General features: G+C 33.4%; 19 protein-coding genes across 49 annotated transcripts in view; 10 read left to right on the forward strand and 9 right to left on the reverse strand.

Moving 5' to 3' along the window:
- The window catches only part of LOC8284462 (plant intracellular Ras-group-related LRR protein 7), a 5,736-nt gene extending 3,725 nt beyond the window's left edge, over window positions 1-2,011 (forward strand). For 2 of the 4 annotated variants that reach the window (XM_015716618.3, XM_015716617.3), the window contains 3 exons: window positions 577-663; window positions 770-907; window positions 1,389-2,011. In XM_015716618.3, coding sequence (XP_015572104.1) covers window positions 577-663; window positions 770-880 — 198 coding nt within the window. In that variant the 3' untranslated portion in view covers window positions 881-907; window positions 1,389-2,011. The remainder of the gene's footprint in view (window positions 1-576; window positions 664-769; window positions 908-1,388) is intronic. The other 2 variants (XM_015716619.3, XM_048373423.1) reach the window with 2 other exon arrangements.
- Window positions 2,012-3,176: 1,165 nt separating this feature from the next.
- LOC8284463 lies at window positions 3,177-7,106 on the forward strand. Of its 3 annotated transcripts, none has more exons than XM_048373164.1 (3): window positions 3,177-4,386; window positions 4,736-4,886; window positions 5,452-7,106. In XM_048373164.1, exons 2-3 carry the CDS (start codon window positions 4,742-4,744, stop codon window positions 6,726-6,728), a joined length of 1,422 nt encoding a protein of 473 aa, XP_048229121.1. In that variant the 5' UTR covers window positions 3,177-4,386; window positions 4,736-4,741; the 3' UTR covers window positions 6,729-7,106. The 3 variants fall into 3 exon arrangements, with proteins under 3 accessions (XP_048229121.1, XP_002514688.2, XP_015572089.1); XM_002514642.4 differs by having other exon boundaries at window positions 3,177-4,072; XM_015716603.3 differs by having other exon boundaries at window positions 3,177-3,872.
- A 7,056-nt stretch (window positions 7,107-14,162) lies between these two features.
- On the forward strand, window positions 14,163-17,090 carry LOC8284464 (putative uncharacterized protein DDB_G0293878). The gene has a single exon (XM_025156593.2). It carries the CDS (start codon window positions 15,102-15,104, stop codon window positions 16,773-16,775), a length of 1,674 nt encoding a protein of 557 aa, XP_025012361.1. The 5' UTR covers window positions 14,163-15,101; the 3' UTR covers window positions 16,776-17,090.
- A 2,465-nt stretch (window positions 17,091-19,555) lies between these two features.
- Window positions 19,556-24,342, forward strand: LOC8284465 (protein MLP1). Of its 3 annotated transcripts, none has more exons than XM_048373440.1 (9): window positions 19,573-19,728; window positions 20,428-20,565; window positions 20,935-20,994; window positions 21,071-21,173; window positions 21,650-22,244; window positions 22,864-22,999; window positions 23,181-23,348; window positions 23,435-23,544; window positions 23,875-24,342. In XM_048373440.1, exons 2-8 carry the CDS (start codon window positions 20,494-20,496, stop codon window positions 23,489-23,491), a joined length of 1,191 nt encoding a protein of 396 aa, XP_048229397.1. In that variant the 5' UTR covers window positions 19,573-19,728; window positions 20,428-20,493; the 3' UTR covers window positions 23,492-23,544; window positions 23,875-24,342. The 3 variants fall into 3 exon arrangements, with proteins under 3 accessions (XP_015572063.1, XP_048229397.1, XP_015572062.1); XM_015716576.3 differs by having other exon boundaries at window positions 19,583-19,728; window positions 23,869-24,342; XM_015716577.2 differs by lacking the exons at window positions 23,435-23,544; window positions 23,875-24,342 and having other exon boundaries at window positions 19,556-19,728; window positions 23,185-23,323.
- A 1,429-nt stretch (window positions 24,343-25,771) lies between these two features.
- On the reverse strand, window positions 25,772-30,573 carry LOC8284466 (cysteine-rich receptor-like protein kinase 44). Of its 10 annotated transcripts, XM_048373472.1 has the most exons (9): window positions 29,887-30,573; window positions 29,534-29,597; window positions 29,080-29,146; window positions 27,820-28,763; window positions 27,558-27,727; window positions 27,233-27,443; window positions 26,657-26,894; window positions 26,418-26,568; window positions 25,772-26,321 (listed from the first exon to the last, which is right to left on the reverse strand). In XM_048373472.1, the coding sequence occupies exons 4-9, from the start codon at window positions 28,670-28,672 to the stop codon at window positions 26,022-26,024; spliced, it is 1,923 nt and encodes a 640-aa protein (XP_048229429.1). In that variant the 5' UTR covers window positions 28,673-28,763; window positions 29,080-29,146; window positions 29,534-29,597; window positions 29,887-30,573; the 3' UTR covers window positions 25,772-26,021. The 10 variants fall into 10 exon arrangements, with proteins under 10 accessions (XP_048229429.1, XP_048229425.1, XP_048229426.1 ...); XM_048373468.1 differs by having other exon boundaries at window positions 27,820-29,597; window positions 29,887-30,225; window positions 30,337-30,573; XM_048373469.1 differs by lacking the exon at window positions 29,534-29,597 and having other exon boundaries at window positions 27,820-28,875.
- A 2,617-nt stretch (window positions 30,574-33,190) lies between these two features.
- Window positions 33,191-39,030, reverse strand: LOC8284468 (G-type lectin S-receptor-like serine/threonine-protein kinase At2g19130). 3 transcript variants are annotated; one of them, XM_025156552.2, is made up of 7 exons: window positions 38,165-38,951; window positions 35,119-38,001; window positions 34,851-35,026; window positions 34,526-34,736; window positions 33,928-34,165; window positions 33,708-33,858; window positions 33,505-33,629 (listed from the first exon to the last, which is right to left on the reverse strand). In XM_025156552.2, exons 2-7 carry the CDS (start codon window positions 36,560-36,562, stop codon window positions 33,615-33,617), a joined length of 2,235 nt encoding a protein of 744 aa, XP_025012320.1. In that variant the 5' UTR covers window positions 36,563-38,001; window positions 38,165-38,951; the 3' UTR covers window positions 33,505-33,614. The 3 variants fall into 3 exon arrangements, 2 of the variants coding, with proteins under 2 accessions (XP_015571971.2, XP_025012320.1); XR_007215390.1 differs by having other exon boundaries at window positions 33,591-33,607; window positions 33,708-33,814; window positions 38,165-39,030; XM_015716485.3 differs by lacking the exon at window positions 38,165-38,951 and having other exon boundaries at window positions 33,191-33,607; window positions 35,119-37,793.
- An 896-nt stretch (window positions 39,031-39,926) lies between these two features.
- On the forward strand, window positions 39,927-43,661 carry LOC8284469 (SNAP25 homologous protein SNAP33). Its single transcript, XM_002514648.4, has 6 exons — window positions 39,927-40,188; window positions 41,089-41,626; window positions 42,135-42,228; window positions 42,511-42,641; window positions 43,128-43,225; window positions 43,432-43,661. Exons 2-6 carry the CDS (start codon window positions 41,132-41,134, stop codon window positions 43,529-43,531), a joined length of 918 nt encoding a protein of 305 aa, XP_002514694.1. The 5' UTR covers window positions 39,927-40,188; window positions 41,089-41,131; the 3' UTR covers window positions 43,532-43,661.
- Window positions 43,662-47,108: 3,447 nt separating this feature from the next.
- LOC8284470 (LYR motif-containing protein 4) lies at window positions 47,109-47,618 on the reverse strand. Its single transcript, XM_002514649.4, has one exon. The coding sequence runs from the start codon at window positions 47,515-47,517 to the stop codon at window positions 47,239-47,241; it is 279 nt and encodes a 92-aa protein (XP_002514695.1). The 5' UTR covers window positions 47,518-47,618; the 3' UTR covers window positions 47,109-47,238.
- An 830-nt stretch (window positions 47,619-48,448) lies between these two features.
- Window positions 48,449-54,189, reverse strand: LOC8284471 (heparanase-like protein 2). 2 transcript variants are annotated; one of them, XM_002514650.4, is made up of 10 exons: window positions 53,866-54,189; window positions 52,903-53,163; window positions 52,712-52,748; window positions 52,417-52,600; window positions 51,777-51,925; window positions 51,463-51,696; window positions 50,652-50,841; window positions 50,400-50,525; window positions 50,101-50,200; window positions 48,449-48,997 (listed from the first exon to the last, which is right to left on the reverse strand). In XM_002514650.4, exons 2-10 carry the CDS (start codon window positions 53,110-53,112, stop codon window positions 48,608-48,610), a joined length of 1,620 nt encoding a protein of 539 aa, XP_002514696.1. In that variant the 5' UTR covers window positions 53,113-53,163; window positions 53,866-54,189; the 3' UTR covers window positions 48,449-48,607. The 2 variants fall into 2 exon arrangements, with proteins under 2 accessions (XP_002514696.1, XP_015572047.1); XM_015716561.3 differs by having other exon boundaries at window positions 52,903-53,169.
- Window positions 54,190-57,874: 3,685 nt separating this feature from the next.
- On the forward strand, window positions 57,875-67,435 carry LOC8284472. Its single transcript, XM_002514651.4, has 8 exons — window positions 57,875-58,440; window positions 59,080-60,726; window positions 61,644-63,440; window positions 64,025-65,116; window positions 65,545-65,649; window positions 65,799-65,888; window positions 66,279-66,389; window positions 66,468-67,435. Exons 1-8 carry the CDS (start codon window positions 58,381-58,383, stop codon window positions 66,993-66,995), a joined length of 5,430 nt encoding a protein of 1,809 aa, XP_002514697.1. The 5' UTR covers window positions 57,875-58,380; the 3' UTR covers window positions 66,996-67,435.
- A 264-nt stretch (window positions 67,436-67,699) lies between these two features.
- Window positions 67,700-69,651, reverse strand: LOC8284473 (dolichol-phosphate mannose synthase subunit 3). Its single transcript, XM_002514652.4, has 4 exons — window positions 69,416-69,651; window positions 69,126-69,265; window positions 68,935-69,042; window positions 67,700-68,133 (listed from the first exon to the last, which is right to left on the reverse strand). Exons 2-4 carry the CDS (start codon window positions 69,225-69,227, stop codon window positions 68,074-68,076), a joined length of 270 nt encoding a protein of 89 aa, XP_002514698.2. The 5' UTR covers window positions 69,228-69,265; window positions 69,416-69,651; the 3' UTR covers window positions 67,700-68,073.
- A 687-nt stretch (window positions 69,652-70,338) lies between these two features.
- Window positions 70,339-85,288, reverse strand: LOC8284474 (DNA annealing helicase and endonuclease ZRANB3). 2 transcript variants are annotated; one of them, XM_015716438.3, is made up of 24 exons: window positions 84,795-85,285; window positions 84,289-84,648; window positions 83,818-83,950; window positions 83,024-83,199; window positions 81,486-81,559; window positions 81,303-81,338; window positions 81,121-81,211; window positions 80,755-80,814; window positions 79,993-80,128; window positions 79,045-79,241; window positions 78,405-78,506; window positions 77,327-77,437; window positions 76,652-76,717; window positions 76,458-76,556; window positions 75,831-76,061; window positions 75,557-75,688; window positions 75,346-75,453; window positions 74,525-74,839; window positions 73,111-73,298; window positions 72,817-72,919; window positions 72,444-72,589; window positions 72,003-72,082; window positions 71,184-71,356; window positions 70,339-70,863 (listed from the first exon to the last, which is right to left on the reverse strand). In XM_015716438.3, the coding sequence occupies exons 1-24, from the start codon at window positions 85,158-85,160 to the stop codon at window positions 70,732-70,734; spliced, it is 3,615 nt and encodes a 1,204-aa protein (XP_015571924.1). In that variant the 5' UTR covers window positions 85,161-85,285; the 3' UTR covers window positions 70,339-70,731. The 2 variants fall into 2 exon arrangements, 1 of the variants encoding a protein (XP_015571924.1); XR_007215633.1 differs by lacking the exons at window positions 70,339-70,863; window positions 71,184-71,356; window positions 72,817-72,919 and having other exon boundaries at window positions 84,795-85,288.
- A 347-nt stretch (window positions 85,289-85,635) lies between these two features.
- Window positions 85,636-88,378, forward strand: LOC8284475 (remorin 1.4). 5 transcript variants are annotated; one of them, XM_048372482.1, is made up of 6 exons: window positions 85,636-85,776; window positions 86,684-86,800; window positions 87,120-87,415; window positions 87,504-87,711; window positions 87,789-87,870; window positions 87,959-88,378. In XM_048372482.1, exons 2-6 carry the CDS (start codon window positions 86,775-86,777, stop codon window positions 88,148-88,150), a joined length of 804 nt encoding a protein of 267 aa, XP_048228439.1. In that variant the 5' UTR covers window positions 85,636-85,776; window positions 86,684-86,774; the 3' UTR covers window positions 88,151-88,378. The 5 variants fall into 5 exon arrangements, with proteins under 5 accessions (XP_048228439.1, XP_048228440.1, XP_025012339.1 ...); XM_025156571.2 differs by having other exon boundaries at window positions 85,657-85,776; window positions 86,482-86,800; XM_048372483.1 differs by lacking the exon at window positions 86,684-86,800 and having other exon boundaries at window positions 85,650-85,776.
- Window positions 88,379-88,626: 248 nt separating this feature from the next.
- Window positions 88,627-91,604, forward strand: LOC8284476. Of its 5 annotated transcripts, none has more exons than XR_001534924.3 (6): window positions 88,627-89,459; window positions 89,891-89,990; window positions 90,203-90,439; window positions 90,529-90,824; window positions 90,924-91,160; window positions 91,338-91,604. XR_001534924.3 is itself a non-coding variant. In XM_048372487.1 (6 exons), the coding sequence occupies exons 2-5, from the start codon at window positions 90,208-90,210 to the stop codon at window positions 90,927-90,929; spliced, it is 450 nt and encodes a 149-aa protein (XP_048228444.1). In that variant the 5' UTR covers window positions 89,479-89,990; window positions 90,203-90,207; the 3' UTR covers window positions 90,930-91,160; window positions 91,338-91,604. The 5 variants fall into 5 exon arrangements, 4 of the variants coding, with proteins under 4 accessions (XP_048228444.1, XP_048228441.1, XP_048228443.1 ...); XM_048372487.1 differs by lacking the exon at window positions 88,627-89,459 and having other exon boundaries at window positions 89,479-89,990; window positions 90,529-90,661; window positions 90,746-90,824; XM_048372484.1 differs by lacking the exon at window positions 88,627-89,459 and having other exon boundaries at window positions 89,479-89,990; window positions 90,529-90,661; window positions 90,746-91,160.
- Window positions 91,605-95,167: 3,563 nt separating this feature from the next.
- On the forward strand, window positions 95,168-98,639 carry LOC8284477 (transcription factor PIF7). 2 transcript variants are annotated; one of them, XM_015716491.3, is made up of 6 exons: window positions 95,168-95,449; window positions 96,330-96,837; window positions 97,256-97,354; window positions 97,526-97,591; window positions 97,778-98,179; window positions 98,356-98,639. In XM_015716491.3, exons 1-6 carry the CDS (start codon window positions 95,286-95,288, stop codon window positions 98,479-98,481), a joined length of 1,365 nt encoding a protein of 454 aa, XP_015571977.1. In that variant the 5' UTR covers window positions 95,168-95,285; the 3' UTR covers window positions 98,482-98,639. The 2 variants fall into 2 exon arrangements, with proteins under 2 accessions (XP_015571977.1, XP_015571978.1); XM_015716492.3 differs by lacking the exon at window positions 95,168-95,449 and adding an exon at window positions 95,504-95,771.
- Window positions 98,640-102,247: 3,608 nt separating this feature from the next.
- Window positions 102,248-104,277, reverse strand: LOC8284478. The gene has a single exon (XM_002514657.4). The coding sequence runs from the start codon at window positions 104,275-104,277 to the stop codon at window positions 102,445-102,447; it is 1,833 nt and encodes a 610-aa protein (XP_002514703.1). The 3' UTR covers window positions 102,248-102,444.
- A 2,338-nt stretch (window positions 104,278-106,615) lies between these two features.
- LOC8284479 lies at window positions 106,616-108,908 on the reverse strand. Of its 2 annotated transcripts, XM_048373062.1 has the most exons (3): window positions 108,877-108,908; window positions 108,701-108,777; window positions 106,616-107,929 (listed from the first exon to the last, which is right to left on the reverse strand). In XM_048373062.1, the coding sequence occupies exon 3, from the start codon at window positions 107,808-107,810 to the stop codon at window positions 107,001-107,003; it is 810 nt and encodes a 269-aa protein (XP_048229019.1). In that variant the 5' UTR covers window positions 107,811-107,929; window positions 108,701-108,777; window positions 108,877-108,908; the 3' UTR covers window positions 106,616-107,000. The 2 variants fall into 2 exon arrangements, with proteins under 2 accessions (XP_048229019.1, XP_002514704.1); XM_002514658.4 differs by lacking the exon at window positions 108,877-108,908 and having other exon boundaries at window positions 108,701-108,869.
- A 9,066-nt stretch (window positions 108,909-117,974) lies between these two features.
- LOC8284481 (flavin-containing monooxygenase FMO GS-OX-like 9) lies at window positions 117,975-121,263 on the forward strand. Its single transcript, XM_002514660.4, has 7 exons — window positions 117,975-118,663; window positions 118,864-118,934; window positions 119,072-119,230; window positions 119,348-119,430; window positions 119,955-120,090; window positions 120,211-120,384; window positions 120,804-121,263. The coding sequence occupies exons 1-7, from the start codon at window positions 118,111-118,113 to the stop codon at window positions 120,999-121,001; spliced, it is 1,374 nt and encodes a 457-aa protein (XP_002514706.1). The 5' UTR covers window positions 117,975-118,110; the 3' UTR covers window positions 121,002-121,263.
- Window positions 121,264-122,081: 818 nt separating this feature from the next.
- On the reverse strand, window positions 122,082-128,140 carry LOC8284482. Its single transcript, XM_002514661.4, has 4 exons — window positions 127,420-128,140; window positions 125,912-126,212; window positions 124,191-125,019; window positions 122,082-124,017 (listed from the first exon to the last, which is right to left on the reverse strand). Exons 2-4 carry the CDS (start codon window positions 126,125-126,127, stop codon window positions 122,285-122,287), a joined length of 2,778 nt encoding a protein of 925 aa, XP_002514707.2. The 5' UTR covers window positions 126,128-126,212; window positions 127,420-128,140; the 3' UTR covers window positions 122,082-122,284.
- Window positions 128,141-131,576: the final 3,436 nt, after the last annotated feature.

The raw sequence follows: 131,576 nt of genomic DNA on the forward strand, positions 1-131,576 counted from the left end.
ATAATTTGACACAAAAATTTTATATTAACTGGTGTCTGCATTGCAGAGTCTTCTGGATGCAACTTAAGAGTTCACACCTTTTAGGTGGACGCTAGTCCAATATGATTATTGCATAAGAAATAATTGCTAAATGGGTTTAGGTTGGTTGGATGCAGTACTTTCAACATTAAATATTACTTGCGGGTGGTGGTCTCATTGCCCTATCTTCCCTTCAATCTCATGCATATTCTCAAGTTAATATCAAAATTTTTCTAGGACTTCAAATATAGTGCATTTTCACTTTGCTGATCTGTGTCTTACTAGCACTGCAGTTTCACTTAGCTGGTCATCAAGAATCATCTCCCTTGATTTTCTAGGTTCTTCAACTGCATAATAGCATTCAAATGGATTCTGTGAAAAGCATCAATTATTGTATAAAATAATAAAAGTTATTTACTTGTCAGGGTGCAATGTGATATTTATCAATAACAAATGTTTTCCTTTTTTATCTTGTTTGTTTTGGTAAAATATGCTGAGTAGGTTCTATTAGTTAGACATGAAAGGGATTTATTGACATTTTCTTCCTTTGGTTCATAGATTCCTACAAATCTGTTGAAAGAATGCAAAGCTCTCCAGAAAATTTCCCTGCATGACAATCCAATATCTATGGATCAATTTCAGCAGGTAAGCACAGTTTTCAACTGCGTTGTTTATTTATTTTTATAAAGTGCGGAGAAAGAAGTTTTCTTATATATTGCTAGAACTGAAATGCTTAATAAATTGCTTTCAGTTGGAAGGATTTCAAGAGTTCGAAGAAAGAAGAAAGAGGAAATTTGACAAACAAATTGATTCAAACGTGATGATCAGTTCCAAAGGGCTTGATGAAGGCATTGATCTATGATGATGCTTTCTCTGCATCCTTACAAGAGTAAGTTTCATATGGTTATTTGAATCTATAATAATGCATTTTCAGGGTTAGACTTGGTATATACTTGTGTTGGTCTCAAATATTGCATGTCAACATGGTGTCTGGCTATTAAATGTTCTCATATCTTTTTGAGTTTAGAAGTGTTTATTAAGCAACTTTTAGAATATGGATTTTGTCTGGAACTAGTGAACTCTTCTGAATTTATGTTTGCTGTGTGGAACAAACATATATCGCGTATTAAAAAAATACACATGCTGATTTACTGAAAGATCGTATAGATCAGACGATTGATGGTTAATTTGACAGACAAGCAAGCACCTACACATTCTTAAGCGTACATTTCTAAGTTTCTGTTTCAATGCCATGTTTATTTCATTCTCCCCCATGAAAACATGTCCAGTATCTCTTCTTTTTCTTTTTTTCCTCTGCGCCTTTATTAAGTGAAGACATAATTTACCATAGACTGAATTATGTGGAGCAGAATGCACTGCAGAGGTGGACTAGTTGAGGCCATGTCTATTTCTTTGAGGGGATTGCGGCCATGGTTAACGCTAGGGAATTGTGGATGAATCTCTGACAGTTTGCGAATCGATTTTGTACTGCCTTGGGATAAAAAAGAAACATAAATCTTTTTGAATGTTCTGATGATGTGAAATAAATAATAATCCCAGCTGGTTCTGGTTGTAAGGCTGATTTTATTATTTGTCTGTGATGTGCAGGCTTGTACATGCTGCTCGCCCTGTCCAACTATGTTTATTATTATTTCAAATTCCGAATTGTATTCTTAATAGCTGGATTAAGTATGCTGCATTTCACCCACGTTATATTCTTGCATTCCATTCTGTACTGCCTTTCACCTTTGATGCGTTGCTTTCAGTGTCACAAATCTGAAGCCCCGCCGGCTGTGTTTGCCTGCTGAATAGACTAGAAAGCTTCTGCAGTTTAAACTTAAAAACATTATAGACTAATATAAGCCCTTCTGCACTGAAGGAAATTTCTGCAAATATTTTACAATATTGTTCATAGGATGTTTTGAAAGCCTATTCTGAACTGATGACAAATACAGTTGTTTATTATTAATGATGAAGGGATGTTTCATTCTTACTTCTTCTTATAATTATCTCATTTGATTTTTTAGTCCAGCTTATCCTCCTCCTTTCTTCTTTTTATTTTTTTATCACAATTATAACTCAATTATATATATATATATATATATATATATATATATATATATTACATTGATCAGTTATATTCATTTATAGTAAATGTAGATATTTATAATCATCATACTATTGTCTTTTAATTCTAACTGTTGGATAAAATGACTAGCTACTTGAATACGGAAGATAACTTCTTTTATCGGTTATTATATTTTTTATTAGTTTTAAAAATAATAATACTACATAATTCATTTTAGTTTGTTTAATTTTTTTATTTAATGTGATATATAATATTTTTTATAAAATTATTATTAATATTTTGAGGAAGTAGTTTTATAAAAACATTATATATTGTAAGATGAGATTTTTTAATATTTTTTGAAATTTAATTTATCTCTTTTTCTTTTTTTAAGAGGTTATTTAGTTAGTAAGAGAATAAAATGAAAATAAAAATAATTTTTTATTATTAGAGTTTAATTCATTAAAATCACTCTAGAATTGATATACAATCCCACCATTAATAGGAATTATCTATTTTTTTCTCTCTTTTATGTAGTAAATAAATTATAAACAGTTAAACGAGTGAAATAATAACATATCATTTATATTTATATATTTGACACACAATAATAATAAAATTATTGAGTTTTCACTTGAGCATTAAATTAGTTTTTATTTTTATGATCAATATAAAAAATTAATTATTTTTTATTGTTTAATTCATGATCTATTATTAATATTTTCTTGAAGTATTCTCTTTTTAATATATTGAAAAAATTAATTATTACTATTATTTTACTATTAAAATTAAAATAATAAGATCAACCACAAAATGAAATGATGATCGTCTTTCACCGAATACTGAATATGTCATTTCTTAGAAAAAGAAAAAAACACAACTTGTTAAATTTTAATTTCTTCCATTCTAATTTTAATTCTTATTCCAATTTTGGTTCCCCAATCATGCGAGGCCCTAATTATTACAGATGAAATGACATCAGTTGTAATTGTCAGACAGGTATTAAACCGAAGAAAGTTGACATTTATTTGTATTTTCCACCATATGCCACGTGTCGGACACCCTGTATACTATATAGCACAGGATACTTAATAGTTGCCAAATTTAGACTTAGGAGGGGTATTTCTCGTAAATAAATCCTCAAAATTGTGCCATTTTATCCTTTCTCGGACAACCTATTTCGGAAAAAGGATAAACAGTAACCCTAACTTTTTTACCCAATGTCAATCGTTTTTCTTCAACTTCCCGCTAAATTCTTCTGTTCTCCTTAATTGAAGTTCAGAATTCCATTTCTCCTCTTTTTTCTCTATCCGTTGCTCCCAATTTTAGCTCTATCTGTTTTTGCTGTCAATTTCTAGGGTTAGGGTTTTTAAAATTTTCAATGTATTTTAATCGCAAGATCCGTCAAATTACATTGTGAATTAAGCAAATTCGAGTCCTGGTTTTCATTTTTGTTGTTAACATCTGTCTGATTTTGTAGATTCTTTTTTGGGGGTGATTTTCGATTTTCATTGATAAGATGTATTTCACATATAGATCTGTTAGATCTTGCTTTATCATTTTTATGGGTTTTTAATTTTATTTAGCGGGTTGGTTGTAAAATTATATATTTCTTCACGCTTTTGAAGATCTAGGGTTAGATAGGGATTTGGCTTTTAATAAATTCTTTTTGGGGGGTAAATTCGGATCTTGTTCCTCGATTGCGTGTAATATTGAGCTCAACCTGTCGCATTTTAGCGATCTGCAATTCCGTTTGAACAAAAGTTTTTATTTTCTTTCCCCCAAGGTAAAAAATTATTAGTTTCTGGACAATTCTATTTGCGCGTATTTTCTTTCATTTAGTTTCCTAATTTTACCAAATTGCCCTTGAGCAAAAAAAAAAATTTCGGCCTCGCATTTCACTGGCCCCACTTTCCTACATAGTACGATAGTAGTAATAATAATCATGGAATTCGGTGCATGGTTTCTTCAATTCAAGATCGATGTGTATGTAACTTGATTGCTGGCAATAGAACAGAACCTCTTTTACATATTCGTTTTATTTGGTGCTCTGACTTGACGTTCTCTTTCCCACCAACGGTTTTTATAGCGCGTGTCTATTAGGAATTCTTTGCTTGCTTGTTTGTTCGAGTATGTTTGATCAAGGATGTAATTTATTGTGAAGATGCTTTAGATTGGGTTTTAGACCCAGCATGAGGCGTGACTGCTGTCCCTATCTGAGCCTTTTGATTTGGTTAGAATTGGATGAGGTTATGCGTGCTTCATTGCAAATCATATGTTGTAAGCTGAACCTGTGAAAGGTCATACATTTTTGTCTTTTTCTTTTTCTGTCAGGAAAGTGGGAAGTCAAATTAAGAGTTGAGCTTATAGTAAATAATAAAAGCTGTACTGCTGAGAGAGATGAGATGGTGACATTTTCAGGGTGGTTGTATTATCAGTTTCTACTAAGATGACAGTAATATATAATGTTTTTCTGGTTCTATTTTTCTATATCATTATGAGCCTTTATGCATTCTTCTGTGTCATTAGATGTCTGCTTTTAGTTCCAGTTTTGTGCATTCTTCTTGGTGCTAATTATGATCGATTGGTCGTCACCTCTTCATCCCTGTGTTCTGCATTCGTTAATTGATTTGAACTTTTGGAATGCAGTCAAACATGGTACAGAAAAGACCTTTCTATAATGAGGAATTGGACAGCATATCTTCCAAACACCAAAGACAAGTGGAATACAATAATCAGCTTGTTTCATTTCCAGAATTTGTTCCTCTTAAGTTTGCTTCTTCAATAAGTTATACTCCAGGTGAGAGGAGGTTATATGATATCTAATATGTAATACATTGTTTGTTTTGAGGGATTTGAGGGGAAATGAGGAGACTTCAAAGGAAATAAATCTAGTGTCTTTATTTGGCATTCAAACATTTTTCAGTGTAGACTGTGGTCTGCTACAAATTGCGTCCCTTCGCTAGCTCCTTTTTTAATGCCTTCCTCCTTTCTTAGTGTGATTGACAGTGCGATAGTGCTATTAAGAAGCTTAGGTTTTATATCTTGTATCAACTACTATCTGAGTCTGTCCTCTGACTGTCAGTGGTCTGTGTTTCTGAATCTTGGCTGTAATGATTTATCAAATGCTGAGACAATTTGATCGGAGTTTCTCCATATTGTTTTTACGATAACACTGATAGTATAATTTATTATTTGGTGAAGGTGAGTGTGGACTCACTGAAACATACTTGCTAGATGTAATATGCTAGAAGGGTTTAGAAACATTGTTCGTGGAAAAATTTTAAACTCTTCCTGGTATACTTTTGGTACTACTGAAGAGAGTTCAGATTCTGAGGTCCCGCTGTGTATATCTTGTCCTGCAGATTATCTTAGTCCTGAGCATCCGTTAAGGACAGGTACTCACCATCAGGGTTTATATTCTTTACTTTTGCATTATCCTCCACAAGAAGCAGTTCCAATTGGATCAAATTATCAAGCTGAGATTCCAGAATGGAGTCCTCATGATAGCAAGAGTAAATTAAAATCCTCAGGTACACCTGGAGTGATTCTGGATGCCAACCTTGCTTCTGGGGAGAAAGATGAGAATAGACTAATGGGTACTTGTGTCATTCCAATGCCTGATTTCAAATGTATTGACGAGGTTGGAAATGTCAAGAATGATTGCAGTTGCCTGGATGAGGGTTCTATCAGATGTGTCAGACAACACATTTTAAAAGCAAGGGAGAAAGTTAAGAGAGTCCTTGGGATGGAGAGATTTAAGGACTTGGGGTTCTGTGACATGGGAGAGGCAGTTTCAGAGAATTGGACTGAGGAGGAAGAACAATTATTCCATGAGGTTGTATTTTCAAATCCCGTGTCACTGGGCAAGAACTTTTGGAGCCATCTTTCTGCTGCTTTCCCTTTTCGAACCAAAAAAGATATTGTCTGCTACTATTTCAATGTCTTTATGCTTCAAAGGCGAGCTGAACAGAACCGATGCAAGTCTATGAGCATTTATGACAGTGATAATGATGAGTGGCATGAGAGTGATGATTATGATGGCAGCAAATGTGAAACGACGGAGGAAGACGAGGAAGACGAAGACTCTGTCGAGTCGTCTGCACATAAAGATAATTTGGATTATAATCAGAGCCAGAAACATGATATAAGTGTGCTAGATGAAGGTGCTGAATATTATGCTTTTGATGACTTGGAAAATTTGGATTTTGGTTCTGACAGGGACATCCCCAACTTCTTAGAAACATGTCCAATGATGTCATTTGATGATTGCGGTTCCAATCTGAAGTCTCATCTCCTGGAGAAGCTTCCTTCTGATGAGATGCTTGATGAAGAAGTTCAGGATGTTTCGTGGACATCCTCTATTTCTTCACCAGGAAGCCGTGTGAAGGCTGACAGTGACGATCTTTGGCCATGTAGTTTTAATGAAGTAAGCTGTGGAAGTGGCAAAACTCATTTTTCAGAATCTTGCGACGTTAAAATTTGGGATGCTGGTTACATGATATGCCCTAAAAGTAAAGTCGACCTTTTACCTACTTGTAGTATGATTGAAGAGGTATTTGGAGATGGATCATGGAACTACAAAGGCAAGAGATGCCGAGAGCCTGAGTTAATGCTGCCAGTGGTTACCTTTAAAAAGTGATTTAAAAGCACTCGCAATCAAAGGCTTTGGCTCGAGTCCACTGACACAATAAGCTTTTCCTTGTGGGAAGCACCAGAAGTGTCCCATTTTCTGACCAAAAGAACGTGAGAGAAATTTTCCTTTGTACATTAATATGGTGGAACATAAAATGGAACCCTACCTTTCACTGTAAAATAATGTCTTTAGAAGATTGGTTCGAGCTTAAGTTAAATGTATAGTTTGAACCGGTATTTAGGACCTGCAATTTCCCAGGAGCTTAATACAGAAGTCACAGTTTAGGGGTCTCTCCCTTGATAAAATGTTTGTAATTAATAGCTATCATGTAATATTTTAATATTTATCTTTGCATTTAATGGAGAGATGATATTCTAGCAGCAATTACATTCTCATTTCAGCAAGAATCATTACAGCTCAAGTATTTCTTTTCCAAGTAATTTTAATACGTGTAGATCATCAAAGAAATCATGCAGCTGGTTTTCTCAGCATCTAGTGATGAAGACAAAATTTCCTACGTCAGAAACTGGATTCTGAACTGGACAATAACTAAAGATGACGGGTACCCATTTTTTCCCATGCTGATCTTTCCCATATCAAATCAGCACTTCTGTTGGCTTTTCAATCTTTATGTAAAACACGTTGGAGCCCCAAAACTAATTAAATTATTCTATCACAAGTATTCTTGTGTTCTTTTCTCAAAACTAGTGGCATTTTGACTCACTTCATTATGTTTTCTGTGACTAATCCTCTGTACATTTTTGAAAATTTTTGTATGATTTTGAACAAGCTTCTACTTTTCAAATGTGATCCCTCCATTTTTTTTCTAGTGACTCATGATGTAAAGCAATATCTTTAAAAAGAAGTTGTAATTTATAGGTAGTCAAAACAGCTGAAGTGGGAGTACACACTTCTTCATATGCAAGAAACAGTAGTGTGGAATATGTACCCTCAGCAGACATGAATGCTCTTTGTTTGACATATCATATGGAATTCAGTCTTTTCTACTCTTTTGGAAACCAACCACTGCAGTTTCTTTTGCTTACTAATGAGAAAGAGATGCTCTTTACTAATTTTAATTTCTTAATTTTTTCTTTTTTTAAATTAAGTGCACTTGTTTGCAAGTTGTGGGCATGGAATAGTGCAATTCCTATAGCATCTAGTAGTGCATTTTGAAGGAAAGTCCCAAGTCTAATGGCCATTCTTTCCATTGTTGAAGCTTTGTGATCTTTCTCTTTAACTAATGCAAAAGCAAGCCCAACATGTTTGACACTCTTTTGAATTGGAGAGATTAATTTCATCAAAGCTGGAGTGTACTATTAATTCTAAAGTCTAGTAGCTGATTATACTATTCCTTACAATATTAACCACCAGTTTTGTTGGCACATTTTCTGCATCTAGAGGAATTAATTCCTGTTGGAAAAAAATAAAATAAAAGCAACTAATTTGAATAATGCTCCACATTTTACCATTCAAACACTAGGCTGCCCATGAAATATATTTTCTTTCTATTTTCACTTAACTGGGTTCTAATCAGGACTCAATTGTAAAGACCTCACAGTTTCAGAGACTACTCAAATTCAATTACTTCAGAACACATTAATACTATTTAAAGATTCTCAGGTAGAGTCAGTATTAGCTAATCGTGTTAGTAATTGAGTTTTTATCTTCTTCAAACAGGGTGAAAAATTATTTACAGATGAACCAGGAAAGGCAATTTGGAATCGTGGAATCCACCAAGAGAGAAGGAGAGATCTTAAATTGACTTGGAAAGATTTTCAGAGTTCTTCTTTGTCCTTGAAGGTTTCTTCTAATTTTGCAAACTAAGTATGATGCTCTCATTGTTAAAAAGAACTGGCAGCTGGCGCCTTTATTATACTAATGCAAGGTATTATATATATATAATATATATATATTCTCAATCTAGATAGCTAGCATCTTCTCTTCTTCTTCTTTTTTTTTTTTATTGCTGTCAGAGCCACCTTGAAGGAGCACATCTCAGCATGCTTGTAAAATCCTTTTTGAATAATTTTATCGTACGAGTCATTTGTAGGAACCCAATTAGTCCACAGATGCACTTATCACAAAAAAATTGTGGCTAATGCTTTGTGGGTTCTCAACAGAAAATGGGCATGAACTACACTGATCTGATTAATTGAGTTCTACATTTTGTTAGAAAAGTAGGTGAGTGGAGCAGAAAATGAATTCTAATTACCAAATAGACTTACACCATGTTCTATACTATAGTTCTGTGCATAAATGTAAAAGGTGAAATGGATGATTAGAAAAATGTCAAGTGCTATGGATTTTAGTATAAAAATTGACCTCCATTGATGATAGTGAAAAATTAATAATGGTATTATTAAGTGGAAAGGAAAGCAACTATACATGTCATTGCATGGAGCCAATCTTTGATTCTATCAAACACCCACATGGCTTTGGATAAGGGATATGCAAATATATATATATATATGCATAACTCATACATATCTAGAAAAAAAAGAAAGAAAGAAAGAACCCAACAAATAAACAAAGGTAAGAGTGGTAGTGCTGGTGTGCTAACTCCAAACTACCTCTACCATCCAAAAAAAAACAAGCTTGGTAAGAATTGGGTCCCATAGTAACAGTCTAATTTTACATGAAATAATTATAATAAGTATTTATTAATTTTTTTCAATTTTTCATATCCACCCTTTTTGAGTATCCCCTAAGCATTGCTGGTGCAAACTTGCTCATCAGACACATGCAGCATTATTACTAGTATGAAGGTACACATGCACCTTTATGATTAGGGCATATAAATATTTAAAAAGAAAGTGTCACCATATGTTGTGGCTGCTTCATAAACATTCAAAAATATATAAAATTCATACATTAAAGGGTGATAGATCAAGAATTAAAGCTCTGTATACTAGCTACTCCTGCTTCTTACTCCCTCTTCATTTTTTTTTTTAATTTTTTTTTCATTTCATTATTATGAAGCTAAATGGTTAAATGACTTAAGCTACAAAAAGCAGTTGAGTAAGAATGCCCCAACCGCCAAGAATACTGCTAAGCATGATGTGATTAAAGCTAAATATGCTTATAACAGATGCAACTCTTTAATTATTCTTTTTTCTTTTTTTCTTTGTATATGCAATGAACCACTTATACATGTTGGTGAAAAACCCTAAATTAATCCATTAATTAAGCAAAATGAATATGTGTCTAAATGAGGCATGTTATCCAAGTAGCAAGTTTTAGCTTTTTAACTAAGGAATCCACTTTATTAGTTAATGTATAGGATTATATAATTTCATAACTTGGGCCAACATATATTATTTTATTTATAAATGATGTACTTAGTTCTTTAATCCCCCTACTTGCCATGGTGCATTTATATGTTTAATTTGAAAGGGCTTTAACTTTGGCTTTGATTTATACAAGGCAGCAAGCAAGTGAATATTAACATGTAAAAATATTCATTTAATTTTTATGATTTATTTATATATTTGACTCTCTCTCTCTCTCTCTCTCTCTCTCTCTCTCTCTCATTAATAATTATATCTAAATTATATTTGCTTTCTGGATAGAGAACATGTTGAACTATTAATTTCTCAGAATTGAGTATATGGTGTATGCATGTCACAACCTCTACATCTTAAAGAGGCAACTAATACTGGTAAAGGGTCATTTCAGTGCTACATAGAATAATATCAATATATTGCATACACGTAGAATAATTATAAAATTAAAAAATATGTATTCCTTTTTTATTATTATTTAAACATAAAATATTTAAAATATGAATCGTTCTTCAATGATTAAATGCAATACATCAAAAAATAAGTAACTATTAGCAATTATCTCTTCTTGATCGTCTCTTTTGCTCTAGCACAACTTTCTATAGTATGGTTCTTTCTGGTGACCCTCCAAAATATCATTAAGCCAGTTTTTCAATCAAAAGACTGCAAGTGTTGCAAGAATGTTGAAGATTTAAATCTTGGCTTCCCCTTTTCTTTAAAGAAAAATATCATTCAGAATTGCACAGACTTTTCTCTCTCATTTCATAGGTCATATAGTTTGACTTTTATTTTATTTTTTAGCCTTAAGGGTAAAGCATCTTACTACTCCATTTGTTAAATCGCATTGTCAAATTTCCAAGATTCAATGTCTTATCCATGGAATGAAGCAAAAGAAAATTCTTAAAGCAGTGCATTTGAAAAGCATAGACATAGAAGTGAAACATAAAATCCCTTGGGTGGTGACAAAGGAAGGAATGAAAGAAGAAGGGCAAAAAAAACATATAATAGCATAAAAGAATTAAAGAAGGGAGATTAAAATAGATGAAGTAAAAATAATGGAAAGGGCTAGAGAAGCAAGTTGGTCAAGATGTGGAGTAGGACTAACTAATAGTCCCACACCTTGTGTGGTGTTCAAAAGGGTTAGGTCATGGATGGTGATCAATAGAGAGAAGTTAGATTGAGCAAGCATAAAGGCAAAGTAGGGCATCTTATGTTAGTGTTGATACAAATGTTACAGGGCATGGAAGAGGCACAAGACATATAAAATATGTCTTTCCTTGTAAGGTGACATAGTTGTCCATTTGAGCATCACTTTTAGAGGAGAGGGCCAGCACTCTTCACTCTCAAGTGAAGTTTCTTTGGTGCATATAGCAAATTAGAGCCACTAGTATATGCCAAACAATCTTTATACTATTTCTATGCCTTGCCTTGCCTGCATATATATATATATACTAGTATTAATATGGATGCTTGTTTGTAACTTTTAGGTACAACATATCACACTCCAGTTGTTGGACACCTCCTTCTCAAACCAACCTTTCCTCTCCTCAAATTATTGAAATCATAAATATGAAAAATGAAAAACAAAAAATTTGAAAAGGTATTAGGCAATTGTTACCCATTATTAACCTGCCAAATTGATCTCATTCTTTTTATTTTTTTCTCGATCTAAAGCCATAAAGTGAAATTAAAATTAACTTTTCTTTTATTTATTATTAATAAATACTACCCACATCAGATTTCTTCACTGAGCTGAAATATTTTATTTTTATATCAATTATTATTATTTCTTTTCTATGTAAACTCTAATGCCTTCGAATTTTGAGTATTCTCAGAGTCATAAATTCTGCTGCCCAATTGGTGCAAAATGATGTTATCACTATCTTTTGGTGATTGCAGTAAGTAACATCTTAATGTTTAATTTCTTTCTCAAAGCTCTTGGATGCATATAATTATAACATTGCTCAACTAAGTTGTAAATAATACAGTAATTAACTTGAAACTAATGTCTTTCTATATTGTTAAACTTAATTAATTAAGTGTTAAGCTCCAAAAAATAATATGATGCTCCTTAAATACCAGCACATTAAACTAATATTGTTAGTCAGTAACCTGCCCTTCAATGATTTTGCTCTTTATAAAAGTGCTTCTTTTCTTTCAGAAAATCCGGTCTTAAAACAAAGCTAGAATCTTAATAACAATATAAATACTAATATACCTGAAGTTGTTAATCAATAATTGGCTAATAGCCCCTCTTTACATTATGCTTCACACACACCATACTCAACTGGCTATCATATACCAAAGATATATACAATGTGCATGCACATGTTCATTACAAATCTTTTTATGCAAACTAATTAAATAATTTGTTCTCTCTAATTATCACTTTTATGCACTAAACCAAACAAAATTAAAGAGGAAATGTATGTATATGTATTTATAAACAACTTACAGCTAAACAATGCAGTAAAGTGCCGGCAAGAAGGGCACAAAGAAAGGGGTTTCTAACAAAGAAGAAACATACATATGATTATTAATTTTTTTGTCTTAATTATTTTCTTTTTGATGCCCTAATAAGACATCAACACTGCGGTTTGTGCAAGGAAAGCCGGCTGTCCTTCTTCTTGATGGAGTGGTGGTCATCAAAGGCCGGCACTGCCACTCCTACACAGTTTGGCATCGCTGGCCAGCTTGTGACATTGTTAGTGAACATGAGCTAACTTCCCTAACTTTTTCTTTTGTGTGTGTGTGTGTGTGTGTGTTTTTTTTTTTTAAATTCAGGAAACACACCTGAAAATTGATAGCCCCCGCCAAGAAAGTTCCTGTACTGATTAACTAGCTACATGTTGTATCATGACATTGTAGATTCCTGCTTCTAAAATGTGTTAGCTAATGCCCCCACTTGCTTTTCCAAGTGACTTGTTGAAATTTATTTAGATTTATTTAGTATTTGTTCATATAGTTCAATGGTCCGATGTCTTCATTAAATTATAAAAAATTCAGACTGAATGAAAACTAAATTTATTATAAAGTATATAGCCTAAATACTGTTTTTATTTGCCGAATTATAAAAACAAATTTCAAAATTCAGAAAAGGAAAAGGTTACAATTTCAACATCCACACCCAACATTTTTCACCATGGGTTACATTCCTATCAAGGAATGTTAATTGCATAGAAATTGTCGATATATATATATATATATATATATATATATATAAGAAAAGGGGTAAAGCTAGAAAATTTGCAATGCAAAAGGACCTCTTTAATTAAACCAAAGGATTTAATTAAATGACTGTAATGTCCTATTCAAGGGATAATAATTGGCCCAGAAATCAAATATATAAAAAAAATTCCAACCCATGCTAAGCATTTAGCAGGACCATTTTTGGCTAGGCTTATTAGGCCAATTAAGTACTTCTTTAACTATATTGATTCCTTATTGATCTAAAGATGCCATTGAAATTAAGAGATATTAATTGATTAAACAAATGGGGCTTAGTATGGTACAAAGAGGAGTCTTAGTGTTATAATGAAACACTGAGATGGATACAAATTTGCCAGGTATATTTGCACTTGCACCACCACCATTACAAAGCTTGATTTGATGACTTGCAGGCTGCTTTTACTTGTCAATGATCCTATGCATCAACAAAGTACTCACTCCAGCAGATTCTTCCAAACTACTCTCCTTGGAGTGATAATCATCCAAATAAATATGATATTTCTAATTTTTTTTTTCTTTTCAAATAAAGCTATTGGATTTTGAATTTTGGTCGAGTCAAATAATCTATTTTATGTTTCTAAATTTTATAATAAATGACAAATATTAAATCATCAAAGCTTTTTATTTTAAAACGAATCATCCATATTAATTTTTTTATATAATTTTATTTCGTAAAACTTGTTCCCCATAGATTAATCTAAAAATCTTGATTTCCTAATTACCCTTTTATCACAAACATAAAATCCAATGAACAAAAAAGAAAAGTACACTTACAATCTATCAAATGCAAGCAATTGGATTAGAGAAGGAGTACTATTATTTCCACAAAAGAACAATACAAATGAAGAGTTAACTTGAGGAATTGTACAGAGAATATTAACCATAACTACCAAGGGAGAAAGAGAAAACCTAAAACCAAAAGAGAAAGTCCAAAAGAATAACGGGCGGAGGGTGGAACAATTTCACTTGGTATGTGAGTGAGTGCGGGAGGAGCTATTCCTTCATTCCTTGATAGCAAGACAAAGGAAGGAATAGTTAGGGGGAGAGAGAGAGAGGGTGGGGCAGTTAGTTGTGTAAGTAGGTCCTTTTTTGAGCTGCTCAAGTGGACAAAGCTTGGCCCTTTGATTTTTAATTTCATGGTGGCGTATGATTCTCAAGTTTTTTTGAGTACACGTGCTCTCTCTCTTTCTCTTTCTCTTTCTCTTTACCTCTTTTTTATCTTTGCTTCCATGCATGGATTTCTCCTCCTAAATATAGTGAACTTGTAGTTGTGGATTGAGAGAGAGAGAGAGAGAGAGAGAGAGAGAGAGAGAGAGAGAGAAAACAAAGAAAGAGTCACTTGGTCTTTCACACACACACACAGACTCTCTCTCTCTTTTAGCATTTCTTCTTTGGCTTTGTTCATTGCCATCATTAACAACAAAGGCAACAACCCCACTTCTCTCCCTCCCCTTAGTTTTTTCATCTTTTTTAGTTTTTAACTTTCTTGAAAATTTCAACTACCCAAGAAGCTAAATAAGCTGCTTATAGTAGGCATTCACTACTAGGCTTCTCTGTTTTATCTCCTTTCCTTTTTTGTAGATCTGGATCCCTTTCTTTCTTTCTTTCTTTATCTTGAATTCTGTGAAATCTTTAATGGTCGTTGTCTAATCAGTTCATCAGAATGATCTGACACAATTTTCTTTCTGGATTTAAACTTTTTCCTTGTTTTCTTTGATCTGGGTCCTCTGTTTCATTACCATTTTCGGTCTTTGCTGTTGAAGTGTAAGTCAAGCATTGTTTTAAAGTTCTTTGATCGGATTCTAAGGCTTCCCATTTGCTTCCTTGATCTGTTACTTGAATTCTGTGATTTCAAAGAGAAAGTTCCATGGAAGAAGAACAAGAATTGAAACAACATGTATGCAAGTTCTGCAGCAAGAGCTTCTCTTGTGGTAGATCATTGGGTGGTCACATGAGGTCTCATATGATTAATGACATTTCAGCTCAAGCTGATGGTACTAAACTCACCAAGAAAAAGCTTCCTTCTCTCACCAACTACAACAATAATGGAGCTGATAACAACAACAAGAACAATAATACAACAACTATTAGCGCTGATATTACTGGTTATGGCCTTAGAGAGAATCCAAAGAAAACCTGGAGAATTGTTGCTGATCATCATTCCAGTGAAGATACTTCACTTGTTGACAAATCTTGCAAAGAGTGTGGCAGAGTATTTCAATCTTGGAAAGCTTTGTTTGGTCACATGAAGTGTCACCCATCACTAGAGAAAGAAAAAGTTAAAGCATCGAACATCAATAATAGCCTTGAAGAGGAGCAGCAAGATTCTTGGACTAGTGCTAATAATCAGAAGCTGGTTATGGATAGCCAATCTGACAATGAAACTGCTGCTCCTAATCGAAGGAAGAGATCAAAAAGGCGAACAAGGTACATGGGCGGTACTGCAAATTCTTCTTCTTTGTCTTTTGCTAATAATATTAATGCTTCCTCTTCTGTCTCTGAGATTGATCAACAAGAACAAGAAGAGGTTGCTATGTGTTTGATGATGCTTTCTAGAGATGTTGGTCAGTGGGGTAGTGGCTTGAATTCTGTTGCTGAATCTTCTGATAACAGTTCTGTTTTTCTTGAAAATAACAATCTTGTTAGTTCTAGAAATGAAGTTAAGGCTTCTGTTTGTAATGGAACTGAGACCCTGAAAGTGAAAAATTTTGGTGACAAAAAGAATGGCAAATTGGAAGATGATGATCTCAGAGTTGAAAGCAGAAAATCAGAATTCTCTGTTTCTGGGATTTCAAGAAAGGGATTTACCAAGAATGATAAAGTCAAGAAATCTCCGGCTGATGATGAACGTGCAGCTGAGAATTCAGCAGTTGAATTGGGCAAGAATCTGAGTAAAGAAACTGACATGATTTCCAGTAAGCGCAACTCAAACAAGAGAAAGTACGATGATTCTTTCCATCCTGAACTGAAGTCAGATTACCTAAAGAATTCTGACAGAAGCAGCAGATTTGAGTGTACTACTTGCAACAAGGTGTTCCATTCATACCAAGCTTTAGGAGGGCATAGAGCTAGCCACAAAAAGACTAAAGGTTGTTTTGCGTCAAGAAGTGACAGCAACGAGAACAGCATTGAAACTGAACTATCTCCTGACCCAACAGCAGATAGTAAGCTCATAATCAAGTCCATCAAAAATGAAATATCTGTCGATCAATTGGCCATAGAACGTGACAACAAAGCTGAGACAAGTTATGGAGCAAAAAAGAGCAAAGGACACGAGTGTCCAGTTTGTTTCAAGGTGTTCCCATCAGGACAAGCATTGGGTGGTCACAAGAGGTCTCATTTACTAGCAGGAACCGATCAGGGAAAAAATGATCGCAGCATATCAGTCCAAGAATCAATGCCACCACCCATTAGAGACTTCCTCGATCTCAATCTTCCTGCTCCTGCAGAAGAAGAGAGCAATGGACTTGTGGGATTCAATCCATGGTGGATTACAAGCAACCACAAGCACGAACAACTTGTGGGTTTGATTTCTAACTGAGCTCAGTTCATCCAACCTTGGCCATGGTTTTAAAAATAAACAACAAAAATTCAAAGAGTGTACAGATTCATTCATTCTTTTACAGATTCAAGAATTAGCCTGAGGCCTACTTTCACATTCCGTCCTTTACAAAACCAATGTTAACTCTTCCTTTTTAATCACTTTTCTTTTCCTACATGTTATTTCTCTTTTTTATATAGTTGCAAAAGAAATTACAACACTGTAATTGAATTCCCATGTTTAATTGCTTAATTAAACTTGAAGTGTACTTTCTTGATGAAAACTATTATTATCATTATCATTATCATTGGGGGTAATTATTTTTTCTTTGCATCAAAGAGAAAATGAGTGAGGTGTTGAAATTCTAGATGGGGGTGAGAAGATAAAGAGGCAATTCTTTTCTTTTATTTTATTTTTATTATAAGGAACACAAGGATAGCATGTGAGCTCAAAGGTGGTTGTTTAGTCACCTACCATAAAACATGACAACCCATCTTACTCTTACTTCTCCTCTCACTTTCTCATACCATAGCAGCAGCTAATTTAATCTTTACTACTTGTACTGATGTTTTATATATCTATACATTTAATGGCAAATATTAAGTAGAAAGGTTCATTTTTTATTTATATATTAATGGGACCACACTTCTTCTGCTAGTTATTGATGTGGTTTTGATTAGTTCAGCAACTTACAAAAGAAAAAGATTACTAGTACAAAAGTTTCAAGAACACAAAAAAGAAAAACCAGAATCCTAATCCAACCGATCCAACAAACAGTTGGAGAGGAACCCATAAAAACTATAGCCAGGAATCGTCCGAGTCCTTGTTTCATGCTGAAACGGCACAGTTAATATCTCTCTGTTTAAGCACTCAAAATTAGTGAGCAAATCCTTAAACATTAATTCTTTTGGGCGGCAAACTGCTAATCGTATGTCGACTCCTGTAAAAGGGATATTGAATTAATTATGATTTGCTTTTCATATTAAATTACTCATGACTTTACTTTTTAATTTTACACTTAAATTCCCCTTTTTAATTTATAATAACTGATAAACTGTAAAAATAAAATAATTTTTATTTCTTTATTTGCTATTCCGTCAAATGAAAAAGTGACTTTATTATTTCTTTTTAATTGAATTAACTAAAAATTAACAGAAAATGGATTATTAGAGACTGTGATATTAAAAAGTAAAGTCCTAGTTAAATAGTGTGGTAAGTCTTAAGAGATAAATTATAATAATTTTTAAAAAATAAATTAGATAAATTACCAGAAATATAAGCTTTTATTATTTTCATGGTTAGACTAAGAATTTCTCTAGTTTAATAGTTGATATCTACGGTTGCGATTCTCATAACTCTTTGAATTTAATATTTTTGTTTTCAGTGGGCTAAAAAGAATAGAGATTGAAGTACATTTAGCAACTAGTTTTAGTTGCTTGGAATTTTGGAGAGATAATTTTAATTATAAATTTTAATTTAATTATATTTTAATTTAGTTAATTTGTAAATAAAAAATTTGACACGTAATAAAAATATAATTAAGAGAGAGAATTATGAATAACATGTTAATAAATTGGTATAGTAACTAAATAGTAATTAAAATTAAATTATTAGAAATTTTAAAATGAGATTAGATATAAAAATTAGTAATACTTATTATTTTGAATTTAAAATTCCAACGAAGCATAGAAATTGGACACTTGTATAAGTAATACCCTAATTCATAAAAATTCTAGATTTTGTTTTATTCTTGATTTCAGTTTACTTTTGGGCTTTTACAGATCTAAGCAAAGAAAAAAGCTGCCGCCTTGGCCACGTCATTTGAGTCAACTTTAATAGGAAGTCAACTAGTTGTTGATGGTAGTATGGCTAAATTTGTTCCATAGCTCAATCAGAGGAGAAATTCTTATATACATTCTGTTTATTAAATTATTTATAATAGAAATAAATATGTGTCGGTTTCTATTAAGTAAAATACAATTATAATTACTGATTTTAATAAAAAATAATATTCGATTTATTTATATTAGCTTTATTTATGAACCGCGGAATAAAATAAATTTATATTAAATTTTTTTCAAATAAAATAATTTTATATAAAAATATTGATGTAAAATAGTATTTATATAAAGTAGGAAGGAGTAAGTATTGCCTATAGAGTTGTGTTTAGGCATAAATGTATTTTATTAACTTGGAAAAATGACTTTGCAAATTGTATTTATTAATTTTCATATAATTTAATTTTGTTTTATCTCAAATACCTAACCCAATTAAGGTTGAGGAAGTGAGCTATCTGTATAATTAAGAATTGGCATTATTGAGAATTGCTGTAATTGAGCTTCAAGAGTTGACTTTCTCTTTTTCTTATACAACAATACCACACCACAACAAATCCTATGATAACTTAATTTTGTGAACTAAAAACAAAAGTCAATTCACTTTCAAGTTATTTTTTTCTTTAATATATATTTTATGGCGTGCAATATAATATAAAGCAGTTATTTTCTTATATTTACAATAAAAGTAATAATTTTTTATTAATATCGGTACGTATATTTAAGTTTGAAATTTTTACAATGAAAGTAAATGCAAATAGTTCACCTCAAATTTTATTGTTTTTTTAAAAGAAGAGTTATAAACAAGAGTATGAGAAAAAAGAAAAGAAAATACCAAAATGATTAAGCACTTTTCAGAATTTATTAAACATTAAAATTGATCCTTCTTTACTCGCATTCAATATAGGAGCTGGATTGAGTTCGAACCGATGATAATTAAAAGAAAGGCCCATTGATATTTGGGCCGTACCCGAACCCGTTGCCATCTAACTTCACTCCCATTATTAGCATTCAAAATACGAAATTTAGCAAAGAAACATTGGATTGATCACAGTTCTCAAAGCTCTCGACTTGAACAGTTGAAGCTCTCTGATTCTTTTATCCTTCGCTTTTCCCGGGTAAGTTTTGATATGGGTATTTTACTTTTATTTGGGTTTTTAAAGAATATGCTCTGAAAATGAAGCTTTATTTGAAATTTTATGTAGAAACAGAAGATACTTAGCTTAGGATTGTTGTAAGATATAGAATCTGTTTGATATAGTTATTTTGCTCTTGTAAAGTTGCCTTCTTTTATTTATTTTTTCTTTCTCCAGTGATCGTATATTTGTTTTTCTATCTGTTCACTCTTAATGATATAGAGAATACAAATAGCCATTAACCAACATTTCCTTTTTGTTTGCTAATTGTTTTTTGTTCAGTTTTTGACTCCTAGTACTAATTGATTTTAGAGTAGTACATGTGAACAATTAAGTGCATTTTTCATATATTAGAAGCATTTGGAGTAATAGGCGTATATCATATGTGTAAGTTCTTTAATGGATGTCTATGACACATAACATTTCCCCATTTTAGCTTTTGATTTTATCAGAATCCAGAACGAGAGTCACTGTTTATCTAGCTTTCTAATGGGTATGTCCACATGTAGAAAAAATTTATAAAAAAGGTTAATTTTTTTAACACTTGAGAAGGTAAAGAAAAAAATTTCTATCTTCTTCTTCAAATGTTCCAATTTTCATGCACGTCCTAGTGATATCTATAAATTTCGTGTTAATTTGGTACTTCTATGTAATCTAACCTTCCATCATTTTCTTTGACAGATTCTTATGCTTTTCAGAGCAATATAGACATCTTTTCATTTTCTGTAACGAGTTTTTCTTGGTAAAATGTCGAGTAGCTCCGGTGACAGCACTTTAGATGTAGAGGAACTTTTGCAGATTGGGACGAGATGCAAAGAGGTATGCTTCATATCATTATGCTTTCTGTTATAAGGTGTTATGCGTTCCTTGTGGCCTTAAACACCAAACTGTTGGTGGTGTATATGGCAATTTGTCTGTTAATCTACTTCGACATCAACAATTTGATATTATTACTTACCTTCAGCAATGTACCATCATATTCTTTTTAAACTACTGAAGCCTGGTTTGGTATTACTACCTCAAATCTTGCAAATGAGTTTATCAGTACTTGGAGCTATTTTATTCAATTATCTAAATGCTTAAATGATCAATTTGCTATTTTCTTGTAAGTGATTGCTGTTTTCTAGACAGTAAAAGGTTTCAGACTTTCAGTTATTCCTTTCTCATTTATTTTGTTTCTGTCCGCAGCTAAGAAAAGAAAAAGACATGTTGCGAGAATCTCAATCGCAGAGTTTCGAACTAATTAGGGTAATGTTTACATCTGCTATTAGCATCATTTCCTTCATGTAAACATTATATAACTATCAGACTTTGTCTAATGCAGAGGTTAGAACTACATGTTAAATCATTATCAGAAGCTCATTCTGAAGACAGAAAGCACATTCAGAAGTTGGAAAGAGAGTTATTGAACTGCTCCCAAGAGATAGGTACTGATCCTTTCTTTTTGTTATAATTTCGTATTAACACAGCTTTTACTTGTATTTGTAGTTTTGTGATTAAGATATTAAATTGATGCACTATTTCTTATATTCCCAATAGATTAAAGTTTAATTTAGGGATCATATGTAGAGAACTTTGCGAGAATGTTTACTGTTGAAACTATCTGAATATTTTTATTAGTTAATGATAAGGCAAGTTGTCACCAATGAATTCTTTTGTCTGAAGTTTATGCATATGATATTTATTACTACAGTTGTATAGCAGAGATGTTTTAAAAAGGGTTGTTTGTCTTCTTTTCCTTTTTCTTTTCTTTCCCTGTAATAGGCAAATAGGGTTGTCACAACACTCAATCAGAAATTTTATTCTATATGCACAGTAATGATTGACAATATGCTGCACTCCGTCCATGTTTGATTCCTTGATTATTCAGTCTGGATTAGCAAGATCATCACTTTCCTCACAGATTACCTGCAGGATCAACTAAATGCAAGGAATGCTGAGGTTTACAGCTTGGGGGAGCATGTTCACGAGCTTGAGTTAAAACTGGTAGACATGGATGATTTACTGGTGAAGATTTCTCAGTTACAGGAGGAACTGAGGAAGTCTGATTCAGAATGCTTCTTGTTGATACAAGAATTGGAGCGCAAAGAAGTAGAGCTGCAAAAATCAGTTTCATTTATCGAAAAACTGGAGGAGTCTGTGGCTTCTTTTACCCTAGATTCTCAATGTGAAATAGAGAGCATGAAGCTTGATGTAATGGCTTTAGAGCAAGCATGCTGTGAATCTAAAAAGAAACAGGAAGAAACCACAATGGAAAAGGATACGATGGATGGGTTGGTCCAGGAACTAAAGAATCAGGTTTATGATGCAGAAGAAATTATACAATGCTTAGAGAAGGAGAATAAAGAACTAAGAGTCAAGCTTGCTACATCAGAAATGAATGGAAGAATATTTATTCAAAAGATTGAGGAATGGATGGAAAACCAGGACAATTTATTGCTTAGTACTCAGCCATACTCAAGTGAACTGGAGAAAGAAAATATGTCTAAAGAAATGAGGTACTATTTCTTCAGTTCCAATTAAAAGTTCTTGTGATTAGCCAGTCATATTATTTATTTGTGCAATAATGGCGAAAGGGAAAGCTGCTATTGCGCCCATGCCCCTGGGTGGTGTGGTTTTGCTTGGGCATATGGCCCTATCTATTTCTTTCTCACTTTTTATCTGCAAATAAATATTTTTTTCGTTGAACCCTTGGGTGTATCTCTATTATGTAATGAATTGGGCTTTTTTTTCTTTATTTTGTGCATGTACATTTATACAATTCCAGGGTAAGATATTGGTAAGATAAACTTAAAAAAAAAAAAAAAGTCAAGAAGATAAGGATGGATGTCTGAAATTAATAGATGCCAAGTTAGAAGGGTGATACTAAGTGCCAGCAAAAGCACTCCAGATGAAAAAAGCTGCCCAATTTTTAGCAATGCCATCTGCTGATCTCTTGGCTACTTTCCTTGACTAGTTCTGTTCATGCATAGACACCAAAACTTTATATATTATTGTATCCTTTAACTTAGTTTCATCAATTGTGAGAAGTTGCTACTTTAGTTTCAATCAAGGTTCCTTTTGTTTTGAGTAACTGCATCTTTAATTTCGTGTAATCTTTTAATGATATTTCTGAAGCGCTTGTGGAGAGGTCCTTGGTCTACTCTTTTCAAAGCTGGCAATAGTATTGGCACCAGAATCAGATTTGAAAAAGCAGATGAAGAGATTGTCACACAAGATAAGGGAATATGAAGTTCTTATGAATCAGCTTAAGGTATAAATCAGAACCTATGAAAATTTATGATTGCCTGGGCTGGGAGTCTGGGTCAGTGTTAATGAAATTGGTAAACTGAATTTTAAGTCTGATTTTGACAGGATGGATATGGGTCCTTCAGAGTGTTGGATTTTTATAGCCTCACATGATTTATTGAGGTTAACATATGAACTTTTTGTAGGAAGATTTAAGAGAAGAAAAGTTAAAGGCAAAGGAAGAAGCTGAGGACCTGGCACAGGAAATGGCTGAGCTGAGGCACCAAATGACAGGTTTGCTTGAAGAAGAGTGCAAACGCCGTGCGTGCATTGAGCAAGCTTCATTACAGAGAATAGCTGAATTAGAGGCACAGGTAATAATATTTTGATTTGAATTCTTTCTGTTGCTTCAGCATGATCACTTAAATTCTAAAAATGTTTGGTTGTCTTTGTCAACAAGATCCAAAAAGAACAGAGGAAGCCTTCTTTTGCCATCAGGACGCTCCATGAAGCTTAGGAATTTGCTGCATCTAGAAGTATTAGGATCCATAATTACAAATTGTGCTCAAGGTGTGCATCTTTCTACTTTGTCGTCTTATTCCTCATTTGCTAAATGCTTTAAAGTTCCAACATCTAAGATGCTGTTGTGCATAGCTAGCACGTAAGTGCTGTATTCAAAATAAATTCTTTTAGGTGCCATTATTCATATGGTCACCGTGATAGCAAAATGTCTTGTTTAGTGCTTCAAAGAACAAAATCACTGAAGTCTGACCAAGCTCAAAACCATAAACCAGCTAAGCTGTTAGATATTGTTTCGGCTTTATGTATTTCCTTAAGCTATATAAGAGCATTAAACTAAATTTTTGCACTAAATATGTTAATGTGAATTTTCAGCTGCAGACAGATTGACAGTTTACAATTCAATATACTTTTATACAAGAGAGAGATCTTATGTTCCAGCAGATGGCAACATGTCAGATAGGCTGGCCACTCTGATCACACAGTAAGGAGGACACCACATTGATAATGAACATTACGAGCCAAACTTGAACTTATATCTGGTAGTGCCACCACATATGCCAAGGCAACATCACATACTAATGATTGGCTACAAGTGGTATACATGCTCTTTATTTTTTCTTTTTTTGGGTGACCACATGCTCCTGGGTTACCATGTATGTTGTAAAGCATTCTGAAAGAAATTGCTATTCATTTGGATGGAACACAATTTGGGTGACTATTTCATGTGGAAGAAATTCGTGTATAGAAAAGCCAGTTGTATGTGTTTTTCACTGTTTTCTTGACCCAATTGTATAATCATTCCATTATTTATTTGTGAAATGCATCTCGTTGACTTCGGTTTTATTATGAAGAAATCTTTTGCTTTCTTTGCGATCTCTGCTGCAAAGTAACTTTGACAGTGGATATAAGTCTCTAAATTCTGAGAAAAGCTTGTAGTTTTCAAGAGCCCATTTAGAAACTACAAACAAACAAACCCGGCAGTTGAGCAAGTTTCAAGATCTGTTTAAAGAGAAGCTGAGAGCTGCTATCGACCAGCAGGTAAGGTGACGGTCAATTTATTGTTGGAACATTCATTAGCCTTTTAGGCTGAAAAATCAACAGTGCGAGTGAGAAATTCTGGTTTTTTGGGTGGTGGGAGTGTCGGAGTATGACTGCTCAACCCGACAACCATCAAATAAAGTGTTTGCTGGTCATTCGGATCCTTTTGAACACACAGCAGCCCCACATGTATGCACTTCTCTGCTCAGCATTTACCTACCATTGATGTATCTGTTAACTCTGCCTCTTTGTCCTCTCTCCACAGCTCTCATGATATTGTAAACCAGGAACTTCATTCACAGTTCCTGATGAATAAAAGGAGAGATATGATCAGGTTTAGACTTACCCAAGTAAGTAGGGTGAAAGAAAGTCTGCTGCTGTGGAAGCTTGTCTTCCTCCTTTCACGTACTATCTCCAACAAGAACACCCCAAAGCTGAACAAATATGATTTCTCCGAGAATTCTTCAGAAAATGCATATTCAGGAGACAGGTAGCCACTGGAACAACAGCAAGCAACGAGTCGTGGTAAAGTTACACCATGGTGTAGTGAATTAAGGTTCAAAAATAGAATCTACCAAAAAGAACCGTCGTCCAAACTTCAATTCCGTATGAACTCATATACAAACGTCTTTTCTTCCTTTTCAACGCAGCAACCCAAGAGACTAACGAGATATTTATGTTGAAAATTGGCGATAAACTTCATCTCATTCGCGAACTCCTTAGCGCTTGTCCAGATTTTCTTGAAAGCTTTTCGATAGCTGCAGCTTGTACAGCTTTTCTTGAAAGCTTTTTACGAGGTCAGCTATATATTTGATCAGATAGTCGCTATTGAACCAGTGATTTTAACCTTCGGAGCGTTTGTTACGTGCAGAATGACACTTAGGCTGTCACAACAGAAAATTTTTTTTGTTCAAAGCTTTGTTACCAAGATAGCAATTTTCTTACCTATATGATGCATGAGAATTATGGAAAACTTTTGCCTAGGCTTAGTCTTTGTTCCACCTATCTACCAAATTGGTAGATAACTGTCACTTATTTATTAATTTTAAATAATAGAGTATGTGTCAATCATCCAACATTAAAATGTAAAACACTCTTATATATATATGTTACTTTTCTATTTATTGTGTTCGATGCACCAAACTTAAAAATTATTTGGTACTTAAGCTAGTTGTTTGCATTTGCATGAGTTAAGTAAGGTTACTTTTGATTTAGCCAATCCATGTTGAGTCTAGCCTTAAAAGCACATCATGCACCAGAGTGTGCTAGATTACTTTTGCTTAGCTGGCTAACTTGTGTTAGTTGTTTTACTTTAATCACTGTAAGAAAAGCACAATGTACTTATGTTGTTAATGAGAACAAGTTGCAATAAGAAGAAGCTAGAGTTTCCAACATTTTGCTCTTGCCTTCGCTATTTTTCCTCCTCTGTAAATTCAACAGTGTTGATAATTTTGGACACTCGATGGAAGCCAACGGGAATTCAGCCTCTATCGACCCTCAGGCAAGCTGATCGTCAACTCATTGTTGGAATATTCATCAGGTCCTTGAGTAGAAAATTCAACAGCTCTACGCCTGAGAAAAGCAGGTTCCTTTGGTGTCGGGAGCGTTTGAGTATCACTGCTCAACATGAGAACCACCAAAGACATTGTGGGCCGGTCAATCGGGTCCTCCTGAACACACAACAGCCCCACATGGATGCACTTTACAGCTTCTTTAGGGTTACAGGTATGTCTAATTGATGCATCGATCAACTCTGCCTCTTTGCCTTCTTTCCGTAGTTCCCATGCCTTAAAACATTACAAACCAACACACTTCAAATGATACTTCTGTACACTCAACGTTCCTGATGAATAGAAAGAGAGATGATCAGGTTTTAGACTCACCCAACTAAGCAGGGTGAAAGAAAGTCCACTGCGATGAAAGCTTGTGTTCCTCCTTCCACTCACTATCTCTAACAGGATCACACCAAAGCTAAACACATCTGATTTCTCTGAAAACTGTCCAGAAAATGCATATTCAGGAGACATGTAACCACTGCAACAATAGCAAGCAATGAGTTGTAGTAAAGTTTCTATGGTGTAGTGGATTAACGTTCAAATGAAATGGAGGGAATGATAAATACTAAGTCCCCATCACGCGGTTGGTGTTTGCTTCTGTTTGATTGATGCCAAAAATCCTAGCCATTCCAAAGTCTGAAATCTTGGGATTCATTGCTTCATCCAACAAAATATTGCTTGCTTTTAGGTCCCTGTGGATTACTTTCAGTCGAGAGAACTTGTGGATGTATAGGAGTCCTTGAGCTACACCTTCAGCAATGTTGAGGCGTTTATTCCAAACTAGTTTTACTCTTTCAGATGGATCTAATCATTAAAGCCATAAACAAGGATTATAAACATTGATAAACCTTGTAGGATGGGAATGTTCCATGTTCCCTTAAAAATGTAATATCAGGTTTTTTTGGTTCCCTTTGAAAGGAGATGCTATTCTGACATTTCGTTACAAAAATTATCTTTCCCTATGCAAATATAGAAATTTGCACTTAAAGCAACTGAAAACATAAAATCATTTAGGCTTAAGAAATTGGATATTGTATATATAACAAGATAAGATTTCACCGCAAGATTCTCATTGCATATCCATTTCATGAGTGGCTCTGAAGTCTCCCAAAAATTTTCTAGACAAAGAGAGAGAAATTTACCATAAAGAAATTTGTCCAAACTTCTGTTGGCCATGTACTCATATACTAGTATCTTTTCCTCTCGTTCAACACAGCAACCTAAGAGCCTAACCAGATACTTGTGTTGGAGATTGGCTATAAGTTTCAACTCATTCATGAATTCCTCTGATCCTTGCCCAGATTGTCTTGAAAGCCTTTTAATGGCCGCTTCTTGGTCACCAGGAAAATTTCCCTAATTAAAGAATGTGACAAAATGCAAATCAATCACCTGAAGAAAAGCAAACAGAGAAAATGCAAGTGCCATAACAAGCCCAATTTACTTTTATCTAGAGCAGATATGAGATACCTTGTAGACAGGGCCAAATCCACCCGCTCCTAGCTTATTTTCTTGAGAGAAGTTCTCTGTAGCAACCAATATACTCTTAAAGCTGAATATAACCAGCTGGACATTGTTTTGTCCTCCTCCATCTGCAGTAGTAGAGCTGGTGATATCAGGGATACTTCCCAACACCTCATCTGTTTAGAATATGTTAGCGAAATTCTTAACGGATTACATAAAGAAGCATGGAAATGAGCAGTGTTTTTGTCAGTGTATGTAGAGGGAGTACCTTGTTTTTCGATCCTCATCCTTCTTTGGATCAGAAACAGAGCCATACAGAGGAAAACTAGTATCACCACCGAGCCCAATCCTACTACCACCCCGATAACTTTTCTGCTTTTATTATTAGAACTTGAAAATTCAGAATCCGCAATCCTGACATAGAGAGTTTTTCCATTGCTGTCCTCATCCGCAAGCTGCCGTATGTTCAAGAGATCTCCATACCAAATTGAGCAATTGATACCATTGTTGCCACTGCCAGAATAAGCATAAGCAGTGCAAAGACAGTTATTCAAGCAAGTTGTTTCACATACCTGTGCATCTCGAGCTGGTAGTGTCCGTGAATTTACAGGTAATTCTATGCCACGACTTGCCAAAAATCTGTCACTTTTCCCATCAGCACGACTAGAGTTCCCGCACTGCAAACTGGTTTTCCTCACACATCCAGCTGAGTAATCCCCTGAATTCCACGCGTCTACTGACTTTGGACGAAAACCTTCCAAACAATAGCACAAGGGCTGGTCTGTCTCACCACAGCTCGCAAATGCCCCACAGAAGGCATATACTTCGCATTGTAGCCTTGGTTGAGACCAAAACACAGACCATTCATTTGAGGGCTCTAACCATGATTGTTGCTGAATCTGCCCTCCAACACTTATCAGTATCCGAGATAAGATAGAATTATTGTACAGAGAATAGGTGAAATAGTTCTCATAGTCATTGCTAACATAAGTAAAATTAAATATGTAACTCAGTCTCATTTCAGGAACTGAGCTAAAGATCTGTCCGTCCCAAGCACCACTAGTCCACATAATTTTAGACTTATTCCAAAGGATATAGTATTGGTTGCCATCTGGGTCCATCTCTACAGTGAAGAGGCCTGGTGCAGGATCTTCGTTGCTTCTCCATGAAATAAGACGTGTGCTTTCTCCATTGAGTTTATTGAATGCAAGCCTACCATCAGGGAGGATCGTATCAGTTGGATGATCAAAACTCTGCCATAGTGGCTCTGATGAATTATTCCCATCTCTTAAGACAAGATTTCCTTTCTGGAGAAGTACTGCTTCTGCAGAACTTGAAGTCACAGGGCTTAAATTTGTGGACCAAATTACAATACCAGACTCGTTGACGAGAACTAAATTACCATTAGATATTCTTAGTTCCGAAGAGTATTTATCAAGAACTGGTTTCTCTCTGTTTGCTACCCAAACTATGGTCTGTGGAGACAGTTTATTGTACCAAATGCCTATGTAGTAGTTTGAGGAGTTACCTGGCTTGAAGAAACCCAGTACAAATTTTCCTCCTTCTGAGGAAACAATTTGGTCACCCGACAGAGTCTGATTTGCAGAAATTTTATCAGCACCAAGAGAGAAATGAGAGTTGAAAGAAAAACATGCCACGAGAATAAGATTAAATAGGAACCACTTATTGCAGTTAGCAATCATGGTTGCAAATTAAGATTTTCAGGCAAGATGTATTTAATATCAAACAAGAAAGAAGTCACATATAATATGGAGCAATGGCTGAGTCGACTAACTGTTGCAAAATAGACATCGCCATAAAGGATTTGGACTTTCAAGATTTCCAAGTAGTTGAAAACACTCTTTGCTATCATCATACATATGTATATACATTGAAGAAATACTATTTAACGAGGAATTTCAAGCCCATTATTTGACTGGTCTTACAGCACGCAGCAAAGTTAATATTTTTTCTGTTCATACCTATTGCTTGGACTCAAGTGCGGGTAGCAGATACGGATACATATCCAGGAGTAGGATTTCTCCCCTTCAGGTGTGTACATGGTTAAGAAAGGAAAAAAAAAAGTCAAAATTCGGATATGGAATCGTATATATATATATATATATATAATTATAATTTTAAGCTAACTTAAAAGACTAATTTAATTATAACATTTTAATTTGCACTTCACTTCAACATCAGATATCTTAAACTACAAATTTGGAAGACTAAAACTACCAAATAAATGGCTTATAGATATGAAGGCATCTTGCTCCTCGTCCATTGAGGATCCAGTTTTCAAATGAAGGATTCGGGATAGATCCCCTACTCTTACCCTTGTAATGTCGACATGGGTGCATTCTTTTATAATGAAGAGCCTGTCCATACTTGTTTTGATCTTCAAAGTGTTGAGCAAGGAGTTTCATTTAACTCCTGAATGATTTGGAAGAGTGTGGGGGAAAAAACTCGAAGCAGCATCAGCATCAGAGCTGAAGTTGCTTGTTTGTGCAAGGTAAAGGGTGGCATATACTTTATGAATTCCTGAGAGTCTAACAGGATATCTATGTTGGAGGCTGAAAATGAGTTTCAGCTCGTCCATGAATTCCTCAAGTCCTTGCCCACATATTCTTATAGTCTTTTTATGGCTACTCTTTTTATCACCAGACAGGTTTCCCTACAAAAGAGGCAAACGCACAGATCAATCAACTAAGCAGAGACCAAACAAGAAATGAAAAAAAGAAATGCCATACAAACGAGTCCAATTCATTCCATCTAGAGTGCATACCTTGTACACAGAGCCAAACCCACCCTCTCCTAGTTTATTTGCTTTCAGGAAAGCTATCAGTAGCGGTTAATATACTCTTGAAACTGAAATATTTAGTTTATATAAATCTCTGTTAGCCCCTTGCGTTTTGGACCGTCCATAAATATCTAGTATTTTGGATATAGAGTTTAGGACTTTCAAAAAGGTACTTAGAAGCTCTGCTTGCAGTTCTGCTAATTGTTCACAAAAAAAGTCTTTTATTTAACTATTTATGCACAGAATTATACAGTTGATGTGCCATTGTTTGACTGTTCTTACAGCAAACTGAATATTTTACCAAAACTTGCTGCTACTCCATGCTTTTATATGTAACCAGTCTCTGATCTCTTGTTTCGTTAAAACTTCATTGTCAATTTCTCAAAAGAAAAATATTGAAACTTGGAAGTTACAGCTTTGTTTTCTTTCCTTGAAGTTTCTTGGCTTTGGATATATACATTTGGGTTCAAAATGTCAAAAGAAAATTTCTGCTGAAATGAAAATTGTGTGCACAGCATATTATAGTTCAACTCGGATCTTTCATATTGTACTTTGAAAATAATGAAATTGAGATTAAATTATAAAATTAGTGCGCGAAATGTCACAAATCTACTATGCAGTTTAGTTCAAGAAAAATAAAGTTATCAAATGCAAGAACCTAGAAATAAAGGAAATGATATATTTTCTGAATAGTATGGATACAGGATGTTGATACCATTAGGAAATCTGGTTAATTAGGGTAAAGGAAGCTAAAGTCATTGAGCAACATTGACGAGTTCAGAGCATAAATAGTTGCAATTGGGACTGAAATATTGGAAAAGCTTAGCCTGATAAATACACCTATGCAAATAGTAAACGGCTCATCAGGTTGACACCTCAAACCTGCTGACATAGGTTGTGGTATACCTTCCTTTCTTCTTCTTTTTTCCTCTCCATTTTTAAATGATTTTTGCGTTCAAATATATTGGATTACATAGTATTACACAGTGGCTATTCCACCAGTAATGTTAACCGGTAGAAGTATTTATTTTACGTCGTTTGGTTACTGGGCTGTTATAATATATATAAGTGGATTGGACATTTTTTTTTTTTGAGCTAATTTTTTGGGATGAATTCCATCCAAATCCATTTATCATGGTATCTGAACCAGTCTTATAGGTTTGGACCTGACCCGTTTGCATATTGCATATCACCCTGAGCGTTTTATTGTTATAGTGTATATAAGTAGTATTAGGCAACAATCTTCCTTTGAGCTAGTTTTTGGGATCATTAATCTTTTCGAGTATTGATAATATTTGATACTAGATGGATATCAATGTGAGAGCACACTAATTTTTATCTGCGATAATGGGTTTGGACTTGACCCATTTGCATGTTACATGTCGCGCTAAGCATTTTGTCTGCAATATCTGTTTGCATGTCACGCTAAGCATGAGGGAGGGTTGTTACAGTGTATATAACTAGTATTGAGCATCTTATTGCTTTGAGCTAGTTTTTGAGATAATTGATAGGTCATAAATAGTTATACTTATTGTATTTAATTTCATTACATTTTGATCGGATAATGTGCTTAGTTATGGAAATTGTGTTTATTCTGATCTAGATGGTGAAATATCAAGGATTTAGTGAAATTGAGCCAAAAGATATATTTTAAAGCATCACTTGTTTAAAACCAAGTCTTTTGAAGGAAGAGCAAGAATTTGGGCAGAAGATCATTTTCAATAAGGCGTGACCACACCTTACAATCCATCAGCTGCTGGAACCTGCATAAAAGAGTTTTGAATTTTTCAAGATAAATTTGTGGTGGACCCACTTTTATATAATTTCCTCTCTTTTTTGGAAGTGCTAGATAAAAAAAACTTTCTCCCATGTATTTAGAATTTTAATTTGTTTATATTACTCTTTATCTTATCTTTAGGAAGTTTATTTCTTTTTAATAAGGATTCTCTTATTATGGTTTAGGTTTAATTTCATATATAAAGAGTCTAGTTCTACCAAGTAAAGGATAGCTGAGTACTTTGAGATTATTCTTTTTCTTCTTCTATTCTCTATGATTCTTTTCTTGTAAATTCTTACTCCATCATGTGTGGCTAAGTTTTTAATTTCTAATTTAATAGTGAATAAATTCCAATTATGATTTTGTGAGGTTTTGTGCTTAACAGAATTCTTTTTTAATTCAAGTATTCTTTATTTCTTATTTTTATTATTTATAAATTTTTGATATTGATTGAACTAACAACTCAACTTTGATATTAAATCTTCTTTTGCTAAACTTTAAGTTTGTGATCCATAGTTGTCATTAACGATCGACACAAGTAGCAAGGAGCTGGCTCATGTGTATGTGTGATTACGGTTTATTCGAATTACATAGCTTGCATGATAGGCTTTAGAGAAATAAAGGAACAATGTTAATTCAATTGCAGTTATTTCAATTAATTAATGTTGGTTTAGTCATTCTTATTATTCTTAATGCTATCATTAAGTTGATATGGACGTTATCGTGCCCAGTTGACTAATGGTAAATTTTGATTTGGATGTTGTGTTTGAGTCAATTATATTAGGAGAATTACATTTGTTGCGGCTTTTTTCGAATAAGTAGACTAAGTACTTGAATAGAAGAATTGATATTTCAGCCTAAGATCATGATTACAATTGGATGAAATTAACACTCTTAAATTGGAAATTTATCAAGATTGATTTTTATTTACTTTAATATTCAGCCTTCATTATTTTCTATTTATTTATAATTTTGATTCAAACATTCAAAATCTCTCCATTTTTATTTTACTTTGAGAAGCTATCTATATTGGTTCTTTTGGGATTCGACCTGGTTTCACTATTTCTATAAGTTAGTCAGTAATTTATTTTGAAGGACTTCGACAACCCGTTCAATCAATAACCTTTGGGAGTGTTGATAATATTGGATACTAGATGGATGCCAATGTGAGAGCAGCCTTTATCGACCCTCAGGCAAGCTGATTGTCACTTCATTGTTGGAACATTCATTAGGCCCTTGGGTAGAACATTCAACAGCTCTACGAGTGAGAAAAGCAGGCTCTTTGGGTGTCGGGAGCGTTTGAGTATCACTGCTCAACATGAGAACCACCAAAGACATCGTCGGCCGGTCAATGGGATCCTCCTAAACACACAACAGCCCCACATGGATGCACTTTACAGCTTCTTTAAGGTTACAGGTATCTCTAATTGATGCATCTATCAACTCTGCCTCTTTCCCTTCTTTCCATAGTTCCCATGCCTTGACATTAGAAACCAAAAAACTTCAAACAGTCAGTTGACTTTTGTACACTCAAAGTTCTTGATGAGTAGAATGAGAGATGATCAGGTTTAATACTTACCCAACTAAGCAGGGTGAAAGAAAGTCCACTGCGATGGAAGCTTGTGTTCCTCCTTCCACTCACTATCTCTATCAGGATCACACCAAAGCTAAACACGTCTGATTTCTCTGAAAATTGTCCAGAAAATGCATATTCAGGAGACATGTAGCCACTGCAACAATAGCAAGCAATGAGTTGTCGCCAAGTTCTTATGGTGTGAATAGGAAACAATGATACATACTAAGTCCCCATCACCCGGTTGGTATTTGCTTCTGTTTGATTGATGCCAAAAATCCTAGCCATTCCAAAGTCTGAAATCTTGGGATTCATTGCTTCATCCAACAAAATGTTGCTTGCTTTTAGGTCCCTGTGAATTACTTTCAATCTGGAGAACTTGTGGATATATAGGAGTCCTTGAGCTACACCTTCTGCAATGTTGAGGCGTTTATCCCAAACTAGTTTTACTCTTTCAGATGGATCTCATCAATGAAGCCATTAGCAAGTATTAGAAAACATTTGATCAATCGTATGTAACATAGAATCTTGCATGTTTCCTTAAAAATAAAATATCAGATTTGTTTGGTTCACTTTGAAAGCAGATGTTATTCTGACATTTCGTTATGAACTCTATTCCAGTTTCATCTTTTGCACAAAGTAAACAGAGAAATTTTGTAAATTAAGCTCAAAATTAGATTTTATCTACACTGTATAGCGTAACTGAAAACATAAAATCTTGTTAAGAAACAGGATTTTATACAACCACATGAATTTTCTTCCCATAATTTTCATTTCATATACATGCCTAGAGAGAGAGAGAGAGAGAGAGAATAGAAATTTACCATAAAGAAATTTGTCCAAACTTCTATTGGCCATGTACTCGTATATAAGTATCTTTTCGTCCCTTTCGACACAACAACCTAAGAGCCTAACCAGATACTTATGTTGCAGATTGGCAATAAGCTTCAACTCATTCATGAATTCCTCTAGTCCTTGCCCAGATTGTCTTGAAAGCCTTTTGATGGCTGCTTCTTGATCACCAGGAAAATTCCCCTAATGAAAGAATGTGAACAAAGCAAATCAACCACCTATGAGAGGCAAACAAGAAAAAAAGAAAAAAGAAAGTTCTGTAAACAAGGCCAATTTACTTTCATCTACAGCAGATACCTTGTAGACAGGGCCAAATCCACCCTCTCCTAGTTTATTTTCTTGACAAAAGTTATCTGTAGCAGCCAATATACTCTTAAACCTGAATATAACTAGTTGTGCATTGTTGTGTCCTCCTCCATTTGCAGTAGTAGCAGTAGTGCTGGTGATATCAGGCATACTTCCCAATACCTCATCTGTTTAGAGTATGTTACAGAAATTCTTAATGGATTACATAAAGAAGTATGGAAAAATGAGCTGTATTTTTGTCAGTGTGCGTACAGAGTACCTTGTTTGTCCATCCTCATTCTTCTTAGGATCAGAAACAGAGACATGCAAAAGAAAACTAGTATCACCACGGAGCCCAATCCTATTATTACCCCGATAACTGTTCTTTTTCTATTATTATAACTTGAAAATTCAGAAGCCGCAAGCTTGACATAGAGAGTTTTTCCATAATTTTCTTCATCTGCAACCTGTTTTATATTCAAAAGATCTTCAAACCAAAATGAGCAATTGACGCCATCGTTGCCACTGCCAGAATAAGCGTAAGCAGTGCAAGAACAATTATTCAAGCAAGTTGATTCACATTCCTGTGCATCCCCAGCTTCTACTGTCCATGAATCTCCAGGCAATCCCTTGCTGCGACTTTCCAAAAATCTATTACTCTTCCTTTTAGCATCACTGGAATTCCCACACTGCAAACTGGTTTTCCTCACACACCCAGCTGTATAAACTTCTGAGTTCCACTCGTCTATTGAGTTTGGACGAAAACCTTCCAAACAATGGCAGAAAGGCTGCTGCTCTAAACCGCAGCTGGCAAATGCCCCACAGTAGGCATATACTTCGCATTGTAGCCTTGGTTGAGCCCAAAACAAATTCCATTGCTTTGCGGCCTTTAACCATGATTGTTGCTGAATCTGCCCCTGGACATCTACCAGTAACCTAGTTACGATGGAATCATTGTACCGAGAATAGGTGAAATAATTCTCACGGGCATTGCTGAAATAACTAAAATTAAATATATAATTCAATCTCATCTCAGGAACTAAGCTGAAGATCTGTCCGTTCCAAGTACCACTAGTCCACATAATTTTAGACCTATTCCAAATGATAAAGTATTGGCTGGCTCCATTGGGGTCAATCTCTAAAGAGTAGAGACCTGGTGCAGGATCATCGTTGTTTTTCCATGAAGTAAGACGTGAGCTCTTTCTGGTGATTTTATTCAATCCAAGCTTACCACCAGGGAGCCACGTATGAGTTGGATGATCAAAACTCTGCCATAGTGGCTCCGATGAATTAGGCCCTGAAGAATTTCTTAAAACCAGATTTCCTTCCTCAAAAAGTACAGCTTCTACAGAATTTGAAGTCACAGGGCTTAAATTTGTTGACCATATTTCAATACCAGACTCATCGACGAGAACTAAATTACCATTAGATATTCTTAGTTCCGATGAGTATTTATCAAGAACTGGTTTCTCTCTATTTGCTACCCAAACTACGGTCTGTTCAGACACTATATTGTACCAAATGCCTATATAGTAGTATGGGGAGTTACCTGGCTTGAAGAAACCGAGTATAAAGCTCCCTCCTTCGGAGGAAACAGTTTGGTCACCCGTTAGAGTCTGATCTGCAGAAATTCTTTCGGTCGCAAGAGAAAGATGAGAATTGAGAGAAAAACATGTGAAGAGAATAACACAGAAGATGAACCACATAGTGTAGTTAACAATCATGGCTACAGATTAAATTTTCAGGAAAAATATACTTAATAGTTAACAATCAGTAGCTACAGATTAAAGAAGTCACATTTAATGTAGAGCAATGGCCGAGTCAACAAACTTGTAAAACCAAAGAGGACTACCCATTTAACAATTTCTAGTCAACGCTAAAAAAATCTGAACTTTCAACAGCTCCAAGTAGTTGAACCTTCATGGGCCATTGTTTGACTGGTCCTACTCCTGAATCATGTTGAAGAGTACTGTAGTGGAAAAAGAGTGGTTGTTGAAGCTGAAATTAACTTAATCTGAATGAAATTAAAGTTAACATATAAGATACATAGACAAGTCTATGGTGGCAGAGGAAGCAGGTTATTCATAGACAAGCAAGTCACCTAAAATTTCTGACTTAGCATATATGATATGTTAACTTGGTTCTGGTCCATTTTTAACAGGCAATTTGATGTGAACATCTGACACAAGTTAAAAGTTACAGGCAACAATTTCAATAGTTATCAAATTAACCAAGAAGCACTGCCTCGCCGATACACCTAACAAAATCGTAGGTGGCTTGTTGGTTCAAGTTCAACACCTAAGGCTTGCATCTTATTCAATATTCAGCTTCATAATCCCAAGTAAATTTCATGAGTTCGAGGGATAAGAGGGATGAAAGGTAGCACAATGAGATCAAAGCTTATGGTACCCTTCCACTCACTATCTCCAACAAGAAGACTCCAAAAATCTAAAGACATCTGATTTCCCTGAAAATTGCCTAGAAGATCCATATTCAGGAGACTTGCAGCCACTGCAACAATAGCATGCACAATATTGAATGATGTTCATTTAAAAGCTGTAGAAAAGTTGCTTGTTTGGTACCAGGATCAAACAAATTGTAAAGAGTGGCATACTGATTCCCTACAACACGATTGACATTTCCTTCTGTTCGATTGATGCCAAAAATCCTTCCCATTCCAAAGTTTGAAATCTTAACTTCATTCCAGCAAAATATTACTTTCTGTTAAGTTTCTTTAAGAAAATGAAAAAGCAAATGAAGTTGGATAAGAAAAGATTGCTGGAAAAACTTATTAATCTCCTTGACTAAAACCAGAAGTACATATACAACTTAAGCTAAGAAAAAGTAAGAAGATGAAAAGCTTGTACAGTGTCACAAGCAACCTTCAAAACTACATGCATTGGTTAATAGGACTGTCAATGCTTTAACTTAAGTAATTAAACTAAGCTAACAAAAGAAAATGAAGCTACTAACATGCAGAAAATAAGACCAAAAAAAAAAAAAAAGGAAAGCTAGCTACGTTACAGCTAGACTTAACACTTCCCTTCAGATCCCAGTGAATGACTTTTGTTCTATAGAACTTGTGGATGTATAGGAGTCCTTGAGATACAGCTCTGCAACTTGATGCGTTTATCCCTAACCAGTTTTGCTTTTCCTGAAGGATCTAATCTACAATTAATGCCATTAGCAAAATTAGCCAAGTTTTTTTAGTCAATTTTTCAGAACATGAAATGTGAATCCTCGCCAGGATTCATGTTTCATGTCTATTTCCTGAGCTGATCTAAAAGGAAGATATTTATTGAAAGATTAAAGAAATTGAACTTTACCAAACATAAATTTGTCCAAATCTCGTTAGCCATTTATTCACAGATCAGTGGTTTTTTTTCTCCCTTTCGACACAGAGCCAGGCAAAATATTTACGTTGAAGGTTGTGAATGAGTTTCAGCTCTACCTGCACCTGGACAGAAACAGTTCCCTGGGATTGGGTTTCGGTCATGAATTTCTCAAGTCCTTGCTCGGATTTTCTTGTCTTTATATGTCTACGTTTGTTTATCACCGGGCAGGTTTCCCTACAGAAGAGGGACCGAATGCAGAAATCAATCAATTAAATTCCTATCTAGTAGTTTCAGCAGTTATCTGAACTGGGAAACTCACTATAAATTCCCAGTGAAATCGAAAAGTTCAAAACCTTGAAGAGCTCCAGGTGCTTAAAAACTCTGCTCGCTGTCCTCCTAACTGTCGACAAAAACAGTCATTTTTACTGAACTGTTTTGATGTGGCATTGCTTGCCTGTTGTTACAGCAAACTAAATATTTTGCCAGAACTTGCTATCACTCCATGCGTTTACGTCGCCAGTCCTCGACCTCTTATTTCATTGAAGCTTCATTTTCAGTTTTTCCAAAGAAAAACAAGCTTGGAAGTTAAAGCTTTGTTCTCTTTCCTCGAAGTTTCTTGGCCTTGAATATATATATATATAATTGGAGGAAAAATTTCTACCAAGATGAAAATATTGCGCACAGCATATTATATTTCACCTCGGAGTGTCAATAACTTTCTTTCGATATTTTGCAGAAGACTTGTCAATGGATTCTAGAATTAATTAATTCATTAATTAAGCAAGCAAATGCAGTTGTGCTAAAGTCATACCTGAAATATCAGAATGGAAGGCTTTGTTGAGGTCAAATTGAGTTGGTTGAAATGGTCTCTCTAATCTGAAATTTCTGTTGCTCCATGGAAAATCTACGTTCTAACTCTGCTTTCTTTTCTTTTGCTTTTTCTTTTTAAAATAAAAGAGCCTAAAAATAATTAATAAGTATTACATTCAATAAATACATACTAATTTTATATTATAAATATGAACTTTTCTTCTTAGCTTCTAACTCTGTTTTCTTATCATTAATTAATGGATAATCCCATTATACTCGACCAATTGTATAATATTTATTTTTATTTTTATTTTCATTTGAAAAAATATATATATTCTTCCTTATTATATATATACATTTAATTGCTTTATTTTTTTTTTCTCTTTTTTGGTATTTTGCAATTTTCTTCCTTATTATTTTAAGTAAATACTTTTAGATGACATTAGGCATTACCAAAATGTCCAATTTTTTTTAATATTTTGTTTTTTCTAGAAAATAAAGCTACCAAGAAAGTAAATTTTTAATTATCCATATTACTAATTTACTATAGAGCTTCATTTTTAAATCCACTAAAAAGAAAAGAAAGATCACTAAACAGCCCTGATAAAGTGACAAGTGGAGCGGAGTTGAATTCAATGTTGTATCATTTCAAAACTTTAAACACCAATATCTTTAATTTCTTTTGTGTTTCTTTAAAAAGAAAATGGAAACCAAGAAAGGGATTATAGAAAATTATCATAATTTATTTAAAATAGATATCTTTGGGTTTTACTTTTATCTTAATTTTCATATTTCAAATTCAATTTTTATATTTCAGAAAAACAAATCCATTTAGTTATTTTTAGGAAATATTTGGTCCACTATGAATAAATATATAATTGAAGCATATGATGGTGATTGAAAGCTAGAAAAATTATATATAAAGAAAGAGTCAAAATAAGTACATTTCAACGGCTCTTCACATTGTGATATTAGAGAGAGCCCTTTGGCAATTTTCTTGCCAATTTCCTTTCCACTTCCAAGACTTGGTTCCAGTCTTTGAACCGAACGCGTTCGATCATCAAATCCTTCAGTTTCTCTCTCTAAAACCATAATAAAATCTCTTATCTCATCTCAAAGAGAGTTCTTTCTCTTGCTAAAAACAAGAGATTCTTTAGATTGCCTTTGTCCTCAATTTTTGCAACTTCTTTTTACCATACTATCAGGTAATACCCAGATTCTCTCTTTCTCTTTTTGTTTTCTTGGTTGCTGTTTTGAAATAGTCTCTAATTTCACTTCTTTCTTTAACTTTGTACTCTTAATTAGCAACCACTTATGTGGGATTTCTTTAAATTCTTGAACTTTGTTTTTGCTCTTCTTGTTATCATCGTGGAAAAGCTTAAAACTTTGCAATCTTGTTTTCACTGTTGTTTGCGATTTTGATTGTCCTCCTGCATCAAGTTTTGACTTCTGAAATGCCCTTTTGTTAATCCTTTCATTGGTTTATGGTCTTTTCTCTTGATCTTTTTCAAGAATTCATATCCGTTATTTCTGTTTGGTTGGCGAGAAAATTCAAAATAGAAAATTTTCAGACTTGGGTTTGTTTCTGTTTCGTCATTTTCTGTCTTTTTGCTTTTCTGATATAGTTTCTTGTTAAACATGATTGATGATTTCCTATTTTATCCTTTTTATGTCAATTTTTTAAAATTATACAGTAATATCTCACTAATGTTTTCTTTTTCTTTTGAATCATGTAAAATAAGGAAAGAGATTGCCCTTGATTTATTAACTTTGCACTGTTTAGTTATCTATCCCTTAGACAAAAACTTTTTATTCCCTTTTTGAATTTCATCTTGAAATATTAAGTGCTCCTTTTGATGGTTTCTGTTCTCTAGCGGTAGTTTCTGTTGTATGCAAACATATTTTGCCCCCTTTTCGTCCTTTGAATTTTCTAACTGTGGAGTTGTTTTGTAATACTCTATCATTCTTTTCTCAAAATCAAGATCCTATGCTGCTTTCCTTCACTGGAGCTTTCATGTGCTTAAATTGAGTGTTCTGGGTTATTTGTGTTAATTCGTAGTAAATTCACCGACTGACTGACATGTTCATTGCTTCATTTTCTGTAGGAATTTTATTCTTATCAGTCTCTGCACTTTTTGATTTGAGAGAATGTTTGGTTTAAAGAAATCTCCCTTACATCTTGGTAAGCACAACAAGGTTGACCCACAGTATCCTGATCCTCCTCGTTCTAACCCTTTTGATTCTGATGATGAATTGGACCGTAAGCAAACTCTTAAAACTTCAAGGAAAACTTCCCCAGAACCCAATCTGACTACACCAAATTTTGGTGCCAACCCATTTGATGATGATGAGGAAAAAGGGACATCTTCATCATCTTCATATGCCCTCACTTCATCTGCAAGAAATAACTACAAGAATGATTTCCGCGACTCAGGAGGCGTAGAAAACCAATCAGTGCAAGAATTGGAGAACTACGCCGTATACAAGGCTGAGGAGACTACAAAGGCAGTCAATGGCTGCCTGAAGATTGCAGAGGAAATCAGAGAGGACGCAACTAAGACTATGATCACCTTGCATCAGCAGGGGGAGCAAATGTACAGGACCCATAATGTGGCTGTTGAGATGGATCACGATCTTAGTCGGGTATGATTTGAATCTTGGCAATAAGCATATTCAAAAGGGTAAAAAGGGTATATATATATGAAAAGTGGTATTGGCCTCTCAATGAGATTCTCTTACTTAATACTATACACTTCCTGGTGTTAGATTGAGTGTGATTATCATAGTTCAATTTCTCAGTCTAGGAAGTCTTATTCATTGATGCTTCTATGCTGGATGCTGTTCCCATATCTTTCTTTTACTTGATGTGAGATTTACTTTTATTAAATTTTTATGGAGTTCTTTATGGATCTCTGTAAGTTGATCATTAATATTTTCAGTTAAGGATATTGATATATAGAACTTGAAAGGGGGTGCCAATGGTGTAATATTCCACCATTCCTCTTTCATCCTCGGATTATTATTTCTTGTGGCTTTGCAATTACTTATCATCCATTGAGGTGTTGCTGTTATTTTTATGGATTTCTTATTATCTGTTCAGTTAATGGAGTAGAAGGAACACTTTTGATGGTTGTTTCTATTCTGGTTTCAGGGAGAAAAGCTTCTTGGGAGTCTTGGAGGCATTTTCTCCAGAACTTGGAAGCCAAAGAAGAATCGTCCAATTACCGGCCCTGTTATCACAAGAGGTGGTTTCTCTTTGCATATTTTCCAGCGATTGATATTATTTATTTTCAAAATTTAAATGTTGGTTAAGAGCCATAAAACCTTATAGGCAGAAAATGAGGTTAAGATGAGCTGTATTGGTTTTTCTCCTTTTCCTTTCCCCCCTTTTCTTGATTGACAAGCTTCTTAGAAGTCAAAACTGGGGTGCTAAAGTTGCAAGTTGCAACCACTTGAAATTATAGATCTCCCCTACTTCATAATTCATCCTTTAAACGTATTTGTGATTATTTTGATTTGTTTTATAGATGACTCGCCCAAAAGGAGAGGTAATCACTTGGAGCAGAGGGAGAAGTTGGGACTGAATGCTGCACCTAAGGGCCGGACAAGCACAAGAACCCCTCCGCCTGAGCCCACTAATGCATACCAGAAAGTTGAGGTTTGTGTTTTTTTTTTTACTTTATCCGCAATATGTACTAAAACTACAAGAATAAATGCATGTGTTAAATCTATGGAATCGTATTGTGTTATTTGATCACTGTCCATCGCAGGCAATTATTTTATTAAATAACAACCATTAACTATTTTTAACATATTATTCATTTATTCTTTTCCATTAGACAATCTGGGTTGTAATGGAGAGACTTTGCAACACTTGAGACTATATTTTCCTTAAAACACTTCCCGATTTTCTTTCTGGGCAATCGTTTTTATTCAGATCAATTGGAAACATCTTCCCTTTCCTTTCAGTCTGTCGGATATCATGTTCTATTATACTGTTTTAGTTTCTACTCCTGCAATAGAAGTCAACTTCTTGTATTTTATTTGAGTGTCTACCCAATATGTAAGGCTACAACCAACAATGTTTATTCATCTGCTACTGCAATTTAATTATCTTTTTTTTCTTGGTGATAATGCTAAACAGATGGAGAAGACAAAACAAGATGACGCACTCTCAGATTTGAGCAATCTATTGGGAGAACTCAAGGATATGGCTGTCGACATGGGGAGTGAAATTGAAAGGTTGGTTTTATAGGTTTAAATTTTTGTTGTTATTTGATTTGCCCCCCTTCTTGGCAGAGTGGTTCTAAGAATTTCTACTGTGCGTCTCTATTTGTCTAAGCAGAAGCACTTTATGGAAAAATTATGTGGCTTGAGCCATCAATTACTTATATAATTTATTCTCAGGTTAATGCTCTATGAACTTAACCATTCCGCTATAACTGCAGGCAAACCAAAGCTCTGGATCATGTCCAGGACGATGTGGATGAACTAAATTCCCGTGTTAGAGGTGCTAATCAGCGCGGCCGTCGTTTGCTTGGAAAATAGGTTGCAGGTCGCCTTGTTTGATTGAACACTGACCTGCTGATATTGGCTCACTTTTCTCATTGTTATTCTTCATGTATGGATTTGGATTTACATTTTCTTAATGGATAAATGGGATTTCTTTTTTCTTTTCTCCTTTTCTTCTTTCTTCCTTAAAACACGTTGTGGTACATACAAGATTCAGAAGTTCTACTCCTTATCATGCCTGTATTCTATACTTTTTGTTAATCCATTGTCCTAAACTGACTACCGTTATTCTCAAAATGTAAGAAATCAACTGTATGCCCGGAATTGTTTAATCTTGCTTCAATAACATGGCATTTAGAACCATGAATAAGTCTGATATCTCGACTGCCACACAGCAACTCGTCTTTCAGTCGACTCTTGAGGGACGGGAAATTAATAGCATGCATGTGCAGAGGTGGTCATGAACCCTTAATTCACAAAAATCGTATCTGTGTAAATGATTAGAGTGGTATTGAACATTGCTTAGGCGCATGCATGCATCTTTTTCGGTGGGGAGAGCTCCTCCTGAATGCAGAATTGTGCAATGAAATATGCAGAACATTTGCGGTTAAAAGTAAAACTGACGTCTTCTTGATGTAATCAAGTCAATATATACCCACACACACACACACACACACACACACATATATATATAGAGAGAGAGAGAGAGAGATGCCATTCTGGGTGACATAATAAATTAAGCTTGAGCTGTTTCTTTTGTTCTCTCCTATTTAATTGCAGCAGCATTTCTCTATCTTTCTCGCTATCTCTCCTCTATGCCCAAAAGTGAGAAGTAGAGCTTGTTTCTATAGATATTGGTGACATTTTAAATGCTTGGTGTCCAAATAAATAGTGCTCAAATAGTTTGTTTACTTCAAACCTTTATGTACTTGGTATGTAGATCTTCATTTTCATGTCATTGGGTCGGCTCCTCTGCTCATACAATTAGTTGTACTTTCCTCTCCCTTTATTCTACCCTTTTTCAGCATGAAGAGACTTCTTCCCATTATTGCCATTTCAGGCTACCAGATTCTAGCAGTCATATTTTTCTTTCTCATCTTCATGTCAAGGCTTCAATTATTCCATGCAGTATTACAAGAATCCTTCCCTGCAGCGCCTACAACATCTCACAAGCACCATGTCCATCACCATCACGGCCGCCATGTTGAAAGGTACCATCATTATTCTTCAGCAATGACGCAGAATGAGGAGAGAGTGCCAAACTTTAGTGTTGAGAAACGCCTAGTTTATACTGGACCGAATCCTCTCCATAACTGAATAAGACTTGCCTTTTTCTTATTTTCTGTAAATTTGTGAGTTTTCATTTACGTTGCAGCAAGTTAAATTATGTTCAATATGCAGTTCCCTTACATGTATTATTACCTTTCTATGAAAAGAAAATGACAAAAATGAAAATCTGAATTTCTAATATAATGTAAAAAGACATATAGGCGCATGTGCTTCTTCTATTTTATTTTTTTTCCTTCTAATGCCATGTTTCACATTTATACAATTTCAAGAACTGAAGCTGTAGTATTCCAATTCGGCAATATTAGACCTGATGCATCATTTGACCTGTACTTGCTCCAAAAAATTCCTTAGCACCCTTAACTTTGAATTGAGTTTTATTGACACCTGAGCCTTATAGACGGAAATTATAAAGCCGTTTGGATCCCCACATTCGTAAGTTCAAGCATCTGTGCAAGTTCAAAGGGTCAAGAGACTTGTTCTGCGACAAGGGTAAAATATGTATTAATGTTGAATTATATGGTGAAAATGTGGCATACCAATATGGATAAGTGGAGATGGTTCTCAAAATCCCATTAAATCATGGCATACCATAAGAAGCCATGCCAATAGTAATACCTGAGAAACATTAATTGAAAAGTTGGAGGAGACATCAAATAAATGCCATCAGCTTTATTTTTGCCTTGGTTATTGCTAATGCCTTTAAACCGCCGGCACTCCACAGTTTTGTGCCTATTCCGTTAACGTATATCAATTAATTTTCTCTCTCTCTACGTTCATTATAATTCATGGCAGGCAAAAAAAGGGCCATCAACTAAAGTGAGGAGCATTGGTTGCTTCTTCTGCTGCCTTTCCTCTTTGGCTTCTATAAAGATTTGGCGCTGCACAAGTTGGTGGGTTTAGGGAGAAAAGGAATCATGTGTCCAGATTTGCACTGCTGTCATGCAATAACTCTGTTCTGCTTTTCTTTTCTCAATGCGCCAAATAGATGCAACTTGATTAATACTACCGCAGACTTTAAGCATTAGGCCAGAGGAAACTCAACGTGAATTCCTATCTCCATTTTCCTAGCACCACGTAGTAGATTTCAGAATTAAGCGAAATCCCATGATCAAAACTGGGATTTTTGGTGTACAGTTAAGTCCCTTGTCCCACTACTAATCACAGTAAATGGGCTGTACCCCTAGATTCGCTACCCAGAGATGTGGATTTGGCCCGATGCTATCTGAGAATTGGTTTACCAAAAAAGCTACCCTCATTGACTGACACAATAAGAAAAAATAAACACTTCTCTCTGCACTCCCATCAATATAAGTACCAAGAGTGATACAGTAAGGTCATTTTTCTTGTCTAGTTTTATTGTTTTTTTCTTCCTAATGAATTAAGATATTGGTACCCAATTGATTCAGAAGGATGCTACATCCGAAGTACATGAACTCCCTGTACTTATGTGGATGAGAAATAGCTAGTTAGGATAATGCCATTACAAGGAACAAGCAAATGCCAAGTGTCGCCAACAAGCTGAGCCTAACAAAGGCAACAACTACGCCTAACTATTAAGTTAAACCCAATATTGATCTCCTAAAGTGTATTGCAATCAGAAACCTCTCTAATCTGCAATCATTTTGACCAACCAATGCCCCATCTCACGATCCAGATTTGCTATATTCATGAAGAGATATGTTTTAATAACATGCATACTTTACCTCCTTTTCTCACCGATCAGACTATCAAAACAGCAATGTATTGCAGTCCATGAATAAATCATGATGACCGCATATCCAGAGAGAAGTTGCTGTGTATCTTTATAGCTATCATAGACCCAAAAGGGAATAAACCAATAATAAAACTTAAGAGAGAGCAAAGGCCTCCAAGACTTTACTAGTAGCAATCCACACTAATGGATGGTAAGAAGATTCCCATCAAATAAGAAGAAAAGGTGAAAGAAAAGTGAAAACATGAAAGAATTTCACGCTTGCTCACAAGCATAGCTTCCAAAATGCTCTAGCCTCTTTAGCTAATATTTCCTCAAGAGCATCCTAAACTATTGTATCAGATTTGCAATACTGCTAATATTATCTAATATGAGGAAGCATCTGTTCAACCACCTCATCAACCTTCTGGTCAGTAAACACACAAATGACCATAAGATAAAATCATACGTTGAAAAGCATTAGCTTTTAGAATGGTAGATAATTCTTATGAAAAAAATGGACTAAAAATTCAGCACGAATACACCCTTCCGTAACATCATTGCATCTTTAACTTTTTTCCCCATTCCTTGCAACACCCACATACTCAATATTGCAAAAACATTAAGAGGACCAAAAATAATAATAATAATTAACACAATCAATACATAAAATCCCTCATAATGAAAACATTGCGAAAAAACTAATTGTGATTCAATTCATTATATCAAAATTATCAAATACAAACAGAAAAAAGAACTCTGATTATTTAAAAGCAGAAGGAGACGATTTGGTCTCCATGACGCTCTTAATTTTAGGGGCATAAAGAGAATATACAACGACCTGTCGTTTAGCGACGTCAAGCTGAGCCTTGCCGTCGGAGAAAGCGGCGGAGATGGAAGAAGGATCGGTCAGGTTCCGATTTTCTCGGAAAGCATCAATTGTGCGGCGCTTTGTATATTCCCTGATGTTGTAATCGCTGAATTGTCGAGCTGTCCGTAGAAGTGAACGGCACAGGCTCAAAATTTCGCCTTTTGAACCCATAATTTTTCCTTTCAGCTATTCGCAACAAGCAGATGCAGACGAAGAGGGCTTTTCTTACTTACTAGATTTCTCTGCGGTCTTTTAGCTGATTGTGAGAAGATAAAACGATGCGTTTTAAACGCTCAAAAAAAAAAAAAAAAAATACAAGTTATTTTTATGGCAAATAAAACCGACATACAAACGAATTAAAGAAAAAACAAGCTTCAATGCATAATAGTTAAAATAACATACTAATAAAAAATAAATATAAATAAATATATGATAAAATAAAATGGTCGTTATCTAAATAAGGAATAAGGAAAACATTATAAAGACATAATTGTCCTGATACTACTTTTATTTGCATTACAGTTCAACTTGGTCGACTAACTTGGACGTGGATTCATTAATCGTCTCACCTTAACTTGGTGATTTGTGTGGCATTAATGGAAATTCTTGTTGCTGCTGTTGTTGTCTTGGCAGAAGAATAATAAAGAGGGCAGATTCTGATTACTGACATGAATTTTGATGTTTTTGATCAACATAATTATGATGCTAGCCGAGTCTACATTTGGAGCAGCAAATCTTGCTTCTTTTATTAACATAATAAACCATGTTTTAATACTGAGTAAACGAATGCCACATAGGGTTTTGGATTACAAAGGAAGTCAGACATTCAACCTTGATTGAGGAAACCGGTAAAGATCTTATAAGAAATCCCCAGCTTCTAAAAGATTCCGAGCTCATTCCTTTAGAAATGAGGATGGCGACTGTAGCTAGAATTCTATGGTAACGTGTTGAGTCTAGACAAGTCACATGCTAATATGAAATAGATAAATGTTTTTTTTTTCTCTTTATTATTACTCTGGCCGACCATAATTACCTTAAAACCTCCAGAGGAAACAGAAGAGAAATGTAGTACTAATCAAGCTCACACCAAGGCAGTTCAAAAGACTTTGAAATGTGGGACTTTTTTTATCTTATTTTCTTCCACAACATTATTTCACAAACTATAACTTGTCATAATTACAGTTACCATAAAGATTACAGTTTCTGCAACTACATATACAACATAAAATTAATTATACAGCTAAGTGATAAGTGCAGCCAATTATGCACAAGAGGGGGCATCAAAATTTGGGAAAACTATAAATGCAATGGATAAAGGACTGATGTATATAGGAGATTTCACATTATTATGAACAGGGTCTAACCGCGGGATTTCTCCATCTTCAGTAAGCTCTAATGGGATTCCGTTTAGAACCATGGTTTGGCTTCGAAGGTAACCATCTTTTGAAGTTAAATGGTACTCCTCTCTGGTTAATGATTCATCTGAGGCTCGGTTTCCGACCCATGAAACTGATCTCTTAAGGCCACGAACAATACGGCTTTCTCTTTGAATGTTCTCTTTCACGTGCAACTTCATTGCCATACTATTTTGAACACTGATTATAAAATCAGTCTGATTGCTTAAATTGATCAGTAGTAAAGTTACACCAGCCTGCAACAGACAAAATAAATAAATAAGAAGTAACATTTCAAATATAATAAATAAATTTAACAAACCACAAAAAGAAGACAGCTTGCAAAGCAAATATCTAAGATTTAGACGTGTTATCACATGTGAAAAATAATAAATCTTGAGACACGAATAAATGATTCAAGGTAGTCATTAGATGAGATCACAGCCATGCATGAGAATCTGTAATTGTCTGTATGCATTAGTTGCATTATTTCATGAATATACCAACCTTCTTTTCTTTAGGAAAGGGAAAAGATGATGCTGAATTGATAAAGAGATATTGCTTTGCAGTCTGACAAATATGTTTCTATGCAAGTTTAAGAACATTAGTTATTGCATATGTGCTCAGATTAAAGATCTCGAAAGTCATGAGAAGAAAAATGAATTTGATTTAACAGACGAACTTCAGCAGTATTGGTGCATATAACAGTAATGTGGACCTTCCATGCGTGATATAGCCTCAAAAGCTTTAGGAATGCAAAGAAGATACATTTTCATGAATGAAAATCCCTCACATATTATTGTGTGTAAGCTGGGGAAGCAACAGGAAGGGAAAAGAAAATTTAACTTTTTCAGTTCAGCAATAAAAATCTTATTCTGTTTCTGTACAAGCAAGAGCACATTCAGAAGTATTTATCAGGCAACTGGACGACTGCTGAGGAATATTATTTATGCAGAGATCCCACAACTTCAGGGTGGTGTTTGGTTGTTTCTTTTAGGACCGCAAATGCATATGGAAACATGTAATTGTTTTTGAGGAATCAAATTCAGATGCATGATGATGAGGAACTAGCATGGCCTCTCAATTTTAGCCCCAAAAACCATACACCCTAGAAATACAGCTTTATCAGAAATAGTAGGGAGCTAAGAGAGTTGTCAAGTGTTAAGTCTCAAAACAATGTTAACGGTAGAAGAAATAACCATAAAATGAGATGCTTTATATACCTTCCACCCGAATGGACCATGTGGTAGGCAAGCGGAAAATCTTCAAACACTAATGTTTAACACCCCTATGTGCTAGAGTACTTTTTTCTTTTAACAATAACTATAACTATAAAAGTTAAAATAGAACATAGCCTTACTCTTCCTCTTGAACAATGTGCATAAGCACGTAGATACGGTGAAGCATCACTACCAACAGCCAGAACACCTTTCCCCATAAGCCGATGCCATAGAAGAGCACTATTGAGAACAAGATATCCAACAAAAGCAAGAATTTTAGATTAGGTATGTGTCACGGAGAAACCAAAAATAAAATTCACCATTGAATTCTCTCCGTGCATCCACCCTATAACCCCCTCCTCCCACGGAAGAAGGAGAAGAAGCAGCATGTATGCTTCATTGAGAACTTTTTTTAAAAAAAAAAAAGTCATGATCTTGCCTGTAGTAGTCAGGGTTGGGCACAAGTGTGGTTGTATTCAGGAGACCATAGTTTCCGCCAATTAGTGTTTGCCGGCAATATGCTTTAGTATTGTATTTGGATGCCAATCCAAGCTGATCTAAGTACCTGAGCATCATATAAATAAATGAAAAATTGAGCACCACCATTCTCGACATGACACTGACTTGATAATTAAATATTCTTTCTGCATAATAGAATGCATAACTGAAGCATTCTTGCAAGCAAGATTACCAAAAGCTATTGACAAATGTGTTAGACACATGACGGCCACCACTGTTATAGGCCCCGCCAGATTCACCAACCCATGCAGAAGACCAAGGACCATGCTGTTGAATTGTTTGAGCAAGACCACTGAATGTTTCTGTTATCTTGCTCAAGTAATGGGGATCCAGTATCTTACTCACAAGGTTGGGATCGATACCTGCAATGGGACAATGAATTATCAATTATATATAGCAATACATGCATCCTAATCAACCTAAATTCATCAGAAAAGGAAAAAGAAAGAATTTCCCTGTGCTAAGACTGCATTAGACACATCTTATGAAGGTAAAAGACAGAATGATGTTTCAATGTCCTTGTTATGCATATCACAATCAAAGAGTAGGATGAGCTAAAAGATCTAGAAGACTTCCCAACCTAGATGCCACTTATGATCTTAAGCTCCAGATGCATTTGAGTCTAGAAGAGAATAAGTTGGATAAGAGAAGTTCAAAAATCTGCAATCAGAAGCAGCAATTCTTTTGTCGATTCATAAGGAGATTACTAGCAGACCTACTAACATTGCTTTGCAGGTCTTTCTAAGAGCTAATTATGGCCAATATGAAACATCTATTTTGCAGGAATAAGACAAAAGCAGCTTTATGGGAAGACAATGAAAGATACTCCAAAGTATGTCACCCATCTGTGCAATTGTGTTAAAAGTAATAATCACAGAGACAACTTTTACAAAAGCATTTACAGAAATACCATTTCAAACTCGGCCAGACAGATTATTGGATTTATTAACCGGCAAAAGGAATTTGGCACCAGAATAGCCTACCTGCTCCTAGGTTGTATATGTGATGAGTCAAAATATTGATTATGCCTGAACCTGAAACCTTAAGAAACTCGGCATACCACTGCTGATTAAAAAATCCTCCAGGTGCTATAAGTGAAGGCTTAAAGCCAGAGTTCTTGTACAATTCATTTATAATATTCTTAAGGTTGATCACATCTTTCCCATAGAGCTCAGCATTTACACTTGCACCAACGCCACTTCCACTTAACTCGTTACCTGCCAGAATGAAAGCAATACAAGCGAATAAGTTGAAAGACAATAATCCATATAGAAAAGACTCTGTCCAAGTTTTATACCAAATTCCCATGAATCTATCTTGTGTCCTTTTGAGACAGTGTAGTTCATAAAATCATAGGCGTTGCTGGAGTCCCAAGCTCCTCCCCAAACACCCCTCCTGATCTGGTGCCTCCCGTGGAGGGCATTTAAGCTAAAAGTCACAATAGCCCTGCAGATACAATAATTCTAATTATAAGCACACCTGAAGTGAGCCCTCAATCTCTTCCAAAGCCCCATTTCTTTGGCATTAAATATATGTCGATGAAAAATATGTGAGGGGCACAGAATTGGTAAGGAAATCTCAGGTTCAAATTCCTCAGTATTGGAAATCAAAACTCGGGAACGCTTCAATGCCAAAAAGTTTCAATTTATGAATTCAGCAAACTTAAGGATATAATATTATCACATATAACATTACTTAGATACTTATGTTCCATGTATTATGCTAGAACTTAAAACTGAAAAGATAAAGCCATAAAGTTGTTTATTAATATTAATGAACACCAGTGCTATAGTAGAATAAGTAAACTACCTTGGATATTAGCATCAAGAGTTTGTTATAGACAACACTAATGAGTCAACTTCATAATTGTATTTGTTTTAATTGGGGGAAGAAAGGAAAGAAAGGACCAAAAAGAAGCTCAAGTGCTAAAATCTTACCCTGTTTTACTGAATAAAAGGTTCAATTCATCCCACCGGTTCATATGTAAACATCCTTTTGAAAATCCAAACAGCCCATCTTTCATTTTTCTAAATGGATGGCAAGGAAACTTCAAATCTCCTACATCATACAACACTCGGTCTTGCAAAGAACCACCAATTCTAATCCTCAAGTGCCTGAAAGCTATAAAGCCATAAAGACTACTAAATCATGTTCTAAATAGATGTTAATAACAGATGACGCATGTTGAAATTATTTATTAAGCTTAAGATGTTGCAAAAAATTGATACAAACCTTGCATAGCTTTTGCCAGAAGAGGATGAGACAGGTTCTGAAAATACCAAACAACAGTATACAATTATCAAACTTGTGTCAAAGTTTTCTCCATATCCAGTTTTAGAAAAGAAAAAGTTAAAAAGTAAAACATTTAAACTCTTCAAAAGGTTATTTAATTCCATTAAGAAGAATAGTTTGCAAAGCCTTACCAAATTTAGGACAGATGAATAGCCCCACGGACATTGGTTGTAGTCACACTTGTCATGAGGCCACCAATCAAGGGTAGCACAGATGAAATTATCATCAGTTTCGGCGACTGTGACTGTCCCATCAACCACAATCGTAGCATGTTTAACGTCTTGAGCAAAAATCACAGGGAGAGAAGCCAAAAGGAAAAGCAAGGAAAGGGAGAATCCCATTGGCTGATCAACAGTAATAGCCTCACCACCACCTCAACTTATTCAAATGAACTGCAACTAAAATATATAAAAGGATCAACTTTTTCCATGCTGTATCATTTCATTACTTGTGAAAATTTTAAGAAGGATACATAAAGTTTACATAAGGAAGAAAAATAAAGTAATGCAAGGACCAAAAAGAAAATTACACAAACAGTTTAGAAATTATACGGCGTCCAGATTTAGACATAGAAAAGAAGAGAAGAAATGATAATTCAGTTACAGAAAACAGGAAACACAAAGATAAGTTAGAAAACAATGGTATAGTATAAAGCTGAAAGTCTTAAAGCAATAAAGGAAGTAGAGAATTATGTGATAATTGTGACAACAAAAGGGCTTCACCTGCTGTTGGTTACAGATGGATACCAAGAGTGAAATGAATGCCATTAATTTCAACTATAGTATCTTACCGAACCTGAAATCAGAAAACTAGATACAAAAACTAATATCTAAAGCAATAAGAAACTAACAAACCGATCTCAAATGCAAAAATTCACAGCTAAAATTTGAAAATGGCAGCTGAGCTCAATTAATCACTAATAAAGCAGCGTTCTTGAATTTTGATAGTAGAGTTCTTAAATTTTGACAGTAGAATGTCAAAGACCAGTAACACGAGAAACATAAATAACCAAATCTAAGCTACTTTCAAGTCATTCAACAAAAAAAAAAAAAAAAAACAAAAACAAAGCAAGAAGAACCCAATTGGAAACTGACCTCAAAAAACCAAGGATGCATAATATCCAAACCCACCATTAAACAGAGCAGTAAAGCTCAATCTTGATACGAAGTTTCCTTGTACAGAGCAAAACCAATAATGCAATGCAGTTGGGTTTTTTATGTCAAAAAAGTTATGCCCTTTTTATCTCTATTTTTCTTTTCTTGCCTTATCTTGGTTTTTCTTTTTTAATTTCTTTATGACATTCCTGTAGCCATCCATCAGAACCCAATCATGTTGGCTAAAATGGGTTGATGTTTAAAGAAGAAAAAAAGGGACAAAAGAGTTATTGGATTTGGTTGAAAAGTGCAGACTGATTATAGCTGTAGATTTTAGTGTAAGCATGAACCTTAATGAAGAGTTAGGTGTGTCAAACAGTTAGGTATCTTTCTATAATTAAAAAAAGCTTAAAAGAATTGAGTGGTTTTGACAGGCAGTAATTTAAATTTATTAGTATAGATTTTTTAGAAGTTGAGATTCCAAATTGTGGAGTGTGAGCTTTAAGCTGCTTAGCTTTAAGTAGAAGTTATGCCTTTCTTACAAAATCTTTGTGTTATAGAACTTGGTTTTCTTGGTTTGCAATGTCAAACTTGTTATATTTGTTTTTTATACAGGAAAGGATGTAATATATAAATAGGCAAAAGTACATATAAAGTAATTCCCCTTTACCCATTTCCCTTTGAAAAATCATAAACATATTTGAAATGGTTCAATTAAATTTGTAGTTCAATTTTATTTAATTATTAACTAAATATCATATTTCAAAAATCCTAGAAAATTATACTACCTCATATCAGAAATTATAATTACCAATAATATACTAAATAATTTTAATAAAAAAAGAAAATACTAATCTAAGCATTGAAATTTCACATTTATTTTTATCACAGGTGTCACTTGTCTTATAAAATTGATAATTATTTTTTAAATTAAATTATTTTATAATGAAATATCTAATAACATTTTTTAGATTTTTTATTAATCACTAAAGTTAAAAATATTATTTGAAAAATAATTTAGGAAGCACCAATGTCTCTACACCACTTGTCTGCACTTACAATGGACCTAATAATCAATGGATTGAACACTCTATCACTAAACGATCAACTTTACCTTTGCTACCATCACCACTGGATGATCAAAGTCTGACCACAAAATAACAAGATGCTATTATGCAGGATTCTCAGTCCTTAGACGATGATAGTGGCCCATGGTATCCAGCCTTTTTTGCTGGCAACGAAGACAACACAACACCCAATCTCTCTCCTCCATAATTTATGAAATAATTGAGACTTATGTATAAAAAGATAAAATTCCATGAAATAATTAAAATATGATATTATCATATAAATAATATATATAATTTTCTTTGGATAAATAATACATGTAGTATATATGAAGAGGATGAAAGTCATGAGTCTCCAAACTCCAAAAATTGTAGAACATGATTAGTAAAATCATTCAAATGTGATGCTAAGGTCCATTAAGTGCCACATTCCTAATACCATCCAATCAACCTCATGAACCATTAAAGAAGCTTAGAATTTGTTTTAGCATACAAGTTCAGACTAGTGCTCTGCACGTGCTTCTTCAATCTAATTTGTCTAATTGCATGCCAACTTTAATTGATTGATGGCTGTCATAGACAATTTCTTATATTCAAAATAACACATTTGATGTCTCAATTCTTATTAATCCTTATGAGAGTAAGTTTTAACTTGAGTTTTTCTTATTATTTATAATTAAATAAAGTTATATATTACCATATTCCTGCTTTTTTTAATTATACAAATATTATTTATGAGTATATTATATATAATATCTAAATTTCTAATATCTAAATTTTGTTTGACACATTTGTTTAATTTTTGATATGTAAAATTTAAATTTAAGTATAATTTTTTAATTTTTTAATTAATAAATTATATTTTTAATTTAACACTGATTTTTATTTTAAAAAATAGCATAATTATTATATTTTAATATTATATTAATTAATAAATAATTTTCTAATCGGATAATGATATTAATTTTATTCTAAAAAATAGTATATTAGTTATATTTTATATTATATTAACTAATAAATAAATTTTTAGTTAAATAATAATTCTAATTCTAGAAAATAACATCTTAAATTATATTTTTAATATTATATTTAATAATAAATTATTTGTTCAACTATATAATATTTTTAATTCTAAAAATAGTAATATCTATTAAGTTATATAATACTAATATTAATAAATAAATATTTTAAAAATAATTCTTATATTATTGCACTATTAAAAAATTTAAAATTTTAAAAAGCTAAAAATCTTTAAAAATAGTCAGTTTGCTATTATTTTTTAAATTATTATATATTAATATTAAAAATTAAAATTTTTATTAAATTATTTCTATCAACTTAATTGTATAATGAAAACAATAATAATAATAATAATAATAGTTGTGCTCAAAATTGACTCAAGACACATAATAGAATAGTAATAAATAAGTAGTAATTAATTAAAAGATAAACAATATAATAAGTCATTAATTATGGATTAGTAATAATAATGACATTACCGATAATAATAACAATTATATAAAATTTAAAATAAATGATACAAATAAAAAAATGTGCATATATACATATTTAGCTATTTTTTTTTAAAACAAAAATTTAATGTTAAGTTATGATGTAAGCAATTAAGAAAAATTAATATTTGATCTTATAGCCTTAAAAAAGAAAAAGAAATTCTAAGAATAATAGTTTAAATGACTTTTGAACTGAAAGTAGTTCAAAAATGGCCACCGACATTAACATACGTAGAAACTGACTCGGATAATTTTTATTTCTTATTACCAAATTAAAAGAAAATGTCATATTGTGTTTAAATTAAAAGGTTTGCATCAGATTAACCCAATGTGCCCTTTATGCTATAATAGCAACTTTCATCTACACGTGTCTTCAAGGGTTTGGTTGTCTATCCGACTCGGTCCTTTAATAAATATATATATTTTTTTTCATTTTAAACCTACCTGATATTAAAAAGATTCTATTATTTTAGACAAATATATATATATATATATATATATATATATATATATATATATATATATATATATTTGTTGAGATTAACTAATGATTTCTACTATTTGAAAAATTATAAATAATTCTTTAAAAATAAATTTAGTTAAATTTTAGATTCATATAGATTGTTATCGAGATTTAAATCTAATTAAATTTGGTTTAAAATCTGAATAAATACATTTTAACTAATCTTAGAATAATATAAATATAATCATTATATTTTAATTTAGCGATTAGATATTCACTATATAAAATACTGAAATTTTGAATTTTTTCTTATCTATTAACACTTAATATATTATATGTTAATTATATTTACTATTAAAATAATAATAGTAATTAATAATATAAATATAAATATTTATTGTTTAAATTATTAGTCATAATTTTAATTAAATTAAATATAATTAAAATAAAATAAAATAAAATAAATTGTTATTATAATTTTGAATAATTCTTTTAACTTTATTAATCATATAAAATCACTCACATGTGTTTGCTTACCAAATTGAAATCTCACCAACCTTACCTTGACATAATTATGATGTCAAATACCAACCACATCTCTAAAACTTCATCAATTTTTTAACACCTTTTTATGGCAATTGGTTGAACTGCTTTTTCTTCAGTGATCACCATTTTTTCTTGTTGCAAGAGCTTTAGACATTTTTAAAAAATATTTAAAAATACAATTGACTTGGGATTTAAAATATTTTATTGATATAAATTAAGATAATTACTTCTATATGAGGAAAATATATTAAAAGAATTAAGAGAATAGACATTAGAGAAAGAATCGGTTGAGTAGTAAAACTTATTTCATTTTAAAGTTAATTTAAAAAATGTTTTTGTGAAAGAAAATGAATACCACTTTGATTTTGTTTTAACTTTTTTAACTAAGAAAAGAAAATCAAAAAACAAAAGTAACTCTATTAAAAGGAAAAGAAAAGTTGCACTTTTACCGTCTTCTTCCTTCCTGCCACTATAATAGCTCACTTTCTTCTGTTCCCTCCTTTCCTCTTCTTCCTTCAAAAACCAAACAAAACCCTAGAAACTCAAAGTTTCTTTTTCAAACTTCCAATGTCTCACAGTTCAATTACCCAGAATTCTATTCCCCAAGAATCCCATTTTGCCATTTCAATTTCTGACCTTCAGTTTCCCTTAATTTGACAAACCATTTGTTCCCAATTCTTTAAAAAAAAAATAAAAAATCCAATCTTTCTTTACCAAGTTTTTCAACACCAAATGCTCCTTAATATTTTTCATTACCCATTTCGATTTTGATCATAATGATCATGGATGATTAATCAATTTCATTTTTGTTGTAAAAATTGGAGGAATTTATTAGGGGTTTTCTAATGAAATGTGCAACATATTCCCTTTTTGTAGATTAGTGTTTTCATATTTTTTTCTCAGAGGCAATTTGGTTAGGTGTTGATTGATGGAGAATATTGGAGAGGCAGTGGATGATCAGGGCTCAGGATGGTTTGAAGTGAAAAAGGTGTTTCTTTATAATCAATTCCTTTTAAGTATTGGCTCATGTATTATCGCAAAGACTCCTAATGAAAGAAAGTACACTGTTTATTGTTCTTAAAGGCAAAGAAAAACTGAAGTTGGATATGGAACATTGGAAATGCACCATTTTTCTTATTGTTCACTCATTGATTTTATTGGTATTTAATAAAAGCAATGTCAATTTCCGAATTTTTAAAAATTACTTGTGAATTGTGATCATCATGTCGATTAGTTCCACTGTTTTATGTCCTAGTTGAGAATTGCTTATTTTATTTACTGGACTTGGTCCTCAAATTCGTCTTGATGACTAAAACGTTCCATCCAATTTTGTTTTTCTTCTGGACTGTGCTGCATATGAGCTTTAGTGCTCCCCCGGACATTAAGTACATGACATCATGTTGTTTGCTTTTTTTCCCATATGATAAGGAGTTTCTGGATCTTATTCTAATGGAAATTCTGCATTCAGTTCTGCTCCTTCTTTTAATGAAAGAAACTAGGTTCTTTTTCAGGTTGTTTTGGTGTCTGTGCTAGTAACTTATCATCATAACTGTGAAGCATCCAGCTTTGATAAGTCTTCATACTGTGCTCAGTTTTCTATTTTTGTTTTCTTAAATTCTTCCTTCAGAAGCATAGAAGTAGCACAAAGTTTTCCATTCAGAGTTGGTCTGGGGGATTTTCAGGAAAGAATGGTTCTGGTTATCATCTAACTCAGCCCTCGTTGAGCGGAAAAAGTGGGACTTTTCGTGGAAAGCGCAAATCCCAGATTCCAAAGAGAGGATTACGTGTATCCATACATGGCCGTGGTGATGTTGGTGATTCTGCTTTACTGGCTAATAAAGATGGAAATGATGTGTCCTCCTCTAATAAATTGGTGGTTAAGCAAGATAGTATAGATAGTGAATCTCCCAGGTTGTCACAATTGTTACTTGCTAATTCTAGTCCTAGAGCCGGAGATAGTAAAAAGCTCTTAGATAAGCATAATCCTGATGTGGTTCCTAAAATCAAATGGGGTGATCTAGAGGATGATGTTTTGGTAATGTGTCATGAACATAATTCTCAAGGTGATGCCAAATTTGAAGATGATGGAGGTAATGATTTAGTGGCTAGAAAGCTTGAAAACAATTGTCATTCGGTTGCAGATGCTTCTTTTTATACTGACCTCCAAGAAAACAAACTGATGGTAGCACCTGCAGATGTAGATATTTGTCATGATGAAACTATTTCAATGACAAACAAGGAAGACATAATTGAAGTGAATTGTAAACAGGTGAGTGAAAGCTCTTCAAATGATATGGAAGTACCAATCATGAACGGAAAAATGATTGCTCCAAATGATGTTTCAAACTGCAAGGAATTCCATAGTGAATCTTTTAAAACTATAAGGAATTACATAGGTTCTACTTGTCACTCAGTTGAGGTTGGTACAGTATTGAAACTTCAGGTGCCCGTGTCTGAGATAAATGATAGTGAGATTTCCGATATACCAGGTACAAATAGGAATTCAACAGTGATCCCACAAGACAGCGAGTCAATTCTCACTAAAAAGGATGAACCTGAAATTTCTAAAGATATAGTGGTGATGTTGCCTGTTGTATCTGCAGTTAATGAATCAAAACCTTCTGAATTACCAGTTACAAATGGAAATTCTAGCACAGTGGTTATTCCCCTGGATAGTGAATCACTTCCAATTGAAGAATGTGATCCTGAATTTTCCAGCAATGCTGGAACAGTGGTAAAACTTCAGGTGCCTGTTATACCTAAGGAGAATGAGCCACAAATTTCTGAAGTAAATGTCATGAATGGGAAATCTAGCCCAGCAGTAGTTCCCCAAGACAACAAGCCGCTTGCAAGTGGAAAGTGTGGAACTGAAATTTCAGGAGAATCTATCTTAATGGCTTCTGTTGAAAACTGCAGAAGTCCACCTGATAAAACAATAAATAATGAACTGTTGAAGGCCCAAAATGTGACCCCCCTTGAAGAAGGTGACACAAGTGAAAGCAAAGAACGATTCAGAGAACGGCTTTGGTGCTTTCTGTTTGAGAATCTTAACAGGGCTGTAGATGAACTTTATCTCCTTTGCGAGCTAGAATGTGATGTAGAGCAAATGAAAGAGGCTATTCTTGTTCTTGAGGAGGCTGCATCTGACTTTAAAGAACTGACTGCACGAGTGCAGGAGTTTGAGAATGTGAAAAGGTCCTCTTCTCAATCAATTGATGGGATTCGAGTTCCTATGAAGTCTGACCATCGCAGGCCACATGCTCTATCATGGGAGGTAACTGATTTTCTGTTTTTCTTATGATCGTGATAACAAATTCTTTTCATGCTGTTGCTATCCCATATTAGCTGGTATTTGTTTGTCCAAAAGAATAAAGAATGGGAGGGGGGAGTCCATGTTTCAGACATTTAATAGATCCAAATCAATTATAAATAAGCTGAAAGAAAAACAAACATGGTAATGCTTTCATGTTCTACATTGTGGCTGGGAAATTCTTTCATGAAGTTTCTTTGAAATGCAATTCTTATATCTATGTTCGTTTCATTTTAAGATTACTGCTCTACCATGTCTGAGAGGAAACTCCTAGGCATTTTCCACATCACACCTGAATCTTAGTTACTCTGTTTTAAATTACTAAGAAAACATAGAATATAAAAGCAGCAGTATGAAAACGGGAAGTATCATAGATAATAATGAAAAAGAAATATTTAAGGTTCAATTAGATTTTAAATTTTCATTCTTTGATTATTTGCACTTTTTTCAAGTTTTCAGTAATATAATACGATTTATCCTATGATTTGCAATTGCACACAAGTGCAAGTCCTTGTTATGCATCCATAAGAAAGTTTCTTTCTGGGTGATGCATGGAATTAATTATTAAAATCCTTTTGGCTGCCTACGTGTGTAAGTTGCATAGCATAAGCAGATTTCACTAAAAAGAGACGGTACAGGATTGTTCTCTATAAGTCATCTGATTGCATTGGTGAATTTGCAAGAATATTTGCATATTTGATGTTTTACTTGTGTTTTCGGTATTGGCAAGTAGTCACTTAGAGGGAAAAGATTAAAATATTGTATTTTTTCACATGTGAAGTGATTAATTTATTTATTTATTCTGCCAGATATCCAAAACTCATCTTCTCTTAACCTAGCTCTATTACTTGAAATGGTTAGTGATTTCTTTCTCAGTGCAGGTCCGGAGAATGACTACTTCACCTCACAGAGCCGAGATATTATCTTCATCTTTGGAGGCTTTTAAGAAAATTCAACAAGAAAGAGCTAACATGCTTGCAGCCCATAATGGAAAGGCCCTAGTGGTTGAGCATTCCAATTGCCAACAGGTGCCTGGTGATAATGTGAGGAGATCAGCAGGAAAAGGTGGTGGTGGAGACTCGACAGTAAAATTAAGGAAGCAAAATGGAACTCCAGATCTCACTCAAAGTAGCTTGAGTGGTGAAAAGCGGAATTTTGAATTAGGCAGGTCTAGCAAAGTAAACTTTGTAGAGAACAGTGACGACTATCCTCATAATTCATCCTCATCCGATATTAATGTATCTCAGATCTCTTCTAGGGAGATTTCTGCTGTGTCTGCTTCTGGAAAGATTAAAAAAGAATTTGAAGTAGAGAAACTCCTTCATAAGAGAGATAAAGCATTGGTAGAAGGTACTGTTGAGAAAAATCTAAAATCGATAGATCCTCCTAGGAAACAGATTCCACTTTCTGAAAAAGATAAGGAAAAGAGGAAAGAAACTTCATGGAAATATATGGATGCATGGAAGGAGAAAAGGAATTGGGAGGACATACTGTCATCACCTTTCCGTGTCTCATCCCGTGTATCACATTCACCAGGTATGAGCAGGAAAAGTGCTGAGCGCGCGCGCATTTTGCATGATAAACTAATGTCGCCTGAGAAGAAAAAGAAAACTGCTTTAGATTTGAAAAAAGAAGCAGAAGAAAAACATGCACGGGCTATGAGAATCAGAAGTGAGTTGGAGAATGAAAGAGTTCAAAAGCTTCAGCGGACGTCTGAAAAATTGAACAAAGTAAATGAATGGCAGGCTGTGCGCACTATGAAGTTAAGGGAGGGAATGTATGCGCGCCACCAGCGTAGTGAATCTCGACATGAAGCTTTTCTAGCTCAAGTTGTGAGGAGAGCTGGAGATGAAAGTAGTAAAGTTAATGAGGTTCGTTTCATTACTTCCTTGAATGAAGAAAATAAGAAACTTATATTGCGCCAGAAACTTCAGGATTCTGAGCTGAGGAGAGCTGAAAAACTTCAAGTGATAAAAACTAAACAGAAAGAGGATATGGCTAGAGAAGAAGCTGTTTTGGAGAGAAGAAAACTCATTGAAGCCGAAAAGTTACATCGGCTTGCTGAGACTCAGCGGAAAAAGGAAGAGGCTCAAGTTAGAAGAGAAGAGGAACGCAAAGCATCAAGTGCAGCGCGTGAAGCAAGGGCCATTGAACAGCTTCGGAGGAGGGAGGAACGAGCCAAAGCCCAGCAAGAGGAAGCTGAATTGTTGGCACAGAAATTAGCTGAGAGACTTAGTGAGAGTAAACAACGCCGCAAGTTTTATCTAGAACAAATTCGGGAAAGAGCATCTATGGACTTCAGGGATCAATCTTCTCCTTTAATGCGCCGTTCCATGAACAAGGAAGGTCAAGGCCGATCAACACCAACTAACAGTGGCGAAGTGTATCAAGAAAACAGTGTTGCAGGTATAGGAGGCTCTACTCTTGCTACAGGAAATGCCACCTTGCAACATTCACTGAAGCGACGAATTAAGAAGATACGGCAAAGACTTATGGCTCTAAAGTATGAATTCCCCGAGGCTCCAGTTAGTGCAGAAAATGCTGGTATTGGATATCGAACTGCAGTGGCAACTGCAAGAGCAAAACTAGGAAGGTGGCTTCAAGAACTTCAAAGACTTCGACAGGCAAGAAAAGAAGGGGCAACAAGCATAGGCCTAATAACTACTGACATGATCAAGGTACTTGTCATGTTCTTTTCCATAGACACACACACGCAAGCAAGCATTATGTGCTGTATGGTCTGAGAAACGGGGCTTATAATGTTTAAAATTATAGAATCTTTAAGGAAATAATATTTTAAATCTCTATAATGGATGATATTCAAAACTGTCTTCCTTGTGCTCTAAAATCTACTCTACCTATTCCTGGAATGAAGATGATGGCATTTTAAGTGAGACAGATGTGGTAAAATTTAGATACTTTTTACTCAAGACTTTTTCAATATTTGCATTTTAAGCAAGGGTTTATGACTGGAAACATTTACTACGATTGTAGTTTATTGCACTACTTGAATGTAGTAATTGTGTTTGTCATACTGTCATAGCATTTTCCTAGAGGGATTATTGACGTCAGTATCAGATGTCTGCAGTAGGGCACCAGTTAAAACTTGTAATCTAAAGTATCCATGCTGAATTTTTCTATTGACAATGGGTTATCAACTTCTAGCTTCTATGTTTCTTTCCAATCTTACTATGGTACACGCATTGCTAAGAAATTTATGTTATATTAAATTATTGCATTCTGATATTGTTTAATGGAACAGTTTTTGGAGGGAAAAGACCCTGAGCTGCAGGCTTCTCGACAAGCTGGTTTGCTTGATTTTATTGCTTCTGCACTTCCTGCTTCTCATACATCAAAACCAGAAGCTTGCCAAGTTACAGTACACCTTCTAAAACTTTTGAGAGTAGTTCTATCTGTACCTGCAAATCGGAGTTATTTTCTAGCACAGAATCTTTTACCCCCTATCATCCCCATGGTGTCTACAGCCCTTGAGAACTATATAAAGATTGCTGCATCTTTAAATGTCTCTGGGATCTCTAACTTGCCTTCAAGCAAAACATCAGTTGAAAATTTTGAATCAATCTCTGAAGTACTGGATAATTTCTTATGGATTGTTGGAACTGTTGTTGGTCATACAAGTTCTGAAGAACGGGAACTCCAAATGCGAGATGGCTTGCTGGAGCTATTGACAGCTTACCAGGTTGTTCACCGGCTGCGCGATCTTTTTGCACTATATGACAGGCCTCAAGTGGAAGGCTCACCCTTTCCTTCTTCCATTCTCTTAAGTATACGTCTATTGGTGGTCTTAACATACAGACCCAAAACCACTAGTTCCATTGACTGGGAATCTTCTCCAATGGAAACAATAGTGGAATTTGAAAATCAAGAATCTAAGCTGGCAGAGATTTCAGAATTTGGGTATCCCTCAGCAAATATGACTTCTGGAGATTGTCGACCTCCACTTTCTGTATTAAATGGTAGTACACTTGTATCTCCTCCAGATGCATTAGAGGATAGACCATTACATGAGTCGTGTACAATAAATAAAATTGATGAATCACTAACCGCTTTAAAAGATGGTGAAAAGAAGCCAACTTATAGCTCAGAAGAGTTGAATCATGCCAGCATTAACTTGGGAAATGTTCTGGATGAATCTCAGAAAATTCTTATTGAGGGGAAGGATGAAAAGCACATGGTTAATGTTGTTGCAGAGAAAAAAAATGATAACATTTTGAGTACGAAACAACCGGTAGCTTTTTTTCTTTCAGCCATAGCTGAAACGGGACTGGTCAGTCTTCCCTCTCTGTTGACAGCTGTACTATTGCAGGCAAACAATAGGTTGTCCTCTGAGCAGGTAAATTTTTTCCAGCTGCAGATGATTTCTCTGCAGTCGTTCACCATATTAGATGTTCCACCCAGTCATATTGGTTGTCTATTTATATTTTATTACACCAGTAAAACCAAGTGAAAATGTAAAATGTATATAAGTTTAGTGGCACCATTGTATGTTATTATATTAACCGTTGTAAAACCAAATGAAAAAAGACAAGCGGAGAGTATAGAGCTATTTCTCAACAGGTCTCAAATCCTCAAATGGAAGTGCTAGAAGATGACCTATACAAATAGTCCCATCCTGAATTTCAGAACTTCTCATGGATGCCTAGTGTTTCATACCTTTTACTTATTTTTCCTGATTGTTGGAATTCCATTTATGCTATCTCAAGACAGTACTCTCTTTACTGTAGCATTATTTCAAATTGCTAAAATATTTCAATTCTTCAGGGATCTTACGTCCTTCCATCTAATTTTGAGGAGGTGGCAACTGGGGTGCTGAGGGTTTTGAACAATTTAGCCCTTCTGGATATTACATTTATGCAGAGAATGCTCGTAAGTTAATTTCACTTATCATAATGTGTTTTTCTTTGGGATAAATAGTGTTGGTTCCAGATTCTGAAAGACAGCAAGGATTCTATTATGCATATCTCTCCTGCCACTCCACCAATTTGAACCCTTCTTATTTCTCAAACTGTTCACAGGCCAGGCCAGACTTGAAAATGGAATTTTTCCATTTGATGAGTTTTCTTCTTTCTCATTGCACCAGCAAATGGAAAGTAGCTAATGACCAGGTAATGTTTCGTGTGCCATTGTTTTAACTGTATCATATGTGATAAGCTGCTTTATTGCAAGATAGAAGAGGGTTATATATCTTATTCATTTGATGCATAGACAAGTGTTTCGCAAACAAAATATGTATTTTGCAGAATATATTTGCACATACAGATGATGTGACTCTATAATTGAATCAAAGGCAAGAATCCTGAGATCTTTTAACTGGAAAACTATATAAATGAAGAATATGAGTTGATCTATGAACAATTTTTAAATATACCAGATGTAAATATGAAAAAAATTAGTATGGAGAACAAAATTATTGGGTTAAAATGAAAAATGATGGGTTCTAGTTATACTACTGTATAGCTGTTTATCAAGTAATGTATTTTGCTGCTCTTTATCAGGTTGGGTTACTTCTGCTCGAGTCTCTTTTGCTTCTTGGTTATTTTGCTTTGTTCCACCATGAAAATCAAGCTGTCCTTCGGTGGGGAAAAAGCCCTACTATACTTCATAAGGTCAGTAAAGGAAACACAAATTTGATTTTTCTGTCGAGGTGTTAAAAATAAAATCTAACTTTTGCTGGAAGAAAACAGGTGTGTGATCTACCATTTGTGTTCTTTAGTGATCCTGAACTGATGCCAATTTTGGGTGGCACACTAGTTGCGGCTTGTTACGGGTGTGAGCAGAACAAGTATGTGGTTCTGCAAGAAATAAGTATGGATATGCTGCTTTCCATGCTAACATCTTGCAGAAATGTTCCACTGGCACTTCGAACCAATCTAATGTTGGAGAATTTTCCAATTGAGGATTCTGGTGAAAGTAATCAGCAGAGTTCTGAACCTAAAAAAGTTCACGGAGACATTCCCTTAAGATCCAACCGTTACAATGCCAAAAACACAAGGGTTTCTTCAGGAAAAGGTGTTTTAGGAAACAACATTAGAGGTGGTAAGACGAGAAGCCAAAAAGATTACAAAACAACAAAATCTAGCGAAGATTCTCTGAAGCATAATTCATTGGCTCCTGAAGCTTCTGTAATGCTGCATTGTAGGTTTCCTAGTGGCTTTGTTGACAGAGCAGAGCAATTCTTTTCAGCAGGGACCACCAAAGGAGGTGAAGCGTGATTTAAACATGGTGGAACTCTCCTTCATGTAACAAATGATTCGGGGTACATGCTAAGTTTTTGTAGGCAAATAATCTACCTTATTCATCGGCAGTTTTTGTTTGGATTGCTGCAGAGGGGTTAGCAGATGCAACTGGCATACACGAGACAGTTACTGACTCACTGATGAAATTACTTCAGGCACCCCAGTTGTGGTAAAAGAAACAATAATTTTTGATACTAACAGAAGGCAAGCATAATCGAGGGGACTAGAATCTGGGTAGGATTTCTTGGAAAGCCCTCATCACTTTGTAAAGTTACACGATAGCTTCTGGGTTTTGTAGGATGCATCTTATTAAAGATGAAATTGGAGGCTAGTTGATGTATGCAACAGAATTGTATTATATCACAGGCTTCCTTTTTTAAAGGGACCTAGTGTTCAAAGAGCGCCAGGTTTCATTCTGTATGGAGTTTTATTTTTCTTTTGCCCTGGCTGATGCTTGCCAAATTGTCATGGCTTTGCGGGAAATCGCCTTTTGGTCTGGATGTTAATAAATGTTAATTAGAGAATGGTGTAAATAAACTTTAAAAATAGAATTATGCGCCATTCTGCTGGTTGCATTCACGCTTCGGATACCACAAGAAATTACTTATATTATTCTATTAGCTTCGAGAAAAATCATAGGAAAATTTAACTTTTTACAGATTATAAGACAATAGGCAGAATAAAAAAATAAAGTTTCGATTTTGCAAAATGTTAAGAGGACAATGAGAATGGTAGGCATGACTTGAGGTTAAGTTATAATCTAAGCATGATCAATAAGAGTAATTGGCCACAATTCTCAACTCCCAACAGTAAAAAGGAAAAGAAAGTGAGAAAAATTGTAAGGAAAAAAGTAAAAAGCTAAAATCTAGTTTGTTTTCCTACACAATTCTTAGGCTGGTTTAGAACCCCAAACCAAATTAGATTTCAGTGTTGCAACTCTTGGCAAAAATTTAATCAGGTGGCAAAACTTGGCATTCCGATCCCACTGGCAGATTGCTCAAAACTTGAGAGAGTTCGCCATTGATTTTCTAGGCATAGGAGTTATGAGCATTTATCAATCTGAACTAACATCAACCCCTTTTTGCTTTAGAAATCCCTTGGCCTCAACGATATCCTACAGAAAGAAACCAAATTGTTAGAAATCTATGAAGCTTAAGAATAGTCATATCATATCATACTGAAACAACATAGGCGAATAAAGACATCATTTTCTGAAGGGAGAGATGTGCAACAGGAAGCCCACCTCAATCTTCTATAACTTAGTACTCAAATATACAGTTCTATACATACAAAATATGGTTGTGCTTGATTTGCTCATCCTAAATTCTTGCAATTGTTGATGCTTGATTGTCTTAAAGAAAAAATACTAAATTTAAGGCATGGATATGTTCTGAACATCAGTCCGCTAAATTTAACTAGCAAATTGGTAGATAATGGAGAGAAGAACACAGATCAGGCTCTTCACCAGCCCCAATGCAAAAGCGTTTGAACAAGTAGATGAGACAAAAACAAGAAGAAAGAATGGCTTAAAATTCATTTCAATGATCATTCCGAACAAGGGCTTTTCAAATTTAGAAAAAAATACTAATGCATTAAACCCACTGAACACGTTAGGGACTCGCAACATCAATCAAGTATTACAATCATCTCTCTTGCTAATAGTATGCGCCCGTTAGCAGTTGAATCAAGAAAACTGGTGACGCTCTTTGGAACCAAGTTGTACAACCAATTCGCATGTAAAATATATAACATTCATAATATACAACGGAACACAAAGCAAGAACTGGCATGACAACCTCAACAATCACATGTGAAGATAAAATAGTCTAAGATTAACAACAAACATCAGCTCAGAATCTTGTAAACTAGAAAAGGTAACAATTAACAAACGAAAATAATGTAGAATAACATATACCTGCTGCAAAAGAATGGCTTCTTGAGGACAAGTTGGAAATTGCATTAAACCAATACCAACCATTAACAAACCATAACATCCCAATGATATAATAAAGTAGATGGGTAGCTGTTAAGAGAGCAACATAAAGTCAGGTCTTTTCTTTTTCTTGAAAAAAAAAAAAAAAAACTTTAATGAAAAGAAATACATACCAACCAAGTATGTGTAAGAGGAACAACAGAAGTTTGCAAGAGACCAATCCAAAAGGCAGTGATGGCCACTAGAATTCCCATTATTTTAACAATATGCTTCATTGTAATAACACAATTATGACGGGTTTAATCCTGATGGTCTGTGAAACAAACACAAACCCATTAATCATACATACAAGTGTTAGATATTGTGACTGTCAATTTTCTAGCTCATAAAACAGGACGCGTGCATCAAATCAACAACCCAAGGAACAAGAAAAAGATACGGGAAACATGATTTCGAAAGTTACCTTTTTGGCAGATCAAACGCGACCTTGAAGTGGATAGAGAGAAAGGGTCCTTGTCTCTAGTTTTCTTGTTAGCTGCGACTTCAAATTCCAAGTGGATCTTTCTCGTAGGTTCGGGTTTTGTTCTTTGGATCTTTGGTTTGCACTTGCAACAGACGAAGAAAATAGATATATGCTTTTTCTTTTTCTTTTTTCTGAAGATGGATAAAGAAAAGATTTGGTTTTCGTTAAAGTAGATAATTATGTTATAGAAACACAATTATTACGATTTACAAATTCTTATAATTAAGCCTAAAAAATTCTTCTAATTAATGGACGAATTTTTTGAGAATAATTAATGGACAAATTGAGAAACTTGTAATTCTTTTTATATATTAATAAGAGACGTTGCCATTTTATAAATAAATTGCTTATATAATATAAACGATGATACAATAAAAAATTTAAAAAAGTCATATAAAGTTTAGTTTCATAAGTAATTATTACTTATTTGGATTTTATTTAGTTTATTTTATTTCAATAAAATTTTAATATTAAATTATTAAATTAATATTATTAAAGTATCTATTAAATATGTAACATTAGGTTTCCCGGTTGAATATTTAATCCCCTTGGCCTTCTGCCTCGCTATATTCAGATATCGGTTTGGCTTTGGAGTTAAATATTGGAGATGTGAAATTATTCTTCTACCCGAAAAGAATAGTCCATCTTCAATTTACACTATAATCAAGAAGATACCCTTATTAAACCTTCTAATAAAAGTTAGACCTTTAAAGTATAAAATAAAAATAATTATAATAATATATTATATATATATATATATATATATATATATATATATATATATATATATACTAATTAATGAAGAATATATCTAATAATTACTTACTAAATTAAAATTAAAAAAAAAAAAAAACTGAAGCTCATAAAAAAAGATGAACTACCCTTCTAAAACCAAAGGTATAATGTTTATTTACATCAATTCTTATTCTAATTGAATCTTGTTGCCTTTGATATTACTTGATAATAATTAAAAATGTTAAACATATGGACTGATAAAATTGACAAAAAAAATGTATTTTAGTATAAAGAATATACAAAATAATAAAAAGAGATGCCCGATACGCACCCGGACTCTTAACGGGGCGGGGCGGGGGAGTCAAAGTCCCCCTCGTTGACATTCCTCTTAAATCTGGGCAAACTAAACACTACAAAAACTGTTTCACTGTTCTACAAAAGACGGGTAGCTTTGATTAAAGCAGCAGAATTTGAAAGTAATCTATTTTGTATGCAGATGCTTTCACCGTTTTTCTGATAATTCATTCTTCATCTTTTGAGAACTTGTTCAGGACTTCAGTTCCAGGGTTAGTGTCTTTTCCTACAGAATAGGCACTTCCAGGAACCTTGACTAAAAGCTCATCTTCCACCATGTCTTCAGAATGGCCCTGCCCCTGAAAACAATCAGCACAGTCTAATATGAATTTCATATTCACGTTTAGTCTTATTGATATGCAGATACCATAAGAAGCTAGAAAAGCAAACCAAGTCATAAACAAAAATAAGTAAATAAATAGTCTCTTTCTCCCAATATCAATCCTCAGTAATCTAGTGACAGTTCACCTTATGAATTTAGAGGAATTGGAAAAAAATACAGAAATAGATTATGCAAGATTCTAAGTCACCTTATTCATGGACTAGCTTAAATATGATGGGCGCCTCCAATAATTTAGAAATTCAGAAGATTCACGAGTCCCAATATCTCAGAATGTACCTTAGAACTACTGTCACTCTCCATTTTCTGGTCACTTTTGAGGTTATTCATGATGATTTTGAGTTGTGCCCTAGCCTTGGCCCATGTTGCGCGTCGTTCAGCACGTTGTGCCGCAGTGACATCATAATGGCATGCCACACAGAGAGTCCTCATATTCTCTAGTCTGCATTCACCTACAGAAATATGGGACAAGATAGACTATAAAAGCAAGGCTAGCAGGACAAAGCAAGGATCCCTATTAATAGAATATCTAAAGGGATTATTATCAGTATTAATAACAGGAGGGCAGAAACAACAATAACTTTTGACCACCAGAAAACATAAGATAAATGTAATTATTCTTTATGTGAATAACATAACAACAATAAAAGTGCTTGTATTCACAAATAAAAGAGCCATTTGCGATCCCCTTGTGTGAACTATAAAAGGTCTAAATATCTGAAGCTGCACGAATCATTGGCTTTAAGTTCTGACCATTAAATGTTTCAGGGAGCTAAATTGACCAACAATATGGCTTCACCAGATAACATCAAATAGAAACCTAGTGAAACTATTGACTGGTGTCAGGTATTTACACTGGGTTGTATTAACATCGTAACCTAGAAGATCTATTCTCATCAGTCCTAATCCTAAATATTCAGACACGTACCCGAATGTATGAAATGTTTTAAAAAACAACAAAATATTAGCACTTCAAAAATACTTCTCATTGGGAGCGCTGTGTGTAGCTAATTTAGTTGAACAGCCATCAAGTTGACAAATCATTTCTTCATCCTATGAAGCATTAACTATTGATCATAAAATAATAAATTATCATACCTCCACCACGGTAGACAGGAATAATGTGGTCTGCATGCCATGCATTGCCTTCAGATGGAGCATTGACAAGCTTATCAAACCTGCAGACATCAAATAACAAAGAGGTGTTCAAAAGTAATTATTATTTGGTAGTACCAAGAAGAATGGTATAGCAGCATGAAACAACCATTTGAAAACTAGAATTTCCATAACAACAAAATCCTGATATCGCATTGAAGTAAGAAGAATGGCTGATCAACATACATAGGACTGGTGCAATGTGTAACTTTAAGGGTCCAGTTCCCTTTTTGGCATAGGTGCATACAAAAAGCACAAACTCTAAATGAAGAAGAAGAGAAGAATATAGATCTGTGGATTATATGAAGAAGAAATTGAAGAAATTCATAATTTGTGAATGCTGTATGAACTTTTCTCGTCAAACTAATATTCAGTTTAACTTACAATTTCTTCCGACTTGCCAGATTTGGTGCTACCTTCTCAATATACTCTCTTCGCCTCTCCAGTGTTAAAGGTTGTATGGTCTTCACAAGTTTATGGCAGTCTAACTGGCAATTCGTGCAGACTCCATATTCTATTTGAAAAAGTTCCTAGAAGAATGAATTATAGTTAATAAAACAATTGCGTGCTAGATTGCATAATAAGCAACAAATATCAAATTTTCAAGCACCCCAAATCTAAGTATCCCGTTCAAACCAGCCAAATGAAAGCTGAGTTAGAGTTCTTTGAATTTCTACTAGCCCAAAATGAACTAATATAAGTAAAGAAATAAAAAGTTTCTCGAACTTTAACACTTCAATATAACTCCATTGCTAACCTGTCGAAGAGATCTACTACTAGTTCTTATGCGATATTCTTCGTAGCAGCTAAGGTTACAAAAAAGATCCTCAAAAAATTCAGGTGTCTTGGCATTGCTGCCCCTGAAAGTAAAAGTAACTTCTTTGGTAAGGAACATATACTGAAAATGCCAACAGAGAAGGTGCACAATATCATATATACAGAAGGTATACAACTAATTCAATAAATGAAATGGACAAAAGAAAAAGAGAAAAAGGAGAAACAAAACTAAAGAAAGTATGCAAAGTAACATAAATTAAGATTGTCCACCTACTTGCATGGTGTTTGACAGAGTTTACAAAGTGGCTCATCCATCAGAGTCCAACCCTGCGTATATTGCTTTTCCTTCTTGCCATAGCTACTAGACAAATTTACATTTTTCCAAACAGCACCTGATGGTAAAGGATAGCTAATCTCAAACCATGGAGTCATGCGTCTTTTGCTTCCACCCTTCAGCAGTCCCTAAAATAAAATATTTGTACATTTATTAATCAAACATAAATGGCCACACTCTTAAGTTAAGGAAAAGTCATATGAATTTAGCAATGATGTTCCATTTCAATTTTCTCCCTTGTCCTTATCATTTTTCCACTCTTCAATGAACCAATTTCAAGTTTTCTTATCCAATGGAATTTCAGACTGTGGATCTCTTTCCTTAAAGAAAATCTAAATGATAGTGGAGAGTCAGAGGTCCTTTTATGTTGCTCAATGCTTTTACTTCTCAGTAATATGTATCATTCTAGACCAAAAAGATGTGATAAAGCAGAACTGGACTTCAGAGAATTTGGCACTATTTTCTTGCAACTCGGTCATCCCATTTCTGTTCCAAATCCAATTCCCAACTTGGCTAATCATAATTATGGAAGGCTTAAGTCTCCCTCCAAAGGCAATGTTTTTATCTAATCACTAATCTTCAGACAAGGTAAACAACCAACGATTTGCAGCAGGCGAGGAGTCAAAATAAGGCATTACCACTGAATATGTGTTATAGGGAATTTTCTGCTGACATTTTTCTGAAAATAGTCAACTTCACTTTTTTAGCTACCTTGATGAATACCATGACTCCCATGCTAGGTTCACAAAAATAAAATACAAAGTATAAGGAAAAGAAAGTTGCTACAGAAGAAACTTGCAAGTGGTAAATCACACTCCTTTAATCCTATTCTCTTTTTTAGCTCTATTCTGTTTATTGATCTATTTGGAAATTGATCAAATTGAAATGGTGGTGATGATGGGTGGGGAAGGGGGAGATGGAATGGGGATCTACCAAATTTGAAAGATAAGTTAAGATTGTGATTGGTGAGGGGACAAAAGGGCTACAGAGTTTATAGTATTTATGTATGTATCCGGTGATTGGTGCCTTTGATTTGGAAACAAATGCTTGGATGTTTAAGGAAGAGTCTCGGGCATTGCTACTTATTGCTGGTAAGAGACTATTCAAATGGGCATATCTGATATCAGATAACTACAGATCTTCAAACTGTAGAATCTTCCTTCTGTTTCTTTAATTTAGTTGGAAAAAAATTCCTTGTTCTCCAATTTGTGAAGTTTTCTTTCTCTTCTTTCATTATATTATTTCCTTAGCTTGAAATAATTAACCACACATCTAATTACCAAAGATATACAATTTAATAATTTTTATAGATTGTACAAGCAAGATATAAGAGTACTTGTTCATGTGGACATACCTCAGTACTATGGTTAATATTTTCATTCAAGTAGCACAACTCGATAGACAAAGGAAGCTGTAGAGTCTTTCCAACCAGTTTCCTTCTCTCAATGGGCCTTAGTTTGTTCCACTCTTTAATGAATGCAAGAAGTGCATGCCTATATGGTGGAATGCCCTTAAAAGGTTTAGTAGCTGATTCATTGTTATTATTGGCCACAAGAGAATTAAATGACTCGATTTCCTCTGGTCGGAAATTCTCAAATAGCGGCTGTGGTCTTGGGTCTGTCCCCAGAATGCAGGAGTACAGGTGTATCCTCCCGGTGTATTTGCTCACCTGAAAAGAGGTAAAGCCATTTCTTCAACTTAATTCTTGATACGTATATTTTACTACAGATACTTGTAATAAAACTATAATCACTCAGGAAACCAAATGATAAGCCCTAAATTTTTTGCTGGCTTTTCAATGCCTAAGTTCAAGTTACAATTGCAACAACCAGACTTCTAGAGCCCAATTCTTTGAAGACAACTCCAGTACAAAAATGTGCAAAAATTTTGCACATGATACTACTTCTCCATGGAGGACCAAAACAGTCTAACAAAATATCGCATCTGAGGATGCTGCAACAAGCCCTAAGGTCTCAGGAACTATGAAAAGCAAACTGCATCATCACAGCACAGACTCTCGAAAACAGGAAATGAGTTAGAAATACATTTCTTGCAACTTTCTACATATCTAGTAGGAAAAGCAACTTTAAATTGAATTTTGTTCTTTCAAATGCACAAGCAACAAGAGGATTTAACCAAGAAGCAAATCTCAATGTCAAGGTTTTACTGTTATACCTCAAAGCGGAGAGAGTATACTTGGTTAGAGAAAGTTTCATCAGCTTCATTTCCCAGAGCAGGTACATGGTTGTATGTTTCTTTTGTTTGAGACAAGGGATTTTGTTCCTGCATTTTTCAGATTTCTAAAACGGTTCTCTTTGCATAAACTACACAAAGAAAAGTAAATGCCACCATTATCTAGGAAGACTGGAACTTATTCACGGCATACCTTTTCTATCTCATGCTCACTTCCATTTCCCTTATCCAACTTAGATGACGAAATTCCCCCATCACTATTGCTTTCACTTTCAGCAATATAATTGTACAATTCTTTATCAAGAGCCGTACTGGCCAGTTCCACCTATGAAACTAATATATTTAATTCAACCGAAAGCAAATGTAAACCAATTTAAAGATTAAAAGATTCCTAAATGAAAAATCATAAAAGATACTGATTTCTCATAAAACAAAAATCATAAAAAATACTGAATTCTCATATATACCTTAAGATGAAAATCGTCTGTTTGAACTGCAGTGGCACCATAACTAGGGTGCTCTTCTGATCTATCGATTAATGTCCCAGCTGCTTCATCATGGTTTTCAAATGGTTGCATATTCTTTGCAGTGCAAGAATCTTCTGTAATGGCAGAAAGTTTGGCATATGAGGCTTTGTCTGAAATCTGATTCCCAGAACTTCCCTCACTTGTTGACTCTAAATAAGAAACACCATCAACCTGCCAGCCAGATTACAGAAATTAAATCTCAGGACAAAAGGTGAAAAACCAAGACCCACCATTCAATGATATGAATAACAAAAAATAAATAGGAGAAGAAAACTAAAAGCAATCATGACTAATACATTTGAATTTCAAATGCATGCATGACTGCCAATATATGTATTTCAATAGTTTGGATATAAAGAGGTTCTAAATAATCTAAGATTCAGGTCACATGGGAGAGTTCAAATTAATATTAGATTAGAATATAGAAAAAGGTATATTAAGGAGGTTTTCCACAAATAATTTGAACATATAACTCGACGTTTTGACAACATCATGTTAAGAAAAAAAACATCTAGAAAAAATAACTCCCAACAATAAATATAGAGGAAAAAGAGAAAGAAAAGCTACTGGTATCTCCGGCACGGCATCATATTTTCCATTTGTAGTAGATGAAACACGATGTAGACTCTTGTTCAAATATTGCCAGTGTCTTTCGTCCACAGTGTCCTGCAATATCACAAAATGTACTTAAAAATGCATTTCAAGAAAAGAAAAGGTCTAGAAAAAATTACCAACAATATTAAAGAAAAAAAATTTTACACCTTTGCACAGAAGATGTATATGTTGACTGCATTTGTTTGTCCTCGCCTATGAGCTCTATCCTCAGCCTTAAAATAAAAGTTTTTTCAAAGGAGATACACGCATCAAATCCAAAAGAACAGCTAACAAAAAAATCTATGATAACACGCAGCCAAAAGTTTGATAGACTATGAAGCCCCAACCCCTGGCACCACAACTCAGTTTCCAACTAAGATAATAAAATACAAAGACATCTTAAGACATGTAATAATAGCTACTTCAGTAACTAATTACTTTAAAGGGAATTCAATATCAAACAACACTTACAATATGCATGAACAATGCATGCTTGAAAACTTTACATGGTTCTATATAACACTGAAAGCATTATCCAAACATAAAAGTAAATGCTCAAAGATGTCGCAGACGGAGACCAAAAATTAAGAAAAACAAAAGGAAGAAAAAGAGAACTACTTGGAACTACTGGAGAACAGAAATAAATCTAGAGATGATATTGGTGAGCGGACACTGCACAGCCACAGAAAGGATTTACAATTCAATCATCCTTTTCTACCCAAGATTAGAAAGTTATAATGAGTACCATTTATTTATCTATAAGAAATTTACATACATTCTCAACATAGTTCATCAATTCTAAACTTTTACTTTGCAAAGCAGACAAAACTAGCAAGTCAAACCTGAAGCATCAGTGATGAGGACTGAGGCAGCTCCAGAAACACAACATTTTGAGCTGAAGAGAAATCCAGTCCAACACCACCAGCTGTTACACCAATTATTGCAATCTTAACCTGCTAAAAAAGGACATGTTAGGGGATGCCTTTTGTAGTGTTCAGAATGTCATTATGCTGGACACATACATTTATATGTGACCAATTGGTGAACATAAAGATGGAAGCTGTCCCACTTCAGGCTCTAACGAGGACCACATGTATATAGCATTCCACTTGCATTGCAAGCAGGCCACAGCCAAGGTATTAACCCATTATATTCAAGTTACTCTGAAGCAACTTACAGTTGCATCAACACTCATCATCAATCATTGAAATCATAATTAGGTCGTTCAACTGTTATAGAGATTAAGACGAGAAGGAAAGAACAAAGCTGATAATGGCTTCTCCTAGATAAGGGCATGGGCATATTATAATATTGTTAAAATTGTAATTATAGAGAAAAGTGAACTCCTTAGTCAGGGATAATATTCATTCAAACAAGGGCAATGAAAGGTGCAAAAACAGAAGATCTGATATCAAATCCCTTTCAGAAATTTCTAGAAATAAAAACAAATGGCTAAAAGACAGGAAGAAGCGAGAGGAATCTCAAAAGTTAATGATGGTCTATATATTTGCGGTAACTTAAAGTGTCTGGGTGAAGAGGTAATTTAGGAGTTTTAAAAGTCAAGTTAGACTTTGTATAGCACGTAAGCTCTTTTTTGCTCTTTTCCCGACTTCACTAGGCAGTTTTCTTTTAAGATGTTCGAAGAGCTCTCACTACTGAAATTGAGAGTTATTGGAAGTTTGAATTCATCTCTTTATTTAATTTTTCTTTTTCTATTTGACTCTCTTGGTTCACCTAGCAAATGCTACCTTTTCCTCTTCATTCCAGTTGCTCCCATCTTTCATATTATTATTAATTAATATTAAATGCGATTGAACCCTAAAAGGAAATAAAATCTCCAAAAGTTTTAGACATATAAAAGGGCTAAACACAAAGGAGAACTCTAGCGCATAAATGAAGATACAGAAGTACGATACTAGCCTCATTTGATGATTGGAATGACCGTACAGCTGATTGCCTATCTCTGGGAAGTGTGTTTCCATCAATACGGACAAAACCAATCCCTTTCTCAAAAATGAGCTCCTGACCAATGTAAAGCAACAAATTAATATTGAATATGACAGCCGCCCATCATAGAGATAGCTTAAAGCCAACCTGAGGCCAAGAAAAAGATACAAGCCTAGGAAAAGTTATGTCCATCAAGGGCAGTGATTAATAATTTGCCACTATACATTTGGAAACCTGTAAGAACTATTAAGTTTATGGAGAAGTATTTGAGAAAACTTAAGTCCTACTAGCCCTCTTTCCATCCTCCAATGTTTCATAAAAGCCATATCATAATAATTTGTGCCACAACTTCAATTCTGGTTTCATGACATATCAATCTGTTACTGACTAATTGATTCAGTTGAATTATTTTAAAAAAAAATCATATTCCAGGATTCAACTGATATTATTACAGAGAATTTGGTCAACTTGGACAATGTTCCAGCACAATTTTTTTGTAGTTACACTTACATTCATCATCTACAAGACGAAACCCTTAATTATTTATAATAATTATTTTTGAGCAAGAAGAATAGATTTCCAATGCAGTGAGGAACCAGTAAAAGCATTTCACCTGAACTCCATCAAGAACTTTATGGTGATGAGCAAAAATTATCATTTTTTGAGAAATGCAGTTTACATCCAATTCTGCTACACCATCTGATTCTGTGATGAGCGGATGAATGGAAAGCCATTCACGAAATGCAGGTAGTTTTGCAATACCAAGCTCTTGGTAGGAGAGTTTATTTAACTTGCAAAAAGAACCACAACCTGAAAGAAAATGAAGATATAGAGTAAAAGCATGCAGAGTGTTATCCTCATGAATTGTAAACTTGAGAAGAGCTTGTTCATGCATCAAATGATGGCTATTTCTTGATTAGGCTTTAAGCTTATTAGCAGACTAATCGCTTCAAACAATAAATGAAACCTCATAACATAAGCACCTCGTCCACAATTTCAATAATGGTTTGCTTTTTTTATTTAAAAGTTATCCAAATAATTTGCACTTAAATAGAATAGAGTTCCTTCTTAGCTGCTAATCTAGGTCATGTATTTAATTCTCAAAACAAGGGCAACCTTGTCAATTGGTTTGCTATTGATAAATGGGCTTGGGTAGAACTCATTCCCAAAAGCTAGCTCAAAGGAAGAGAGTGCCCACTCCACTTATATGCACTATAACAACCCAGTAACAGCCCAGTAACCAAGTGATATGGGATAAATACGACTTCTAACACCCTCCCTCACGCTTAGCGTGACATGCAATGGGCCGGTTTTGATACCATGATAAATGAGCTTGGGAACTATTCCCAAAAGCTAGCTCAAAGGAAGAGGGTGCCCAATCCACTTATATGCACTATAACAGCCCAGTAACCAAGCGATGTGGAATAAATATAACTTCTAACAGCTATAAACAACAAAAAATGCAAAAATAATTAGGCACATGAATTGCACTTCTATTAATTGGCAACTTTACAAGACTGATCTGGTGCAGCTAAGGGTCACATGGCTCTAGTTGCATTACCTTCAGAAGCATTATCACTCATAGTTCCAAAAGCTCCTTTTGCTGAGACTATATTTGATTTCTTCAACAATATTCTTATAATTTGCCGACGTTTTGGTGGTAACTGCTCCATCACATGCTTCTTCAAACGCCTTATCTACAAAAATAAACACCAAGTTGTGATGACAATTTAAGATTCTCAAGAGAAAGCATAAGTAGTAATGTAAAATATCTTCTTTGACCATTTGCAGAAAGGCAAATGCACTGCCAAATCCATCCCCCACTCCTCTCTCTCTCTCTCTCTCCTTCCCCAAATTGCCTTATCTACAATAACATAAATAGTCAAACATGTACCAATTTACGAGAATTTACCAAAAGAAAGAATGAGTAGTAATTATACTGTATGACAATTATATAGAAAAAGATGACCACTTGAACAAAGGCAAATGGCCATTCACATTTCTCTCTCTCTAACTAACAATTCCCTCCCTTTTACATGAAGAAGAACTAACATATCTATTGTATTGAGCACTCAAGAAGGATGTATCATCTGGCCAACAAACCATTGGCACTAATGTAAAACATCCTGGTGGCCATTTTAGGGTATGACAAAAAGAATCACGTACCCTCACATCTTAATTTAGTAATTAAGAGTTAATACTTGGACCATAGTAGCCGATACCTTTCATAAAAAATAAAATAGAAAGAGTATGAAGAAGAGGAAGACATTAATGCTTGAACTATAAACCACATAAATTTGAGCATAAAAAAGCAAGAGCATACCATAACAGTTTGTGTAAGTAACATGTTCAGTTCTTCCAAACGGGTGCCCCTTGAGAAGTCCTGCAGTAACAGTTGCACTAAAAGTAAATATCTCAAAATCTTAATATTCGACAATCAGGGTGCAAAGAAAATGTTCATTAGACAAAAGACACAAAACTCCATATATAGTATCACTATGAAATTTAGAAGCCACATCAGCTCCCAAAAACCCACCATGCAGCAATCTTTTCCTTTTCTTCTCCCCCCTTGTTTTTCCCTTTTTGATTGGAACACATGAAAATCTTATGAAAAACTTGAAAGCAAAGCCATAGACAAAGTTTCTATGAAGCTTTTAGGATATCATTTTGATGCCACTCTTAAGATTACCTGGAAACTTTTCCCCTCAGAAGTCGGGACATGTTTGATTGCACAGTAAGTTTTTGCAAAATCATACTTACTCTGTCCCAGTAAACCAGGCCTACAAACAGAAGGAATCTCAAAAAATGTGATCCAAATCAATCAAAACTTAAGAAAGCAAATCAACAGAAAAAGATTTGGAAAAAACTTGCCATAACATATTTATCTGATGAAAGATGTCGTACGGCCTATATCACCTTCACATAAGTAATGAATCAGAACGTGTTTTGAATATTAATACTAATACAAACAGAAACTTGGGAGAGAAAATAAAGGTAGATGCATGATCAGAACCGGATAACTAATACTGTTTCATTCCAAAGATCATTTGCGACCTGGACAAAGAAGGTGTGCCAGACAAAAGAACCATGCGCTTGACCTTTGCGGCCACATCAAGAACAGCTTTTATCTGTTAACAGAAAAAAGAAAAAAAAAGAAAAGAAAAGAAAAGAAAAAAAACATAGTAACTGGCAACAAAAATATATGCAAATGCAAAGCAAAGCAAATTAAACAGGACAAGATAAAGGATTTACCATGCTGTTTGTCCATGGAATATTGCACCTTTCAGCCAGTTATTAAAAAAGGAGAAATCTAAGATGCACATAGCACATAGCACATACACAATTTCCTCACACTATCACATTATATGCAATAGTTGAATGAAAGGTGAAATTGATAAGCATGCATATGAATCATTCGATTTTGTCATCTAGTAATCAATTTTCTCTTACCAATGGCTATAAACCACAAATATTAGCACTGGATGAGACATGAGTAAGCATGCAGCCCACATGGAGGTACTAGTAACTCTAGCATGTTTGGAGAAGCAAAGGTACATATCTAAGAAATGTCGGACAAAATGGAATGCTTGATACAGCTTATTCATGGCATACAATGGTCAGTAACATTTCTCAGCATCAACATTCATAGTTCCATGCGGAGACTCGAGAAAGAAAAGATGATTCCCTTTCAAAAAAAAATATATGATCTTAATTCCTATAAATCTTATCTGAAGATTAGAGCTTCTCCTTACAGGCTATACATGTATCATCTTGTGGAATGGAAGAGACGGAAAGGTATTGGGCTTACAAACAAAACAATGAAAGTCTGAGAGATAAGAGCAATAATTTCATATAAGAAAGCTGACAAGTAAGACTGTCACCAAACATCCCATCCCCGGACTCTGTTTCATTATGCAATTACCTTTTATGTGAACAATATTTAAATATTAGCCAAGTCCAAAGAATAACTCTCTAAATACTGCAAAAGAAATCCAAAACGAATTGATACACCAGGTCTCTTAAGAGAAACTGGATTTGCTAATGCATACTTCTTTTTGTTCCAATCCTGAATGACTCCTAAGATTTTGCTAGGCTTAGGGGATGGCCTAGTGTAGATCCAATAAAAAGACCAATGATTTGATAGTAATTAAATATTCATTATATCAATTCCTTTTCATTCAAAATTCAAATTCATTATGCTTCTGAAATTAATGTATGCCCTTACCAGCACCTGTAACATAATCTTAAAAATCTACCAGCTGCACTTATATTATCACTGCACTACATAAAAAAATTAACTTTCCATTAGCCTAAAGACAGTTCGACTCAACAATCCTCATTTAGTAATCCAATTTAATGACTAGCTGTTGTAAAGTGCACTGATCCAACCAAGGGCCCATTAGCATGCATGGGTGCAACTGTAAATGCGGTGCCACTCCAAATTATCAACAAAAAAAAAAAAAAGAAATTATGATGCCAGAAGCTTATTATGAGAATCACATAATATTAATGAGATAAAGCCAACATCTACTTTATGCAAAAAAAAAAAAGAAAAAACAGAGGTCATCCACTATCTAAAAGCTAAATTTTACCTCATTTGGTTCTGACTTCTTTTTTGAACAACGTACATGGTGAGATTCATCAACTATAAGGAGAGCCCATTCTCGTTCAAGCATGCTCTTTCCCAGGTGATGAAGCATTTTAAAAGAAATAACTACAACTCTCGGGCATCTTGTTAGATATGCAGGGTTATTTTGATGACCAAAAACTGAACCAAAAAAATTTTAAGTAACATAGTTAAGAATTAATCACTGCTGCAATAAGATTTGAAAATTGGTCCATAAATCACGAGTGAAGGAAACAAGCTAGTGCCTGGATAATTTATTAGCTTTATTGTACAAAATTGCAAAAGAAAAGAAAAGAAAAGAAAAGAAAAGTAAAAATACAGAGTCCAGGAAAGAAGAAATTTTTGGCAGCCTTATTGAAATTATACAAAGCAAGACACAGGAACATGGCAATTCAGATAAAATGTAGATTCTAGTTAAAAACAAAACCTAATCCTATTATTTAGTAAATTGAAAAATAAAATACACATAACCTTGCCATACAGTTATACTCACTAGCAACAAGTTATGCTGAAATTTAAGTTAATTAAACCAACAAACATAAGAATATGCAAAGAATGATATTCTTTTTTATAGATATCACAGCATATTTATGCACAGAATTGGAGTTCTTAAAATGTGATAATAAACCATAAATTCTTCTTGATTTCACTATATCCTATTCCTATCAAATCCTCATCCCAACCTGCTTCTCCCTGCACCCTAACTAAGCAGGCAAAAGGAAAAAATGAAATAATTAAAAGGCAGTGATAAGTCAATACCAAGGTGGATTTCAGAAGGTAAACAAGAAGGCAGCCATCGTTCTAATTCTTCTGCCCATGAAAACCGTAGAATAGCTGGGCAGACAACAAGTATAGGACCTTCATTCATGAAACAGCCAGCAATAGCAATTGCCTGAAAACAAATCCAGGAAATGCAAAAGTTATATGTTTATGTCGTCTTACACGAAACTGCACTAAATTACACTTATTAGTATAGGCAGAAATAAAAACAATTTCAACGACACGTATATTTGCCAGCCTGCTTATATATCTTCTTTTACACAAACAAAACAATCTTCAAGACCAATGACGATTAAGACACAGTAAACCTTATAACTTGTCAAAAGCACCGATTTTGAAACTCTGGAGGATTACTCGTGCACAAAAATAACAGGCTTAAACAGGCTTCCAGACCATGACATTACTATGAATTTCAGGAATTACATGATTTACTATCAATAAAACAACTACCTGGAGTGTTTTTCCAAGACCCATTTCATCTGCAATAAGACAACGTCCACCCCTTCGCAGACCAAATCTTAAACCATCAAGTTGGAAGGGCAAGAGCACATCCAATATCTTTCTTGGTAGATTCCCAATCAATTCATCAACCTTTTCATCAGTAAAATGTTCAGGTCTGATAGGTTCCCATCGCCCAGTCTCAAAGGAATGTGAAAGTCTTTGGACAACGTGTAGCGTGCCAAAAGGTATCTTCTCAATTTCAATGACCTTATAGTTCTTCAAACACGATAAAACTGCATCATAATCTCTAAGCTTATAAACACAGGCCTTTCCACCTCCATGATTTTGAGTGTAGTGTGATGGCATTACCTAAAATAAAAACAAATTATGATAATTCAGCATAGAACAAACAGGAAGTGAAATCCTTTTCTCTCAAAATCCAAAAAAGAAGCTCCAAAAAGATTAGAACTTCAAAAAAAAGAAGAAGAAGAGGAAGGGAAAAAGTACCCACTTACATCAGCTAGGAAAACATTTAATCTCCTTAAGCACTCTTCTTCCCCAGCATATATAAACCCTCGCAAAGCCTCAGGAGTGAGAGAGAAAGAGTCAGGAGAGCAAATTTCAAGGCGGACCCGGAACTTTTGGCCCAAATGAGCATCCGAATTCGGGTCTATCGGAGCAAGAGGTGGTGGTTTTGAGTGCTGCGTAGTAGAAGTAGTAGAAATGCGATCGGAAGAGAGCTTTCGGCACTTGAATAGCTTCCATGGATTATGTTGTTGCTGCTGTTGATTGATTACGGATTCTGTGAACACTTTTCTCTTTGCTAAAGCTGCTAGTCTATTTGATTCTGCTCTTTCTCTTTGCTCTTCTGTGATTGGCATTTTTAATTCATTTGAATTATTAGGGTTCTGTGGAGAGAAAGGGGGTTTTTTTGAAGTTGTAAACTTGCAGTGAAAAAGGCGGGGAAAGATGGTTGGGAGTTGGTGCAGAGAGTGACAAGGGTACAAATGTAAGAGAAAGGCCAGTAAATCGATACGACGTCGTTTTAGTATGTCCAATTTGCCAATAATTGCTTATTTCAGTCAGAGTAACAGCTTTTCAAAATGATATGTTTTAAAAATATAAATATAAATATGAAAAACGTAGAGATAATATTTATTAATATTAAAACATATGGTGTATATATATATATATATATATATTTATTCAAATATAATTTATCATGATCTCAAAAAAAGTTATTATATAAAGAATAATATTAAGAAAAATAATAGATTTCTTTTGGAATACAAGTAAGTTCTTAATAATATAAAAAATGAATATTGCACTTTGTGGCATTTTTATAAATTGGGAGAACGTGTTTTTGTTCAGAAATTATTTTCCAATCATAATAAATTATGGGAAGGAGCCTAAAACGTCGAAGATTTTCTTTTTTGAAGTTTTCCATTTCTGAAATGGGAAAATTGGATTCAGTTTCTATTCACCATAGCTATGAGTGTAAGTTATTGTTAATATTTGTGTAAATTCAGTTTCTTTTTTCCTTTTTCCCTTTTTTTTTTCCAGCTAAGCAGTTGTCTTCTTTCAATGGAGGAACAGCCAGCGCCTCTCTTCCCAAACTTCTGTAATCCAAAAGAATTGCAGAAAGCCTGTATATATACTTAATTCTAGATGTCTAGAATCTGATGAATTTTACACTGCCTAACACCTTTCTTAGGTTTTAAGCTAAGTTGCTTGTATATTCTATGTTTCTTTTGCAAGCTATCTGTCTAATATGAATCACAACATATGCAAAGACAAGTTAATCTCTGAGCCCTTGATTCTGAAGATCAACCCACATGATTGTCTGAAAAAATAAAATGTTTCTCAACAAGGTTACAGTAACCCCAATAACCAAGCAACCCAGTGTGGTCAATAAGGTATCGAAAAGCACGAGCTCATTGACCTGCCAAAATGGACATTCCATAGAACCTAGCTATCTGTCACTTCTCCGCCCCATGAAGGAATAGGGTTGTTACTATTGGTACCCTGTTATGTTAGAAAGCCCCATGCACTGACATAACCCTTTCTTACATATCAAGTGAATAACCGAACAAGAGGATATTGAATCCTTGCTGGTTAGGTTCTACTAGAACTTTTTTGAAATCTTCAAGAATACCACTAGTCATAATATCTAAAAGATGTGCTTCTTTTTTTCACTTTTAGGTAAAGATTGTAGTTTGTAAAGAAAAGGAGTGGAGTTCATTAAAAATGGAAAACAACTCGAAAATATAGGTGCATGAAAAGAGAAGAAGATGCTTTGCTTCCTCCAAAAGCTTAAATATGCTTCATACAAATTGTAAAGCATATTTCATCTTGCTTGCACCGGTTTCCTGTTCATGATCAAATTTTCCTATAAGAGTTTCAGGACTTTCCTATCCAGATTCCAGGCCTTTTAATTGGAAAACGTACAGAAGAAAAAGGTTCAAATAGGAATTTGACAGGAAAGCTTTTTGTGCATGGAACATTTATTGAAACAAAAGAGGTACCTGCAATCTGCTTCTTTCTTTTTTTCTCTTCGGTTATTGAAAAACAAAAACTTTTCAACATTGAAAGAAGAAAAAGAAAAACTCTTAAGCAATTTGTTGCATTTTGGCAATATTTTCATAGGCAAGAATTCAGCACCTTGCTTGTTGAAGATTAGTAATTAGAAAAGAAAAACCCTCTTCACATCTGTAATCTTAAAAAATATTTCAGAAAATACATTAAAATGAGTATAGCTTCTTTTAAAATTGTGTTCGTGATTATTTTGCCTTTTCTGATTCCCCTTGATTGAAGTATTATTTTGCAATATATCTTGGCAGAGTGAGATTTTCTGCTCCAGAACAAGAGCGATCTAGCAGTGCAAAGGAGAAAAACTGGTTCCAAAACCAATTCTTTAGGCAGATGAACTGGTATTATGATTCCGAGTTTGTAGCTGCTGTAGCTGCTGCTGCATTTGCCATTTGCTCAAAGGAAGAAGCTGAAGCAGACTATAAGAGACAGATCAGAGAGGAATTTGAGAAGGCGAAACCAGAAATCAGAACTAGAAATGGGGGTAGCTCAGTTGGTTCTATTAGAGCATCCAGACATTCTTCTGGTAAGGAAGTGAAAGATGCAGGTATAATTATAGAAAACCACATTAAAGTTTTCTCAAAACAATATCTTGCAAGACAGTAAGAAAGAGCTATATTATTTTACTATTCTAGGTGAAGCTTCGATTCGGAAACCTGCACAGGAAGATAAAAGGGTACAAGAGAGTGCTGCAACGCCTAGCAGAAAACCAAGTCGTTCAGCCTCTATCAGACCTGTGGTTTCTGTGGATCAAAGGCAGAGGAGCACTTCAACAAGAAGAGATGCAGTGGAAGACAAAATAGATTCCTGGGAGAAGGCTCAGCTACGAAAGATCAATAAAAGGTAAAATTGGTTACTCGAACTGTAAGCTTAAGGATTTTCCATAACTGTTATTCGGTTATAACTAGTTCGAACTTCAGGTATGAGAAGATGAAAGCAGAAGTTCTTGCTTGGGAGAATGCAAAGAAGATCGAGGCCAAGATGCATATGGAAAGGAAAAAGGTTTTACACTTTCTTTTTAATGTTGTTATATGAGCTTTGAGAAAGCTAATAAATTATTAAGTCACTTTCCTGATTGCTGGACCTGCAGAATGAACTAGAGCTGAGAAAGTCAAGAAACTTGCAGTATTACCAAATCAAGGTAGAAAGAATTGAAGCTGTTGCTGGAGGAGCAAAAGGACAATTGGAGGAGAAAAGAAGAAGTGAAGAGTCTGAAGTGAAAGAGAAGGCAAGGAACATGAGATTGAAAGGCAAGAATCCTGTCAGGTGTTTCTGCTGCTGAATGTTATAAGAAAGAAATCTAATAGCATGTATAATTCATTAAATTTTATACAATGTTATTATTGTCTATTAATAAGTTAAATACTCAATTAAATGAAGTAAATCGAAATTTTTTTATGAAGATTAACAAGTTGTAAGTATTTGTATCTGAACAACAGTTGTATCTGTGTGCCTAACAATGCACAGAAAAATTACCTGTAAATGACTTCAATAATTATTATGTACATATTGATACATATAAGTAGCATCTCTCTGCAGGCACCTTGATTTTTCATTAAATTATGTGAAGTGTACACAATGTTTTACATTTGAGACAATGACTACCATTACCAGGATGCTTCATATCAGAATAACATATGCAGTAGATCATGAAGGCTGAAACTGTAACAAATTAAAGGGTGTTAAAAACAAGCTTTATGCAATGTTTAAAGATTCTCAAACACTAATTTTACTGCCATTTCATGTGTGGCATTTTGGAAAAGCAGAACTGTAGAATTATACTATCTTCTAGAAGACTTTGCATATTCTAGAAGCATTTCCTCCATTCTGTTACAACGGCATCATTCCCTGCACATCATTCCATTCTATGATTCTCTGACATTTTCTGTTATTCTTTCTGTCCTTTATTCTGCTATACAGCTGAGCTGGCAAAGATATTTTTCTTTTTCTTTCTTAGATAGCAAGTGAACTTTGTGTATATATAGATACTATTGTAAAGCTTTTCTGGTTGGTTTTTTGACCTCTAAATTGTTCATGGTATCAGAGCACCAAGATCAGGTGCCTGAATAACCTTTTCTTTTGCTATCATGGCTGATAGTGATAACCCAACTAATAGAACCAGTAATGGAGATCCTTTTCTCCTTCAAGGTTCTGATCATCCTGGTATGGTTCTGGTAACAGCACCATTAACAGGAATTAATTTTCTTACATGGAGCAGATCGATGAAGATTGCTTTGGGAGCAAAAATGAAGCTGGGATTTGTTAATGGGAAGATTCCTATCCCTGATGAAGAAAGTCTTGAATTTGAAACTTGGACCAGAGTTAACTACATGGTAACCTCCTGGATCTTAAACTCCATTTCTAAAGAGATAGTTGATGGTTTTCTCTATAAAACTACTGCAAAGGAGCTATGGGATGAGATAGCAGAGCGCTATGGAGAAAGTAATGGGCCTCTCCTATATCAACTTCAAAGAGAAATTTCCTCAATTTCACGAGGAAATGCTTCTAGAATATGCAGAGTCTTCTAGAAGATAGTATAATTCTACATATAGTATAATTCTACAAGAACAGCAACTTAACTCTTAACCCAGGTAAAACATATAACATATACATACTAGTCCTGCTGTTGGTTTGAAAATTATACAAGTTGAGGAGTAGTCAACTTTGGTTGATTCCTTTCATATTCCAGCCTGTGCAAGTGCACGCATGCAATGAATATTTATAACTTCTCATTTTAAAGACGAATTTAGAACAAAGAGCGGCTTACATAAGATTGGGAATTGGAATAAAATCCTTGCTGATGCTGTCTCATTTACATGTTTTCAACAAGAATGAAATAATGAAAAGAATATGACCTTTTGCTGCTAAACATTTGTAAGAAGTCAAAAAATTCCAGAAAAAAAGTTGAGTTCTCTGTGCGCTGAAGAGCGAAGTAAAAGATTTTGTGGGTAGAAGAATGTTTTAAATGTGTCATGTCTTGGTTGCCAAGTTTAACATGATCTAATCACTATAAATTTCTCAGGACTTCCCATCCAGATTTCTGTCTACTCCTAACAGCTTTAGTCTTGATCAGGCAGGATTGGCAAAAGGTTGGTAGATATTGAAGGAGTTTTTAAGGAAAAGTAAGTTATCGTGATCTTTTTTTATGTTCTATTTTCTTGAAGGGTTGGCTTATTTTCCAGGAGAAAAGTATTTAGCACCTTAGATATTTGAGAAGGAAAGCTGAATTATACATCAGGATATGTAAATTTCATCAGCTATGCTAAGAATGTTAAACAGAGTACTAAAATAAAGGAAACAATGAGGAACTTTTCTTGATCTTTTGCGTTTGTAGATTAAATGAATAGTTTTCGGAGACAGAGTCCAGGACAAGTAAACCAAGATCAAGAATCAATTTACACTGGATTTACAACAGCAGTAGCAGCAGCTGCATTTGCTATTCACTCACTTGAAGAAGCTGAAGCCCTTAAGAATAATAAGGATGGCAACAAGAAAGGAGATAGCATAGCAAAATTATCACATTCAAGTGAAGTTACCAACCGATTCTCATTCAAGAAAACAAATAATGGAGGTAACATTTTCGACAAAGAAAACATAACCTTAACTATTCTTTTTAATAATTCAGTGCAAGAAAAGAAACTAACTGGCTCTATGTAACAGGTGAAATTCTGATGAGACAGTCAACAATACAGAATCATGAGGCATCAGAGAGGATTAGTTCAGCCAGAAAACCAATCAATTCATTATCCGACAAACTCAAAGCCCCAGAAGGTGCTCAGAAGAAAGTTGATAGGTGTGCATTCATCAATTCTTGAGAATGTTTAATTTATCAGAATGAAGAAAAGTATTATGAATACTCTACTGCAAGTTACTTCAGGGATGACAAGCTGAAAACTCTTCTAGCTTGGGCAAATGTAAAGAAGATGAAAAACCAACATAGCAATCAAAGCAAAGAGGTCGAATATAAGTTTCACTTTAAAATTCTTCTCTTCTTCAACTTTCTAAATGCCAGTAGCTAACTTAAAAATATTCTGACCAAATTGCTGAAAGTGCAGGACTAAATGCAGCATCACAGGAAGGGCAAAGTAACAATGCTAGAATGGTATCGGTAGCTTTAGACTTATTAAGTGAATGTAATAAAATGACAACAATCTTCTTCTACCATTCAAAAAGATTGAATCCTGCAACTTGCAAGGAGGAAAGTTATTCTGAATGTCTTTGTATCAGTACCCCACATAGAGATCCACTCATTGTCTGATCTCATCAGGTTCAACCCACACGAAAACTTTATGGTAAAAAACTTGTCTTCTGCAATTCTTGTATAATTCAATTTTCACATCTTCTGCTGCTAAGTCAATCCATATAGGTTACAAGGGTTAGATTTTCTTGTTTTTGTCTAAACTACAGGATCTATGGAACTGGACAAGTTATGTGTGAGATTACTTAATCATGGTGTTAAATTATTGCAGGCCATTTGCTGGGCCATCCACCATTAATGTTGCCTCTGTATTCAACCACAAGAATAGCAAATCCACCAACCAGGCATTCCTGCAACACAGCCATCTCATTCTTGCCTTCACTATCAAATTCCAACACCACAACCCTCATCTGATAGGATATCTACTGCCCCTCACTGTCAACTGCTGCAAATTGTTGACTTATAGATATTCAAATAATTCATTTACTATAAAATTTATTATGGTCCTAAATTGAGTAAAATAAGAAAAATAATCTACACCGCCGACTCCAATTATGTTAAAATTGGTCTCTTTTTTTTTATTTGATAATTATAATTTATAAAATTTTAAACTTTATTTTCTGACATCTATGTTAAAACTTGTCATTTATTTAAATAAACTACTTTTTTATAGTTTTAAATTGTTATGTTTGAAAATAATGAGTTTTCCATTTTAGTATCCATTTTACGAAGTGATCTCGCCTTACCACTAGACTACACATTAGTTTAATAAATAAAAACTGCGAAAGAGAAATAACGATAAGATCAAGAAAAAAATTTAAAATTTTTTATCAATAAAAAAGTCTTTTTTTTCTTAAAACAAAAGAAGGCAATAAAGTTGGGATTTATATAAAATGACCAGAAAATAACAAAAAATGTAGAAGATGAAAATACTTTATACAGTGTGAAGTATTATAATTGAAAGTCAACCTTTTGTGGCTAAGAATGTGAAGTGAGAATGACTAGCATTTTTCCTGACTACTTATACCAGCATCACCCAGAGGAGGTTCCTTGGCTTGTCAGATTCGATAACTGGTCTGCCCTGGCCTTGCTATTCAACAATTCTGACATTACTTTGGAAATCCATTCTGTGGCAGCTGCTATGAAGCCAAATTTGTTTAGCTCAATTATAATAGGGGACATTCTTCGTCATTGAGTCTTTTAAAAGAAAGAAAATAAGAGAAAAAAGGATACTTGTCAGTGCTTAAACAGGAACAAAAAAAATGTCTAGAATTTGTTGGTCTATGTTAGGGAATATCAAAACATTTAATCATATGAAAACCAAATTGCCAAATTGGTTCATCCGTATACCTTTCAATTCATTGAATATTTAAAATATTATTTAATACGCTCTAAATTAATTAGATTATATATGTAGCAGCTTGTTTATCCTGTTAGTTAAAATATCAGTAATACAACTTTTTTTGTTAAATTTATTTTTAATTAATCCTTTAAAAAAAAAAAGGCACTTTTTACCTACCATAATACCAATTAGGGCCATTTTGATATTTCACAAGTACTAAATTCATAGGGGTTGAGAATCAAACTTAAAGGCCATTTCATTGGGCAGTAATAAACTAAACTTCCATATAAGTATAAATAAATTAATGATAATGACCCATCTCCAAATTTACTTAACTACCAGGCTTTACACTTGAGAGCAATAAGTATATGCAATTGGGACATCACCATTACAAGAAAAGCTTTAAAGGGCTCAAAGATATTGATGGTATTAATGAGGGTTTTGTCCTCGAGCCAAGTATACAACACATCTAAATGAGATACACATTGAAGGGGTAGCAAGAATTCTTTATCAGTTGTAAATGAGAGAAAAGGACTGGCATTATGGACCATATTCTAATACATAGGGTTGGCCATTTGGCATATGTGTTCTTTGCTATTTGCATGAAAGGAAATCAGGAGTTCAATGTCTGATTCACAACAGGTCTGAACACAAGAACTGAACGGTCGAGTTGGATTTTGGATTTGAGTCATTCGACTCATTTTGTGTGGGAGAGTTGGATGTGACATGTAAATGATTGGGATTTGTATATATCTATCTGCCCTGGGTATTTTAGTCATTTTCTTGGTATTTGATTTAACTTAATATTTTATTTTATTTTATTTTTTCATTTTAATTAGTATTTACAGTTAGTCCGTTCATACTATATGCATAAGACAAAATTCGGTGATAAAATGAGACTCCTAATCTAATTAAATATCAACTATTTCCTTAAATATATGTTTTCTTACTTTTTCTTAATAAAAAAAATCTAGTATTAATTAGTCTAAAATAATTTCCTTTTTCTTTTAGAAAAAGGAGGGTAATTTTTTTTAAAAAAAAATCAATTTTGTCTTGCATATAATTAACTTTGGCATCATAATATATTTAATCTATTATTATAAAAATAAGATACACTATTTCAAGTTTTTAAATTGAAAAAAAGTTATAATAAAAATAGTAACGATATTATATGTATAGCTGTAAATGAATAGTTAGAATTTAATAATATGTGAACTAAAGCTGGAGTTTTCTAATTATAAATATAAATATTGATGTGTCTAAATTAGTACTCATAAGTGCACGAACCGTTCATATACTAAGGATAAGTTTATCACGATGTCGATCTCTCGAGGGACTATGAGGCCACTTATTATAAAGACTAATTATCAACACAAAATAATAAAATAAATCTAAACACTTTAAATCAGTATTTTTGAGAAAATAATATTCCTAAAGTAAAGTAACCAAACAATAAATAAATATGTAATGTAAATACAAATGTAAATACTTATGATTTAAGACTATATGCTAAAGACGGTGTTTAGCCTAGCCATTTACTTAGTAATCTCTTTGTTTTACTTTAAGTTTAGATCTAATGAATGAAATGATGATATGCATTTTCCTTTAGTCACTCAAACTAATGATGTAACTAAATTTTTTCTACCAACATAGATTGAAGTAAAATTGGTGTCTCTAATACATTCAACTTAAATATGTTCATAACAATTACTATTGCTAAATTAATATGATGGTTAACTAATAATAATAACTAAAACTAATAAAAATATGAAGATAAAGAAATTATTCATTAAAGAAACTATTTATTAAATAAATAAATAACAAAATTTATACAAAAGTAAAAAGGCAAAACTAAACACTTATGAAAACTAGCGTAACATAATTAACCTAATGATCATGATATTAAATAGAAAAAAATAAAACAATTAAATAAAAGCTCCCTCTAGATTCAGAATTTTTCAAGTAGGAGGATAATTGATCCTCACTCTCTACTTCTTTAAAAGCTCTTTAAATCTTAAAAAGAGTAGTGAAAACTAAACTAAAATATTTATGAAAGAATTGTAGAGAAAATAATGGTAAATAGATATAGAAAACAGATAAAAAAAAGCTCTCATCCTTCTTTTAGAATTAGGTTTACTGACATATATATAGAGAATAGTCATCTTCTAAATAAGTCTCTGTAGATACGTATGCCCAATATAAGTCTATCTAATAAATAAAACTATAAGTATCTTTATTTCCACCAAATACTATCATAAATAACTTCTAATATAAATCCTAATAATTATACAAAATAACTAAAATATTCATCAGGTCTTGTAAATAGCAGTTTATGCGTCTTAATCTTGGGTCTTGACACGAATATGTCCATTTAAGCTTCTTATTGAGTATTTAGCTCCATATCTTCTTCTCTTAGCTAATGTTATCTGAAAATAGATAGTTAAATTTAAGTGAAGTAAAAATATATATTTTTACCATATTATATATAAAAATTATATTATTAAAACTCTAAAATACTTTAAATATCTATATATAATTTGAACCTATTAAAAAAAAAAATATATATATATATGAATACTGTGAATTAAAAAAATAAAAGCAACATAATGGCCATCGTAATAGAGGTGGTTGAGGAGCATGCAAGAGCAGAGTATATCCTATTATATTAGCTACCACAAGTTTTTTTGGACGATCTCTATCAATAGATTGAGACCTCACAAAGGGGACCAATTAGCAAAAAAGCTTCTTATTTTTATAGTATTAGGACAGGGAAATCACACAGAATCCAAAAAATATAACTCCAAAAAGCCTTTCTGTTCATCCAAAGTAAAGGAATCATCATCATCATCATCATCAAATTGATCATTTATCATCAACATGAGTCAGTGTATAGTACCCAAATGGAATCTTAGACACCAAAGACAAGAACTAGTCGAAGGAGAAGAGAGTATCAGATCCTCTCACGTGTACCCCCACAGCCATAGCCACAGCCACAGCCACAGCCATAACCTGCAGAATCCCACTACCCACCTTGTCCCCATGTATGCACTAACACCACCTATCTACTATATACTTCTCTTCTGTTTCTCCTTTAGTGATTCTTTTTCTTTTTTCTTTTCTTTGCTTCTATGCAGAAAGTGTCATTCTTTTTCTCTTCCTGTTATTTTTATTTTTCCATTAAATTTTTCTAGCTTAAATAACTATGAATTGCAGCAGAAGAACCACGTATATCTTTCTTGTTTAATTACTTTTTCCAAAAAAATCACTTGTGTTATGGGCATCTCTTCTCTTGCTGCTACACTTTGGGTTTCTTCATATTCTTCTTATCAGGCTATTTCATCATCCCATGAGTTTCTTTTTCAGGTCTAAAACTACCCTTTCTTTTTTAAGCTTTCCTCAAATTTACTTCCATATCTTAGCTTGTGATTCTTTTCAGCAGAGCTCTCTTTGTTCTCTCTCTCTTTCTTGGCTTCTGTTCTTCTTTTATTCACCTTGAACATGCATTCGAATTTTCTTCCCTTTCTTTGAATTTTTTTCCTTTTCCCTTTCTGGTTTGCTTATGCATGTGAACATACAAAAACTTATTGTAAAAGACCCATTTATTAGTAGAAAATTATCATTCTTTTACCATTTACAAAAACTAAAAAATTCCCTCTATAACAATCCTTCTTTAATATCTTCTCCTCTTTGCTTGTGTTTCCTTATGTATCTATCTATGTCTTCTATTTTATGCGTTTTTAGCTTAATGTTCTTGTTAGTGAATGCTTTAAGTTTTCTGTTCAATCATTTTCTTGCTTGTCGGCATGAACTATCTAACAAAAAAGATTTAATGATTTTAAAGACCTTTCACCTAAAGTCTATGTAAAAATCTTCTTGCTAATTACCTCTAATACTAATCATAAAACTGTGTTGATAATTCAGGCCAAATCATGAGATTGCAGAGCTAACATGGGAGAATGGACAAATAGCCATGCATGGGCTTGGTGGGTTCGTTCATCCTAGCCAGACAAAGGCCACATGGGGTAGGACCAACGAAACCTTAGAGTCTATAGTCCATCAAGCCACATGCCACAACCAAAATCTGAACTCGAATCAACAAGGGGAGAAGCAAAGTCATCAGCCAACGATAGCCTCTAGTACTGTCGCATCATCGGACGGAAAATGGGCCGAAACTTCCTCTGGCCACCAGGCAGGGATGGCCCCGTTATTAATGAAGAAGCGTACTAGATCAGAATCAAATCAATGTGCAAGAAGTTTTAATGGTAGCACCAGAGAGGAACACATGGACCTTAGTGCATGTGCCAGTGCTAGTGCCACATTTTGTAGGGAAAGTGACACTACCATGATGACTTGGGCTTCTTTTGAATCACCTCCTCCAAGCTTGAAAGCAAAAACCACAGACGAAGATTCAGCTTCTCATGGCGGATCGGTAATACAATTAGAAACTAAACAAATAACATTTGTTTTTCAAAATTGGAAGAGCAAAAAGTTATTACATACTTCAACAAAGAAAAATAGATTCATATCATGAGATTCAATTTTAATAAATCCCTCTCAAATCTTTTGAAATATTTTAATTTACTGCTAATGCATGGAATACAAGTAATGTGCATGACTCCACTAATTAAAGGTACCCTTTTCTAATAGAAAATGAAATTAAGTTAAGAGTAAGTGGATTATTAATCTTCTCAGTCTTGAACTATATATGTGTATTTAATGTAAATTCTCATGTAATTAGGACTAGTATCTCTTTTAGCAAATCTTGTTAAATAGCGATGCTTCTTTTCTTTGTAATTATTATTGTTATTACTATTTTCTTCAGTTAATTCTCAACTAAATCATAACAGGAAAATCAAGATGAAGATAGAGAGACCAAAACTGAAACTGTCAGATCTCATTCAAGCAGAAGAACTCGAGCTGCTGCTGTTCACAATCAGTCTGAGCGGGTAGCCACAAGTCATTTCTGAAATATAATATATATATATATTACCCAAAATGGAGTTGGAAGATAACAACCTCCTTAAATAACTTTTTATATATGCTAAACTTTTAATTGGAATTCTTTTAATGTTATAGATTTCTAATAATGGCAACACCATTGATTTATATTGGCACAGAGACGAAGGGACAGGATCAATCAAAAGATGAAAGCTCTACAGAAATTGGTTCCCAATGCAAGTAAGGTCAGGAGGTCAATTATATGTTTCACCTTTTGCTTTTCTACATCAAAACTTAGCCCAGCTACAAAAAATCTTTCATTCTCTTTAAAACTTCATACTTAACAAAGAAAGAAAGTGTTTTAATTTGGAGCTGATATTTTTATGTATATCATTAAGTGTATAACTTTAATTTTCACTTGGAAATTGCAGACTGACAAAGCTTCAATGTTGGATGAAGTGATAGAGTACTTAAAACAACTTCAGGCGCAAGTACAAGCTATGAGTGTAAGAAACATGCCCCAGATGATGATGCCATTAGGGATGCAACAACAGCTTCAAATGTCTCTCCTAGCACGTATGGGAATGGGAGTTAGTCTAGGGATGGGAATGGGGATGTTGGACATGAGCAACATGGCACATAGTGCACCCCAGTCTCTCCCTCCATTCATCCACCCAACACAGGCCGCGGCCTCCGCCCCTACATTTGTTCCTCCTCCCTTTGTAGTTCCTTCTATGATCCCAGCACACGGTTCAGCACCACCAGCAAGTCATGACCCTGCCACCAATAACTCAGTCCCATTGCCTGATCCATATTGCAGTTTGTTAGCACAAGTATGTGGCGTAGTTAACTTGATGGGAAAAAAAAATATTATCAAAACAATAAAAACGTTTGGATTTTTCTTTCTGACAAATTGACTTTATAATATGCTGGATTATACACATTTTATATTGTTTTTTAACCCTTTTTTTCTTTTGTCTTCTTTCTTTCTTTTTCTTACAATTGAAAGTCTATGAACATGGATATTTACAACAAGATGGCAGCACTCTACAGGCAACAAGTGAATCAGACGACACAAGCAGGAAGCACCTCGTCCCAATCGAACCATGTGCAAGGAGATAGATTAACAAGTTAAAGTGGAAGAGCATGCATAAAAGCTATAAAGATAGTGTAATTCAGCTAAAAATTAATGCAACTGTTTTGGAAACATTTCTTGTATTTAATTTGTAACCAATTAAAGATCCGGTGTATGATAACACTTTTTTTTTATTATTATTTCTTTTCCTTGGAACATTCTTTCCTCATGTTATATATAATATAGTGTTGAATAATTCTAGCTCTGTACTTTTAAATAAGAATTGTATATATGATCATGACAATAATGAAAGTGCTATCTTCAAAATAGTTTTAATAAGTTTTTCTATTGACTCCAACTATAATTTGAATTTCAAGTTTCATATTATAAAAATGATTCCACTGGGAATAAGCTAAAATAATTCGTTGACAAATGAATTTTTAACAAGTAATTGAGGAAATTTAAATAGTTCATAAATTCTTGCAAAAGCTGAAAATAAGAGAATTGAGAAAGAAAAAAAAAATCAAATTTAGATTTTCTCATTGTTTTTTATAAATATACAATCTTTTCTTATAATTTTTCACTTTTTGAATTAACTACAAATTTATCTATGGTACACACATAAAGTAGAATTGACATTATTTACATTTTATTACTAACTTAATTTGTATGTTGTGCAAATGAAGATTTTGAAATATTATTTTGACTAAACAAAAGTGATTCTTATTTTATGGTTTGTGATCCTTAATCAATGTATCAAACAGTATAAAAATAATAATAATGACAATTAGGAAATGTGAAATAGATTCATATATGTACTTAAAGTATTTCAAAATAATTGAGAATAATATCTTAATTTTAAAAAATATATATTATAATATTAGATAATTGAGATATGTTCTAAAATATAAATTATATAAATTACATGTTACCAACCCATGTAAGTATAAAAATAACATGTTACCCTTACAAGTGTTATACCAGAAGTATTTAATGAGCTTATCCAACTAAGATTTTGTGGGGACCTTACCGATCCTTTTATGCAATATGAATTTTGCAAAAAAAAAAATAATAATAATAAATAAAGTATAAGTGAAGAATAATTAGAATTTAGTAAGAAAAGCATAAGTGATAAGGAGTTTCAATCAATTAACTTACTGAAATTAGTTTTCTAATTGCAATTACTTAAGTTAAGGATAAAGTTGGATGAATAGTCGGAAGGACATGACAAATTTAACAGGAATTAGCTTCATGGCAGACCAGCCAAGAAGCAGGAATAGTTAGGGCCCCCCATAAATGGGAAGTGTGAATCAAAGATTACTGTCTACCTTCGATGTATCGAAGTTGGCAACAGTGCATTGTCAGCATCTCCAAAACTTTCGGACATGACATCTCTTTATGTTATAGGGCCACATTATATCTCTCGCTAATTAAGTTGCAGAGAAGAAATTAAGCTTTTGTCCTCTAATCTATTATTATTCAGAAAATAGTTTTTAGTGTATATTAAGTATGAAAATTGCCCTCTTAAAATTGAAATTATAAAAACACCAATTGATATTTGATTTTAGATGGTGTCAATATATCTTTAAATTTACCATTTGGTTATGGTGGGAGGTGAAGTCGATGGCTTTCAAGCCAATTAAAGAAAGATTCAGAGAGGAACTAAATAAACTGATTAACAAGTAAACATTGATCAATGGCATACAATAGACATAATCTTGAATTATGTTTTTGATTTCTTTTATTTGGTATTTAGAACCGGCACCCTTGGAGGTGAAGTCGATGGCTTTCAAGCCAATTAAAGAAAGATTCAGAGAGGAACTAAATAAACTGATTAACAAGTAAACATTGATTAATGGCATACAATAGACATAATCTTGAATTATGTTTTTGATTTCTTTTGTTTGGTATTTAGAACCGGCACCCTTGGAGGTATGAACAGAAGGTCAGCCTGTAATTATTTAATGTGCTTGAAAGTGACACTGAATTGGAGGGACTTGCCATGATTTTTTTACGTCCAAAAGATGATTTTGATTTTGATTTTGATTTTTCTTCTTCTTCCAGCTCTGTTTAGTATTAATCAACCTTGACACTTGCTCGTGAGACTCATGCAAATGAAAAAGCACGTTCTTGTCATGCATGTTAATTTCACGATCAACCATACTATACTATACAATTATATAGTATTATACTAAAGATTTGACATATCATGACACTATTCCTTATTTCTATCAAATTATAACTTGAAAAACAGGTCTATATGCATTATATACAGTCAACCGTTTTATATTTAATGTTTAATAAATTAATAATTTCTAAAAGCTTGAAGAATCAAATTTCATTTTTTTTAGAATTAAACTTAATAAATTAATAATTTTAATATTTAATAATTATTTGATTCAATAAATATATTAATTATAAGAGGACTTGACTGTATATAATTTTTAAATAAAATTTCTATTTTTTTAGTTGAAACCTCTGAATTAGAGTTTTCTAATCCCTCTAATAACAAAGAAGAATTTCAAATTAATGAAATTAAAATTTCATATGAATACTCTGAATCGAATTTTGATATATACCACACATTTATAAAAGTTTGTTTTTTGTTTTTAATTTCCGTAAATTTTTATGAATGCAAGAAAATAAAATAAAAAAATTGAAAGAAAAGGAAGTAGATCTTTAGGAGATGAGGATGAGAGCCTACATAAAAAAGAGAAGAAAAGAAAATGTGGACCACGACCACATAGATATGGTCATGAAAGGCCAAAAAGGGACCATTTTTAGGCTCCACATGAGGCACTCAATATATGGCATTCAATTAGATTATGTATAGCATCAACCTCTTCAATCATAATCAGAAATAAGAAGAATATTTATATATAGATAGATTGGACCAGACAAGCTTCACACCTTCACCTCATATTTGTACCAATGGAAATTTCCTAAAATATGTGTTCTGTGTGAGGACCAATTTTCCCATTTGTCACAGGCTGTAAATGAGGCCATCTCTTTTATAATGAGAGTGACTTGCTTAATTTTGGCATCCATATCCAATTTCTTTCAAAATCTCTGAAAATGTGGATAACATATCTGCTTGTATTGGAATGTCCCACTTTCACACAAGAGGATAAAAAGCAAGAAAAGGAACATCTGGCAGCTCAAGAAACTTTTTTATGCCTGAATGAGAACAATAAATATGTGCTGTCCCATCTTGACTCAATATATTTGAGATTTGGCTCTCTAAGAGAAGTTATTGAGCAGGACCAAAGTCTTATCAGCCACCATCTTATGAACGGATCAAACATCATAATTTAGAGTGCTTCAATCTGTAATAGCTCATTGTTCTGATCACTGTCTACCATCTAGAATATTTTCATTCGTAGAACCTGTAAAATCACACACCACGTATACAAGCAGGCTTGCAATTACTATAAATGGTGCTTTCCATCTCGCACAGTGCAATTACTAACAGGCATTACCATTGACTCGAACGTGTTGAATCAACAATAATAATATGGAATTATGTTTTTCAGGAATGGAGGTTGCTTCATTCACAAGTATAATGAATTAAGTTTCTTGTATTACGACACATTGTAGTAGTTTTCTCTTTAAATAATGCAACCTGAAATGCCTGATGAATATTCTGAGCAACAGAGAACAGGGCATATTCATTTGGATATATTTCTGGTAACTAGAAATAATTAAAATGCAAGCAATATCCATCGCTAAGCAACATTTTTTTAACTACGATACCGGAGAATGACATAAATATACAAACATGTCTCATCAAAAAAATATTAAGAAGGGAGAGAAACTAATCACAAGATGTGAAAATGAAAACAGAAAATGTTCTTAGAGAAGAGAGACAGACAATGAAATCTCTTTCATTGTTCTGAGGATTTTCCTGATCTCAACGAATTATTAATTAGCCGTTGCAAAAGTTTGCAAGTTTGCTTCCTCCATAAGGTTATTATATACAGCAAATATATCTTAATGATATAAAATAGCGCCCTTTGAAACTCGTCATGCATCAGCTGTTGGTAATGGTTTGGAATCCTGAAGAGAGATCACTGTTTCAAAAGCACCGACCAGAGCCTTGACCTTACTCTTCTTGGTCTCAGCAAGCTTATTTGCCGTCTCCTCTATCATGTTATTCAGTAAATTCTTCACAACTTTCTTTCCTTCAATTTTTTGATGTTTTAAAACAACCTTCTTACCTTCAGATTTTGTAACACTAATTTCACCATCGTCCACGTGGGTCCCTGTATTCTTAAAGTTCCTGTCTATCTTCTCAACTTTACTAATTTGGCTGTCCTTGTGTCTTCGCCTAAATTTGAGTCTTTTTGGAGATGTAATCACAGGGCAGAGCTCAAGCACCTTCCCTTTCCTAAAACTTAGCTTTCTTACTAGGGAACCTTTATCTTTTGAACTAACTACTACACCCTTTCTAGGGCTACTCTTTAAATCAATCTTTGCAGTCGCTGAATCTTTTTCATTGTCAGTTTCATGGTACTCAGAGAAGCTACCACTCTGCCTATAATTGGGTGATGCTAAAGAAGAAATGGATGACCGAATAGCACGAGTTCCCTGTTTAATGCGTCTCAAGCTGTTTTTCTCAGGGGATGAAGGTGATTGACTGTCACGGATTCCAAATTTAGTGCGTCTCAAAAGCTTGTGCTCCAAGGATGAAGATACTTGAGCATGTTTCAAGCTTTTATCCTTATGGACGGTAGATGGAAAAATAGAAATATCACTTATTTCAATTACATGCGAAGTCTTCTCTGGCCCATCATCACTGCTGGGCTGCTCAGATTTAGCTTCCCCAACATCACTGAGATCCTTCAGACGAGAAACCCCTTTCAGGCTCTTGAATTCTTCAGTATCCACACTTGAAACTCTCTTGTCAGAACGTTTGGGAGAAAGAGAAACAATTGGTCGTCTCAAAACCTTCTTAACTGTACGCATGGCAGACGAAGAAACAGTTGCTCGAGCCACATCCTTTCTCTCATCCAACATAGAGGTCTTCTTTTCTTTAATGCTTCTGAGTTTATTTTGCTCTCGGCTACTTAATGATCTAGGTGGATTCAACAAAGAAAGTCCCATTTCGTTGTCTTTATAGAGTCCAACACCGTCTTCTTTACTGCATGAATGCTGTTTAATTGGCAGAGTAGACGACTTTGACAGCATAGACTTTGGCTTTGGAACTACTTCCTTGAGAGGCAATGAATGCTGTTTTAACAAGACAGTCTCTCTCTTACACAGAGATGACGTCTTAGTGAGAACAGAAAAATCAGGTTTCTGGCATTTGGACCCTGAAGAAGGCGTAAAACTGACTGCTAGTTTCATTTTTCTCTCTGCTAAAGTTAGAGTCTTCCCAATTTCCTGGCTTTTACCTTGCTTTTCCATTCTTTTCCCCATTACGGGACTATTTGGTGTCTTTGTTTCAGGATCCTGTCTTGTTCCATATTTACAATTATCATGGCAAGAACCTGTTGAAGCTGCAAGATAACGGGAAAGAATCTTAACACTTTTGTATGGGATGCCAATGTTCCCAGTAGAGAACCTTCTTACATGACCATGTTTGGACACACAACTTCCTGAGACCACCTTGGCAGAATCACTCTCAGGAACCAAAGAGGAAGAATCAGAATCTGTCTCTGGGATCAGTGAAATAGTAGCAGAGTACCTTCTTACATGCCCATGTTTGGACTCAGAGCTCCCTGAGACCAACTCGGAAGCAGAATCAGTCTCCGTGATCAGTGAGATCCTCTCCTGGATAACAGGTATAGAATTGCTCTCAGGAATCATTGATGCACCATCACTCTCTGGGATCACATCCAATTTCTCCGCTATCATTGTTAACCAAATAAAGCAGCAAACTTAGTAATCCTGCAGCAGAAAAGAAGATTTAGAAAGATGAAAGGCAGAAATGGAAAAGAGGGAGAAATAAAATTGCAAAGTTGGCCAAGAACATTCTCTTTGTATTCTCCTTGATATTTTGGGAAGATGATAAAGCAATGCATAATACCAGGAACGAAAAAACAAATAAAAATAAAGCAGCAACTATCTGGAGCCTCGAAAACATAAAAGGTTGTCAGCCTGAAACAAGCATAAATCAAGTTCTTCTGAGCCATCATTACTCATGATTAATCGTTAATTTCTTTGTGTCCTTAAACACTTGCTTAATTATAGAGCAAATTTGATGTCATAAATCCAAATGAAACATTTGCAATCGAATATTCATCATTCTTTTTCAAACTTGATGAAGGTTTTAAAAGTAAGAGTTATCAAATGGCTTAACTTTGAGATTTTTGATCCTATATGCTAACAGACACAATTGCTATGGTCCCATGGATGACCTTCTCCTATTAGCTTCAGTCATGGCTTCAGTAGTAATAACTCCATATATGGTACATTGATTGTACTACAAAGAAATCGTTTTTATTTTCAAACGGCCAATATTGGTACAGGAATATCAAACGACTACCATAATCATAAGCCAAAATCAAACCAACCCAATCGCAGAAATGGTTTCAAAAGCTCATTTCAATCAACAACTGACAATCATAATCCAGAAAGAAACGAACCCATGTTGCATTTTGGTAATATAAACGTAAAGATTAAATACAAGATACAAAAAGAGAATGAAATGAGGCAAGAACATACCTTTCTCTTTGAGTGTTTCTCCAAAGGAAAGCAAAAACCCCTTCTCCCCGAAAGAGAATGATGTCTGCTCTCTTATTTCAAAGAAAACAAAGAAAAGGATAATTGGGCAACAAATGGTAATAAAATAGCGTTTTTGTTGTAGTTATGGCATCTGCCAACCGGAGAAACAATATAAAAAACAACAACCCCAACAAACCAAAAACCCAGATGATGAGAGAGAAAGACAGGATTCTAGAGAGAGAAACTTCTGGACCCTCCTAAAATGTCAAAAACAGAAAAACGGTCTTTGTCAAGAGATCGAGATAAAACGTACTAGAAATAGAAAATGATTGCGTCACTAGCAGTTATTTAACATGATCTATTTATAAAATCTTATTACAATCTTTTTATGTCTATTCCCATCGAATTGGAAAGAAAATAAATAGATATGAATCCCCCCATATATTAAAATTCTTTTGCTCACAGATTCAACTGCCAAGACTTCTTAATAAAAGAAATTGGCTTAGACTAAAACAGAAAAAGGGCCTCGCATTATGCTCTTAACTTTTTCTTTAAAGAAAATAAAAATTATTCAAAATTATAAAATCAGGGAGTAATTATTTCTTTACATTTATCTTAAAGATTTCATTTTTTTCTCTTTTTTAAGAATAAATACTCCTGTTACTTAAATTAAAATTGGATTTATTAATAGACTTATTTACTTATGATTGTTAAGGTTTGAAAATGTCTCTTTCCTTGTGGCTCAGAGCTTCCTCGGAGTGGAATGAAGAAATTCGTTAGAGAGGACTGAAGTAGAAGTGACTCTCCTAAGAAGGTATTTCCAGGAATAAAGAAAGAAAATAACGGTGCTTTGTGTGGTCAGAAGCCCAAAAAAGTTCACATTGTTCTGAAAAAATCAATTTCGATAATCATTTTTATCACCATATTTTAGTCTGAAATAATAAAATATTTGAAAACAATATCATTGTAATGATGCATTTGTAATTGACCATGATGGCAAATTTAGTTAAAATCGAGTTTTTTTAAATAAACCTATGAAAACCTTGAAGAAAAGTATCAAATCATACTGTATTATAATACAACCCATTGTAAAGAAAAGAGCATTCTGTTGCCTTACTGAAAACATTATTAAGGAAAGAAACTGATACTCAAAGAATAATTTCGAAATGAAGAGAGAGCAATTTGATTATTTCTTCTACTTTATACGCGTTAACAAATAATATGCGCACTTTTATATATGGAATAAATATTCCAAGTAATGCTTGTTTCTTTTCCACAAGTTCAGTTTCAGAATTCAAGCCTAGCGTTAAGCAGAAATCTCATGGGAAACGACAGAATAGTGACCTACCATCTTTCTTCACATCCAAAAGCTAACAAAAAATAATTAAAGCTCCAGCTAAACCAATAGTCATGTTCATCAAATGAGCATATACAATCTCATTCGGACACAAAACGACATCCAGGGTATTCTGTAGCTTCACATGGATATCAGAGTTTTTCTTCTTTTTTTTTTCAAAAAGAAAGAAAAGGAAATGGAACATTCAATGTAACATATATAAAGGGCCAGAAACAAATCAGGAATGATGTACTTGAGTTCTTGCAAGAGCATATGTACACAGTACACTGCACCAAAATACTACCAGCAATGCACTAACATATTTCTAGTAGATCATTGACTGCGCCTGAAGATTTTGGAACTTGACCAAGCTAACATTTGCAATCAACTTATCTGTCAACTCATCTGCTAGAAATTTTCTAATAGAGTTTGGTACAAATTCATAACTTCAGATCCAGCTGCAAGCTGGTAACTATCTAATAGAAGGAAAGTCGTCGGATTGCAACACTTATGTGGATTATAAAGAAGAAAAATGCCGCGCACATCTGCAGAATCCAGTATATAGGATAGCGGCAACTCAAGTAATGATTTCTCTAACCAACCAATCAAGACTAGGTAAGGCGAAGTATAAGATGAGAAAAGAAGGGAGAGCAAACACGAGCGTGATAAGGATGTAGAGTGCCAAGATAGCTGCACTGGCCGGTATTGCATACAAGATAACCAAAAGAAATATGGCAATTAAGGGAAACTTAGCTGTCAAGTGGACAAAGAGAGCCAATGACTTGCGTAAGGATAACTGAAGTCTTTCAGCATTTAAGTAGCTATTGTTAAGCCAGCCCTCATTATGGTTAGGCACCAATTGTCGCGTGGGATGAGTACACAGGGCTCGCCTGTTGATAACTTGGCCGACTTGATTTCCTACAGGTACATTTCTGTTCGAAGAACAGACAGGTTGGTTATCCCCATGAAAGGAGAAATATGACTTTGATCTATCACCATTCAAGCTCTCAACCATCCATAGAAGAAAATAGTTTTTACGGGGGAACCTGAGATTTCCTTTATAGACCAGCCTGAGAGACAATAGATTACACCATGGACAAGAAATGAAGAACGGAAGCTGGATTGGCAGCGGTAGGGGTTTCACAATAGCCCTTTGCAGTCCCAAAACACAATTCTTACAAAGGGTGTGGCCACACCATAAAACATAAGGCACGTTTTCAACAATGTTGAAAGATTCCCAGCATATAGGGCATTCCAGTCCCTCCTCTCTGCTATTGTTTACAAAAGGTTCATCATCTGAGCACTCTGAAGATGCTTGGCGCAGCTTTAAAAGGTCATTCTTCAATCCAATGGTTCCACTAATGGCTCTTGATGCAAAACTCCACATGGTGAAAGAGAAATAATTCGACTTGCAAAAGCAGATAGTGGTTTAAGTATAATAGGCATGCAAAGACATCAAAGAGTACCAACGACCACTACTTGGATTGGAACCTGCAACGCCCACACCTGGTCGAGCAGAGAATTTGTGAAAATACTATACTATAAAAAGAAATTGCTATACTTGCAATAACACTTAACATGATAGACCATAAATAATTTCTCCGATATGAAGACCTATGAGTTTGAACTGAAGGAATGTTCGTATTCCTTTCAGTTAAATCCATATAAGAAAAAGAATTACACGGAGCGGTCAAGCATACATAAGATTCTAAATGCAAAAATAAACAGAAACCTGTGTTCACTATAGTTGACCATTACAGATCAAGATAAACCATAATCCCAAATGGATGATTGCCATTGCGTGTCCAATACTAAGGACATACAATTCCCCACTTACTTCAACAAAAGTGGACTGAACATGCAATTAAAACAGCCATATAACAATTGAAGTCCTTTTTTTTTTTTGTCAAAAGCCCCTTTTTTTCCTCTCTGCTCACTCATTCCTTAAACTGTGGAATTTACAACAGCTAAAAAAAAAAAATCAAACTCTACACCACAAATTATCTGGGGGAGGGCATAGTAGAAGAAAAAAGAAATTATTTTGAGCAAAGCATAGTGATTCAAATGAGTACAGCAAGAATTCTATAAAGAACCAGAGATTTAACAGCAATATCATATGAAATTGACAGAAAAGGAAAAAAACCCAGATGAGTTAAGAACAATTATGGACTAAAAACACTAAATCCAATTCAAATATCATTAGAGAATAACATGAGCTGCAATTAGAAATTAAGAAGAAGAGAAGGCAAGTGAGAGAATTGGGAAGTGAGAGCTCACCAGAGAGAAGAAAGGAAAAACAAAAAAAGAGCCACGTTTTTCTTTGTCTCTGTCACTTTATGTGTGCGTTTTTCTATCTGTAAGAGGAACTAAATTAATTAAATAAAGAAAAATAAAGGAGGCATCTTTATAAGATTCAGTGCAAGTATAGAAGAGACTGAAAGAGAGATGAATACTGTGTCTATTTTGATCGAGATCCAAGTGTGCAATAGAACACGGCCAATCACTTTAAACGATGTCGTATTTGCTCTGCCTTTTTGTGTTGCGACTGTTTTATCCTAAACTTTCCTAGCTCACTTGATTTTCCTTAAGTCAATATTACTTCGGTAATCTTTAATCGTTTCGAAATGGCAGTAACATACCACTTTTTGTGATTTCTTTCTATTAAAGAATCAGACTTTTTTCAAATAAATTGAAATAATTAAAGTTTTTCTATTTGAAATTATCATAGGTCTAATTCATATTACTTTGACCGAATTATTCATAACGGCATATTTATAATGCAATTGTAGTGATCAGTTGGATCTTTAATTAATTAATTAATTAACACCTTATTTTTTTACCTTTTCTTTTCTTTAATACATAGGAAGTCAAGCTTCATGATGTGACATTTGGCACTGCTGATGTTGCCGTTATGTTTTATTCACGGCGTTCCACCTGTTTATTATTGTAAAATTAATGATTAAACGATTGATATAATATTTATCAAATATTTATTTATGTATGTAGGTCTAAAAGGTTATAATATAATAGAGACCACTACATAATATTAATTAAATCTTTTTTATTTTCACAATATTTATATTATCATATAATATAATCTGTAATTACAATATATATAAGAAAAATGCTACAGGAAGGGAACAAATAGTTTTACTGATATGATGTTACTTATTGTTTAATTAAATAGATTAATTTGATTATGTATTAATTTAATTTTTTAAAAATAATATTAATAATTTATTAAACATTAGTATAATCTAGAACTTTATTTTTAAATATATTTAACTACTAAGTATAATTTACTTTTAAAAAATATTTTTTCTTATAATTATTATATTATAATTATTTATTTATTAATTTTTTTGTTTTACATGATACGTGGGTTTCCTGTCACAAATAAAATAAATTAAATATGATCAACAGGCTTATTGAAGAAAAAAATGTGAATCCAAAATTTCAAATGGTAAAAAACCCAGTTTAAATTGGGTGGAGCCAAATCCATTTCACTTGAGGCCTTGGGGCGGTTGGTTCGGTGGCTGGTGAGTGACTCCGATCAGAATAAGAAGGCGATATATACATGCCACACAGTGTAAGCAAAATGATTGCTAATGTAACAGTAGTATACACACATGCATATGTAGCAGGACAAGTTGGCAAGAAAAACAAAAAAAAAAAAAAAACTTTATTTATTTTTGTATTATAAAATATGAATATTATCATTTTAATTTGGAGTTGTTGAGCAATTGTAATTCAATATTAATTAATGCCACAAATTGCTTGGGTCGATTTCATTTGTTGAGCCATTAATGGGCAAATAGTAATACCCCCAATTGGTCGGACCATTAGTTTTAAGATCATCAAATTTTGTTGCGGCATTGGGTACCCTTTTAAAATTATTGATATCAATTAAATAGATGTTGCATTAAGATCCAAAGAGAGTTTGTTCAATACCAACATACAACATAGGCGGAGTAACTATCTAAACAACCAGGAATAGAGCCATTCAGAGGTGCTCGGGCTATCCGGTCCCCCACAGAATTACATTTGTTCACAAAAGTAAACAGAACAACATGGAATGTCAAGCAAATAGAAAAGACAATCCCTGACAATCGCACCAATTTCCTAAGGGCATGGCTACGGTCCTTGCGGGGCGTTAAACAACACGAGGGAATCTGTCTCAAAAATACTCCCAACAGGGAGGATAGCCTTAGCCAGCCGAAGGGCATCCTTGAAGGCCATTGCCTCAGCTATCAACAGAGAAGAAGCTTTAACCAATTTGGAGCTGCCATCTCTAGGCTGGCCCTTGCAATCCCTGCAACACAACCGCTGCTGGAACTACACCTTTACCAGGATCAAAAGAGGCATCTGAATTGAACTTCAAGACTCCTGGGGGTGCCAGCTTTCACCAGCTGGTGAAGTCTCCGTGTCTAGCAATTGCAGCTTGAGCTGCCTTAACCTAATCTTCACTCATCTGAAAAGCTCTGCATATGGTGACAACAGGGTCAGGAGAATTCAACTCAAAAGCAGTTGCATTCCTGCTTTTTCCATATATTAATGCATTAAAAGCTTTACAATCAGTTTCATATTATTGTATATAAGGTGTATCGTAAACACTATCTATAATATTTTAAGAAAAGAACTGCATATAAGGTTGACTTAAAAATTGAGATTGGAGAAATTTTGAATTACTTTTTTATTTTAATTTTGATCACTTGATTATAATAAAAATTAATTTTTCAAATTAAATTAGAATTTTCAAAATTAAGAATTTGGATAAAATTGTAAAAAGTTGAATAATTTAAATTTTATTATACACATCAAGCTTTCATGTTAACATGGTAATTTTTAATGCGGCAGTTATGTATTTCTAGACAAATAATAAATTCTCACACAATCAATTGTGAAAGAAGACAATAGGTATAAGTGTTTTATTATTTAATAGTAAATAATTAATATATTTATTTATTTATTTAATTAATATATATATTTTTTAAGTATATATTTCTTGAAGCATCCCTTAATTAAATAATTGAAACACTATCGGTGGGTCAAAATTATAAATGAAAGTTACAAAGGGGTGAATTTTAAATTTAATTTAGTGGGTAAACTCTAGTTTATGCATATAGGGGCCATTCTTGTTGAGCTCATGATATTGGTTTAGTTTAATTAAAATTTCAAATTTAAATATTAAATATTAAATATAGAGTATATAATTGTGTTAAAAATTTTAAAATCATATTTTACCACCTGCAAATAACATATACTGACATATTCTAAATTAGTTATACTCAAACTCATACTTATACTAAATTAAAATAACAATCCTCTATACTTTAATTTTTCTTTTTCCAGAACTACTCTAGATATTTTATAGCTTTTTGTCACATGTTTCTTTTTCCACATATATATATATAAAAGAATTTAATCTATTATTGAGATAGTACATTAGTGTATATTTTTATCAAAGCTTCATTATACTCCAAGTGTAAAATAATTAGTGTATGTGACTAAAGTCGCAAGATAATACATATAAGTTATTAATTACTTGCCATGCATGCAACCTAATATGATTAAGCAACAAATAATACAAGTACGTAACTTGTTATTTTGAGTAGCATCATTAAGGGAGAGACACAGAGGGAAGAAGAGGCTGTAAATCAACATCATGTAAAGCTGCAGTGCAAGTTTTCCATCCAATCCATCACAGCAAAATCAATATGCTGATTTTGTCAATAATGCAAACAAATTATCGATGTGGGTTTGTCAATATAATAATATAGAGAGAGAATTGAGATTTTAGAGCTTTGACATTAATTAGTCACCATAGAATATACATATTATAAACTTAATTAATGGATAAAGGGTCAAATACCCTCCTAATTTGTAGCTCAAAGTTAAATAAGTCTAATTTTAACAATTTTAATAAATAGGTCTATAGCTTCTATTTAAGAACTAAATAGATTCAAATTTTTAAAAAATTATGAACATGTTTATCATATTTATTATTTTTATTTCAGTCACTGCCCACTTTGTCAAACTATCGCTAACACTTTTGTCATCAATTTCATTACGTTTGGTAAAATTTTAAATTTATTTGATTTTTAAATAGAAATTATAAGTCTATTTGTTAGAATAATTGAAATTAGACTTATTTAGCCATGAGTTACAAGTTTAGAGGTATTTAAATGCTTTGTCCCTTAATTAATATCACAATTTATAAGCTTTACCATGGGTGAAATTTCTTATAGCATACTGAAAAATTGGTTGTTGTCAGGATCATAGTGTAAGTGCTTTATGGATTCTCAAATATATACATACATATATAAATATACAATTAGAAGAAAGCTGAAAGGAAAGGAAAGGAAATAATATGCACAGGAAATTAAGTCTTAGACAAAGGTTTCTTTTATGTCAGCTGCATAGTGTAAGGTAATCTCAAAATGATTGTTTTTCTGAACATTGTATATAGAAGATATGGTAACTAATAAGTATATGTCAATACATTATGATGGCTTCTTACTACCATCAGATCTACAAAAGCAAAATCCAATGATCAATCAAGGACCATGTCTGAGTCAAACCCTTATCGGCCAAGGCTTTTAATTGTACAAATCATTGTACATTGGTGGTAGCTAGGATCTTAATTATGCTTCAGGTTTAATTAAGTATTGTTAAAATTGTTAAATCATGTTTAGAAATCACTCACACCACGCTATCTTAAGTCCTTTTTATTTCTGTGATTCTCTATCTATTTTAATTCATATTTATATATTAATTACTACAATATCGAGTTATTTAGTAATTTTTTATTATCTATAAAAAAAAATAACGATTTACAATGAACAAAAAGGCTATACATTATTAACTTCTGTTTATTCGACTAAATCAACAAATTGTTTATTTGTAATTAAAATCGTATTAATTTATTCAAAGCTTATTGGTAGAAGTTGAAGTTGCCCTGCAAGAGTATGCCTTAAGTTATTTGTAACTAACTCATGGGGTAATTACTAATTATTGTTAGAAGTTGTATTTATCTAACGTTGCTTGATTATTGAGTTGTTATAATGTATATAAATGGATTGGGCACTTTTTTTCTTTGAGTTAGTTTTTGGGATGAGTTCTATCCAAGCCCATTTATCATGGTATAAGAGCCAGCATTTTATCTGCGATGGTGGGTTTGGTCCCGGCCAATTTACATGTCACGCTAAGCGTGAGGGAGGATGTTAGAAGTTGTATTTATCACACATCACTTGGTTACTTGACTGTTATAATATATATATATATATATAAGTGGATTGGACACCCTTTTTCTTTGAGCTAGTTTTTGAAATGAGTTCTATCCAAATCCATTTATCAATTATAACAATTAAGGGATAATTAGATGAATTGGCATCGCCATTTTGATGGTAAATAGGAACAAAAAGAAATTATAGTACATAATATTTCGATCCTTCTCTTCAAATTAAGGTATTGAATACTAACTAAGCAAGTAAAAAGTATGTAACTACAGAAACTTAAATGAAAATGTAAGTCGTTCATAATATTTGTATAAAAGAAAATAGAGACTTCATTTAAACTCTTACATGCATAATTATATGATTTTCTTTAAAATTAAAGTTTTAAAGGAAATGGTGCCTGTTCAAATGATACAATATGAAGATTATTATTATAATTTATTGGATTTATGCTCTGAAAATGAGTCAAGTACCATTAGATTGTTTGGCACACATATATATATATAACATTCATACTCCAAATCTATTAGGTTAATACGTAAAGGAACATATTATAAACATTAGGACACACTTTTATCTTTTAGGTTTGACTTCTTCTTTCTTTTTCCCCCCCTTATGTGTAGTAAGAAAGAAGCAACACAACTAATGCCTAGAGGTATAGAAAAAGAAAAGGAAAATAGGGGGCTCACAAATTACATGGCCAGAATTAAAAACAATAATTACAAGAAAAGGAAAAGAACAATGTGAATGAAAATATAAAATTAACATGATAGTAGATGTTCCCTTGGCTTAAAGAAGGGGCATTCCAAAGTTGTTGTGTAGGCAGCAAAAAGCCATTGTACCACAATTTCTTCCTTTTTTCTTTTGTTCTTATAGAATTTTTGGTTAACTAAGCAATCATGATACGCTCTTCTTAAGGAAAATGTATAATTAACTATAATATATATATATATATATAGAGAGAGAGAGAGATCATGTATTTAGAAGTTAGGTTTACTTCATGTATTAATTTATGATTAAAGAATGAAAAAGCATTAATAATTATTATTATTATAATGCAACTTATGTATATATTTAGATGTGTTGTGATTATTGGTTAGCTTTCTGTAAACCCTATAAAGAAAACAATTATATCATGCATATCTTGGTCGCCTAAAATTAATCATTAAGAGTTTTAAATGTTTCTTTTTTTTCTTTCTTTTTTTGGGTCTCAATGCCATTTTGAGCTCCTAAACTAGCTTGTAAAAATATATAATATGCCCGCAAGTATATATATATATAAGGCACACATAGTCCAAAATTGATGAAATTTGATTTGGCATTTTGTAATGCATTATTGTTCTAATTGTTATACAATATATATTGTGTTTGTATTATTAGTATTAAAAAAATAATAATCCAAAATTAATGAAATTTGATTTTATACTCTAATATTAGTAATTAGAATCCACATTTTAAAATATTATTTTTTATTTTTATTTAGTATCTAGAGTTAGTCTAATTAATTTAAAATGAGTCATATAAGATTTTTAGAGGTAATAAAGTTTAATTTTAAAAAATTTAATATAACTATTTAAAGATCAGACTCAAAACTTAAAATGAATTTTATCATCTTATTTACATATAATTTATATATTTTAAAATTTAATAATTAGTTTAAGTTATTTTATTTTTTTATATTCAAAAGGAAAAATTATACCAATGGTGGCTATAATTTTAGTCATTTTTGTGGCTGAATATTTTTTTTATTTAAAAATTTAAAAAAAATATCTAAATCAGTTTTTATGTTTGATTTGACTTCACTGGACTACTGAATTGACTTCAGTGAACTCTATTTTCGCCTATATGTCTCGCTATGTTAATTTCCTATATATTCCAATAAATGAGATTGACAAAATTATTTCTTGACTTTCTTACTTAATAATTGGGTGTCTAAAAATTTAAGAAGAAATTCTAAATACCCAATTGTTAAGTAAGAAAATCAAAGGGTAATTTTATCAATCTGATTTATTGGACATAAAAAGTTAACACAACGAGACATTTAGATGAAAGTATGTCACACTCAAACTAACTCAGCAGTTTGATAAAGACAAATTAGATATAAAAACTTATTTAAATATTTTTTAAAAAGTTTAGTAACTATGTTGAACAAAAAAACATTCAACAACTAAAATGACTAAATTGAAAAATACAAACACTATTAGTGTAATTTTTCCTATCCAAAATCACATTTTCACTGATATTCTGGTAAAAAGTAGACCAAAAGGATATAGCTCTAACTACCAATCTTCCTTTATGGTTAGGGGCGGGGGAGAGAAAATAAAACCTAATTAATTAAGTACTAATTAAGCTGAATCAGTGCAATGGCAAAGGTCAAATCATGAGGTAATTCAACGATTAAAGGAGGGGCAAAAGTTTGGTACAAAAATACAGCTCAATCAATTTAAAAGACATGTTAGATTTATGGACCCACATGGAGTCCCCCTTTGATTGGCTGAGTCAGTGTCAGGTCATCATAGGCAGGTACCACTCCATGCATGGAAACTCCATCTCCATGTGTTAGCTTTGTCTTGTTCTTAGGTTTCACTTATATGCACAGGGCTGTTAGGTCTCCATTCAACCCCATCATTACTTATATTTATATAGTAATTTTATGTTGTTTTTAGTAATTAATTTCTTATAAATTTTATAACTTTTTTACACTATTTACTAAAATTTATATATAATATTATTTAATATATATTAATTGATCCAATTTACACTATATATGTAATAAAAATTGTTCTATTTTATATTATAATGGTGGCAGATTTTGGACTTCTGATGAGCAATGAAAATTTATAGGATTGAATTAATTGCAAGCAAAACTAATAAGCTAATAAGTTTGGGTTTACTCAACTAATAAGTTTATGTTTTAGTGATATATGCTGAAATCATTTTTAAAATAATAAAATCTGAAAATTATAAGATTTCAAGATTTAAGCAAATTCTGATAATTGAAAAAGAGATTTTTTTTTTGTAAGCAAAAAAAGAAAGGAAAATTGATAATCTCTAATCATCATTAAGATAATTAATGAAGATATTATTCATTAATATTATTTATCCTAGCTAGTAAGATTTACTTATTTATTTAAATTTAAAAGTAGCTGATTTGATATTTTTATTATTATTAAGAATTGAAAAATTCCCCAATATTAGTATAAATAATTTTATTTCTTTTATCTCTTTCAATTATAGCTAATTAGGTTAACTTAAAATTAGGAACTTTATGAGCCTGTGTTAATGGTATTATTCTATTAAACAATGGAATTAACATAGTTGAAACTGAAAAATAATTATAATTATAATTATAAAGCTAATTAAATGCTTAATATTCAAATTTTAATCTCGATTTCTTAATTTAAAACTACTTTATATTTAAGGAATTTAAATCACAAATTATCTCTTTGATAATTAAGACGTGTTAAAACGAACATTCACCTCACTTAAAATAAGATATGAAGAATCAAAAATTTAAAGTATTAAAACAAACGTTAACCTCACTTGAGACATGAAGTATTAAAACATATATTAATCAAAATAAGAAGAATCAAAGAATTTATTATAATGTATTAACCCCACTTAAAAAGAATCAAAGAAATTCTTTTTATAGAAACTAAACTTCGTTAAGAAAGGGAAAAAGCTTTAATACCCTTGCAAACATCCCAAAAAAATCAAAGAATTTGAGCTATTAAAAATAGTATTAATCTCGTTTAAAATAAAATATAAAATAAATAAATAATAACTAAATTTTATATTTTATATTATTTTGATTATAAAATTTTAATTTATTTTATTTCAACTATTTAATTATAGTTTGAGTTGCATTTAGTCATTATTCTAATAAGAATTTACTTAGTCATATTTTTCTTGCGTTTGCATAAAATATAACTAAAATTGAACAAACGAAATAAATTAAAATATTATAATCAAATAAAATTAAATATAAAATGAAACTACCTTTTATTTCTTTATCATAATATAGAGTATTAAAACGTCGGTTAATCAAAGAAAAAGAATAAAAGAATTTATTACAATGAATAAAGGCAATTAAAAGATTAGGGGAAGTATTAGAACGTAAGTTAAGGTGTTTTGATGTTGGGGATACGTGACAACAGACATTCCCAAACACAATTCAGTAAAAATTGTGGTTCAGACATCAAAGTAGGAGAAAGTCAAAATCATCATATTAATTTGTCACGTGTGTCTCCTAGCTAGCGAACCATCTCTTCTCACATTATTATTATTATTATTTCCAACTACTATAAATACCCCACATCCAACTACATAACATTTCACACACCAACCCATTTTATTTCATTTTCTTTTGCACCCCATTTCCACAATATATCATTTCTTTTTCTAATAGCTAGTTAATTGATCAATTGATCACCACCCGCCGCTGCTGCCACCATGGTCTCTGACTTTACCCGATCGAAAAATGTCTGCGTGATCGGCGCCGGACCGTCGGGGCTTGTGGCTGCAAGAGAGTTGAGGAAAGAAGGTCATAGGGTGGTGTTATTGGAACAAAAAGATGATGTGGGTGGGCAATGGTTATATGAGGCTAATGTAGAAAGCGAGCATCCATTAGGGAAGAAGAAATTTTTGGAAGTGCATAGTAGTATTTATGCATCGCTTAGATTAGTATCACCTAGGGAAATCATGGGTTATACTGATTTCCCATTTTTGGTCAAGAAAGGTAGAGACATGAGGAGATTTCCAGGCCATAGAGAACTTTGGTTGTACCTCAAGGATTTTTGTGATTCTTTTGGGTTAAGAGAGATGATAAGGTTTAATACCAGGGTAGAATATGTGGGTATGTTGGATTATGATGAGCTTAGAAATGATTTGAAATGGGTTGTGAAAAGTAAAGAGAAAGACAGTGAGAAAGCTGTAGAAGAAGTTTTTGATGCAGTGGTTGTTGCTACTGGTCATTACTCTCATCCTAAGTTGCCTTTCATTAAAGGTGTGTGAAAGGTTGACTGAATAAAGAAAAGAAACCACATAATTCGCTCTTTCTCTATCAGATAAGAAAGTGACTTTAGATTAGCCAGTGAAAAGAGAATATGTTGTTGAAGTTTCTACTTTCTTTTTTTTTTCTTTCATATTCATATCGAATCAAGAAAAAGAAGAACTGATGATTCTGCTTTACGTGTTTTCTTGAAGGAATGGAGACATGGAAGAGGAAGCAGATGCACAGTCACATTTACAGGGTTCCAGAGCCATTTCGCAATGAGGTAGACTGGATAGTATAACTTTTTTCTTATAATTTATATCAAAACATCCTAACCCTGTCTCGGGAATTTGAATATGATCAAAGTATGTCTAATAATCATCACATAATTACATTGATTATAAACTGATGATTCTAAAGGTAGTTGTGGTGGTGGGAAATTCACTAAGTGGACAAGATATATCAATGGAGCTAGTGGAAGTTGCAAAAGAAGTTCATCTCAGTTCTAAATCACTTGATGTCACTTTGGGTTTATCTAAAGTTATCTCTAAACATGAGAACTTGCATCTTCGTCCACAGGTTTGTATATATATGTTTATCGAAGTTTAATTACCTTTTCAGCAATTAAATATAGCACAGATTTTTTTTTTTTTAATATAATCGTGGCTTACATTCAATTCTGTAACCCTTTTCCAGATTGAATCCCTTGAAGAAGATGGCAGGGTTCTGTTTGCAGATGGCTCTCAGGTCATTGCCGACACCATCTTATACTGCACAGGGTAATAAATTGAGAACTTAAATAATAATAATGATTTCCAACACTTGTTGAACTACTTCATGTGTATATGCTTTTCTTTTTATTTTTTCAATGCTTATGGAATAAGCCTTCAGGAGGGGGGGCTGATGGTCAGGTCAGGATTCACGAAATGCATCTACTAGGCCATGAAAAGCACTTCTACCATTATACATGACTATATTAATCGTACCAATGCACCAACATGTATAAGAAATTTCCAAAGCCAAAAGTTGCCTGATTAGATGATCATGAGCCATGACTTTTGGCTCTTCTAGATAATTTGGTGGGACCATTTTAACCTCATATGGGGGTGCAAATCTTGAAGCACTAGCACTTATGGCTTGTTCAAGAATGCATCATATATATATATATATATATATATATATATATATATATATATATATATATATATATATATATATATAAAATTTGTGCGTGTGTGTATATATATTCCATGGAAGATAAAACAAAGAAATTTTTAATCAATAAATGAGCATTTATGTGTAGGTATACATACACATTCCCATTTCTTGACACCAAAGGGATAGTGGTTGTGGAAGATGATAGAGTGGGACCATTGTATGAGCACACATTCCCTCCATCACTTGCTCCATCTCTCTCTTTTGTAGGCATACCAAGAAAGGTACACATCTTATATATAATTCTCTTCTACTCATTTCAATACCATTTTAATGTATGTTTTTATTTTGTAATTATTTATTTATTTATTTACTTGGACATATAACATGTAAACATGATGCAGATCATAGGATTCCCTTTCTTTGAATCACAAGCAAAATGGATAGCTCAACTTCTGTCTGGGAAAAGAACATTGCCATCATGGGATGACATGATGCTGTCCATTAAGCAGTTTTATCAATCAAGAGATACTGCTGGCATTCCAAAGCATAACACTCATGATATTGCAGATTTTGAGGTATAGAAAGTGTAGTACACTTCTCTTCTCATGATTTCTTTATAATTAAGATTGGAACTAAATCAACACATGGATCTACATACATTACTCACATTAATAATAATTAACAGCAGTCCTCTTATGGTTTCATCATCTATAGTAGAACATTCGCTTTCCACATTAATGCAACTGTTTCAATGAAGAAGACAATATCAGGGAACATGTTTGGGCAATATGGGGGCACCCATTAAATAAAGTTTCTTTATATCAGAATAGCTAGTTAGGCCAGCCAACTTTCGTGAGCTGGAAAAGAGAGACTTGTCATACGTACCTTTAAATGTAACTCTGTTTATATGAGCAAAGGAAGAAGAGTGCAGTTTAAGCTAAATAAATGCATGTGATAATATAATAAAAGAAACAAACATTGCTTTTCGTTGCAGTATTGTGATAGATATGCAGATCATATTGGATTTCCACACCTGGAAGAATGGAGGAAACAGCTATGCCTATCTGCCTTGGTAAATGCCAATGACAACTTGGAGACATATCGTGATTCCTGGGACGACCATGATCTCCTCCAGGAGGCTCTTCAAAGTCCTCATTTCACTCAACTTGGTGTCCAAGATTTCATTGTGTAAACTTCTTTACTTTGTTGGGTTTTGTTTGGACCACTTCTTTTTTTGTCTAATTATATATATATATATATATAATATATAATATTATATCTATCATTCATTGTATAAAGTGAAGAAGAAGAAAGAAAAAGGGTAAGAAAAGGCATTGCAGCAGAGTACTTGGAGAAAATATATTGAAATCAGTCATATTGTTTTGCATTCATTTTGTTAAAGTATAGTTTCAAGGAGAGTGTCAGTTTATACAATTCAGTTTCTTCGTCTTCTGTTTTTTGGTTGTTGATATTGGCTTTGTTGTTAAAGGTACTTTTCCATACATTATAAAATTAAAAAATAAAAAAGACAAATAAATAAATTCTTTACCGTGGAACCACATTCACCGGCCCGTAAGGAGCAGATTAACCCGAAATTTAGCTGATTAAGCAACAAAAATAAACACTGGCAAAGCATACAAAGAAAATAATAATAAAAACCTTACATTTTCGTTGTAATTAATAATCTTTTTGAAAAAATTTATATTTAATTACTTTTAAAATTTCAATTTTACTGCTAATAATAAGCATTTACATAGCAAGCATTAATACTATCTCTTATTGAGATTCATTGAAAAATTCATAGATTTAATTATAAGGAATAAATAGTTATATAAGACTGAATTATCCTTTTATAGTTCTTCTACAGAGTTGTAAGAATTTTACAAAATCAATTATAGATAATGTTAATATAAAAATAAAATAGAAAATGTTATATTGGATATATAAAAATAATAAATAATTGAAATTTTTTTATTTAAGAAAAATCAATTAGTATATATTATAAAATTGTCATCCAGAAGTCCAATGAAGAATATAGTCAAACTCTATATAGATTATAGATTTAAATATAAATACATAAAAAAAGAATATGCATTTGGATGATACATTAATTGAGAATATATAAATTTTATAGTCATCCAATCTTTTTTCTTAGATTTGTTTAATTGTTGTCATCCAAGCAGTGTGTCTACTAATTATTTCATGCAGATCATCCACAATACATCATAAAGGTTAACTTGGGGTTTTCAAAACTATGCTGGCATACACAGGATGAAGCTAATCCATGGTTCTTCTTGGTTTACCACTGACATGTACAAGCATTCCCATTGCTAAACATAAACTCAATACAAATGCTTCAAAAAGACATAATCCTTTCGGTGGTTCCTATAAGATGCTTATAAGTTAACAAAATGTTTCCAATGTTTTCCATTTACAATACAAAACCATCTCATTTATCAACTCCACCCAAAAAAACTAAGTAGAGTTTCCTACTTGGCTTAAAATAAGCCCTGGCTTACTAGCAGGACTTCGGTGCCCCCTGCGCCGCCTTGTTTTCTTCCCCCAACCTATTAGGCTCCAATCCTCAATTCTACATTCGCCCTGTCTACTTTGCTGCCTCGACGCCGTGCACGCTGAGCTTTCCGCCTTGGAGGAAGACATAGAAGTCCTCCTCCTCCTCCTCCTCCCCGTTGTCCAACCAATTCTCCCTGTTCTTGCACCTGTGCTACGACGAGCAGCCTCAATTAGCCCACCTATTACCTGGAGATCCTCAGTCACCTCATATCTTGACAGTGAAGCTAGACTTGGGAGAATCTCGCTTTGGAAGTCCTTCTGTTGCTGCCTCCCCCTTCTCGTTCGGCCCCTTCTTGGCTGACTTGGCAATGAATCTGGGCAAGCCACTTCCTCCTTTTGGACATTGGCCTTACAACAGTACTCTTCCTCCTTTGACTCAAGCTTCAATGTCATTGCCTCAAAGTAATCAATCCCATCAGAGAGATACTCATCCTGATCATCAGGGTTCCTACAACTTAAAACTACTCCAAATTCACTCTCTGGATCATCTACTATGGAAGAAGCTAGCTTGGCAAACCAATGGAGAGAGACACTTTCTGCAGCTTCAGGCTGTCTGAAAGTCTCATTCTCTGTTTCATTCTGGGGCTCAGATAACGAAATGGAAACTATAGCCTCTGCTGCAATTGTGACTAGATCCTCTAGCAGATCACCATTTTCTTGTTCGGACAGTATACAAGGTGTTTCGTGTTGGTTTTCATCAGATTCTCCTCTGGGCGGAGATCCCTCCTCGTTTTCAGGACTTTTAGGTGCTTGCAAATCTAATATAGATGGCACAGAGGGCAGCAGTAAAGACCCATCCTCATGTATGTATGAGTTGAGGTCAACTTGAAATCCAAAGCCTGAAGACTTCTTACCAAGTTTCTTTCCTAATACTAGCTCATTTGCAGTGAGCTGCTCTCCTGAGTCAGGCACAGAATTACAGTCCAGTTCGAATTTTTTATTGGCTTCCACAAAAGAGGCCAAGTCTGCTTTGCGTAAAGGTGAGCCCCCTGCTGACTCTTCACATTTCTCTTCACCATCTGTAAGCCAAATACTCTGAGCAGCCACATCTGAAGAACAACCAGGAGACCCACAATTCAGGTCTATATCCTTTGTCAAGATCAAATCCATGGAGTCCTCAATGCACACTTTAGTACCTTTAACATCAGATGCAAATACATTATCACTATCACAGAAGTTGCTTTGAGGGCTTGAGCTTTGAAGTTTTGCTTCAGATTCAACATTTATGTCAAGGTAAGACTTGTCTCCAGTAATTTGAGGATTTTGGAACTTGGAGCTCCTGCTCAAACGTACAGGACTATTAAAACATGGGAGTGCTTGAACTGCTATAGGGGCCCTAACAAGTTCCTGTGTATGCTTTCTCCAAGATGAGAGCACAGATGAATCACAATTCATCACTTCATCTAGAGGAATGAGTTCACCTGAGGCATGCTTACAAGCAGCAGCAATCTGTCCAGGACAGCTCTCTAAACCAAAAGGTTTCCTATTCCTCTCCAATTTTCCATTGCACCAGATTGATAAATGAGATGTTAAACTTTCCTGAGCTTGCTCAATCTCATCTTCTTCAGAAGAGGTGGAAAGAGTTTCTGTACATGTCCTTTGAGGAAAAGAACTCAAGCCACTGCTACTTTTCCCTGAAAAGGGAAGATACCAGTAATGCAAGTCATTTGCAATAAAAACACAGAGAATTGAAAGTTAGAGACTCACTGTTGAGGAGATTAAAATAACTGCTAGCAACAGAAAAGAAAAGAATAAGAGGAAAAACTTCTAATTTCTAATTTGACGAAACATTTAGTAAAGGTCTCACCAGTTTCATCGTTACCCGATAAACACTCTCGTCTAGTTTCATTCTTTTCCAAATGTAGAACATTTGAGAAAGGTTCAGGATCCCCTACTGTCTGGCTAATTTGGATAGTCTCCTTAGGTTGAAATTGAAAGTCTGAAAATTTTTCTCCAGATAGATCATGGCAGGGGATCTCTCTAGGGTCTGAGACAGGACTTAGAAAATCATTGGATTCAGGATCTGTTTCTTCTTCAAGCTTGATGGGCTCATTTAAATCAGCTAAGAGTTTGGTTCTCATAGAAAATGAAGCTCGTGTCGTGTCATCATCTTGGAAAACTACATTACCATCTGCAATCTTATGAGACAATTCTACGCCATGCTTCTGAACATCATCAACAATGCTCTTTGCAAGATAACTTGGCCCCTCAAGAGGAGCTGCTTCCCAAGCTAAAGATTCCTCTTGTTCACTATCAATGTACTCATAAGCAGGAAGTTCGAGGTCCAATATCTTTTTGCCAACTTTCTTGAACTTCGATTTCAGTAACTCAGACTCTTCTCTGCAGACTTCAGTTCGAACAGTACTGCAACCTGCTGATGTGATCTTTCCTTCAAGATAATTCAAAGGCGGTTGGTTGTTTTCAGCACGAGAAATAGAGGATGGACTAAAAGCAGGATTCAGCAACGGGGGTGCAGAAACTTTGCACATCTTTTGGGAATAGTCAAATGAGTTTCCAGGGCATGTTTGACTTGATTGTAAGGTTTCTACCTGTAGATGATGCCCATAGAACTTGACCCTTCTCATTTCATCCATTAATTCTCTCTGCCGGTTGTAAACCCGGTGGAGTTCGAGGATCTAGACAGGCAAAACACAAATTACACACGTTTCAATAACTGTAACTGTTTTTTTTTTTTTGAATCAAAAAGTCAATCACATCTGAGATCACTATTTGAAAGAAAGAAAATGGAAGAATCGGGGAAACAGAGAGTTCAAGGGGAGGAATGTTAGGTCAGAGGTGGAGAGAGTAAAGGAAGAAAAACTTCTCAGACACTCACAATAAATTGCAAAACATACATTGTACCAACCAGACACCATTGTTCATTGCCACTGTTAATCTTCAAACGAATTCAATTCAAAAGGATACAATATATAGTTTCTGATAGCATTGAGAAAGCCTAATAAACAATTGTAAAGATCTTGTAGGTATGTTATGACATAAGACTATATGCAATATTACAGCGAAAACATAAACTAAATGCGATTAAAAGTTATTGTTACAGTTTTCAATATAAACTAAATGTGACTAACATAGTGTAGGTTGAAATCCAAAAAATTTATGGAATTCATTTGCGAATCTAAAATTTATATGTTTTAAATGGAGTGAAGTTAATTTAGTATTCTACATAATCAAATTTGTGTGAAATTGGTTATAGCAAAAGTAAATTCTAATAAAATAGGTAAAATTTTCAAATGAATTCCACATTAGTAAGCCAATACATTCCATAAAACTAAAAGATCTATTTCAACTTTATCATTTCTATTTTACTTTCTCTCTCATGTCTTTTTCTTAAATGAAATGAATTTTATTATAGATTCAACCAAATATAGCATAATCGTAATTCTGTAGAATAGAAGTTATGGTTGCATGTTAGAAGCTTAGCAGAATAAACTTCAATTACAGATAATTAATCGGGGCATGTATAAGAAGCGAATTTTGCACTTGGCACCGAAATTTTGAGTGGCATACCTGATCCTTGAATATAGCTTCATGCTGGAGCATTATCTGCTTCAGTTTTTCCTTGTAAGCCAAATATTGGTCTGTATATGGTGGTGCCAAGTTCCCATTGTAGTAATGTCCATTCCTTGGGAATGCACCAACATTGTTCAAATTGAGATCCCTAGTGGAACAATATCCTGGGTAATAGTGGCACGGCATATCTGCTTGCATTCCTAGCATTGCCATAAAACTTGAAGATTGAGTTTTAATTTATATCTCGGCAAGATAGAACCAAGCATCCTTTGTACCATTACATCATCAAAAGAGAAATCTGCAACCAAATTACAGTCAGGTTAAGTACAGAGTTCCTTCTTTCATCATTGGCAAAAACAACTTTCAGTATTTAAACATATCTAAAATGTGATTATTACATAACTAAAGAATCGTGAAAATTTTTCCTCCATCGAGTAGCATGCTTTAAATCCAAGCTCTACAAGATTTAACACTAATTTCAACCATTACTTTAAGTTACTTTTGCTCTTTAAAAAAAATTTGAAAATGAGTGATTAATTTCAACTCTAATGGAAGTCCTTCAGCTCGAGACATATAAGTGGCCATTATTGCAGGCGCATTGATTAAGGTCAATCCCACCAAAATCTTACAAGCAACTACACTCATTCAACATAAGCATTTAAGCAGTACTAAAATGAGTAGAATGGCAGGTTCAAATTATTGCATCGTTTAATCTCAATTTTTCAAAAATGGGAAATCTGAAGGGCAAAATGGCAATGTTCATATGAACACAGATTCATATGAGTGAATTAAGAAAGAAAAAATGGAAATATTGGGAATAAAAACATTTAAAAAAATGCCAAGCCATCAAGGCACCATAAGATTCTCCAAACTTAAGGATGAGCTGGGAAATTTCCCGATGCAATCGGAATCAGATGCCACCGCAAATTAATATGTCAATCCAAAATATTCAGGAGCTAACCAAATTTATCACTTGGTCTACACAAAGCAGGAGCAAGAAATGTAATCCACATTCTCAGCATTGAGTAAACCCACCCAAAACCATCATTAGCTTGAGGCTTTTCTTAAGAAAAGAGAAGGTTTTATTTTTATCTTTTTTAAAAAAAAAAAGATTTAAGTGAAGAAAAGATATGCTTAAACAAGTAGCACAGCAAAGAAAAGAAAGGAAAGTCCTGGTTATAGCCGCCAAAAATGTAAATCACCAGCATATATCGGAGCTTCGTTAAATCCTTCACTGAATGCACCGTATGAATCAATGGAAAATTTTAAAAAGTCAAATCACCAAGCACATCCTAAAGTTTCCATTTTGAGTTTTCATAACTGAGGTAAGAACAAAGGGAACTCCAAAAACCCAATCATTCAATCATATATCATCCATTCCAATAACCAGACAAATAAGGATAAGAACCAAAAGAAAAAAATCAACAAACCCCATTAAATCCATAAGAAAAATGGAGAGAAAAAAAAATAATCTTTAATAAAATAAACAAAAAAGAAAAACTTACCTCCTCAGGTATCCAAAGAAACACCAACCTATCAATCCTTTGATCAGAAACCCACAAAAGAATCACTCATTCAAACAGCTCAGAGCAACACTATAAGCCAAGAAAACAGAGGAAAAAGAAAAAGAGAAGAAAAGAAAATATCAAAGTTGGTATCTTTTGAAACGAAAAGCTAATGGATCAGAGGGAGAGAGAGAGAGAGAGAGAGAGAGAGAGAGAGGCCTCAAAAGAGCCAAACAACAGAGTGGGCATTTTGGAAACACCAAGAAAAAGTTATTTATTAGATGAAATGAAGGATTTTGGATCTGCTGGGCCATTCTCTCAAGGAAGATTTAGTGAGGGAGAGAGAGAGAAAGAGAATAGAATAAGAAAAAAAAAAAAAACCCATAAAAAGAAAATCCACATAGAACAAACGAAACTTACATGAGAAGAGACATGAAAGTTGTCAATAGTTTCTTTATCTCTCTCTCTCTGATTTTATCATTTATTATTGTTTGTTTTGCCTGAGAGAGAAAATTAATGAAATGGGTATGTTTTCAGAAGAGACTCTAGAATCTAGATTCTCCCTTAACCAATTCTTTTTACAAATAAAAAAGACAAAATCTGGAAGCAAAAAGAAAAAAAGAAAAGAAAGAAATGAAATATCAGACAACAGAAACAAAAGAAAGTGCAGCAGCAGCTTAACAAAGCTTGGCTTTTTATTGGGAGAACACAGAGAAAGAGAACAGACACTTACTCTTACAACAATTAAAGTAAATAAATAAAAGTATCTTGATTTTTATACCAATATTAAACCAGTATTTTGTATTTATGTTGTGTGCTTTATTCTTAATTTTCAGTCATATTGGATAATAATAACAAAAGAACATTAAAAATAATATAAATAATAATAATAATCAGCTTTGAGGGGCCCATCTCATATGGTATCAATCAAGCAACAACCACGCAGATTTTGTGATAGTTTCCCTCTGCTCTCTACTATGCCTTAAATAGCCCTCCTTTTTTTACAGAGGTGCTTTTGATTAGATTTTGTTGATCCATACTTAATTATGGTAATAATACAAATTATTTGCTAATATTCTGATTAAATTCTTCTCTTGCTTTGCTCTTCCCTATTGTCGGTGATGTCATTTCTTATACATATATATATATATATATATATATAACCGTCACGTTTTTTTTTTTTTTTTTTTACTGTCAACTTTTAGCTTTTTTATAACATTTTTAAAACGCATTCTTCTTCGTAAATGTTTCCTGACCTGATTAAATAATTCTTATAATCCTATAAAATAATGGTTTTTTATTTTTTATTTAAATTTAACTCGAATAATAAAAATATTTGTTGAATTCGAACCGCTTTATTAAATAACTTTTTTATTACAATTAATGTAAAAAATGATAATTATTTTTTATTAAATAATTATAAATTTTGACCTTCACATGAGTTAAAAAAATTATTTTTTAATATAAACGGTTGATAAATCCAAATTATGTATATATTTTTAAAATGTTATAATGCTTTAATAGTGTGTTTTATATATATAATATTGAAAATATGTAACTCGAATAATAAAAATATTTGTTGAATTCGAGCCGCTTTATTAAATAACTTTTTGATTACAATTAATGTAAAAATGATAATTATTTTTTATTAAATAATTATAAATTTTGACCTTCACATTAGTAAAAAAAACTATTTTTTAATATAAACGGTTGATAAGTCCAAATTATGTATATATTTTTAAGATGTTTAATAGTGTGTTTTATATATATATAATATTGAAAATATGTACTTATTACCTCATTTTAGTTTTATTGTTCAATTTCATGTATTAATAGCCAAAAAGAGAAAATGTGAGCTATATATTCATAAAATGGCTTAAATTGGACTATCGTTGTTGAGACTCATAATAAAGACACATGTACTGCTTATTGTCAAGCGTAGCGAAATATATGAAGACCTACAAGGAAAAATTAATCAGTTATTATACTTTTAAGTTGTTTATTTTATTTATAATAGTTAAATGATAACTATTAGAGGTGTTGTGCTTAGAAAAAAATTCTGCAAAATGAATCTCTATAAATAGTAGAGATCTATTATACTGGAGAATGAGAGTTTTTTCCTATATGCTCTCTATATATGTCTACTATTATTTTCTCTATAGTTCTTCTATAAACATATTAGTTTAGTTTTTATTACTCTTTTTAAGATATAAGAAGTTTTTCAATAAGTGGAGAAGGAAGACCAATTATCTTCATACTTGAAGAAATTGTGGATCTAGAGGGAGCTTTTACTTTATTGTTTTATGTATTTCTATTTAATACCATAATCATTAGGTTAAATATATTAAACTAACTTTCATAAGTGTTTAGATTAGCCTTCTATTTTTGTATGAATCTTGTTATTTATTTATTTGATTAATAATTTCTTTACCTTCATATTTTTTATTAGTTTCAGTTATTATTTTTAGTTAACCATCATATTAATTTAACAACAGTAATTGTTATAAATATATTTAGATTGAATGTATTAAATACGCCAACTTTGGTTCAATCTATATAAATATAAGAAACTTTAGTTGCATTATTAGTTTGAGTGACTAAAAAAAAAGTATATCACTATCTCATTTATTAAAGCTAGCTTAAAGTAAAATAAAGAGATTGTTAAGTAAAGGCTAGGCTAAATACTGTTTTTTAGCATATAGTTTAAATCATAAGCATTTGCATTGCATATTTATTTATTGTTTGATTACTTTATTTTGTAAATATTATTCTCTCAAACTACTGATTTAGAATTTTTAAATTTATTTTTATTGTTTGGTTACTTTACTTTATAAATATTATTCTCTCAAAATATTGATTTAGAGTATTTAGATTTATTTTTATTATTTTGTATTGATAATTAGTGTTTATAATAAGCAGTCTTATAGTTTATTGAGAGATCCATTTCGCAGTAAACTTATTATTATTATAGAAACGGTTTGTGCACTTGCGAGTACTGAATTAGACATATCAACAGTTGAGGAAATAATTAAGTTAAATTAAAATTATTAACATTTTCTATGTGTCATTATTTAATATACTACTCATAATTCAGGCACCATTTTATTATTCGAACTTAAAAAGATCATTATTTTTTCTGAATAAAGAAAAGGAACAGTTAAATGTGGAATTTAGTGGAAGGTGACATAAAGTAATCAATTCACAAGTCATAAATGAGAATCTTAAAAGGGCCTTTGAAATTTTTGTTTGAAGGTTTATTATGAAACAAGGATAGAATTGTTGGTGGGTCAATTTAGTCTTGTCAAAGTGTATTTCTTTAAATAATCAAATATTAATTGCCAAAAATTTAGAAATTAACCACTGGGGCTGTGGCCACTGGCTAGCCTCCTTAACAGGTTAGCTGATGATCACCACAAAGTCATCTTCAAACTGTAAGCTGATGATCTTATTGTCAAGATGGATATGATAATAGGCTTGTAAGTTATAACCAATCACTAATTAAGTATCATTTTATTGCTAATTATTGATTATGTTTAAACTGTTCATGTTTTTAATCAAGCTCAATTTAATTGCTTAAATTTTCTCTAACACATATCTATTCTGAATTTGTAGACTTAAAATTATCAAGTTGGTCTAATCACTTCAAAGTTATAACTCATAAATAGCCCAATTTGACATTGATGTGGGTGTTTGGTTTTTAAAAATTTTAGATTTTTATTTTTATTATTTAACTTATTTTTTTAAAAAAAGATATATTTACTCTAATTCTTAGAACTTAAAAGAAAATTTAAAAGTTATGAAAAAAAAAGTATAAAATTAACCCATAATAATAAATCATTAACAATAAGTTATTGATTACTCCATTCCCATGTGATCACCTGAAAAATTTTACTTCAATTAAATCAACTGATATTTGTTTTACTAATTATGTGTCACATGTATCACTCAAAATATATGGATGCTACATCAAATAGTCATTTTCTCCACAAACACACACCAAAAATATAAAAAAAGGAAAAAAAAGAAAGAAAAGAAAGATCTTATGAATTATAAATATTTAAAAACTAAAAAGAATTACAATTTACTATGGCATGTCCAAAACATAGAGCAAAAAAAATGTTTAAAACTTTTTGTGGTTTATGAAAAAGAAAGAAAAA

Source organism: Ricinus communis, chromosome 4 (genome assembly GCF_019578655.1).
Source record: "Ricinus communis isolate WT05 ecotype wild-type chromosome 4, ASM1957865v1, whole genome shotgun sequence".
NCBI lineage: Eukaryota > Viridiplantae > Streptophyta > Magnoliopsida > Malpighiales > Euphorbiaceae > Ricinus > Ricinus communis.

Excerpts from the sequence above, each read along its gene's own strand:
- LOC8284463 (XM_002514642.4), top strand. The coding sequence starts at position 4,046 with ATGGTTTCTTCAATTCAAGATCGATGT. Across the intron at positions 4,073-4,735 it reads CTTCAATTCAAGATCGATGT|TCAAACATGGTACAGAAAAG; the intron begins GTATGTAACTTG and ends TTTGGAATGCAG. Across the intron at positions 4,887-5,451 it reads TTCAATAAGTTATACTCCAG|ATTATCTTAGTCCTGAGCAT; the intron begins GTGAGAGGAGGT and ends CTTGTCCTGCAG.
- LOC8284475 (XM_048372482.1), top strand. The coding sequence starts at position 86,775 with ATGGAACATTTATTGAAACAAAAGAG. Across the intron at positions 87,416-87,503 it reads TAAGGAAGTGAAAGATGCAG|GTGAAGCTTCGATTCGGAAA; the intron begins GTATAATTATAG and ends TTACTATTCTAG. Across the intron at positions 87,712-87,788 it reads CTACGAAAGATCAATAAAAG|GTATGAGAAGATGAAAGCAG; the intron begins GTAAAATTGGTT and ends TTCGAACTTCAG.
- LOC8284469 (XM_002514648.4), top strand. The coding sequence starts at position 41,132 with ATGTTTGGTTTAAAGAAATCTCCCTTACATCTTGGTAAGCACAACAAG. Across the intron at positions 41,627-42,134 it reads TGGATCACGATCTTAGTCGG|GGAGAAAAGCTTCTTGGGAG; the intron begins GTATGATTTGAA and ends TTCTGGTTTCAG. Across the intron at positions 43,226-43,431 it reads ATGGGGAGTGAAATTGAAAG|GCAAACCAAAGCTCTGGATC; the intron begins GTTGGTTTTATA and ends CTATAACTGCAG.
- LOC8284477 (XM_015716491.3), top strand. The coding sequence starts at position 95,286 with ATGAGTCAGTGTATAGTACCCAAATGGAATCTTAGACACCAAAGACAA. Across the intron at positions 97,355-97,525 it reads TTCACAATCAGTCTGAGCGG|AGACGAAGGGACAGGATCAA; the intron begins GTAGCCACAAGT and ends ATATTGGCACAG. Across the intron at positions 97,592-97,777 it reads TGGTTCCCAATGCAAGTAAG|ACTGACAAAGCTTCAATGTT; the intron begins GTCAGGAGGTCA and ends TGGAAATTGCAG.
- LOC8284473 (XM_002514652.4), bottom strand. The coding sequence starts at position 69,227 with ATGAAGCATATTGTTAAAATAATGGGAATTCTAGTGGCCATCACTGCC. Across the intron at positions 69,043-69,125 it reads CTCTTACACATACTTGGTTG|CTACCCATCTACTTTATTAT; the intron begins GTATGTATTTCT and ends CTCTCTTAACAG. Across the intron at positions 68,134-68,934 it reads AAGCCATTCTTTTGCAGCAG|GATATCGTTGAGGCCAAGGG; the intron begins GTATATGTTATT and ends TTCTTTCTGTAG.
- LOC8284474 (XM_015716438.3), bottom strand. The coding sequence starts at position 85,160 with ATGCCAATCACAGAAGAGCAAAGAGAAAGAGCAGAATCAAATAGACTA. Across the intron at positions 75,454-75,556 it reads GTGAGCATGAGATAGAAAAG|GAACAAAATCCCTTGTCTCA; the intron begins GTATGCCGTGAA and ends TGAAAAATGCAG. Across the intron at positions 72,083-72,443 it reads CTGGCAAGTCGGAAGAAATT|GTTTGATAAGCTTGTCAATG; the intron begins GTAAGTTAAACT and ends TGATGTCTGCAG.
- LOC8284466 (XM_048373468.1), bottom strand. The coding sequence starts at position 29,254 with ATGATTGCTAACTGCAATAAGTGGTTCCTATTTAATCTTATTCTCGTG. Across the intron at positions 26,895-27,232 it reads TTTGGACAAATTTCTTTATG|ATCCATCTGAAAGAGTAAAA; the intron begins GTAAATTTCTCT and ends TTTAATGATTAG. Across the intron at positions 26,569-26,656 it reads AACCGCGTGATGGGGACTTA|TGGTTACATGTCTCCTGAAT; the intron begins GTATTTATCATT and ends CTATTGTTGCAG.
- LOC8284464 (XM_025156593.2), top strand. The coding sequence starts at position 15,102 with ATGGAAGAAGAACAAGAATTGAAACAACATGTATGCAAGTTCTGCAGC.
- LOC8284472 (XM_002514651.4), top strand. The coding sequence starts at position 58,381 with ATGGAGAATATTGGAGAGGCAGTGGATGATCAGGGCTCAGGATGGTTT. Across the intron at positions 60,727-61,643 it reads CACATGCTCTATCATGGGAG|GTCCGGAGAATGACTACTTC; the intron begins GTAACTGATTTT and ends TTCTCAGTGCAG. Across the intron at positions 65,889-66,278 it reads GGAAAGTAGCTAATGACCAG|GTTGGGTTACTTCTGCTCGA; the intron begins GTAATGTTTCGT and ends GCTCTTTATCAG.
- LOC8284471 (XM_002514650.4), bottom strand. The coding sequence starts at position 53,112 with ATGGGATTCTCCCTTTCCTTGCTTTTCCTTTTGGCTTCTCTCCCTGTG. Across the intron at positions 51,926-52,416 it reads CTTTTATTCAGTAAAACAGG|GGCTATTGTGACTTTTAGCT; the intron begins GTAAGATTTTAG and ends TTGTATCTGCAG. Across the intron at positions 50,526-50,651 it reads ACATTTGTCAATAGCTTTTG|GTACTTAGATCAGCTTGGAT; the intron begins GTAATCTTGCTT and ends TATGATGCTCAG.
- LOC8284481 (XM_002514660.4), top strand. The coding sequence starts at position 118,111 with ATGGTCTCTGACTTTACCCGATCGAAAAATGTCTGCGTGATCGGCGCC. Across the intron at positions 118,664-118,863 it reads TAAGTTGCCTTTCATTAAAG|GAATGGAGACATGGAAGAGG; the intron begins GTGTGTGAAAGG and ends GTTTTCTTGAAG. Across the intron at positions 119,431-119,954 it reads ACCATCTTATACTGCACAGG|GTATACATACACATTCCCAT; the intron begins GTAATAAATTGA and ends ATTTATGTGTAG.
- LOC8284482 (XM_002514661.4), bottom strand. The coding sequence starts at position 126,127 with ATGGCAATGCTAGGAATGCAAGCAGATATGCCGTGCCACTATTACCCA. Across the intron at positions 125,020-125,911 it reads AAGCTATATTCAAGGATCAG|ATCCTCGAACTCCACCGGGT; the intron begins GTATGCCACTCA and ends TTGCCTGTCTAG. Across the intron at positions 124,018-124,190 it reads ATCGGGTAACGATGAAACTG|GGAAAAGTAGCAGTGGCTTG; the intron begins GTGAGACCTTTA and ends TTCCCTTTTCAG.
- LOC8284468 (XM_015716485.3), bottom strand. The coding sequence starts at position 36,562 with ATGATTGTTAACTACACTATGTGGTTCATCTTCTGTGTTATTCTCTTC. Across the intron at positions 35,027-35,118 it reads AATGAGGATGGACAAACAAG|ATGAGGTATTGGGAAGTATG; the intron begins GTACTCTGTACG and ends TACTCTAAACAG. Across the intron at positions 33,608-33,707 it reads CTTTCACCCTGCTTAGTTGG|GCATGGGAACTATGGAAAGA; the intron begins GTAAGTATTAAA and ends TCTAATGTCAAG.
- LOC8284465 (XM_048373440.1), top strand. The coding sequence starts at position 20,494 with ATGTCGAGTAGCTCCGGTGACAGCACTTTAGATGTAGAGGAACTTTTG. Across the intron at positions 20,566-20,934 it reads TTGGGACGAGATGCAAAGAG|CTAAGAAAAGAAAAAGACAT; the intron begins GTATGCTTCATA and ends TTCTGTCCGCAG. Across the intron at positions 21,174-21,649 it reads GAACTGCTCCCAAGAGATAG|ATTACCTGCAGGATCAACTA; the intron begins GTACTGATCCTT and ends CTTTCCTCACAG.
- LOC8284476 (XM_048372486.1), top strand. The coding sequence starts at position 90,208 with ATGAATAGTTTTCGGAGACAGAGTCCAGGACAAGTAAACCAAGATCAA. Across the intron at positions 90,440-90,528 it reads CAAGAAAACAAATAATGGAG|GTGAAATTCTGATGAGACAG; the intron begins GTAACATTTTCG and ends TCTATGTAACAG. Across the intron at positions 90,662-90,745 it reads GCTCAGAAGAAAGTTGATAG|GGATGACAAGCTGAAAACTC; the intron begins GTGTGCATTCAT and ends AAGTTACTTCAG.
- LOC8284470 (XM_002514649.4), bottom strand. The coding sequence starts at position 47,517 with ATGGGTTCAAAAGGCGAAATTTTGAGCCTGTGCCGTTCACTTCTACGG.
- LOC8284479 (XM_048373062.1), bottom strand. The coding sequence starts at position 107,810 with ATGTGGAGTTTTGCATCAAGAGCCATTAGTGGAACCATTGGATTGAAG.
- LOC8284478 (XM_002514657.4), bottom strand. The coding sequence starts at position 104,277 with ATGATAGCGGAGAAATTGGATGTGATCCCAGAGAGTGATGGTGCATCA.